This window comes from Camellia sinensis, chromosome 7 (assembly GCF_055761805.1).
Source record: "Camellia sinensis isolate YWXY chromosome 7, ASM5576180v1, whole genome shotgun sequence".
Taxonomy (NCBI): domain Eukaryota; kingdom Viridiplantae; phylum Streptophyta; class Magnoliopsida; order Ericales; family Theaceae; genus Camellia; species Camellia sinensis.
Genome location: NC_138967.1, coordinates 95,317,238 through 95,461,416, shown reverse-complemented (window position 1 = coordinate 95,461,416; position 144,179 = coordinate 95,317,238).

Genomic DNA, 144,179 nt, shown 5'->3' with positions numbered 1-144,179 from the left:
TACTATTTACAGATTTCTTTTATAGAACTTTCAGATTATGGTATCTTTTACTTTTTATTTTTCAGAAAAAATATGTTTCAATGACATGTTAATATCCTACACGAGCAATGATATGCAGTCTATTAAATTATATCTCTTGGTAATGCAGATTAGAAACTTGTTTTTTAGCCCATGCATCTAATTTCAATCGCCAATTGCAAGAATTGAAACGGGCCTTCAGATGAGCTCAACTAAGTTTTATTCAATTCTAACCATGCTTATGTGGAGTTCTCTTCATCTATATGTATATATTTAAAAATTTGGTATCCAACCCATCAGACTAATTAATATGAGAGATTAATTAGTCGGAGCATAGTCTCGTTTGGATTGACCATGAAATTATTTGCATCTAAAAGGTTTCAATTCTGACACCACGTGGAGAGCACACCCTAAACCTCAGGTCCTGACCACCCGGCCAACCCTTGGCTTTGGGTTCTCTTCATATATTCACTTCATTTCCTTCTATGAAATTCAAAATTTGAAACTCAACTTAAGTTGCAACACTTAACACTTAAGTGTTAGATGTAAATGATTTATTCTTAGTTCTGATTCAATGAAGTTTATTTTTGTTGATCAAAAAAAAAATAAAATAAATTTAAGTGGCAACACAAGAGTGTAATTCTTGGCGAAACCAAAGCTCTTGCTTTTCGCCCAATAATGAGAAGTAGTGCATCTCATTACCCTCGGATTTGGGTGTCTAATCTAACTAACTAGGAATTCCATAGATGTCTAATCTAATTTGAGAAGGGTCGTGTACTAGGTTGTGTACATTATCCACAAAAAGGAAGAAGAAAAAAAGAAGTAATATTCTTCTTGTTATTTTTCCTATTAGTTGGCATATTGTTTAGATCTTTCATTTTTAATTCTCAACAACAAAGTAATAGGATTCTTTATTAGAATTGTAAATGAGTTGAGTTAATCTGAGCATTAAGTTGTTCAAACTTAACTTGAAAACATAACAAATTTCAAAATGTGTTTGAATTGAATTTTTAACGAGTCGAATACGAGTCGAGTTCAAAATAATCTAATTTTTATAGTGCATAGAAGCTTGTAGAGTTACCTAATAAGTCGTTCAAATTTAATTTGATAACTTAACAATATTTAAAATATGTTCAAATTTAACTTAATTATATAATGAGATAATTTTGCATAAATTTTCAACCAGCCGAACACGAATAGCGTGATTGTTTAACAACCCTATTCCTAACTACCAACAATCTTAGCCGGAACTGATTCCCTGCAAGAACTAATCTTGCAGATACTAGGTAGTTTGTTTTTCACATGTTATAGATATTGATTAATTTGTAGCTAAAATGTTACGTTTTTGGTTTGGCGGTAATGGCCTCCTAGTGTCAACTGAAATTTGGGGTTGCCTAGAATTAATGCCTCTACTATCATATAATTATAGCATATTTGATAAAATACATATATCACTTTATTATTATTATTATTATTATTATTAGGGATTAAGTTTCTCACTGACAACTAAACATAAATTTAACGAATAACTTATCAAACATTGACACATCATCTATAACAAAGAAAAACTGGGACATCTTACTCATGGCCGGTCCTGAGTTTTTGGGAGTCCAAGACGAAACCAAAAAAGGGGGTTTATATATATTTTTAAAAAAAGGTCATCCTATTTGATACCACCATCTGTGATTGATAGTGAAATAAATATCAAAATGCATTCATTCTAGAATACTAAAAAAAAAAAGTTATCCCAACGTATAGTTCAAATCAACAAAACAAACTAATTAATCAATAATTCTAATTAGTGAAATGTTTCAGTGGTGTGAAATAAACGTAAATAATTTCACATTGTGTTAAATTGAAAAATTGAAGAGTGGGTTAACAATTTTGCTTCACGAGTACTATGAAACAAATATAAATGAAAAGGAAACATGATTATATAATCAATTTTTCACACCAAACACAGAATCAACTCATTATTTGATATCTAATAGCAAAGAAATTATGTAACAAAATTTAATAAAACAAAATTAGGAGGAAACTTTATTCAATTAAAATATGATAAAGACATAGAGTAAAAATATTTATTTCAGTAAAATCTAATGATTTATGAGAGAAAAATTAGAACAAAATTATTTATTCCATCATTTGGGCCAACTATACTTGTATATGCTTTAATTCAATTTTTTTTTTTAATTGGGCCTAACCACATTTGTGATTAAATATATATATATATATATTTTTAATTGGGCGTAATAGAATTTTTTGGAATCCTTTAGACCGATTCTAAATCAACAAAAATAAATTAAGCCTATTTAAATTTTAAATATACAACTAATAAATTTGGGAACCTATTTGTCGGCCAAATTTTGTGACCTAACTTAATGGCCTTAGCCAAGTTAATTTGGCCTATTTTAGCAATTGAGTTAAAAGCCAAAAAATTGATTTTTTAAACTTTTTTTAGACACATCATATCTATATTCTTTTACATATATTTTTTCAAAAAAAAAAAAAAAAACAGAAGTTAAAAAATTGGCTTTCAACTTGCGGAGAGGAAGAATAGTACAACTTTTTAGTAACATAACTTTGGTTAAAATATTTATTTTTTTAACTAATTTAAAATAAATTGAAATTAACTGAATAGGGATTAACCCAGTCAGAACTTTAGAAAGCTGCACAAACCGTCTTCTCCGACAAGCAAAAAGCAAGACCACAACTTTCACAGGCAAGAAATGAGACTAGAATATTTAATCTTTTTTTAATTAAAAAAAAAAAACTATTTTGTGCAAGGGATAATTTCTACACTATGAAAAAGGGTAGAATTTTATAGAAGAACGACGTATTGTGAGGTTGCCCAACCAGAATTTGGTTGGAAACCTCCCCGATGGTAAAGTCAAGGACTAGGAGAGAAGAAGACGTGAGAATGCAAAGAGTGTGTATATGTTGAGTGTAAGAATTTCGGATGCCTTGCCTTGTTTGTAGTCATGTCCTATTAAAGGAAGACGACCACTCCGCCTGACACTCAAGTGCAAGTCTGTCTTATTTGTCTCATTCTTAATTGCCTTCCATTAGAGGAGGATGACCACTCCGCTTGACACTCAGGTGCAGGTCTGTCGTGTGTGCACCTTCTCCCTCTGTGCTTCCATGTCTCCACGTTCTGTTCAGATAGAGGGAGAGGAGCAGAGTTGTTTGTATAACGATTACAGTTTAGACCCGACCCGTTTATTGCTTTGGATTCGGGATATCTTGTCTTATATCACTGTTCATGTCATTATTTATCTTGTACTTCACTGAGGTTGGCTATTGACGTGCCATTGTCGTGTTTGGAACAGATTCATAACTTGTTTTTCAAAGGAAAGTTTGCCCAAATTTTGGTCTTTTTGCTCGAGCGATTTTTTTGTCGCTCGAGTGGTCCTTGTGAACTCTTAGTACTTTTATAGGTCTGCAAAAGTACTGGAAGGTGGTATTCTTCACTCGAGTGCTCACTTTGTTCACTCGAGTGGGCTTTCTTGTTGGGTCTAGTCGATCGAGTGACCCTTGTTGTGTCTGGTCGATCGAGTGACCATTCATGCGCTCGAGCATTCTGCGCGTATATCAGGCCATAAAGTTCACTTTTTAGATCACTTTTTCACATCTCTCTCTTTCTCTAAATCTTAGATCTACACACACACACACTCTCTCTCTCTCTCTAGAAACTATCTCTGAACTCCAAATACACCTTGATTCATCCATTTCTACATCCTAGTCCCTTTGATAAAAAGAGAGAGCACGTCAAGGGTTTCGTTCTAATAAGAGAAGTTCATGTTTTCGGCTTCGTTGAGTTCTAACCATCTCTCCTTTGAGTCTTCTTCTTTGAGGTAGGGATTACTTTAACTCTTTTTATAATTTTTAACTTTGTTATTTGCTTTCCTAAACAATATAGTGATTTTGAAGATTTTGGCTAACCTTGGGTTTTGGTTTTCAAATCAAAAGAGGGGTTTTCAAAATGGTTTCTTGGAAATGATTGTGAGTTTGTAAATGAGATTGTGTGGTGATAAAATGGTGGGTTTTATCATTGAAATGGATTTTCAAAGAAAGAGTGATTTTGCCCTAAAATATGAATATTTGATTTCGTAAAGAGGAAATGGAAATGAGGATGGATTTTGTGAAATTGGGATGATGTTGATGAGGATAGTGGATTTGGATATGTATTATCACTCATATTTGAGATTTTGGAAAGTGTATCTTTAATGGAAATTTATTTATCTGTTTAGAGATATCTGTTTTGAGCTATCGGTGGAGGATAACTATGATAGTTGTAGAAATTGCATGAGAATTAAATAAATTGAAACTAATTTCTCATCCATTTACATTGAGCATTGTAACATATTTAATATATTGAAAATGTTATTGTTTCGAGAAAAATGAGTGAATATGGGTAGGAGTGTAGATGTGGTATTATGTTGGCCTGCGTGTCCTTGGTGAAAGTCTAGAAATCTGCATAGTTAGGTGTCGAGCCTTCCAGTTAATACCAATAAAAATGACAAATTGGTAGTGTTTGTAACCTACTTGTTCACATGTCCTAGAGATTCTCAATGTTGCATCCACTGCCCTATTTTCTATCGAAAAATGAATTGATTGCATGAACTATTACATAAATTTGGCATTGCATGGTTTTGGAAAGAGATATAAAATGTCTTGGTACGAGCATTGCATATGCATTCACCTTATAACTATGTTAAGATTCATACACTGTGTTAGAGTATCTTTACTGGGCTTTGGCTTACGCTCTGTGGAAAATCATTTTTAGGTGCTGATGATATTCCTCTGCCAAGGCAATAGCTTGGGAGGACTTGGAGCCAAGAACTTCTATTTTTGTTAATTGTTGTAATTATTTTGTACAAACCTAGAGCTTTATTTGTATTGAGTTTAAACTCACTTTTGTAGTAACCAAGTACTGTCTTAGAACGTTGCAGCCATCAGGGTATTAATTTATCTGTTCTTAATTAAATTTCATATCTCTTGCTATTGACACATGCTATAGATTCAGGGTTAGAGATTGTGAATGTATAGGTACATGTGTTATCTTTTGTAATCATTGACTCATATGAATGTAAAGAGAGATCTTATACTGAATGTATTGTAAATGGGTAATTATTGTGAAACGGTTTTATTGTTATATTTTTTAGACGTTACAGTTTGTCTATTGCGAGCTCAAGAAAGACTTTCGATGTGTTGGCCTTCTCCAAGTTGGTCCACTTTGGAGTGGTTGTCCAACTTGGAGGTCCAACTTGTTGCTCGGTCTGTTTTGAAGCGAGCCTTACATGCTGGACTAAGCTTCCTAGTATCCTCTTCGGAGTGACACTCATGTATTGGGCTGAACTCTAATGATTGTCATGCTTCGAAGCAAGTGTTGGCCATAGGGCCAAGCTCCAACCTAGCCAACCTCAGAATGGGCCTAGCATTGGGCTGAGCACCAAGAGTTAATTTATTTTTACCCACTTCATTTGCCCCTGGTGTGGGCACCATAACTTTTTCGAGTCTGAGACATATATCTCGCACCAACTTGCTTTATTGACACAGAGTCGCTACTTAATTTTTAAAGGAGAATCAAGAAACCTTTAATAATGAAAACTAAGTTAAGTCTTAGTCCGTCATAACCAAGAAAATTTCGGGTTAGGGAGCTTATGTACAAAAGGGGATGGCCATTTGCATAGAATCACCCCTTTTTGACCAATTCGAAAATTGGCCTCTACCCGCTCTATATTTTATGATTTTAGGGGTTATTTGCTTACAAAATTCATTTTCGACCTAAATCCCCTAACTAACCTAAACTATGTGATTTGAAGAAAAATGAATATTGTATACTTTAGATTTAAATGAATAAAGCCATATTTATATAAAAACTGAATTTTCAAATAAAAGAGAGTTTCGATACTATAACAACCCCGATCTATAATTAGCCTATAATCCGTAATTAAGGATGCTTACTATGTAATTAAGATGAAATTCTACATTAATTGCATGAGTTATGTGTTATTTGCACTATATATGTCTGTTGTAGAAATATCTGTTCAGAATTCTGCTTGTTCATGCGAATTGAAGGCCTTATTAGCTACCGAATGCAAAATTGACTAAGTTTCTCTGTAATTGAGTATTTTTGGAATTTTATAGTAAGTTTAATTGAAATCTGATTCGGAATTAAATAATTAGAATAAATTAGAGTCGGATTAATTACCTCTAATTATTCTTAAGTAAGTTTCCTAATCAAGCCTATATAAGGCTTATATATGCCTTTTAGACTTCATTTTCTTCATCCTTGGTCACACACAAACGTGAGAAGGGGAGAGTGAGCAAGAATTGAGATCAAAAGCTTGGAGAAGAGGGAATTGAAAGGAAATGAGTAGAAGACTTGGAGAAATAAACCTGAATCCTTTGAATTCACACCTTAGGTATGAACTTCTCCTTTTATTCTTGGAAATAAGGTACATAGGAAGTGAATTCATGAGTCATGTAGGAGTAATTGTATGAAATTGAAGAGAATAAGTTAGAATCATGACAATCATGGAAGAAATGAGCTTATTACATACATGTATGTATGTATCACACCATTTTGAAGTTGTTGTCAAGGAATTCTTACATGCATGTTCATGTTTTGGTTTTGTTTGAAGAATTCAACATGGTTTTTGCACTGGCATGCGATTTGATCATGATTTGGAAACTTGGAGCTTAAACCATTTCATGCATGCTATGTTCTTAAAGTTTCAAGCTTGGTTTCGGGATAATTGGCATACTTTGGGGGCTTACTTTTGCGAAATAGCTTTTGAATCATGATATATTATGAGTTTACAAATGTTTTCTTAAGTTTTGGCCCCAAAAGGATGTGTTTTGAAGGTTTAAATTGGAGTTTGAAAGCTAGGAGTGCAATCTAGAAATTTTAGAATTTGCACTCTCCGCTCGAGCGATAGAGTCTACGCTCGAGCGGAGAACGTGAGCTCCCAGTACTTTTGCCGAGTTTGGGGGTTAGCTCGAGCGTCAGAGCCTACACTCGAGCGACTTCCCTTATTTTTGCTCCTCCGCTCGAGTGTACGAAGTTACGCTCGAGTGTGAAATGGGAGCTCTTAGAAGCTTTGCAAAATTTTACAGACTGGTTGAGCGATAGAAGTTGTGCTCGAGTGGAGACCCTGTTTACTCAGTCTTTGGCTCGAGCGTCTGTCGAGCATGAAAATTATGCAACCAGTACTTTTGTAGACCTTGCATGCCGCTTGAGCGACCGATGTTGCGCTCAAGCGGATTGCTCTGTTTTTGAAAATTTGACGAAGTGTTCTGAAGTACATTTTGGCATCCTTATTGCATCTTAGGCATTCCTAAGCCATAATTACGACTTGATAATGGGGATAAGGGTTAGAAACACACCAACATAGAAATGAACTAAGTTACGAACTTTCCAAGTGTGTGTTTCAATGTGTATCTATTATATGTTTGTGTAGGTCACTCACCATAGACGGTCTGATTTATCTACTCTATCTATTTTGCTATTGGAGCCATCTATGTGAGTAATAACTTTGTAAAGTTATGCTTCATGCTAAGTATTTTCTGAATGTTAAGATATAGTTTTTGAAATGTTATACTTTAAATGAATGAATGATTGTTTAACTTTTCTGGAATGTATTCGTGGCATCCTTAGCATCATAAGGCCCTCACCTAGGGGAAACAATACACTGGCATAAGGCCCTCACCTGGGGGAAATAATATCGTGGCTTATGGTCATAAGGCCCTTGCCCGAGGGAAATAATACCATGGCATAAGGCCCTCGCTCGGGAGAAACAATACCGTGTTCTACGTATGTTATATAATACTCGGTACCGGAGGTTCCATTATGGAACTTGATATGTATAACCAATGTGATTTGTTAGCTAATGGATGTTCCATGTATAACTATCTGACAACTCTGATCACTGAATATGAATATGAATCTATTTCTGATTTGATAAGGAATATGAATCCGAATGTCTTTTGTTTGTTTATATATATGGATGGTGATATGGGTATGACGTCTTAATTATGTAAATTAAGTTTTTAATTTCCTATTCCATGTATGTCTGCACAACTCTCATGGACATTATATACGTTATTTGCTTCTGCTAGCCCCCTAATTTGTTTAAAATGTTCAGAGGCCTTCGGTAATCCTAGGATTACTGGCCAATTATGGCACTAAACCTATAAGGGTGGGTTTGCATCTTGACAGAGTGGTATCAGAGCAGACGTTATACCGCACACACTAGTCCATATGAGCTATAGGATATCCTAGAAAAGAATCAGGGGCATTACATCTACATGTGTGTGTGAGTTATCTGACTATACTTGAACTAAACTGAAAGGACATGAACATATCTGAACCAAATATGACCATTATGAAACTGTAAAGGTTATTTGCCGATATTTATGACTATCTTGCTTACCTATAGCAAATGAAAAATACAAGAAGCATTGATGCGACTGAATCCTCTGAGGCCTGAATGAACCGAATGGAATGAATGTTAGAGGCCTTAACAGAAGTAATGACACAACATCGGTAACATTCTCTGCCACCTCCGTCCCCTCGGGTCCAAGTAGAACCAGAAAACAATGATATTATTTCATTAATTCAGAAGTTCACGAAGATGAAGCCACCAACTTTTCTGGGTGGTATTAAATAACTAAACGCTAAAACATGGATGCTGGAAATGGAAAAGTTACTCGAAGTCTTTTCGTGTACCAAAACACAAAAAGTCCTATCGGCCACCTACACTCTAAAAGAGGAAGCTCGAGGTTGGTGGATGTTGATCCAAAGTGAAAATAGAGCCATAATTTGGAATTTGTTTAAGGAAATCTTTGATGAGAAATACTTTCCCAAGTGCTTCAGGGACAAAAAGGTGTATGAGTTCGAGCAATTGAACTAGGGCAACATGTCTGTTGTCGAATATGAAGCAAAATTTATTGAGTTGACCCGATTTGCTCCCCACATGGTGGACACGGATTACAAAAAGGCCTGGAAATTCGAAGGAGGCTTGCATTTAGATGTATTTGATCGAATTGGAGTTCTAAAATTGCATAAGTATGTAGATGTTCTTGACAGGCATTAATGACTGAAGCCAACTTAGCAGCTATGAAACAGACAAAGGCTCCAACAACTGAATGGAGAAATAAAAGATCAGCGTTTAACTTCAAAAATGGCCGCTCGTTTGCAATGAATAAGAAGCAAAACACGGGGTCTACTAGCAGCTCAAGCCAAAGTAGTGGTTCTATATACTTGTTTGTGCTGAATGTGGAAGAAGGCATAATGGTGTGTTACCGGGCATCTGGTACCTGTTACCAGTGTGGCAAAGTTGGCCACATGATGAAGGACCGTCCGCTTGGGTCCGACAATACCTATCGCCCTATGGCAAGTTCAGCCGGATCTACTTCCGTGCCAAGATCAAATGCGGGAACCAACACTGAGAGACCGACTTTGGGACAAGGCCGAGCCTTTGCACTAGTGCCTGGTGATATACAGACCATCGAATCAGTGGTGTCAGGAATACTCTCTATCTATGCCCAAAATGCATACATCTTGATTGATTCTGGATCTATCCATTCTTTTGTGTCACATGCTTTTTCTCGACTATTGACTAGACCGTTAGAACCTATGAATTACTTATTGTCTGTATCTACACCATCTGGAGGTTCTATGCTCTGTTTTTCTGTGTATCATGCGTGTGATATCATGATTGGGGATGTATTATTATATGTTGATTTGCTGCCCTTGGACATTACTCATTTTGATTGTATTTTGGGTATAGATTGGTTGACCAAGTATTATGCGACTGTAGACACCCTATTTTTGACCGTCCTCAAGACTTGGACGTTACCGTTTGAACACTTGGTGATTATCCATGTTTGTGTTCGTTTGGAGTTCCCGGAGGTCTCGGCTCGCGTGCCTTGCCTCAGGATCTCCGAACTCGACCGTTTAGTGTCTGGTTTTGCACCAAACACTTGCATCTTGCCTTTGAGAGGCAGGGTGGGGCTTGTAGACCAACCCCACCCACCACCGGCAGTGGCTAGATGCCACCGGCTGGTTTTTGCTGCCACCGGCAATATAGTTTGTCGGCCGGCACTCTTTGTTGCCGGTCAGCACTATCTGTTGCCGACCGGCACTCTTTTTGGCCAAGATGGCATTTTTGGCTGGCCGATTGCTGTTCATCTGCTTTTGCAGATATTTTTAGACAGCTGTATTGCTTTTGCTCCCCTCCATACACGTGTATGGAGGGATCTTCCTCTTGCAAAGGTTGTCTTGTAAGCTTTACAAGAGGCATATAGAGAGAGGCTCTCTCTAAGGGAGAGGAGGGCTTTTAGACATTTTTGAGAGAGGAAAATACAGACCAAGCTCTGGTTTTTCTAGGGTTAGGGTTAGATATACACATTCTATCTCTCTTTCCCTCTTATTTGTACACTAGGTGTTTTGTGTCTCACTATTGCACACAAACACCTAGTGTTTCACCTTCCTCTTGGAGCTGAGGTTCTAAAGGGTTTGTTTTGAGATTTTGGTGTTGGATTCAAGCTCAAGGAGGCCATTGGAACACCATTTGTGAAGGGGTCTTCAAGGGTGAGATTCTAGTCCTTTTTTTTCCCCCATTTTTGCATTGATTTTATACCTATCTTAGAGCTGTTTTTGTGATTATTGTATAACATAAAAAAGTTCTATTTTTAGGCCCTGTTTATTGTTTATTAAGAGTGTTTTGTTGTTTGAGGGTTGTTGACCACCCTTAGGCCTTAAAAGGCCTCATTTTGAGCCATTTTGTGCTAGCTCCGGGATTTTGGTGTTGAGGTCTCTTCACCACTGAAATCTTGAGGGATTTCAGTGGTGAAGATGATGCTTTGAAGTCCCAAGAAGGAGAGGGCCACCCCCTCTCCTTGTTGTCCTTGAAAAGGGCATATTTTGACCTCTTAAGGAAGCCTATGCTTGAGTGTGTGTTGAGCATATTTGGTTTGTTTTTCATGCTATATATCCATAATATAACATGATTTCAAGTTGGTTTTGGAACTCCATGCATGTTTAGCATAGTTGCCATGTAATGCCTTGTTTATGCCTTAATGTGCCTTAGGTTGTTAGCCTTTGTTGGAGCATGTTTTAGGCTTGTATTTGTGAAGATTATGTGCTTATTTTGCCATGTTTTAGCTCTGTCCATAAGTATTTGGGTTGATTTTAGCATGCATTATATAGCTCCTTTGTATTTGGGCTTGTTGGCCTTGAGTATGTGCATGTGTAGCATGCCATCTTTGCATTGTTTTGGTGATTTGGGATCATTCTACATGCCATTCCAGTCCCATTTCCATGCTTGTTTGATTGCCTTGCATGCCTCTTTAATGCTTTGAAAGCATGTGTTGCAATGCTCCATGTTTTGGTGCCTTCGCATGCCTTTGTTTTTGAGCCATCTAGATGCCATCTAAGTGGTCTTTTGGGCCTTATGTTAGGTGCTAAAAACCTGTTTTAGGTTGCTTAATGCATGCCATGTTTGTTGTGATAAGCATGCTTCAAAGCTTCATGACTTGCCTTAAGTGCTTAGACCATGCTTGCATGCATTTGCTTGTCTTGTTTAACATGATTTGGCATCATTTTATGACATGATTTCAATGCTTATGTTGCATGCTAATTGCTCTTGTTTATCCCTTTTAAGTGTGCTTGAGGGTTGTTTAAATTGTGCCCAAGTGTAGGCCTTCCATCATGTGTATGTGTGCATGTGTTTTGGCTTCTTGTTTTGGTCATTATGGCTACTGTTTTAGGCCTTATTAGAGCTGCCTAATTCATGTATAAGTCCATTTTTCCATTTATTTGCATCGCCATATGTGTGCTTGTATGCTTGCATAAGTGCCTTGCCATGCCATGTTGCATCCTTAGCTTGTATGCCTAGGTTGCATTGCATCTTGCATGCATTCCTTGTCCCTTGACTTGGGTGATAGGGATTGGGAGTTTTGTTTGATTGGTTTGCATACATTTGAAACCAAAGTTGCATACTTGGTTCTTTGGGCCATCAGGCATGGAAATGCGTGATTGGTGGTTCGAGAACCGAGGCGCATGTCCCTTTGAGTCATCACAATGATAAGGGACATGGTTGGTGCATACATGCCTTGAATTGTGTTGCCATGCTTTGCTTTGCCCTCTGTTGCTGTGAGTTGCAGGTTCTGCAGGAATACTCTGCCGACCGGCAGTATAATGTGCCGACCGGCACCATTTTCTCTGCCGACAGGTTCGATTTTGTGCCGATGGCCATACCACACTGCCGGTGGCAATTTCAATCAGCCGGTGGTGATCCTCTCTGTCCAAGGGATCAGTCCTGAAGCTTTGACAGCCTCCAGAGGAGGAAAGGAAGGAAAACAGAGGCAGCTTGCGCATGGTGGCGCGCTTCCCGAGGCGTTTTCCTGCTTTAATTTATTTATTTAATTTGTTAATTAAATTAGTTAATTTGTAATATTAATTAGCTTGCGTAGTTAATTAATTTGTAATATTTATTCGGTCCCTCCGAGCGAGGGCAAACCTGTAATAAGTGTGTGTGGGTGGTGTGTATGTCTTCCAACCTCACTTCTTTCTTCCCTTTTACTTACCCGCTTTAATGGTTAGTATTAGGGCACGTTTAATTTAGCATACCTCATGATATGCATGTGTGCATCCATGCATTTGTATTGCATGCATTAGGCTCGGTACATCACGCTAATTGCATCAATACTTCAATTCCCAAACTGAATACGTGATAATTGTGCATTTTCACATGACATGTTTAGGATAGCCGAGCCTATTCTAGTAACATTTTGTATGCGATGCATTAGGCACTTCACATGGACTTGGATCATGCATGTTTGCTAACAAGTTCTTTGTTTTGGCACGGAGTACTATGTAAGTATTTCCGCTTTAGCATATCACATGAGTGTGAATATTGCCATGACAGCATGCTTAACATGTGGCTAGATGCTTATGTGTTAAAATGTTTTGAATGCCTGTGGGTGAAGGTTGGATTGTTTGAGTTGGAAAGACTCGTTGAAATTCGCATTTTAGCCTACTTGCGAGTAGCAAATTCCAAAGCATTTTCAAACCGGACGGATATGCAATGTTTATTTCCAAATTAGGCAATCTAGTCTATACTTGTTTGCTGCGCGCATAACATAGTAATTCTAGGATAATAATTGGTTTAAGAACACATAAAGTTTTCAAATACGGATATCATGGTTAGTAGAGGCCGGTCTTCGGACCGGGCGAAAGGGGGTGCTCATAGCTGACCTTCCCCGATCGTACCCAAGCTCCCGAGCCGAGACAACTCCGGTGATGACGGACATGTGGCCTTCGGCACCGAGTCAGGGTTTCCTAAATTTCCCCAGTTTAAAATATTTAGGTGGCGACTCTGTATCTGGCAAAGCAGTCCATGTTTGGCACTACTTTTTCAAAAACCTGTTTCTCAAAACGATTTGCCGGATTTGGACTCTTTGGTTCAGATTTAGAACCGTGACACAAATCGAGTCCGAACTGTAGCATGAGGCCCTCCACGGGCGCGTCTACAGCGACAATTGATTGTGTGAGTAAATCTATTGTATTCCGACCACCCGGTTTGTCTGAGTTTATGTTTTGTGGAAATGGTATAGTCCCTCATCCGTATTTGATTTCTTCTATGAAGGCTAATAAATTGCTGAGAAAGGGTTGTCGGGGTTATTTGTGTTATGTTCTGAATATGACTATTGATAATGCTAATGTTGAGAACATCCCTGTAGTCAATGAATTTTCTGATGTGTTACCTAATGATTTGCCTGCAAATATGATAGATAGAGAAATTAAATTCACCATTGATGTAGTACCTGGGACACAACCAATTTTTAAAACCACGTACAGAATGTCAACTTCAGAGTTAAAAGAATTGAAAATACAACTACAGGAACTATTTGACAAGAAATTCATCTAACTGAGCACTTTGCCTTAGGGTTCTCCAGTTCTGTTTGTTAAAAAGAAAGATGGGTCATTGTGGTTATGTATAGATTATCGGGAACTTAACAAAGTAACTGTCAAGAACAAATATCCATTGCCTGAATAGATGATCTGTTTGACCAACTTTAGGGTGCCCAAGTCTTTTCAAAGATAGACCTTAGATCCAAATACCACCAACTCAAAGTTAAGGCAGCAGACATAGAGAAAACAACCTTTCAGACTAGATATGAGCACTATGAATTTTGGTGGTGCCATTTGGGGTAAAAAATGCACCAGCCGCCTTCATGGACCTAATAAATAGTGTTTTCAAACAATTTCTTGATGAATTCGTTATTGTATTTATTGATGATATATTGATTTATTCAAAAAGTAGGAAAAACCATGAAAATCACTCGAGAAGTGTGCTACAAACATTGAGAGAGAAGTAATTGTATGCAAAATACTCCAAATGTAAATTCTGACTTGACAGCGTGGCCTTTCTAGGGCATGGAATCAACAAAGATGGCATCTCGGTGGACCCACCGAAAATTGAGGCTACTGTGAATTGGCCGAGACCAACCAATGTGTCAGAAGTCAAAAGCTTTTTGGGGCTTACAGGTTACTATCACAGATTTGTGAAAGATTTCTCCAAACTTGCCATGCCATTGACACAGTTGACACAGAAAAATGTACCATTTGATTGGAATGATCAACGATAGTCAGTCTTCCAAGAATTTAAGACTAGATTGGTAACTGTACCAATTCTGACTTTGTCTAATGGTACAGATGGATTCCAGATTTATAGTGATGCTTCATACAAGGGTCTGGGGTGTGTGCTTCTGCAAAATGGGAAAGTAATTGCCTTTGCTTCTCGCCAACTCTGACCTCATGAAAAGACCTACCCAACTTATGATCTTAAACTAGTAGCGGTGGTGTTTTCTTTGAAAATTTGGAGACATTATTTGTATGGTGTTACTTACGAAGTGTACACCGATCCTAAAAGCCTCAAATATCTCTTTACTCAAAACGAATTGAACATGAGACAGAGATGATGGCTTGAGTTGATAAAAGAATATGACTTGCAAATTTTGTATCATCCGGGAAAGGCAAATACCGTTGCAGATGCATTGAGTAGAAAGTAAATTGGGAAATTGTCATGTTTGCTTACCGGTCAGAAAGAATTGTTATATGAGCTGGAAGGAAGTGAAATTGAGATTGTCTTGCGAGAACATGGTGGAATTCTAGTTGCCATTTCTGCACAGCCCACTATACTTGAAGAAATTAAAGAAAAGTAGTTGCAAGATGAGTTTTTGAAGAAAATTGTGGATGAAATTGACTCAAAACCGAGGCTGAGATTTTTGATTGAAAATGAGGTGCTGAAATTTTAGGGTAGACTTTGTGTACCGGATTGTTTAGACTTAAGAAAACATGTTATGACGGAAGCTCACAACTCCAAATTTGCTATGCATTCGGGAAATACAAAAATGTACCATAGCTTGAAACAAAATTTTTGGTGGCTTGGAATGAAGAAATATATTGCTGATTTTGTGGCTAGATGTTTGCATTGCCAGCAAGTAAAGGCCGAACATCAACGACCCGCTAGACTACTTCAACCGCTTCCAATACCGGAATGGAAATGAAAGCATATCACGATGGACTTCATCATTGGACTGCCCACTTCTCCTAAGGTATGGATTCTATTTGGGTCATAGGTAATCGTTTGACTAAATCCGCTCACTTCTTACCTGTTAAAACTTTTTATTATGCAGATAAGTTGGCTAACATCTATGTAAATGAAATTGTGAGATTGCATGGGATACCTATATCTATTATATTTGATAGAGATTCTAAGTTCACATCAAGATTCTAGCAGAGTTTACAATAGACTTTGGAGACTGAACTGAAACTGAGTAGTGCCTACCACCCACAGACAGATGGCCAATCTGAACGAACCACGATACTTTGGGCTTAATTTTGCAAAATGGCTTTTGACTCATGATATATTATGAGTTGACAAATGTTTTCTTAAGTTTTGGCCCCAAAAGGATGTGTTTTGAAGGTTTAAATTTGAGTTTGAAAGCTGGGAGTTGTAGACACCCCATTTTTGACCGCCTTTAAGACTTGGGTGCCTTACGTTGAACACTCAATGATGATAATGTTATGTTGTACAATCGTTCAATTTCTTCAGCAAAAGGGTTCGATTTTTGAGCTTCAGAACCTAAACCTTGCACCCCCTTCGGACCAAAATCTAATTTTTTCTAGCCTGACCACTCAGAGAACTGCTGCCCTGTATGTGGCTGGTAGGCAAGTTTTGGTTGGCCGGCCATCCCCCTCCATGGCCGACCGGCCATGTTTAGCGGCAGACATATATTTTATATCCAGCTGTCCCCCCCATGTGCATGCCTTGCACCAGTTAGCTCATTACAAATATTTTCGATGTGAGAAGGAGTTTTTCTATAAATACATGACCACTCCTCTTGGTTTAGCGTTAGAAAAAATTACTAAGAGCCAAAAGCTTGCAAAACACTCTTCCTCTCTCTCTTGAAATATAGATACACTATCCATACACTTCCTAAACCAAAAACTTGAGGCCTCTTGCTAAGATTCTTGACTCTAAATTTTAGCTCTTAAGAGTGATCATCTTGTGGTTTGTGAACAAAAGAGTATCCTCTCTTCAAGAGGTATAATCTTTGCCATCTTTTGCTTTGTTTACATTACTCTTTTCTTCACTTTTTCTTGTCGTTAATATACTGTTTTGGACTGATTTTAAGTGCTGAAACTTGTGATTAAAAAGCTACCAAAGGTGGAGGGGTTAACCACCCTTTCTTCAACCTTATTCCATAGCTTGTATCCTTGTTTCTTCTCACTTGTTTCTTTGCTTTTAGAAACTATTTTTTAGAGTTTTCAGAGGCTAAAATATGTGATTTGAAGGTCCAAAAAGTGGAGGGGTTAGCCACTCTTCCATAGGCTTGCTTCCTAGCTTTATTCACTTCCTTTTTTGTTTGCTTTTTCTAGATTTTCAAACTGATTTCCAGCACTGTTTTGTGTTATTCAGGGGTTGTTTAGTGTTTTTATTTAGTTTATGCTTTGAATATTGTGCTTGTGTTGTTGTAAGTCCTCATAGATTTGGTGGTTTAGGCCATAGACACCAATCTATTTGAGTTGATAACTTGTTTGCATAATTTTCATGTAAATATTCACACTTGTAATAATCACCTTTGCATAATCATCTCTGCAACCTCCCTCCTTTCTTTGATTAAGAGTTGTCTCAAACACTAAGTTGTTGTTCAAAGCATGAGAAAGAGACTTTCCGTGCTTAATGGTTTAATCTCTTCGGAGGTTCATTACCAAGGCATTACATCTCTCTCATGCTAAGCACAACTTCTTGTTTGACACTTCTCTTTATCGGTTTTTGCACTTAGTGCACATAATTATCACTTTTGGACAAAATGAAGAAAATATAAGAAATGGAAAGGCAATGTAAAAGAGGCTAACAAAGTTGGAGTAAAAGAGGTAAAAAAAAAGGTAATATAACTAAGTCGGGTTCAATCGAACGATATATTGAACTCATTGAGTCTTGAATCATTACAAACTTTGTGGTGATGTTTAGTGATTCAAGAAGCAATGTCAACCACTTCCCATGACGTAACTCCATGATAGGGAGGAGGTTTTGTTGATCTTTCATTTGCATTTATTGAGCTTTTCGTCATATCGGTTTATAGATCATTACGCAACAAGTTTATGACAATTGATGGTTTGTGAATTGAATCTACTCATCCCTTTGATCATCTTTATGATAGGGAAGGGCAGATGGGATAAACATCTCCTGGAAACATTTTATTTTTGCTTCGTTTTGATTTTGTGGCAACAGGGCAGAACCCAAAAACAGTGGCCGACCGGCCACCTTTCAGTCCGGCCGACCACTTCTCAAGGCCGGTCGGCCACCAATGTTCATGCAGGCAATGTCATTTTGGTGGCAAAACAGAGTAGAAGCTGGGGCAAAAATAGAATAATTTTCTGACTACAAATAGAAAAAAATCTGGTAGCAAACAGAGAAGTTTCCGAGAGGATGTTCTCGATTGCGCTTGTGGCTCCTAGCCTCCCATCCCTTTAATTTAGTGCTTTAATATTAATGTGTTGTAATTAATTAATTAGATTCATTCGAATTTGTAATAATTAGTTAATTAGTTTACTCTATTTATTTGATGTTGTAATAGTTAGTTAATTAGGATATTTATTCGGACCCTCTTGTATGAGGGCACACTTGTAATATTGTGTATGTCTTCCAGCCCCTATTCTTTCTCCCTTTTATTTACTTGCTTATGATGGTTGCATGTAGTATCATATTTTAGTTTCGTATCATTACCATGTGTAAATATCCATTTTACATGCATCGGGTTTGGTTTATCATTCTAATATTGTTGTCATTTTTTACTTATTAGAATACGTGCTCTACCGCATGCTTTGAGTTGATCTATATAACATGTTATGAAACCGAACCTAATAGTTACATTTTGTACGTGTTGCATTAGTCACATGCATATTAGAGCATGCATTTTTTCTAACTATTTCTTATATTTTTGGTTGCCTCGGTTGAGTACTGGGTGAGCATTTTTGCTTTAGCATGCTGCATGTATGTTTGTGTTGCCATATCAAGCATATTTACCACGAGGCTAAGTGCTTATTTGATATATCTCTTGAATGCCTGTGGATGAAGGCTAATTTGCTTAAGTTAGAATGATTTTGATTAATGTATATGTGAGCTTGCTTTTTCAAGTACCAAATATTCAAAATTCTTTTTAAACAAGATATAACGCCTCCAAATAATTAGCATACAATAATCTTGATTTAATCCCTTTCAGTTAAATAATCACAAAACTTCGATCATCAGATCACTAGTCAAATCTCTATGGTCATATTTCTTAGTATACGAGAGATTTACAAAAGAGGTTCACATGGAATTACACATTCATTTTCCCCTAAGGTATGAATCTATAGCATGTGAGACAAATAATGTAAAAGAAACAACACAAACAAATGCGCCATGGGCTACAAGTTTCAAGGCTTATGCTCAGTTAAACAAAAATGATTATCAAACCCATACATGTAAAGCCCTTGTCTTGTCAAAATAAACAATAAAAGAAAAGAGCATCATGTTCTCAAAACATTTCCCATGCCTTTAACTAGACAGGATCATCACATCCTTTCTTGCACAAATCCATCGGGGGTAAGTACAAAACCTAATAGGAAGATGTTAACAAAGTATATTTGTTTAAGCAATCTTATAATATGAATGCCATGCAATGCCATGCTTAAAAACAATAACATTATCCCTTTTGAAACTACATGCAACGCTCTTTTCAAAAATACATTATCTCAGTGCATTCCAAACGCACAAACAAGCTAGTAAATACGACTCAGGTAATCGCTAGGCTGGTATCTGCAAGTAGGCATATCAAGCATTAGCAATCTCCACTTTACTGGCTCTTAACCAGAAGGCACGTGGTAGCTACTTCGCGCGTCTTTTCTATCTTTTACCCTAGACACTCATGCCAACTTAAACAATACCAAACTATAGTCCTTTTTCAGATTTACCAAACATATTTACGCCAAAACATTTCAAGTTCATCAATTGGTTTTTCAAAACAATAATTCAATTTCCAAAACATAGTCGTAATAATCGATATTCAAAAGCTATGCAAGTGAATGAAATGCAAATATAAATATTTTTCACAATTCTCAACATTTTTCCTCAATGTGAATTACAACCTTCAACATTCTTCATACATGTGACATATGACACATTTCTATATTCACAATTTATATAATTATCTAATTTCCATGATCCAAGTATTCTCAGCATACTATCCATGTCAAATTTCTCAATAGAAACTCACCCATTTCATAAATGATTCAATAATATATCAAACACATGATTTTTCTCATGATCTCATGAGCTTTCCTCAAAATCAACCTTTTTTTTTTCTCCTAAATTTCAAAAAATCTAGGGTTTCTTCCAAAAATGAATCTCTCTCACTTAAAAAAAAATATTATTATTAATAGACTTCCAAGAGTCTCATAAGTTCATAAAATAAACCAATTTGAACAAAATCATGAGAGAAATCACTTTTCAAACATTCCAAAACCCAATACACCAAATTCCAAACTTCTAACACAATATTCATATTAAAATAGACAAAGACATGCTAAAATCATTTATATAACTCTAAGAAACTCCCTACCTTAAGCGTGGAGAAGAAAATATGAGCAAAGACCCAAAAATCGACGGTTTCAAAATATGATCTCCACCGCATACGTTGTCACCCTTGATGAGCTCTCCAAATTTAATAAAGGCACAAGGATCAAATCTTTAATGGATTTGAAAAGATCAAGGATTTAAGAGGGTTGGTGGGTGTTTTCTAGAGAGAGATGTGAGAAAAGAGAGTATAGTGAAGTGTAGAGAGAGAGAGAGAGAGAGGTTTAAAAAAAAAAAGTGAAGGAATGGTGATTTGCCTTTGATTTTAAATGATTGGACACACTTTATGAATCTGACTATAGATGAATCGCTCGAACGGTAGATCCTGTGCTTGAGCGGATAATTCAAACTCTCAAAATCTGTCTCCTTTGCAGGTAGATTGCTTGAGTAGTAAAACCTTTGCTCAAGTGGTAAAATCAGACTCTCAGCATTTCAGACTTTAGAATAAAGAACTGGATGGACAACTTTACCGCTTGAGCAACAAAAGGATTGCTCAAGCGGCCTTAACTTTCAAGTCTAGCTAAAATCAACCTTGGAGCATTCCTATTGTTCCCGGACTCGATCCAACACCTAAAGGCCTAAGTCGACGTCTCAGAAAACACTTTAGGACAGGAATGAATAATCATAAAGAGAAGAATAGGTGACAACATGTGATACATAAGGTTCAATGTAGTAAGGACTCTAATAAGGAATAGAAATTTTTAATTTATATACAAAAGTTGCTTTAAAAAAGGCCTGGGACATCACTGCAGACACCCCATTTTTATTAGCCTTAAGACTTGGGCACTCCCTTTTGAGTTCCCAATGATGAAGGTGAGATGTGCTAATTTTACGAGTTCTACAGCAAGAAGCCTAAGGGCCAAACTTTCAACCATCCAAAGACTTGTTTTGGACAAAATGTTTTTCGACCAAAACGGAAACCTTCTTTCAAAAACGAGTTAAGTGGTGTAACTCCAGACATTGCCACAACGTTCTAAGGCTCATATTTTCAAGTCAAAGCATTGTATTCTTTTAAACAAACAGAGCAAAGAATATAATGGAAATGAATGAAAGGGATGAAATCCTCTGACATACCTATTTCTTCGTTCAATTCAGGTTAACCTTCTTTTGTTGATATGATGATGTGCTTGCTGACTGGCCAAACACCATATAATGACTGGCTACAAAAGCACTCGGCCGATCACCAGGAAGAACGACCTGCTGAATATTCTGGGTACAGACCATTTTTAGGAATTTTAGCTTGTCCAATACACTTTCCACAAATATCTCAGATATTTACACCTTGAGCTCTATATGAAGAGCTTGACAGCTTATTTCAAAGGGTTGAAAATTTGCTCAAAGCTCCTAAGAGCCTCTTGACCCTTTCCTTTGTGACCACATATCCTACCTACCACTTTCTTGACTTTAGATATTCGAGCTCCATTAAAGCTTGATCCAAAGAACTTTATTAAGGCCCTTCAACATTAAACAACACATCTAAAGTGAATTGAGGGAATTAAAAGGGGAGTTTGTGAATCAAAAGGACTATCTTCTTAGGAGGAGGTTTTTTTAAACACTTTTAATCACTTTACTCTCTTCCTTTCTTCATTTCAAGCTTTGTTTTCACCATGTAATTGTTGTAGAGTTGTAACAAGTCCTCATGGATGTGGAGGGAGTAGAATTAGCCATCCATTCATTGAGTTGATACCTTTTCTTTTACTTTCGTGCTTTACTTAGGTCTAACATCTAGTTTATATGTATTTTGGACCCATGTGGATGTGATTGGGGGTAGTTTCTAGCTATCCATTCACAAGTTCAATAAGTAGAGTAGCTTTTCTTATTATTACACTCCTATTCTTCACCTATCTTATCTCTCAAGGGTATCAATCCATGTGTTCCAACTCCTTACTTAATGTAAATGGGTGCTGGGGGTTGTTTCATAGGAGCGTAGGTGATCCATGGGATATGCTGTTAAGAGAGTATTTTGGAAGTAAGACAAAAGATTTTGTATCAAAGGAAGTTAAAACCTCCATTCTCAATCATTTTTGAACATAGAAAGGGGTGTAACCATTGTTATTCTATGACTAGATGAGGAGTTTTCAATAAATTTGATGAACCCTTTCTTTTAATAAGCAAAGCTTCTACTAAGAAATGATTTGCCTTAATTTATGCTCTCCATTTAGTAGCACGAATTTGGGTATTAATTTGCCTTATTTAGAAAGAGAAGATGTAGGTTCCTATCTCTTTCTTAGACTTGAATTTGTTCTTGATTTTGATTCATTTAATTGTCAATTTCTATAAAATATATGTTGTATATTTGTTTATATCATTGTTGACGGTTTTAGCCCATATACCTCTTCCCAAAGTGATTCATGTCAGTAGAGGAGGTAAAATGAATGAGCATCACCTAGAAAGTGTCCTTTTGGCCTCTGTCCTAGAAATCTGTACTAACCTAAACCCCATTCAAAAGTAAAATTCAGCCAGCCACTTCCTAGATCCGCCGGCTCATCTTGTGTTTTACCGAACATATCCTCTCAAGAACAAAGCAAACAGTTTCTAGAGAATGCTCCCCTATATGGTTCTGGAACTCATAGATGATTTATTTCATATGATTTGTTAGATTCAGCAGTGGTTTGGCTGAATCGATTCATTATTGTAATAATTTATCTCTCTCTGTCTCTCTCTCTCTCTCTCTCTCTCTCTTCCTTTCTTATTTGAATTGTTGTAATAATCTTCCAATCAGATGTCTTTCTAGCCCTTTTATTTAAATGCTTTTGGTACTGCATCACATTTTATTTGTCATAACTGTATATTGCACCAATTTTTCATGAATTTAGGTTAGGTTCATTCATATTGATAGAATTTATTATCTTTAAAGATGAATATGTGTGTTTTTCCATGTCTTGAAATGATATGCATGTCATATATTAGTATCCAGACTTCTAAATGCACGTTGTGTATGTATTGCATTAGTCGGTTGCATATAGGGTCATGCATATATGTATATATGTCAACATTTCTTGAGACTCACCATGGAGTCCTAGGTGAGAATTTTAGCATTAGCATATTGCATGTGCATGTTCTTGATCATATTTGTTGCGATACCGTGAAGTTAAGTGCTTAATTGAGATATATGTTTGAATGCCAATGGATGGAGGTTGTGTTCTTCGTATTGGAATATAGTTGATTCTTGTGCTATTGAGTTCGTACAAAAATTCTTTTACAAAATGCATGAAATCAAAGAATAACCAAAATTAATGGCACAATCTATACTTTCATGCCTTAGATAGTAATGGTAGCATTATTAATAACTGGAACATGAATATACATTGATTATAAAAACCACATCACGACTTAGTAGAGACCGATCTTATGATCAAGTGAGAGGGGTGTTCAATTAATGACCTTATCCTTATACCTAAGTTCCCAAGTCGAGTCACTTTGGTTATAATGGATGGTGACCTTTGGGCACGAGTCACGGGTTTCCTAATTTCACTGAAAAATTAGGTGGCGACTCTAAAATCTGGTGATGTAGTCTAGTTTTGGCAAATATTTTGTAATAAAATGGACTTTCTATAAAGGTTTCCAGACTTGGACTTTCACTTTCTGTTTTGCATTGCACTGGTGATATCAGATGAAAAATTTGGAGTCTAAACTGTTGGATGCGCTTGGTAACCCCAAAGGCATCTCACAATTTTTGGCCACTTTGTTGGGGGAGAGGACTTGACTTAAACTTAAAATGTTGAATTTTTTTTTTCATAAATATGTCATTGCATTTCATGTATTGTGCACTAAGTCACTGTATTTACTGTCTAACAACCCAGACAACTTGCTAGACATGGGCTCTGTTATTGTAGGAATACAGGCCTCAGATCTAGATCACCAAACGTATTGTTTGATCATGTGTTCACTTATATGTGTTGGAAAGGGTAGTTATATCAAATGTCTTGCTAATGTAACTTTCTTGACCAGACTAACCAAGTCCATATATTCAACTCTAACAACTTCCACAATTAAGATAGGATGCTTTCCTATGTCTAAGATGCAGTGACACCACTTGATTGAATAGTAAAGCCCTATTCCTTCTCCAAAACTAGGGCAGGGTATCCCGAGCCCCCATAGTGGTGTTTTGTCCACTTTACTTGCTATATATTTATGAATGAGGTTTAATACAGAGGACCGTTATTTCATATCAGTGGTTCAGATACATTAGTGGTTGGGCTGAGAATAGTTCAGTGGAATAGATATTGGTTAGTGGAATAGATACAATGATTGAGCTAAAATGCTATCAGATCATGTCTGATATATCTGTAATGAGCCAAATTAATGCTAGATTTTTTTTTAATGTTTGTTTTGTTTTGTTTGTTTGTTTGTTTGTTTTTTTTTTTTTTTTGCTAGGTAGTTGGTTCATCAGAGTTTTGAAAAGTTCTGACATCCTTAAAACCCTATGGACTCGTGTTGGTAGGCTGTGTAAGACTACATATTTGATTCAAGGTTATCAAGTATTAATGTCATTTCCATTAGTATCCAGAAGAAAAGTCTGGCAAACCTAGTTGATTTAGAGTCCGCGACAGTCACCTCTCAAATCTCCTTTGCCGAATTTACATAAGTCACCCCTCAGATTTCCTTCGTTTAGTACTAAACCATTCTCTAGTTGATGTAATGGCTCAGAATCTACCAGACATTGCAGAAATGATTGCTAATCTCTAGTGGTCCACGGATGCCATTTATCACAAAGTAGTTGCTTAAGGCGATGCCATCGTTAGGATACAACCAATTGGGGCAGCTACTACCCATCCACTGCTAGTAAATCATCTAGATCTATACCCACCTTCGTCAATTAAGAATTTCTCAGATTTTGGCCAACCAGAAGAACTGGCCCGGGCCTCTATTGTTAGATCATGGGTCCATCCAATTGAAGGACTCTTTCCTCTCGATATCAACGAATTTGATCTGGCTAAACTGAAGATAGCCAAGTTAGAGAAGTTGTTCAAGAAATCCTATAGACGTCCCCAAACGCCCCCCGGGAGAGGATGAGGTCCCGTTCTGTTCGTTTTGGGCTAACTACAGTTCGGACTCTCAAATTGTCACGGTTCTTAATCTGAACCAAAGAGTCCAAATCCGGCAAATCGTTTTTGAAAACAGATTTTTTGTAAAGAAGTGCCAAACATGGACTGCTTTGCCAGATACGGAGTCGCCACCTAAATATTTTATTTTGGGGGAAATTTAGGAAACCCTGACTCGTTGCCTAAGGCCACGTGTCCGTCATCACCAAAGTTGCCTCGACTCGGGAACTTGGGTACGATTAGGGAAGGTCACTTCGTGAGCACCCCCACTCGCCCGATCAAAGATCTGCCTCTACTAACCATGATATCTAGTTTTGAAAACATTATGCGTTCTTATTCCGGTTATTAGCTTAGATTTACTATGTGATGCGCACAACATACAAGTATAGACTGGGTCGCCTGAATTGGAACAAAATATTTCATGCTCATTTTTTTTAGAGTGATTTGCTACTTGCGAGTAGGCTTAAAATACAGATTTTGCCACCCTCGGGTGGGCTTAGAAAAGATGGTTTTGCCACTATCTAGTGGGCTTAAAATTCACAGTTGATGATTTGTTCCAATCTAAGTAACCCAACCTTCACCCACAGGCATTTAGGCAGTTATATCACTTAAGCATATAGCTTCATAGTAAGCATGCTATCATGGCAGTCACTCACACGCATGCAAGGATGCTAAAGCATAAAACTTACCGAGTACTCCAAGCCAAAACAGAAGCTAATTAGAAATCCATGCATGATCCTAACTATACAGAAATGCCTAATGCAACACATGCAAAAAATGCAACTATAGCAGGCTCGACTATTCTCGACATGGCATATGAAATGCTATAGCTAACATGTATTCAACTTGGAATTGAAAATACAATGCAGTTAGTATGATGCGCCGATCCCGGTGCATGCAAAACAGATGAATGAATACAAACATGCTATCATATTGTATGCTAATTGAAACATTCCCTAATCTAACCATCATAACCGGGTAAATAAAAGAGAGAAAGACGTGGGGTTGGAAGACATACATCACACACACGCACACTTATTACAGTTGTGCCCTCGCTCGGAGGGTCTGAATAAATAATATACAGTCCCAAATGAATAATTACAGTCCAAATATGTACAAAACCCTAATTAATTAACAAATTAAATTAGGAAAGCAATAAATTGGCATGCAAGCCAGGGACTGCCTCGACTTTGCTCAGGATGATGAATGATGCATGCTTGGGTTGCCTTGTGCGGAGAATCCCTCACGATGCCCCAGTTTGCCTCTGTTTGCAATTGTTCTTGGAATGCGTGCCAAGCTCTGGAAGGCTGCTGATTTCTGATTTGCTGCAACAGAGAGCAACAAAGGGGCATGGCATAGTATTTTCACATATGTATGATGACTACTCTTCAGGGAGTGTAGTCCTCGATCCTCGTGCCACCAATCACGCATCTCGATGCATGATAGCCAGGGAGTCGATTTGCACGACTCAATATAAAATGAATGCACCTATGGACATAACAAGACCGAGACTCCATCATGGGTAATCCGGAGTGTCGGCGACCAGGAATTGAGACACGTTCCGTCACTCGGAGTACGAAACGTACCTCGTTTCCCGTGCTTGGGCTAACTCCTATCCCAAGAACTATGCAATATGCATGATATGCATGAATGCAATCCTAATATGCAACCTAGCATACACAATGTTATGAAATGGCATACGCAATGCACAATGTAACATGGCATACACAATGTTATGAAATGAAATGGCATACACAATGCACAATGGACTTACACCAACATGAGTGGACCTCAGCCACACTCACATTAGTAGCCATTAGATGAAAATGAGACTCTCGAAGTACGCGCACACATGCACGCAAACTGAGGACCGAACCTAAGGCAACAAATGCCACTCTACCAAAGCATGGCAAGGCATGGAATATGGTATGCAAACACGCAAATTTCAGCGCTGAAATATGATACAAAACAGCCCCGAAACATGGAAACATGGCACCCGATGCATGGAATGAATCCCGAAACTCGAAACTAGGCACATGGAATGACTTACAGCTATACAAAGCATGCGTTATTTGATCATGAAGCATGAAGACAGAGGAAAGATAGTCCGAAAACATGTATATTTCCAGTTTATAGCAAGTCTCAAAAATGAACACAAATAGGGCTAATCTATCATGCAAAAATGGCCCTAAAAGAGAGATTAAACACAAGGGACAGAAGCTGGCCCCAAATGGCAAAGAGCCCTCAACAAAGTTGAAGAGGGGCTCAAAAAAAGTCATTTTACAGTTTACATCAAGCCACGAAAATAATCACAAATAAGGTCAAACTATCATGCAAGAAAAGGCCTAAAAGAGGGGTAAAGAGACAAGTGGTAGCTTCTGTTCTCAAACAGAGGAGATCCCTTCAACAAAGTTGAAGACGGGTTCAAAAAATGATATTTCACAGTTTATGGAAAAGTCCAAAACAGCTCAAAAATAGTCCTAAAATACTATGCAAAAATTGGCCTAAAAGAGAGATAAAGAGGCAAGTGATAGTAGGAGACCTCAAACAGAGGAGAGCCCTTCAAAAATATTGAAGAGGGGCTCAAAAAAAGTTATTTTACAGTTTATGACCAAGTCCAAAACAACTCAAAAATAGGCCTAAAATATTATGCAAAAATTGGCCTAAAAGAGAGATAAAGAGGCAAGTGATAGTAGGAGACCTCAAACAGAGGAGAGCCCTTCAAAAATGTTGAAGAGAGGCTCAAAAAAAGTTATTTTACAGTTTATGACCAAGTCCAAAACAACTCAAAAATAGGCCTAAAATATTATGCAAAAATTGGCCTAAAAGAGAGATAAAGAGGCAAGTGATAGTAGGAGACCTCCAACAGAGGAGAGTTCTAACACAATGTTGAAGAGGGGCTCAAAAACACTTATTTTACAGTTTGGCTCGGAGGCCAGATATGATAAAAAACAAGGCTAATATATCATGCAAGATTAGGCCCTAAAAGAGAGATAAAGAAGCAAGTGGTAGTAGGAGACCTTAAACAGCAGGAGGTCCTTGATCAAATATTAAAAGGGGCTCAAAATATGGCTATTTACAGTTTGTGTCGGAGCCCAAAAATGCTTGCAAGCAAGGCTTAGGTATAGAGCAAGAAAAGACTAGAAAAGGGAGAAAGAGGACTCACCCTTGAAGACCAATGAACCAGCAGCTTTTGGTTGAAGAAATAGTGCTCCTAACCTCTGGAAATAACGTCCAAGTTGCTGGAATGGAGTATGGAGGTGTGGTGCTATGAGGTGGTGTAGAAATGGTCCAAGAAGAAAGGTATTTGATGGTTTGAATGAGAGAGATGGAGGATATATGTATGCAAGGCTCCAATTGGTTTTTGTCAACCCCTGGAAATGGTGGAGAGGTGCTAGTCTTATAGAGGGAGAGAGGCAAGGAAAGGGGGAAAAATCAAATTCAAATTTCCCCCCAAAAGACCCCCCCTCGGATACAGGATCTGGGGGGAAACAGAGGGTACAGCTGGAAGGAACCAGGTGAGAGGATTCTGGCCGACCAGGTTCAGAAGGTTCAGGGGGCCGGCCGACCACCTCCCTTGGTCGGCCGACCAGGGGTCAAAAGGGTCAATCACAATTTTTGGTCGGCCTACCCAGAAAGGTGGCCTCCCAGATGAGCACAACAAACCCTGTAGAGAAAAACCAGAAACAGTGACCCAGGAGAGAGAAAAGCTAGCTTTTTAGAGGGGTTCAAAAGGGTCAGAGATAATTTCTGGTTGGCCACCAAATATTGGTGGCCTCCCAGGTGTGTACAACACAAATATGGGGTTTAGGGCTGAAGAAAGTGGCCCCGGGGTGGTCAACATTAGCTTTTTAGTGAGGAAAACGGGCGACGGAGAGCGATGAAGAAATAAAGCTGGTTTTTCAGAACAATTGCTGGCCTCCCACCCTCCTACAAGCTTCCTAACCATGAAAGTAAGGTCTCCACCAAAAATGAACCAAAACCGATGCAAAACGGGGGTTCGGGGGACCGAAACGCGTGGCCCGGGGCCCTGAAAATGGGCTGTTAAGCACCGGAGGTGGCGTTCGACCACGAAGTAGGTTTCTCAGGCCACAGTGTCCCTCAAAAGGGAGCAAATAAGTTGCATGCCAAAAACCAGAACAAACGGAGGTGGTTAGGCGGTCCCGAACTGAGGCACACGGCCGTCGGCTTCGAAAAATCAGAAACCGAGCTCCAAACGGGAAAAATGTCCTACGACCACGAAACGTAGCCTACGGCCACTGAGAGATGATCTACGAGACCTCTCCCTCCCTTCGGGACGAGAAAATAGAGAAAACAGAGCCTGGTTTGCAAACCGAGATAAGGCACGAAAAGAGTCCGGGAGTCCGATAGGCAAGGCTCGCAGCCGAGATTCTGAAACTTCCGAACGAGCACAATATGCAATATCACCGAGCGCTCAATTAGTGACGTCTGAGTCTTAAGGTCGGTCAAAAATGGGGTGTCTACAGTTGCCCCTCTTTGACAGAACTCGGAAGTCATAAGTGACGGGAGTGAATGTCAAAGCCCAGAGACGACCCATTTTTGACAAGGCTGAAGACTTAGACAAACAGGCGAGATAAACAGAGATGCGCCCGCAGGCGTGCCCGTAGGCAGAGGCAAAATGCAACCGACGATGCAAGAAGCGAAGGTAACTCAATGATCATGCAAATGCAGCAAGCTAGAATGAAGCACATATTCGCAATAGATGCATCAGTTTTAAGCAAGAATGCAAAACAATACTACATTTCATGCAGTTAAGAATACGGAGAATTATTCAATCCTCGCCACATCTCACACGGAGAAGATACAATACCTGCGCGGTTCGTCTGGTCGTACCAGTGTCAAATGAACCGTACACACAATACCGTGCCCTGAAAAGAGAGAAACTCAACAAGCACAACATTGTTAACAACATATTTTCAAAGTGATATTGAATGAAGACAATCGTGGCGTCGATAGAAAAGTGCATCGCAATGCGAGGAGTAACGCGCGTAACAACGCGGGTTAAGTATGGAGGCATGACAATACCAATGAAATGTGCACAACAATGCAAGTGGCGTGCATGAGAATGCAAGCGATGTGCATAACAATGCAGAATAAATGTGAACTCGAATGCGAATTTGTCGTAAAACGACGAGCAAAGAAATGCAAGTTTTCGATGAGGGCGACTCAATCGCGACCTCCAATTTACCTCCCGGAGGGGTCGCAATATGTTCAAAAAGGATACATCTCACTTTTGACGAGTAACGATGAGAAATGCATCGAAAGTTGGAGTTGAAGTTCCGGTAGAGCGATTTTGCGACGGAAAGTGCACCTCTTTTGTACTTTTTCAGGTCCCGGGGACTCCAATCCTTCCCAAAATTTGTAGAGAGCTTGGTGGGCACCTGGGGAACACGACCGACCAGGTCTCGTCCCAGGGAGAGGCCACCTACCAGCTTTTTGCAAAGGGGGTGGTCGGCCTACCACAAAAGGTGGTCGGCCGACCCCCTAGCCCAAATCCGGGGCAGTTTGGTCTTTTTGCTCTCTTTTCTTTAAATATACTTGGCCAAAGCCTCATTCCTCACAACTTCAGCTCCAAAATCAGTTCGTCTCCCTTCCTAGAGCATTCTGCCTCTCAGATCTGCGCTCTATACGCATTTTCCAACGCCCCACACGAGTTGTTTTCACGAAATCTTTCAGTTCTCATCACTTTGGACCGATTAAATTTTCATTTCGGTGCTTTTTTTCTTATTTTCACCACTTGAGGTAAGTTTGTCTCAATATTTGGAAGATTTTCTCGGAGGTTGACTTTTTTATTTCCCGAGAGTTGACTTTTGTCGACTTTTTTCAATTTTGGCTCATTTTGCTCATTTTTGCTCCTTTTTGCAGATTTTCTGAAATGGCGGGTCAATTTCCTCACGGTGGAGGTCCCCCAGGCGCCAGAGGTGAACCAGATGTATGGCTCTGCCTCCGCGGGTTCGACCATTCATACCCGAGAGGTACGACCCTCCGGCACATGTCCTTCCTCGAGCTGTTTTCTATCACTTTATTGACTTTGATGATCGAGCGCCCGGGGATCTGCTTTTGCAAGAGCTGGAGTCTCACCTCTTCCATGAGGCACGAGAGGTATTTACTTTGCTTTTACATTTTCTGCAATACATTCTTTATTTTTCGTGCAATTCATGCTTTCACTATGCATGCTTATCTGCTCGTTCTGAACACATTTGCGCACCATATTTTAGCTTATCCTAGCACGTAGCTCGTCCTGAACACTTTAGCCTATGACACAGCATTTTGTTTACATTTTTGAACACGCAGCTTAAACACTTGAATTTCTGAACACACAACCCATAAACTGAAATTTGAACACACTGCCCCAAATACTTGATGTTGAACACACGGTCCGAACTTTGAGGTGAACACACAGCCCACTTATCTTTGAAATCTGAACACACAGCCCAAATATTTGATGTTGAACACACGGCCTAAACTTTGAGGTGAACACACAGCCCACTGATCTTGAAATTTGAACACACAGCCCGAATACTTGATGTTGAACACATGGCCCAAACTTTGAAGTGAACACACAGCCCACTGATCTTGAAATCTGAACACACAACCCGTAAACTGAAATTTGAACACACAGCCCGAATACTTGATGTTGAACACACGGTCCAAACTTGATGTTGAACACACGGCTCGAACTTTGAGGTGAACACACAGCCCACTGATTTTTGAAATTTGAACACACTGCCCCAAATATTTGATGTTGAACACACGGTCCAAACTTTGAGGTGAACACACAGCCCATTGATCTTGAAATTTGAACACACCGCCCAAATATTTGATGTTGAACACACGGCCCAAACTTTGAGGTGAACACACAGCCCACTGATCTTGAAATTTGAACACACAGCCCGAATACTTGATGTTGAACACACGGCCCAAACTTTGAAGTGAACACACAGCCCACTGATCTTGAAATCTGAACACACAGCCCAAATATTTGATGTTGAACACACGACCCAAACTTTGAAGTGAACACACAGCCCGCTGATCTTGAAATCTGAACACACAGTCCAAATATTTGATGTTGGACACGCAGCTCATAGCATTGTATCTGATTTGATTCGCACACAGCTCATATTTTTCATTTGTATGCAGCTTATTTATTTCGTTCTGAAACTGAATATATGTATTCACCGTGAATGCAGGTGTCCTCCCGTGTTACACGGGGATACGACTCCATTGCTGCGAGAGATTGGTACGCGGAGCTCCCAGAGGCCGTCCGCGATTGGGTTGATCTAGCAGGATTCGGGCCCTTTTGTACCGGGATATCTCGTTATCCAGCTAGCAGGACGTTGATGGGCGCCCTGGTGGAGAGGTGGTGGGACACCACCAACTCCTTTCATTTCTCATCTGCCGGGGATATGACCATGACCCCATTTGACATTGCCGTATTGACCGGCCTTAACGTGGGAGGCTGGGCGATCCCATATGACGAGGACATAGGCCAGTGGGAGGCCACCTGGATCTATTTATTGGGAGCTCGCCCACCGGTCGACCGATCCTCGGGCCGAGTCCGGTATACTTGGTTTTCTTCACATTTTAGGCATACTGAGCCCGAGACTCTGGAGGAGATTGCACAGTACGCCCGCGGGTTTATGATGTTCCTCTTCGGGACCACTCTGTTCTCTGATAGGGGGAACACCGGTGAGCTACATCTGCTGGGTGCCCTGGCAGACCTTACACAGGTTAGTCGGTATGATTGGGGTGGCGCCAGCTTGGCTACCCTCTATTGTTATATGAGCGCGACCTCCCGTGGACGAGGGAACATAGTTGGCGGCTACTGGAGAGCCTGGGAGGTACCTTCTGCCCTTCTGATTTACATTTCTGCTTTTCAATGTATGTATATTGCACACACGGCACATTTTATACTCTGTCCTGACATCCTACACTCAACATTCTGTATTCTGATGGCTTTTGCCCTGTTTTCTGCAGTTATGGGTTTTCGCATATTTTCCCATACTAGCGCCAGAGCTGGAGGTGGAGGTGCCCCTTATGACCCCTTACTCGCTTGTTTTCGAGGGCCAGTACCGGCCGCGGCCTTGGGAGACTCTCCCCTACCTACGGCAGTACTTCGACACGGTGCGGCCGTCAGAGGTAATTCAAAACTTTCAGTTCCCAATGTTTTCATCTTCGATTTATCCCGTACATCTACGATTTCTGATCATCCTATGCATTGGTTATCCGCAGATCACCTCGCAGCCCTGGTTGCCTTTGGGTGGGGACCTTCGATTTCAGTTTGCCGGAGGATGGGCCTCTACCCGGTATAGGATCTTGTTAGAGGGGCCAGTTGGTAGGGCCTGGTTCCTGGGGGAACGCTTCCTTCGTCAGACTATGGGCTTTCCTGAGCCGAATGTTCCCTCAGCACCTCCGGACGGTATGCGGCTCGCTGATAGGCTTACTTCCCAAGGTGTCGTTGACGCTAGGCTAGGCACTGATGCCCTGCTGTATATAGAGGACGGAGAGTACGTGACCTACCGTCACACCTACTTGATGCCTCCGTTGACAGGTGTCCGTACTCCCTCGAGGAGGTCTACTGACATGCCGTCTTTGAGTTGAGCTTGGGCTGCAGGCGTCCCTTCTACTAGCAGGACTGGCACATCGAGAGGAGGGGTTGGACTGGTCCCCCCGATTCCTCCGACTCATCATCATGCCGGATGGCCAGACATGCCAACCGAGTTGACAGGATGGTGATATGGGACTTCCTACCTGATTCTGATAGAGCCTCCCATGCCTGATCATCGATATGTCATTGATCCCGATTCACCACCGGTATGCACCACTGCTTTTCATCTATTATTCAAATATTTATACATTCCTTTATTTATTGATGATTTGAGCTTGTATCCGCAGCCACCCAGAGAGTACATGGAGGGGGTGATTGGATTGGTGGCCTCACTCGAGGGCATGGTCATGCGGAGAGAGGCGCAGCTGTCCATCATGGGTTTCCAGGTACTCTTTAGTTTTCTCACATTTCTCGTACTTCTGACGACAAGTTGACCTTGAACATTTTACCGCTTTGATTAATCGTATGTGTAGAGTACATCTGACACACACCCCATTCATGTACTGTACCTGCATGCGCCCACTTCATGTAGTTTTCTTGCATCTGCATCTGATATACATACTTTGGCTGATGTATTGCACTTTTTCTTTTCAGATGCCTCCGGTGTATACCGGGCCACAGGCCGGGCCATTTAGACCTTCCTGAGGAGCCGGGCCATCTAGGCCTTCTCGCGGGGCCGAGAGAGGGGAGTCGTCCCACAGACACAGAGCACCTATCGTAGAGGAGGAGCCTAGTGAGGACGAAGAGGAGGAGGAGGAGGCTGCAGATCGTCAGTCGGAGACATCTGTTGATAGAGAGGAGGGTTCCGACCCTGGTTCCGGGAATGGAGAGAAGGCTGAGGAGGATTCCGGGGATAACAGTTCTGACTCGGATGGTGCCGGTGGTGCAGAGCCAGTTCCGCAGAAGAGGACGAAGAGGGCCTCTTGTTCCTGCTCTTGAGAGCATTGGTGCAGCTGTTTCCTGCTTTATTTACCTTTTTACTAGTAGTTGTAGCACATTGCACATTATTAGGTAGTTTTATTTTCCGTAAAACTTGTACCCTTGTTGTAAAATGTTGTAACAAAGGAAGCATGATGGAATGAAACAGCTTTTGTGAAAAAGTGTTGTATTTTAAGTTCTAAGCATCGCATCGCATTATTTTGCACAAAATGAGATTGAATGGAATCGTGCATTTGAAAATTGCCAAGTCAGGTAGTGAACCGTCACAACAAACTAAACAACTTATCTTACTAAGAAATAACAAAACCTTAGCAAGTTTACAACTCGATAAACAAAACGCAACAAAACTGATAAACAAAGAGTAACAACTCAAACGCACAAAACTCGACGACTTGATAAACAGGACAGCTCGACCGACAAAACAACAACTCGATAAGCAAAACAACAACTTGATAAGCAAGACTAAATACCAATTCAATAGACGAAACACATTTCGGACGATCTGGGTGATGGAACGCATCCGAAACTGAGAAAAATTCGCACCTTCAACACTCCCAATGCATGGAAATGCTAGGAACTTCATTCCAGAGGGTAAAACAGGACCAAAGACACACATTGCAGCATGGCCGGCCACCTTTGGGAGCTGGCCAACCAGCTTTTTGCATTTGAGGGGAGAGGGGTGGCCGGTCAGCTAGAAAAGGTGGCCGGCCGGCCACTTAGCTCAGCAACCACCAGTTTTTCGACACGTGTCCCCCTGAACAGTGCTTTATCCTCTTTAAAAGTCCTAGCTCCGTGGCTCATTCATTTCATCTCAGTTTTGCACCAAAATGGAGGCGTTTCTCGTCAAAAATCTCACAGCTCGGATCGCTTCTCTAGACGGCTCGGAAAAGTTGAACCTCCGGGGCTTCGGCTTGAATGCACTATTCACACTGGGTCGTACTCTGCTGCATCTTCCTTTCCTCCATGTCGCGGCGAGGTTTTGGAACCCGGTAACACACGTCTTTAGCTTCGGCAGGCAAGAGGTATGTCTAACCTTTGAAGATTTTCAAGTTTTGAGGGAATCTGAATGCTATGAAGAGATTTTGCCTCAGTTTCGCTTTGGTCATGCCCAAGCTCTAGGGCGGATGTGTGGACTCACCACGCATGACGCTCGGTCCCTGATCTGTAATGGGGAACTGGACATCCTTGGATTGATCTATCGTTTTTCTGACGCTGGTGACCGTGGCGACCATCATTGGCAAGGTTTCCGACAACATGCCCTTTGCTTGTGTATGCTATCTCACTTTCTGCTTACGTCGGGCTTTGGCGGATCTAGCATTCGCCTGATTGAAGTTGCTCAAGGTTTGAAGGAAGGAAAGAGTTGTATTGCGATGACATTGGCCGAGACACTGATGGGCTTAGATGCTTTCTATCGCTGGGAGACTACCAGGTTTGCGGGGAGTCCGCTACTGCTGCAGGTAATGTTTCCCACCCAATCTCACATATGTATCGCTCACATCACTCGGCTCTCAAGCTCGGTTTTTCTCACAGAACCCTTCTTCTTTCTTTTCTCTCATCACCCATCTCTCTATTCTTTATTCTCTCATTTTTCATCCCTCTCCAGGTATGGTTGATGGATAAATTGCAGGTTGTGGACTCTTGCCCAGCCTACTCGGCTCACGGCTACTTCTTTCGACAACGCCTAGTCGATGCCCTTGATGAGGGATGGTGGTACAGCTGGATGTGCAATTTGTCTGCAGATCGCATTGCTTGGCACTGCCCTTGGCTCAATCTCCCGGCAATGAGCTATAGCATGTCCCGGTAGACCGGGATCTAGTTGATTGGTCTGACCCACTGTGTGTTCTACTTTCCGTTCCGGTTCCAACGCCAGTTCGGTCATGATCAGACATGCCCACCAGAGGGGATAGAGTATCCGGCTTCATTCCTGGTTCGAGGTGCACAGCTTGCCCGATATGCTACGGTATGGAGGACGAGAGAACTCCTGGCCCTTGCTCCCACTTTCAGTTATGCTTTGTCTGACGAGTGCTTGGATTGGCTCAATGAAGAGGCACAGATTGGGCCCAGCTCGGTATTAGAGGCTTCGACCAGCTCTGGGAGGGGGCGCAGGGACACCTGAATTGACTATGCCCCGGATTTATTGCTTTATTAGTACTTTCAAGTTTTCTTTATGAATGTAATAAAAAGCAACTTCGATTGTATACAAGAGCAAGAGAACTCTGTTTTGAAATCAATGATATTGAAAGTTATGGTACTGAAAATTTTCCGCTTTGGTCTAAAAATGGTCTTAGTTGTAGAAAGATTAATTTGAACAAAGTCAACTTTTATTAAAACTTTTCAAAACCATTTTCGATATGGATCAGAACTGGACATGCCTGAGATCTGTCACCGAGATGCACAACCCCAGATCCCTGCAACTGGAAAGTTGCCCCTAGTCTGAAGAGTAACGCGGCACTGCGTGGCAACGAAAAGTTGCCCCTAGTCTGAAAAGCACTGGACCGGGGATCCCAATGCATGCTGATAGACAAAGGTGGCTGAGAGGATCAAATGGACTAGGTTGATCGGGGAAAAGTTTATGGCTGAACTTCAGGATGAAGTTGCCTACGTATCCCAAAGATGGGAATCAAGCCTTACGTAGTTCAGGCTTAGGTTCACTCGGGTATTTTCACTCTCCTTTTGTGCTCTAACTTTTGCCAAGGCCGCCCTTTGCGGGTTTTCAACCTTGCGAGCTCAGTTTTTGTAATTTTCAATTTTTTCGTGCTCTAAGTTTTGCCTAGGTCGCTCTTTCGAGTTTTCGGCCTAGCGAGCCTCTCAGGGATAATACTTCTTCAACTTATCCATATTGATCGGTTGTGAGAACTCCAAGCCATCTAGATCCATCAGAACCACAGCTCCACCTGACCAGATAGACTTAATAATGTAGGGACCAGTCCAATTGGGTCTGAACTTGCCCCTTGGGTCGTGGATGGGAGCTCGGTTGACCTTGAGCACCAAATCTCCTTCCTTTAGATTCCTGGACTTAACTTTCTTGTTGAAAGCCCAGGCAACTATGCGCTGATAACCTTGAACATGGTACAGTGCTTTCAGTCTTCTCTCATCAAAGAGCATGAGTTCCTCAAACCTGCTCTGCTGCCAATCTGCTTCGGCTATTTGACACTCAACCAATTCCCGCAAAGACGGAACCTCAATTTCGATAGGTAGAACGGCTTCCATCCCGTAAACCAATGAATATGGAGTCGCCCCAGTAGAAGTTGTGATTGAAGTCCGGTAGCCCCACAGAGCAAACGGCAGCTTATCTGGCCAATCCCGATAGGTTTCCACCATGTTCTGCAGTATGTGTTTGATGTTCTTGTTGACGGCCTCAACCACTCCATTGGTTTGCGGCCGGTACGTGGATGACTTATGAAAAGCCACGTTGTATTTCTCCAACAAGTCAATCACTTCCTTCTTGAAGTGGGAACCGTTATCTGAAATGACCTCATTTGGGACCCCGTAACGACAGATGATATTGTTTCTGATAAACTTCCCAACATGAGAAGCTTTCAACACCGCATAGGATTGGGCCTCAACCCACTTTGTAAAATAATCTATCGCGACCAGGATGAACTCATGCCCATTCGACCCCTTCGGAGTGACAGCCCCGATCACGTCAATTCCCCAGACTGAAAATGGCCATGGTGAAGTCATGTTGTACAGCTTCGACGGCGGGATGTTCATGCGGTTCCCATGGATCTGACACTTGTGGCATCGCCGAACAAAACCGATACAATCCTCCTCCATGGTGGACCAGTAGTAACCCTGTCTGAGGATCTTTCGTGCTAGCATTACTCTATTCATATGCGCACCGCATTCTCCTCCATGGATGGCCTCCATCAGGCGTTTCGATTCCTCGGCTTCAACACACAGCTTATGCATTCCCAGATGACCTCTCTTATACAGCTTACCCCCACAGATGATGAACTGAACGGCCATTCTTCTGATTGCCCTTTTATCCTTGGCATTTACCCCTGGTGGGTATGCTTCCTTCTCCAAAAAATTCCAAATGTCGTAATACTAGGGGTTTTCATCTTGAACCTCATATATGGCAGTAATTGACTCGTATGCTGGCCCAAATTTCTGGTCAATGATGACGGGACACATCCGGACTCCGAACGAGATGTCTATCATGGAAGATAGAGTTGCTAAAGAATCTGCGAACCTGTTGTTCTCTCTTAGTAGATGAGCAAAGTTTAGCTTCTCAAACCAAGGAATTAACAAGTCCAAGGTCTGGTGGTACATCATTATCTTTTCTTCTTTGACTTTCCAGTCCCCTTTTGCTTGAGACACAACAAGGTTCGAGTCCCCGATGACGTCTAACCGCATTGCCCCTAGTTCCAGGGCTGCTTCTAGACCGACAATGCACGCCTCATATTCTGCTTCATTGTTTGAGACTTTGAATCAGAGTTTGAAGGCTAGAGGGATACAGGACTTGTTAGGTGCTATCAGCAGCACTCCTATCCCATACCCGTACTGATTTGACGCTCCGTCAAAGTACATCGTCCAAGTTTCATCGTCGATGTGCAAAATGGCCTCATCTGGGAATAAGTACTCGACTGCTTCACCCTCTTCCACCGGATGGTCAGCTAGGAATTTTGCTACTGCTCTCCCTTTGATTGACTTGCGCATCACATATTTTAGATCGAATTCGGAAACCAACAGCAACCAACGAGCTAGCCTTCCCGTAAGTGCCGGTTTCTCGAAAAGATATTTTATGGGATCGAGTCGTGAAACCAACATTACGGAGTGAGCTAACAGGTAGTGCCGCAGCTTTCTGGTAGCCCATACCAAAGCTAAGCAAGCCTTCTCCGACGGTGTATAGCGAGTCTCATACTTTAGCATCTTCTTGCTCAGATAGTAGATGGCTCTCTCCACCTTGTCATCGGATTCTTGCGCAAGCATACAGCCCATCGTGGTCTCAGTCACTGAAAGGTACAATATCAACGGTCTCCCCAGCTCTGGCGGTGACAACACGGGCAAGTTCTGCAAATATTCCTTGATCTGTTCAAAAGCAGCTTGGCATCGGCCGTCCCATTAGAATTTCTTGCCTTTCTTCAGGATACCAAAAAGTGGTTCACAAGTCAAGGTTAATTTTGAGATAAACCGTCTTATGAATTGCACTTTACCCAGAAAGCCTCGCACCTCCTTTTCAGTCCTTGGTGGTGGCATTTCTAAGATGGCCTTGATTTTTGACGAGTCGACCTCGATGCCCCTTTGTGTAATCAGAAACCCCAGCATTTTTTCCGCTGTAACACCGAACGTACATTTATGAGGATTTAGCCGCAACCGAAATTCTCTGATCCTCTGAAAGAACTTTTGCAAGGAGGTGTAGTGGCCCTCTCTTTCCTTGGACTTGACAATCATGTCGTCTACGTACACCTCGACCTCTTTGTGGATCATATCATGCAATATCGTGGTTGCGGCCCGTTGATATGTAGCACCAGCGTTCTTCAACCCAAATGGCATCACTTTGTAGCAGTATGTCCCCACGGGGTGGTGAAAGCAGTCTTTTCCCTGTCTTCGGGTGCCATTACAATCTGATTATAGCCTGAGAAGCCATCCATGAATGAAAGCAAAGCATGCCCCGCTGTGAAATCCACCAACTCATCAATATGCGGCAAGGGAAAGTCGTCCTTCGGACTAGCTCTATTCAAATCCCTAAAATCCACGCATACTCGGATCTTGCCATCCTTCTTCGGCATTGGGACGATGTTGGCCAACCAAGTCGGGTATTCAGATACCAACAGGAAGCCTGCGTCGATTTGCTCGGTGACCTCTTCCTTGAATTTGAGAGCGTAGTCTGGACGGATCCTCCTGAGTTTCTACTTAACAGGTCGAGCCTCGGGGTCAAGAGGGATCTGATGCTGTACAATCTCAGGATCGATCCCAGGCATGTCTTCGTAGGACCACGCGAAAACATCTTTGAAATCTTTTAATAAAGCAACTAAGCGCTCGCGTTCCTCTGAAGATAGCGTGGACCCGATCTGGACCAGCCGTGGGTCCTCCTCAGTACCAATGTTCACTGTAGTGATTTCATCCATTAAGGGTTTGACAAACCTCTCCTGCTCTTGTTCAATTAAGCGTTGCAAAATCGGAGGAATTTCTTCCTCGTTGTTTTCATCAAAATTTTGAAAGTCTTAGTTAATGCAATAAATCAAGGGCACAGAAAAGTACTCAGAAACCACAACTACTTGATTCTCATTAAGCACATCCAAATCGTCCGATTCCTCGGTTACAACAGACTCAAAAGAGAAAGAAAAAGACGACCTGGACAAGACTGTGGCATCTAGGTTATCATCCCCAAGATTACCAGACTCAGACTCAATCGAGCTGGAACCTGATTCCGACTCACAAGATTCGGTGGAATCAGATTCCGGCTCACTACCTGACTTGGTGCTGCTGGACAAAAATCCCTCTTCGTACTGCCAAACGAGAGAGGGTGCAATAGATGCTTCCAAAATAGTTGCTGGTGGGCTCGCAGCCGTTCCATTCCCTATCACGCAGACCGAGAAGCTATCCCCCAAGCACTCCTGGTCGATCGGAGGATCTGGAAGTAGACATGCCAGCGCTACCCCCATTCCAAGTTCGGTGTCCTCAGGCTGTACTGTCTTACACTGCTCAACCTCAGCTGATGGGTCTGTCTGATCTTCGGCAACGTCATCCCCAGATAGTTGCAGGTCGAAGAAGATCTCAAAACCGGGCACGCGCTTCCTCTCTGCGTTCAGCCACGGCTCTGGGAAGCCACAAAATGGAAAGTCCTCCCCCTTCCGGACAAAGCGTCCGTTCAGGGTACCCTAAATGGGTCGATGCATTAACTCAAAAGGCTTCCCTGCCTTCTTTGCTCTGGCTCTCCCAACCATCTCTTTCCCCTTCCTCACCCAATCCTCTTTGGTGGGCAGATAACCCAAGCCAAAGGTATGCGGATTGTGAGGCACTTCGGTTAATGCTGCGATGCCCTTCCGGCCGCTCTTTCCCAATCCCATCCCAGGGATGTGTTGAAGCTTGTTCATGAGGTATACAGATTGAGCACTGACATACACTCCTTCATTAACAGCCATGACGTTCTGCATAATTCAGGCCTCAGCCAAAGTAAACCCTGATAAGAACACACCCTTCGTGCCATGTTCGATTTCCAAGACTGGTGTAGACACTTCCGACGGCGGATGGATTGACGAATTTCCAAAAACAATAGCTACCCATTTCCCGTGAGGGTACTTCAGCATCTGATGTAAGGTGGAAGAGACTGGCTTGACCTGGTGCAACCACGATCGCCCCAAAAGTAGGTTAAAGGTTGTGGGAACATCCAAGACATGGAAATCAATCTCGTGTTGTCCTGGACCAACCTAAGCTAATCTAGAGTATATATAAGGGGACATGTGATTAAGCTCATTTTTGGAGCTCAAATTTGCTGGAGAATACATCTTAGTGAGAGACTATAACAACCCTCATTTTGTTTTAGTCGTATTCATGAGCATTTACATGATTTTGGTTTGTTAAGCTTGCATCTTGTGCACTTTGCTATCTTACCTTAGTAGAAATCATGTCTTGTTTTATGCCATCAAGTTTTGCCTAAGTGTTGAATGCATGCTTTGTTCCTTATCTTGAGTGCTGAACCTTGGTCACCTACCTTATTACCTCGCGTCATGATCACGCTTTTGAACCTTTTACATCTTGGGTAACCCCTCCTTCACTCTTGCACCCTAATTGAGGTGTGCATTGTCTAGGCCAAGATGATGCTCTTCTAGGCCAAGATGAGTATCACCTATGCCAAGATGTGCATCACCTAGTCATTCGATATCTTTGACCCTTGAACCTTGTAACCTTGTTCCGTGGCTTATATAACCTAGGCCGAGGTGTGTCACACCTAGGCTCAGTGTCATCTCTCCTAGCCGAGGTCAGGAAACCTTACCTGCCCGAAGTTGATGTTTTGAGCCAGGGTCCTTGTGTTGTCAGAGTGCCTTGTCACCTTACTTGTTGTATACACTTTCACCTACGCTGGTCTTTTCATTCAGACACCTTTTTGAAGAGACTCTATCAATTGTTGCCATGTGTCCTAGCAGTAGCTTTAAGCCAGATTGTATTTGAGAACCCTTATCTTTACCATATCTTGTCTAAGAAGAGAGAGAAGCTCTAGGAAGAGGAAGAAAGAGCTCTTGGAGAAACTAGATTCTAAGCCTGATTTCTTGTCTTTGAACCGTTCGATTTGCTGTTTGAGGTCAGATTCTTGATCCATTCTTATTGTTCTTTATATTGATCCGATCACATTACATGATCTAGCATGATTCATAAACCTAACATTGATTTAAAGTTTTGTTTAGAAAGAGAAAACAATGTTATTTTGTTCTTGAAGAAAAATCATGTTTTGATACAAATGTGCATACCAAGTTCCATGTTTTTGTGTTTGTTTTCATGAAATCTTCAAGTAAGGGTACTCAGGTCCATGTTTTTTTTAACTCATATCATGAAATCTCAGATTTTGGATAGAAGGTAATAATTTTAGCATTCATGTTCTTCGTGTTCTTCAAGAGGAAACCTAGGTTCCCAGATTTCCAGGGTTCATTGTTTCCCTAAGTATGGTCACCGAGACCCACTCTTGACCTGACCTCCCATCTAGGCCGAGCATTGCATGTCACCTTGGCGTACCTTGCACGACCACTTATGCCTTAGTCTATCTGCATGAACATCTTGCCAACATCTTTTGCATTTTGGCCAAGGAGACCACACCTCAGCTAAGAGGTGTAGAACCTTGACTCTGATCCCAGAGTTCACCCAGCTAAGCCATTTTGACCTTGCTCATCTTTGTGCATCCATTCCTAGACTTGGTTTGTACCCATCATGCTTTTGGAAAAAGGAAAATGCTGAGTTATATTTTGTGCACGTGAAGCTTGTTTTAGAATGCATTCAATGGTTTAACTATGTGTTTGTAGGATTTGGATCTTTGTCATAATCCCCACGCCGAGGAACTATTGTGAGTGGTATTTTTAATAAAACGATGTTATATGTTTTGAAGAAAGCTTTACTTTGTTTTGTTTGGAAAAGTATTTGATCAAGCGCATGAATGATTATCCCTTACTTTTGTATCAAGTACTATGTTGTTTTGATGACATTCTTGGAAGGTCCTTTCATGCTAGGGGACTTTAATTTATGTTGCACTTATGTTCGAGATATCTTTTTTACCACCGGCGGTCTTATACGGGTGGGTCCACCAACGGTCATGTATGGGTGGATTTGTCTAATCGATTCTGGGTCGGCCACTGACAATCATGTACGGGTGTGCTTTCGATTCCGGGACGGTTATTCCCATGTCAAGTTTCAATGAATGTCATCATATGTATTATGCTGATGTTAGTAAACATCCCAAGAAAGTTTGAAAGCTTTGATTGATGAACTCGATTCATCCCATGCTTTGTTACAAGATATGATATGTATTGTTTTGAAAGAGATCTTGGATTTTATTCATGCAAAACCTTTATTATTTATACCATTCACTGAGTTTTTAGCTCACTCATTTCCCCGATATATATGTAGGTGGCGAGCAAGAAGGCATTGATGCCTAAGATGCTATTTGCAAGTTACTAAGGATTCATGTTTTGTAGCATCTTGAAAATTATGCTTCTTAGCTTATAGTTATCTCTTTTGTATGTTTCTACTTGAGAAGCCTTTTGATCAAGATGTATTTTGAACTTTATTTTTTTTTTTCAAGCTGTAAGACCATGTTAAGAGGTATGTCATTTCATTTGATCTATGCACAGCTCTTAGAGACCTAATAGATTTAAATTTATGCTTCCACACATGTATGCCCCATATGTATACTCTGTTATGTGAATCTTTGTAAGTTGGCCTTTGGTAATCTCGAATTATTGGTCATCATGGCATCATTCTTCTAGGGGCGGAATAGGGTTGTGACAAATTGGTTTCAGAGCACAAGTTCCTTATAGTACGTTATTCACACGGTTTTGGTCCTAAAGAGCATATGATTTCCCTTTGAATGATTTTAAGATTGCATCATGTTGCTTGTTGTTCGACAAGGTGTGCATGATTTTGCCATGTTTATTTGTTGTTTGCCTACTAGCATATTTGTTCAACTTGTTTTAAAGTTAGATTCTGCATACTCATAGCATCATGAGAAAGGGAAGACCTCCAATTTGTCGAGATCATTCCGAGGACAGGTTGGACAAATTAGAAAGAATGGTAAATGGTTTGGCCCATGAGTTGAGGCAAACAAGGTAGCAGGACACTAGTACTACCTTTATCCAGGCCGAGCAGACTAACGGCCGAAATGTAGCTCCACTTCCACCTCTTCCAGTACCACAAGTGCCTCCACAACCAACTTTACATGAGAACGACACACTAACTTTGATCAAGGAATTTGAGAAGATGAACCCGCAGAGGTTCAAAGGGGGTATAGAGCCATTGAAGGCAGAAGCATGGGTTCTTGAAATAGAGAGGTTATTTGAGATCTTTCTTGGAACCGACACAAAAGGTGTCATTGGCAGCATTCACACTGGACGATGCTCGTAGGTGGTGGATGATGACCTAAAAAGGTAACCTGAATTTGACGTGGGCAAGATTTTTGAGTTACTTTAGGATAATCAGTTTCCCCTTAGTGTTTAAGATCGCAAGACCATGGAATTTCAGACCTTGATACACGATAACAGAACAGTAGCTGAGTATGATTGTGCTTTCACTAAATTGGCTGGGTATGCCCCTCACACGATCAACACTGAGTATAGAAAGGCCAAAAAATTTGAAAGTAGACTTCAAGGACCGATATAAGATCGGGTAAATATACTAAATAGGTCGACTTATGTTGGAGTATTAGACAAAGCTATTCTAGCAGAAGCTAACTTGAGCAAATATTAGAATTCAAGGGAGGACCAGAATAACAAACTGAGTTATGACAATCACCGAGCACCGTTTAATGCCAACAAGAAGAAGAATGTAGGCAGTTCAAGCAACCCAAATAAGGAAAGTTGTGATAACCCTGGTCCGTATTATGCTAATTGATCTTAATTATAATTGTGATTATATGCTTGATATGGTTTTCTGTGATAATTACATGATTATGTATGTTTTGTAATTCTATTTGTTCACTGTAGGAAAATCTATACAATTTCTGCTTTAGAATTTAAATTGAAGGCCTTATCAGCCGCAGAAGCCAAAATTGATTACGTCATTGTGATTAGCGTAATTTTTAGAGCCTATGGTGAAATTTAATTAAAACATGATTCGGATCAAAGTAATTAGATTCAGAACGATTGATTAGAATACCATTATTTGTCTTAATCCATTTTATTAAGAGAGCCTATAAATAGGTCAATTTACACTCATATACAACTTACTTGAGCTCAAAAATCTAAACTCACTCTCTAGAGAGGGAGAGAGAACCGATCCTTGAGTGAAAGAGAAGGCATTTTTGTGCATTTGGCTTAAGGTTTGTGAATGGGAAGGCTAGGCTCAAGATTTGACTACAATTGTGACGATTGAAGCTCCTAGGTGAGTGGATTCATAAGTTTGAGTTTGTAATTTTGTAAATTCAAGGTTTGATTGTGATCAAGAACATAACTTGAATTGAATTTGTTAAATTTGGAGCTTGTATGAACATGCATGTGCATAATTGCTATAATTTTGTATATTCAAGCATGAATCATGTTGAACAAGAAGAATTGGGCACCAAATCTCACATGCATGCATGATTTTTATAAGTTTCATGATCATAAGCCTTATTTGTACCAGTTAAAATAGAATTGGAGTCAAGAATGTACATGCTTGCATAATTGATGAAGATATGGAATTGGTTTGAGGGTGAATATACATGTTTTGGGACTATGAAGAGAATTCAAAATGATTTCGGAAAAAGGGACCATGAATTTGAGCAATTGGCCTCATATTGTTGTTGTTTTCATGTTATGTAACATGTTTCCATGTTTTTGTGTCCAAAACATGAGCTTTGAACCTTTAAACTTTGAGTTTGAAATTGGAGAACAATTCTGGAAATTCAAGAATTCAGCACGTCCGCTCCAACGGGATAATGGCCACTCGAGCATGAAATGCTAGTTCCCAGCACTTTTACAGACAGTGATGTCCACTTGAGCGGAGGCAATCACACTCGAGTGGAAAGCCATGTAGTGTTGACCTTCAGCTCGTGCGTCTGAAGTCACGCTCGAGCGTAAAAATGAGGCAACCAGCACTCGAGCGGCCAAAGCCACGCTTGAGCGGGAAGCCCTATTTCAGAAATTTTGAAAAGATAATTTATGTTTCATTTTCCATTCCCTTTCTTTTCTAAGCACTCTTAGGCATACATTAGGCATTGTAAATGAGTTAAAAGGAAGAAGCCTAAGAGAGATGTATGAATTAAGAACGGATTGAATCGTTTATGACCTGTTATGTTCATGAAATGTGTAGGGTCAAGCATGAGGGCAAACCCATTGGCAGATCACTGTAAGTATATCTTAGTAAAGAAATTTTGAAGTATGTATTTGTCCAATTTCTTGTTCCTATATAAGTCTTCTAACTTTGTTAACTCGAATTGTGGACAAATATTTGTTATACGATTGATTGGGCCAAAGGCCATTGGATACAATTAATTGGGCTGAAGGCCATTTGACCTGAATAAATGGGCCGAAGGCCGTTTGACCTGAATGAATGGGCCGAAGGCCGTTCAACATGAATGAATGGGCCGAAGGCTGTTTGACCTGAATAAATGGGCCGAAGGCCGTTTGACATGAATGATTGGGCCAAAGCCCGTTGGACATGAATGAATTGGGCTCGAGGCCGTTTGTCAAGAACGAAGTGGGCCAGAGGCCGTTTAATATGTTCGGGCTTGAAATCGCCTAATGTACTAGATAGAATTCTAAATGGGCCCATGACCGTATGATATACGTAAATCTATCTCAAATGTCATTCATGTAATTTCTTTATTTGATATTATTCACTGGGCTTTCGCTCACACTCATTCACTGGGCTTTCGCTCACAATTTTTTTTTTAAGTTTGCTTCCGTTTGGCCCCATAACTCTGATGATATACATTTTATTTGGTTTGAGGCCGTAGGTAATCCCTTGATTACTGGCCGGTTATGACCTTAATCTAGAGGGACGGGTTCGGGTCATGACAAAAGTGGTACTAGGCTGACAAGTACAAGTTACGGACAACAACATCTTGGAGAATGTCATCGGGCATCTGGAATGTGGCGAGATGGGTCATTGGGTTAAGGGTTGCCTAAAGGCAAGATCTAAGGACAATAAGAAAAATAAGAGCACCTCGGGCTCCGCACAGAGAGGACAGATGAGGCAGGGCAGAGTTTTTGTATTAGTGCTAGGAAATACTCAAAACGCTGAGACAATAGTGTCCGGTATACTTCCTATTTGCACTCAAGATGCATATATATTGATTAATTTGGGTTTTACACATTCATTTGTATCTGCTAAGTTTGTCGAGAAGTTAAATAGAGAATTAGAACCCCTTGGTTATTTATTATTTGTGTCTATTCCATCTGGAAGAACTATGATTGTTGCATCCATCTATAGAGCATGTGTTGTTAAGATTGAGAGTATTGAATTATTTGTTGATTTGATGTCGTTGAACATGTCACCTTTTGATGTTATATTTGGGATGGATTGGTTAGTAGCAAATTGTTCATCCATTGGTTGTGCTTATAAAAGTGTCACCTTTAAACCCTCGAACAAAGCCGAGGTTACGTTTTGGAGAAAAGGAGTAGTATCCCCACCTTGATTTCATCTATGAAAGCCTATAAGTTGATCCAGAAAGGGTCTTGGTTATTTGTGTAGTATATTGTAGACACCCTATTTTTGACCGTCCTCAAGACTTGGACGTCATCGTTTGAACACTCGATGATCATCCATGCTCGTGTTCGTTTTGAGTTTCTGAAGGTCTCAGCTGCGTGCCTTGCCTTGGAGCCTCTCAACTTGTCTGTTTTGTGCTTGGTTGTGGACCAAGAGCTTATGGTTTTGTTTCTGAGAGAAGAGGGTGGCTTGTTGGCCATCCCTACAACCCATCGGCCAAGCCTTGTGCTTATCGGCCATGTATTCTCTCCATCGGCCAACAGTGTTGGCCGGTCGGCACCTTTTTTGGCCGATCGGCACCTCTTTTGGTCGATCGGCCATTTTTTTGGCCGAGCCTTCATTTTCTGCTTTTGCATATCTTTTTCTTCTAGTTGGTGCTAGTTGTTGGTCACTTGTTGTATCCTCCATACACGTGTATAGAGGGATTTGAACCAAGCTTTAGCCTGCTCAGGAAGCTTGAAAATTGAATTTCTATAAGAAGTGAGGCCGCTCTCCCTTTCTAGGGGTTCTAAAATTTGAGATACAAGATATATATCTGTCTATATTTCTCCCTCTCTCTCTATATTGGCCCTTGTTTGTGCCTTAAAGTGAGTGTTCTTCACACATTTTGCCTAGAACCCCTTAGCCAAACCTCTTGACCTTGGAGCTGAGGTTCCATAGGACTTGTTTTGGCATCCTAAGGTTGGTTTTGGTTCAGAAAAGCTGCTGGTTTTGTTGTTCTTCAGGGGTGAGTTCCATATCCTCTTTTAAGCTTTGTTTTGCTTGAGTATTTAGCCAACTTTGCATGCTTCTTTTGGCTTAGCTTTCAACTGAAAAAAGTCTTGTTTTGAAGTACTTAAGATGTTTGTTTAAGGCCTCTTTGGTGTTGGGGTTGGTTTACTCCCTTGTATGCCTTATTTGTTAGGCTTTTAGGCCATCACTTGAGGCCTTTGTTTTAGCCTTTATTTGGTCTCTTTACCACTGAATTCCAAAGGAATTTCAGTGGTGGAAAGTATGTTTTGAGGCCTTAAATAGGAGGGTGTTGTCCCCCCTCCTCTTCTCTTGTATGCTTGTGTTGATGGCTCACCAAGTTGGCATGTTTTTATACCTCTTTGTGGCTCCATTTCAGCATGTCTTAGGCCTTGTTTTGCCATGATATAACACTGTTTTGGCTTGGTTTGATCACATCATGCATGCTCCTTGCACTTGTAGTGCAAATCCTCTCACTAGCCTAATGTGCATCATGCTTTTGACCATCATTCTAGCATGCTTTTGACTCTACTCAAAGAAGCTTTTACTCATGTTTTAGCATGCTCAAGCTCTATTTTATGTTGTTTTGGTCATGCACACCTTGCTTTGTATAGCGATAGTGCATTCTAGCTCACTAGCTTTGAGTTTCCAAGTCACTAGCATGCATCGCTTGGGCTATTTGCATGATTTGGCATCATTTGATATGTGATTTCAGTATGTATAGTGTGGCCATACTCTCTCATACTTCACTATTTCAATGTTTTTCATGAGTCATGCTTTATGCCTTAAGCATGAGCCCATATGTATGCCAACTTGCCCAGGCTTTTGGATTGCCATATCAGTGAGTTTTTGGTCTTATTTTGCCATATTACAACTCTGATTTTAGTGGGTGAAGTCATCTCGTGCTTGGTTTTGGTAGGTGTAGTGTAATCCTCCTCATTGGCCTTGTATGTGTCATGTTTTGTGCTTACCATGCTAGCTTGTTTTGGTTTTATTCCATGCATGTTTTGGCCTTATTTTGACCTACCTTGGGACTGTTTTGGGTAACCTTGGCCCTTTGGAGCTTGCTTTATATAGCCATGGTGGAAGTCCCTTGGCTAGCTTTAAGTTGTGAGCCCACTAGCATGCTTTATTTGTCATATGTGCATGTTTTAGCATCCTTTAGAATGTAATTTCAAAGCTTACTTCATTGCTACACTCTCACATTTGTCACTTCTTTACCATGTTTGAGAGTTGTGCTATCTTGCTTAGCTCATAAGCCAACGCATGAGCATGCATTTTCCTTGCTTTTCATGCCATCATTTCAGCATTTTGGCCACTGTTTTGGACCCTCTTAGGTCTGTCCATATGCGGTTTAAGTCCATTAAGTGTTGCATGGAATAGCCCTTGCCATTGCATTGTTGTTTGCATGTTGTTGCATGCTCATGTTGCTTGCATATTGTTGTTGCATTGTGTAGACACCCCATTTTTGACCGCCCTCAAGACTTAGATGTCATCGTTTGAACACTCGATGATCATCCATGTTCATGTTCGTCTTGAGTTCTTGGAGGTTTCGGTCGTGCGCCTTGCCTCAAGACCGCTCGACTTGTTTGTTTTGTGCTTGGTTGTATACCAAACACTTGTGTTTTTGCTTCTGAGGGCAGGGAATGGCTTGTTGGCCATCCCCACACCTCACCGGCCTTGGCTTGAGGCCACTGGCCCTGTTTTCTTGCTACCAGCCAAATATTTTGGTCGGTCGGCAATGTTTTTGGTCGGCCGGCCATTTTTGTTGGTCAATCGGCCACATTTTTCAGCTGACCCCTTTCCATCTCCCTTATGTTAGCTTCTCCAAGAAGCTTAGGAATTGGATTCCTATAAGAGGAGGCCCTCTCCTCCCTTTCCAGGGGTAGAAGAACTCTGATATATAGCTTATATATCTATATCTCTCTAGCTCTCTCTCTCTCTACATAGTTGTGTGTGTATTAGTGTTCTAAAGGGATTTTTTGTTCTTAGTTTTGCACTAAGACACCTAGTGTTACACTATAACTTGATTGCTGAGGTTTTAAGATGTGGATTTCAGAGTTTTGAGTTGGTTTTTGATCAAAAGGAAGTGCTGAGGTTGGTGTTCTTGAAGTGTTCTTCAAGGGTGAGAACTTACCTTTTTATTTCCTATTTTTGCTGAAGGTTTTAGACCTCTTTGCATATTGTTTCAAGCTTAGTGTATAATTGATAAAATTTCTGTATTTTCATGCTTAAGATGTTTCATTCAGGTCACTTTTGGGTTGGGGGTTGTTTACACCCTCTTAGGCTTTGTTTGGCCTCTTTTTTGGCCTTTCTGTTTAGGCTTTGGAACCCCCTTATTTCGACCTTCTCACCATTGAAATCCAGAGAATTTTCAGTGGTGGAGAAGTGGTTTTGAAGTCATGTATAGGGGAGGGACACCCCTCTCCCTTTGTGCCTCATTTGCTTGTGTTTAAGGCTTATAAAGGTAACATGCCAGCTTAGCTTTATTTGGCTTCATTTCAGTGGGTATTTGGTGTTAGTTTAGCATGTTATACCTCTGTTTCATGTTGGTTCGATGGCCTATTGTATGCATCATGCACTTGCTTTGAAATCCCCTATATTGTCATAATATGTATCATGCATTTAGACCATCATGCATGCATGTTTTAGCTTGACTTCATGAAGCTTTTAGCTATGTTGTGACATGCTTAAGTTCTGTTTTTGTCTTTTGGGTCATGCTTGCCATGCTTTGTGTAGGCACTTTGCATTTTAGCTTGTTAGGTTTGGGTGTGTGAGTCATGAGCATGCTTCATTTGGGCTATTTCAGTGATTTGGAATCACTTATCATGCTATTTCAGTCCATGTTTCATGCTTGTATACTTGCATTTGCCATCCATTCAATGCTTTGGGGAGGTGTTGTTTCATGCTCCATGTTTGGACCATTGCACATCCCTCCATGATTAGGTCTTTGGGAGACCTTCTCATTGGGTTTTGGGGCTTATTTTGATGTGTTTTAACTCTAACTTTATTGGTCTAAGTCATGCCATGTTCGGTTGTTAGATGTGTAGTGCATTTGCCCTTTTGGCCTTGTATACGTCTTGTTTTGTGCTCACCTTTCTAGCATGTTTTGGCTTCCCTTTCTAGCATGTTTTGGCTTCATTCCATATTTGTTTTGGCTTCATTTTGGTTTGCCTTGGGACTATTTTGGGTCACCCTGCCCCTTTGGGGCTTGGTTGACATAGTCATGGTTCAAGTCCCTTGACTAGCTTTGAGCATCGGGTCCATTAGCATGCTATACTTCACTTGTGCATGTGATTTGGCATCATTCTTCACCTAATTTCAGAGCTCATTGCATTGTCATGTTCTCATGTTTGTCCCATTTTGCTCGTGGTTGAGGATTGTGCATCATTGCCTAGCTTATAGATTCATGAATGTGCATGCATATCTTTTTTTTTGGTACCTTGATTTGGGTGTTTTTGGCCACTGTTTTGGGGCATGGCTGAGGTCTCCCATTCTGGTTTAAGCCCATCCTTGTATATAGTTGCATGTTTGACATGTTGCATCTTGTTACATGCTTGCTAGTTTACACTTTGTTACATGATTGTGCAAGTTGCATTGAGTAGGCACACTCATGTTGCGTTACATTATTTGCGTACTTGCATTATATCATGTTTGCATGTTTAGTATGTCACATGATATTTAGCTAATTACAATACACAACATTGTCGTATACTTGGTGTGCCCATGCTACATTAGTTTAACTTGCATGCTTAGGTTGCATTGCATCCAGCATGCTTGCTACCTTAGTCTTGTGTGCATACTCGAGTCTCATTGCATTTGGCATGCTTACATTGCATTACCTTGTATTGCATTTACATATCGCATTGTATTTAGCATACATGCATTACATGGTGTTTGCTTTGGGGTGTCAAACCAAACGTGAGGAATGAGGGACATTCGTACTTAAAGTGACGAAACGTGTCTCAATCTTTGGTCGCCGTCACTCTTGATCCAACATGATAGAGTGTATGGCATCCATTTGTTTTGCGCATCCATTTTACATTAATATGCACACTTGGCTCCTTTAGCCATCATGCGTTGAAATGCGTGATTGGTGGCTCGAGGGTCGAGAGCCATACTCCCTTGAGTTCATAGCATGATAGAGAGGGTGGTCGTGCATACATTTGGCTTGCAAATTCCACGCCATGCACTGTCTCTCCTCTGTTGCAGCAAAACCAGTATTCTGCAGGATGAAATGGCTGGTCGGCAACTTTCAGTGCCGGCCGACTATCAATACCCAGCCGGTGGTCCCATTTTTGGTCGATGACCATATTTCCATGGCCGGTGGTGTTTTCTCTCGGCCGGTGGCATCCCGAAGTGTTCAGGGAGTGGTTCAAAAGCAGCCTTAGGATTTTCACAATTATCAGCGGTGCAAAACGGTGTAAACAGAGGCAATAGAGGCATGGCAACAGGTTTCCGAGCAAGGCAAATCGAGCATGCATCATCCAATCATTCCGAGGCGGAGCTGCGGCGGCCTTTTGAATTTTACACTTAGTTTATTTTGTAATTAATTCGTTAATTAATTAAGGGGTTGTAATAATTAATTAGATAGAGTAGTTAATTATCTATTGGGTTTGTACTTTTCTTTCGGACCCTCCGTTGAGAGGGCGAATTTGTAATAAGTGTGCGTGCGTGTGTGAATGTCTTCCAACCCCACGTCTTTCTCCTTTTTATTTACTAGCTTTTGATGGTTAGTTTGGGACATGTTTCAATTAGCATACTTATGCTCGCATGTTTGCATCACTCATCTGTTTTGCATGCACCGGGCTCGGCGCATCATGCTAACTGCATTGTGTTTCAATTCCAACTTGAATATGTGTTTCGAGTTGCCGCATTTCACATACCCTTCTTAGAATAGCCGAGCCTATTTTAGTTACATTTTGCATGTGTTGCATTAGCCATCCTAACATGAACTAGGATCATGTATGATTCCTAACTAGTTTCTTGTTTTGGCTCGGAGTACTAGGTAAGTTTTTATGCTTTAGCATCCTTGCATGTGTGTGAGTGACTGCCATGATAGCATGCTTACCATGAGGCTATTTGCTTATGTGATATAACTGCCTGAATGCCTGTGGATGAAGGTTGGGTTATTTGAATTGGAACAATTCACTAATTGAGAGTTTTAAGCCCACTTGAGAGTGGCAAAATCATGTTTTCTTAATCCCACTTGAGGGTGGCAAATCCACGTCTTAGCCTACTTGCGAGTAGCACCATCAAACCATCTTTCAAATAAATAAACATGAAATGTTTTGTTCCAACCCAAACGATCCAGTCTATACTTGTATGTTGTGTGCATCACATAGTAATTCTAGGCTAATAACTGGAATAAGAGCACATAATGTTTTCAAAACTCGATATCATGGTTACTAGAGACCGATCTTTGATCAAGCGAACGTGGGTGCTCACGAAGTGACCTTTCCCAATCGTACCCAAGTTCCCGAGCCGAGGCAACTTTGGTGATGACGGACACGTGGCCTTAGGCACGAGTCAGGGTTCCTAAATTCCCCCAAAATAAAATATTTAGGTGGCGACTCTGTATCTGGTAAAGCAGTCCATGTTTGGCACTTCTTTCTAAAAATCAGTTTTTCAAAACGATTTGCCGGATTTGGACTCTTTGATGATTCATCGGTCTTGCATTGCACTCCGCGAGATTAGATACAGGACCGTGACATTGAGTCCAAACTGTTGTAAGCCCAATGAACAAAACGGGATTTCTCCCGGGACGTTCGGGGATGTCTACAGTTTCTGGCAACTCTGTTGGGGAATTAGAGAACTTGACTCGAACTCATGATATCTTGTTTTGATTACACTTATGTGTCTCTTTGCATTGCATTTGCATTGGTGCGCCTAGGACACTGTGTTTGCCATTTGCTATTCCTGAATGGTTTGCCGGAGGCTCGCTTTGAGAAGCGTGCCTTAAGGCTGACCGATTACGGGCTCTGCCACGATGGGAACACAAACCCCGGTTTTTACCGGGGCACCCTTTTTGACCATTCGACCAATTGCATATTCGGAATCGATTGTGACCATCCCAAACTAGGACAGGTTGCTTACCCGATTATAGGTTGTTTGAAACCGCTGTGTACGTAGTGAAACCCTAGCTCCTGTCAAAATAGGATAGGGAAACCCTACCCCTCCAGAGGGGTGTTTTTGGTTCTCACTTGCTTGCTTTGTGCTGTTAGAGTGTGCCTCTACAAGGAATGCATGTATCAGTTTGCAAGTCTGGGTATCAGGCCTGAGGGCATCAGTATTTTGGGGGGATCAGTTTTACCTGAAGGTATTAGTTTTCAGGTAGGGTTTTGGACAGAATTCAGTAGAGAGCACAGTCATTCAGCTATGTTTATACCTGGTTTGGTGGAATCAAGCTGAGATGCTGTCTGTTTTCTCTTTTGCAAGGTAGTCGTGGAACTATAGCTTCAGAGGGCTCCAATATCCCTCGGGTACATTGGATTCGTGCTGATAGACTTTGTCAAGTTAGAGATTCAGTTCAGAGTAAGCAGTGTTTCCTTCGCCGGTGGTAAGGCAAGAAAAAGGCCAATCAGGCACAGATCATCCGTTCAACAGTCCCCAGTTCAGCGGTCATTATCCACCTCACCTGTGCGCAGTTAGGCTGAGATATTTGTTTCCATCTCAGAAAAGGGATACACACTTGTTTAGTTTGATCAGCAGTTTTCAGTTAGAATGGAAGAGATGATGTGTCAGCTCCAGGAGAGTATGAGAACCATGCAGCAGGATGCTGCTTGTCAAGCAGAACTTGCCAAACAACAGGCCAAGGTCATGGCTCAACAGACAGAGTTAATTGCTAGGCTATAATAGTAAATCGGAGCATCCGCTTCACACCAAACTCCTCCCTCACCAAGAGTCCTAATACTCGAGGAGACAGTAAATGTCCAGGAAGATACAGACATCCCAACGGGGCCGGCTCCATCTCCAATCTTACCTCAGCTGTCCAAGGCACCCACGCCCACTAATCTATCGGATTCTCCCTTTGAGTTCGAGGTGGACCCCACAGTGCTAAAAGTGAGTAAGCTAGAAAAGCTGTTCAAGAAGACTCAAGGCGTGAAGTCCATTCCGAATATTGAGGATGGGTACACCGACTCGGCCGTGACACTGCCGGGCCGATTTAAGATGCCACACATAGACCGCTTTGACGGGTCTGGAGATCCTATGGTGCATCTGTGGCTATTTTTAGACATACTAAGGCCGATGGGCCTCTCCAGATTACAAAAGCTTTCCTTGTTTGGCCGGACCCTATTGAGTGTAGCGGCTATTTGGTATACAAAACTGGAGGACTCCGTCAAGAGGAATTGGGAGGAGATGGCTGAGGCCTTTATAGCTCAATACTCCTATAACACGCAGATTGAGATTGCAACCCGTGATCTTGAGACCACTAGGCAAGAGCCGAAGGAGAGTTTCTCTGATTTTGTAACCTGGTGGAGGGTTAAGGCCTCGATGATGACCATCAGGCCTGTTGAAAAAGATCAGATTCGGATGGTTGTGTGTAACCTCTAGCCCAAGCTCATGCAGAAGATGATCATTCTTTCCCTCTCCACCTTTGCAGATCTACATGAGATTGGGGTACAGATCGAGGACGCTATGAAGCAGGGCCTCATTGACCAGGAGAAGGAGCAGCCCAGGAGGGCGTTTTCTCACAGTTTGAATGCGACCACCAGTGGTGATGCAGCTGCAAGATCTTCTGAAATGGGCATGGTCACCACCACCGTATCAAAAACAGCTACCCTATTCACTGGTGCGTCCGGAAGTAGCTCACAAAAAAGTAAATATCCACCTCGAGTCAAGAGGGTTTTTACCCCACTTTATATGCCTTTGTCAAAGGCTCTAGAGGTCTTACTCCGGAAAGGACATCTGAAACCGTTGGAACAACGGCCTTTACCCTATCCTATCCCTCCAAAGCATGACCAGACTAAGTGCTGTGCCTACCATCAACAAACCGGTCATGACACTGACAGTTGCTTTCGTCTTCGCCATAATGTACAGGATCTGTTTGACAACAGGGTCATCTCCGCACTAGTCTTGCAAAGTCTATCGGCACTTGATCAGTGAATTTATGGAGGATAATGTGACTATGTGATCGAGGGATGAACCACCTGCGGATGGCGCTCGATTTACTCTAGATGTGGCGTAAGGCACGCACCGTTTTGAGCATTTGTGAATGCTGGTTTTTGTACTTCCTGACTTGGGTATTGAGTCAGTCTTGTTGTGTTGTATTGAGTCAGTCTTTTTGTACAGAGTCAGTCTTTTCTTACTGAGTCAATTGGGTCTGCCTTGTTGTACCGAGTCAGTCCTTTTTTGTTGGAGTCGGGTGATTTCGGGGGTGTTACCTCGGACATCACTTGCTTGTTTTGTGTTTGTCTTTTCGTTTTCTTTTGAGTCTGTTTCTGCCTTGGAGCCAGTAATGCCAACAGATTTAAATGAACAGCAGTGATTTTCACACTCATGTGTTTGCTTCTGCCTTGTGCTAGTTGTGCCAGAAGTTCTGAATGAGATGGCAGTATTTGACTAAAAAACTGTGTCTTTTCTGTGCTTTGAAATCATTACATTGACTTGAGTTTTTCAAAACATTTTGAATATGGTGATGAAAACAAAGAGGAAGGAATTCCTCGGGATTTGCAAAAAAATTGATCAATTGAGAGAAAAAGAGGCATGCTAAGCCCTTAATGATTGAGATCATGTTTGTTAATGTGAGTTCTCAGAAGGATCCTGGCTTGATCCAGATTGGTTCTGCATTGTCTTCGACACGAGCGATTAGTCGCTTTCTTAAAAGATTTCAAAAAATGTTTTGCGTGGTTCTACGAAGACCTGTGTGGAATCGCTCTTGAGATTGTGCAACTTAGGATCGCTCCTAGCCTCGAGACTCAACCCTTTTGCTTCCAAACCTTGAACCTTAATTTAGAATGTTCAACGGTCAACCACAATGTAAGGCCCGTGTGGCTGGATCAGAAGCAGCCCATGAACTAGGGGCGAGAATATCAGATGTGATTAAAGGAAGCTTGCGAAGCTAGATCAAAAGCAGCCCTCGAACTAGGGGCAAAAATGTCAGATGCGCTTGAAGAGTCAAAGATGAGTCCTTTTTGCAAACCAGGGAAGACTGGCAAGAATGCCAAATCCCAGAAGGGGGAAAGAAGAAAGTATTGCTGAAGGACAACCAAGTTCCTATCCATAACACTAGGGGCAAATTCACCCCCCATTGGATGGACTCCTGCATTGTCAGCGAACAGCAGCCATTCTCCTAGATTTAGGTGACTTCAGGATCTCAAAACCATTTGACATGGACAAAGCTACACTTTTACCCTTGAGAGGCTCGTTGGTACGAAAACCTGGAAGGGCGACCCAGGCAAAAGTTAGAGCAAGAAAAAGAAGAAAAAGAACAAAAAAAGGAAAAACGCAAAGAATGAAAAAAAAGAAGAAAAAAATGAAAAGAATTGAAAAGAAAAGAAAAACATAGCTCGCAAGGTTGAAAACCCAGAAGTGCGGCCTTGGCAAAAGTTACAGCGCAAAAGGAGAGGTTAATACCCGAGTGTACCTTAACCCCGAACTACGTAAGGCTTGATTCCCATCTTTGGGATACGTAGGCAACTTCATTATGAAGTCCAGCCATAAAACACTTCAAATTCGATTGTGTCCATGTATTGGTTTTGATCATCTTTGCCTTCTCTGTATCCGAGAATTTGGTTGTAATTGTCACTGTGAGGACTGGTTGCCACGTGCTGCGGCACTATTCAGTCTAGGGGCAACTTTCCGTTGCCATGCACTGTTGAGGTGCCATTCAGACAAGGGACAATTTTCTATTGCCATACAGTGCCGTTCAAACAAGGGGCAATTTTCCATTGTTTTGGATCTGAGGTCGTGCATCTCAAGAGTAGGTTCCGTGCTCGTTGAGTAGTGGCCGTTTGCAAAAATAGTTTTTGAGAATTTTTACTGAGGTTGACTAATTTTCTCGAAAATTATTCCATTTTTCCAAAACCGGACCATTTCTTGGACCCAAAAAAGGAAAATTTTCAATGCTCATAACCTAACTTGCATGATTTTAAATTAGAAAATCGAACAAGCATATTAATCTAACTCTCATTTTGGTCAAAATTGTTTTAGTAGAAAACCAAAACAAAAATGGTCAAAATGATGAACTAGGGGCACAGTTGAGTCAGGCTTCCTGTCTTTCCCCCGTTGTTAATTCATTTGCTAGAAAAGGCACCATACTTGCCGAAAAGGGTGCCTTATTCGCCAAGAAGGGCACAACTGAAGTTAACAACAAAAGGCTGAAAGCTCTCTCATCCTCCAAGAAGTGAGATATCAAGCCGAGTGCGAAACACGAATTGGAATGGATCAAGATACTTCACTCCTTCATCTGGGGTATCGACTAAATGTCACCAAAGCAAATAGCCGCGAGCTAATAACGCTGGGCACTAACCCACAACTTCTTGTTTATCCATCAACCACCTAGGGGAGGAATAAAAAAATGAGAGATTGAAGAATAGAGAGATGTGCGCTGAGAGAAAAAGTGAGGAAAAGAGCTTTTTCAGAGAAAAAAAAAGACCTTGAGGGCCGAGTGATGTGAGAATCACAAATGAGAAAGGGTGGGAAACAATACCTAGAGAAACAGGCTCCATGTGCACGTTTGAGTGTCGTGCCTTTTTGTTTTATCTCGATTCTTGTTTTGAGTCATTTCGAGTGTCACTCGATGTGTTTAGGTTGTTTACCTTTTGTTTTCCGTTGTTGAGTCATAGTGCGCTGTGTTCAGTCGTAGGCTCAATACCCCGGTCAAGAACTCATCTCTCAATTTCAAAAATAAAATCGTTTTGCGCTCCGAGTGCCATGTCGTTCTCCACATTTGTGCAAAACAAGATTCGTTCTTTCGTAAAACTGCATGGTTCAGCCCAGGTCATGTCAGAATAGTAAAACCAGGACCTATCTGAAGCTATGAAAGTTCCAGGCTGCAAAGCAAAAGAAAAGAGGAAAAATGTTGGGTATCTGAGTTTGTTTCAAACTTCAGTAAATTCTGAGACTGCATTCCGTGTCTTGTCAATGCTCCGAAGTATGAGTGTACCTCTACCTCAAGCTTAAGATCAAGTCTGCTTCAAGCCAGAATGGCGATCAAAAGTGCTCTCCCTGAGTACCATTCCCTGCTAGAAGCATCTTGGCTGTGTTCGTAATGAGTTCCTAGGAGACCAACTGCGACGGTGGAAACTAGAGTTCGAATGGCTGTTGCCTAGAACGCAAAGGTTCGGGATTTCCGAGACTAAAGTCTGGTTTAAATACCCAGAGGCGTGTCCTCGGTTTGAAATCTGTATGGAAGCTCCATAGGTTGAGACAGCGTGTATGAACCTCAATTCTGGATACTGAACCAACCTAGTCTGTCACCCCGTTGGAGAATAGGGAAAGTTGTGAATATGATCAGGAAGAAAGGCAGCATCCAGAGTGTTCTACGTGAAGAGCCCTTGACAGCGTTTCAGAACCTTTGTACTGTAAGTTGAAGGTAAGTGTTCAAGGAGCACGAGGGGAGATCCCCATCAGAATACAGCGGTACATCGGCACTCACCCCATGAGGTACTTTCTAAAGCACCGCTAGGTTTGTTTATTGCATTCCTTAAACATCATGCATTGTACTGCATTGTACCTATTAAGTTTTTCATGCACGATATTGTATGTACGGTTCATTTGAAACTGGCGCAACCAGGCGATATTGTATGTACGGTTCATTCAAAGAAGTTCCGTTTAAGGTTATTTACCTTAGTGTGTCCATCACACTTCATTTACTTTTGCGTATCTATAATACTTTATTCACTTAGTGCATCTATCACACTTTGTGTTCACCTTCAGTGTATCTATCATATTTGTTCACTTAGTGCATCTATCACACTTCGTGTTCACCTTCAGCATATCTATCATACTTGTTCACTTAGTGCATCAATCACACTTCGTGCTCACCTTTAGTGTATCTATCATACTTGTTCACTTAGTGCATCTATCACACTTCGTGTTCACCTTTAATGTATCTATCATACTTGTTCACTTCGTGCATCTATCACATATTGTGGTCACCTCCAGTGTATCTATCATACTTTGTTCACTTAGTGCATCCATCACACTTCGTGTTCACCTCTAGTGTATCCATCACACTTGTTCACTTAGTGCATCTATCACACTTTGTGTTCACCTTTAGTGTATCTATCATGCTTGTTCACTTAGTGCATCTATCACACTTTGTGTTCACCTCCAGTGTATCTATCATACTTTGTTCACTTAGTGCATCTATCACACTTCGTGTTCACCTTTCGTGTATCTATCATACATGTTCACTTAGTGCATCTATCACACTTCGTGTTCACCTTTAGTGTATCTATCATACTTGTTCGTTTAGTGCATCTATCACACTTCGTGTTCACCTTTAGTGTATCTATCATACTTGTTCTCTTGGTGCATCTATCGCACTTCGTGTTCACCTTTAGTGTATCTATCATACTTGTTCGCTTAGTGCATCTATCACACTTCGTGCTCACCTTTAGTGTATCTGTCATACTTGTTCACTTAGTGCATCTATCACACTTCGTGTTCACCTTTAGTGTATCTATCATACTTGTTCGCTTAGTGCATCTATCACACTTTGTGTTCACCTTTAGTGTATCGATCACATTTGTTCACTTAGTGCATCTATCACACTTCGTGTTCACCTTTTGTGTATCCATCAGACTTGTTCACTTAGTGCATCTATCACACTTTGTGTTCACCTTTAGTGTATCCATCACACTTGTTCACTTAGTGCATCTATCACACTTTGTGTTCACCTTTAGTGTATCTATCATACTTTGTTCACTTAGTGCATCTATCACACTTTGTGTTCACCTTTAGTGTATCTATCATACCTTGTTCACTAAGTGTATCTATCACACTTTGTGTTCACCTTTTGTGTATCCATCACACTTGTTCACTTAGTGCATCTATCACACTTCGTGTTCACCTTTAGTGTATCCATCATACTTGTTCACTTAGTGCATCTATCACACTTTTTGTTCACCTTTAGTGTATCTATCATACTTTGTTCACTTAGGGCATCTATCACACTTTGTGTTCACCTTTTGTGTATCCGTCACACTTGGTCACTTAGTGCATCTATCATACTTCGTGTTCACCTTTGGTGTATCCATCACACTTGTTCACTTTGTCTTCACCTTTTGTGTATCTATCATACTTGTTGACTTAGTGCGTCTATCACACTTTGGGTTCACCTTTTGTGTATCCATCACACTTGTTCACTTAGTGCATCTATCACATTTCATGTTCACCTTTTGTGTATCCGTCACACTGGTTCACTTAGTGCATCTATCACACTTTGTGTTCACCTTTTGTGTATCCATCACACTTTGTTCACTAAGTGCATCTATCACACTTTGTGTATCCATCACACGTTTACTTTGTGTATCCATCACACGCACACTTTGTGTATCCATCACACGTTCACTTTAGTGTATCTATCACTACACTCGCTTTGTGTATCTATCGCACATGCTTACTCACTCTGTGTATCTATCACGCTTCGTTCACTTTTGTGTATCTATCGCACATGCTCGCTAAGATTGCATAATCTTCTTACATCCTTTCTGCATGTAATGTAGTTTGGTTTTTATTCACTTGCTTAAAATTGTTGCATTTATTGTGTATATTTGCTTCATTACAGCTTTCTTTGCATGATCATAAGTTATACTCGGCTTTGTGCATACCCCTTTGCATTTTGCCCCTGCCTGCGGGCACTTCTCTTTGATTACCTCGCCTGTTTTGCATGTTAGCTTATACCGGGCTCGGCGCATCATGCTAACTGCATTGTGTTTCAATTCCAACTTGAATACGTGTATTGAGTTGCCACATTTCACATACCATTCTTAGAATAGCCGAGCCTATTTTAGTTGCATTTTGCATGTGTTGCATTAGCCATCCTAACATGAACTAGGATCATGTATGATTCCTAACTAGTTTCTTGTTTTGGCTCGGAGTTCTAGGTAAGTTTTATGCTTTAGCATCGTTGCATGTGTGTGAGTGACTGCCATGATAGCATGCTTATTATGAGGCTATTTGCTTATGTGATATAACTGCCTGAATGCCTGTGGGTGAAGGTTGGGTTATTTGAATTGGAACAATTCACCAATTGAGAGTTTTAAGCTTACTTGAGAGTGGCAAAATCATGTTTTCTTAAGCCCACTTGAGGGTGGCAAATCTACATCTTAGCCTACTTGCAAGTAGGGCCATCAAACCATCTTTCAAATAAACAAACATGAAATATTTTGTTCCAACCCAAACGATCCAGTCTATACTTGTATGTTGTGTGCATCGCATAGTAATTCTAGGCTAATAACCGGAATAAGAGCACATAATGTTTTCAAAACTCGATATCATGGTTAGTAGAGGCCGATCTTGGCTCGGGCGAGCGGGGGTGCTCATGAAGTGACCTTCCCCAATCGTACCCAAGTTCCCGAGCCGAGGCAACTTTGGTGATGACCGACACGTGGCCTTAGGCACGAGTTAGAGTTTCCTAAATTCTCCCAAAATAAAATATTTAGGTGGCGACTCTGTATTTGGCAAAGCAATCCATGTTTGGCACTTCTTTCTAAAAATCAATTTTTCAAAACGATTTGTTGAATTTGGACTCTTTGATGATTCATCGGTCTTGCATTGCACTCCGCGAGATTAGATACAGGACCGTGACATTGAGTCCAAATTGTAGTAAGCCCCAATGAACAAAACAGGATTTCTCTCGGGACGTTCGGGGACGTCTACACATTGTGTTTGCATATTGTTGCATGTTCATGTTGTTTTCATGTTGCATTGCATTATGTTAGCATGTTATGTGTTCCATCTTGTTTGGGTTGGACGTCAATCCAAACATGGGGAACGAGGGGCGTTTCATACTTGAAGTGATGAAACGCGCCTCATTCCTTAGGTCGCCGACACCTTTGATCATGGATGATAAGGTGGAGGTTCATTGAGTCCTATGTGTTATTTGTATGAATTCATTGACATTGAATTGTGCAACTCGGCCTCGTTGGCCATTGTAGACACCCCATTTTTGACCGTCCTCAAGACTTGGACGTCACCATTTGAACACTCGGTGATTATCCATGTTTGTGTTCGTTTGGAGTTCCTGGAGGTTTCGGCTCGCGCGCCTCGCCTCAGGATCTCCGAACTCGACTATTTAGTGTTTGGTTTTGCACCAAACACTTGTGTTTTGCCTTGGAGGGGCAAGGAATGCCTTGTGAGGCATCCCCACACATCACCGGCAGTGGCTAGAGGCCACCGGTTGGTTTTTGCTGCCACCGGCAATGTATATTGCCGGCCGGCACTATTTGTTGCCGGTCAGCACTATTTAGTGCCGGTCGGCACTCTTTTTAGCCAAAATGGCATTTTTGGCCGGCCGACTACTGTGCATCTGCTTTTGCAGATATTTTAAGACAGCTGTCTTGCTTTTTGCTCCCCTCCATACACGTGTATGAAGGGATCTCCCTCTTATGAAGCTTGTCTTGTAAGCTTTACAAGACAAGAAGTTCTATAAAGAGAGGGGCTCTCTCTTGTTGCAAGGGTTGGAGACTTTATACATTTTAGAGACAAAAAACACAGAGAGACGCTCTGGTTTTTAGGGTTAGGATCCATACATATCCTATCTCTCTTTTTCTCTCTTTGTGTTCTAGGTGTTTTGTGTCTTACTATTGCACACAAACACCTAGTGTTTCACCTTCCTTTGGCTCCTGAGGTTCTAAGGGACTGATTTTGGTGTTGGATTCAAGCCAAGGAAGGCCATTGGAGCATCATTGTTGAAGAGGTCTTCAAGGGTAAGAATCTCACCCCTTTATTCCCCATTTTTGCACCTTATTTCTACCTATCTTAAAATCATTTTTGAGCTTAGTGTATAATACAAAAAAGTTCTTTTTTTAGACCCTCTTGATTGTTTATTAAGGGTGTTTTGTGGTTTGAGGGTGTTTGACCCCTCTTAGGCCTTGAAAGGCCCCATTTTGTGCTATTTTGTGCAAGTTTCGAGACTTTGGTGTTTGGGCCTCTTCACCACTGAAATCTTGAGGGATTTCAGTGGTGAAGATGGTGCCTTGAAGTCTCTAAAAGGAGAGGGCCACCCCCTCTCCTTGTTGTCCTTGAAATGGACCATTTTTGGCCTCTTGAGAGAGCACCTAGCTAGGCTTCATGTTGAGCATGCCTTAGTTGTTTTTTGTGCTTAATATGTCATATTATGCCTCTGATTTTTGTTGGTTTTGGTACACCATACATGCTTAGCATACCTACCATGTAATGCCATGTTATTGCCTCAATGTGCCTTAGGTTGTTAGCCCTTGTTAGAGCATGTTTTAGGCTTAGTCTTGTGAAGCTTTTGTGCATATTTTGCCATGTTTTAGGTCTGTCCATAGTTGTTTGGGTTGAAATTGGCATGCTTGGTATAGCTCCTTTGCATTCCGGCTTGTTGGCCTTAAGTGTATGAGTGTATAGCATGACATTTTTGCATTGATTTGGTGATTTGGGACCATCCACCAGGTCATTTCAGACCTTATAGTATGCTTGTATGCTTGCTTTAGTTGTCTCTTTAATGCTTTGAAAGCTTGTCTTGCATGCTCCATGTTTTGGCCATTGCATATGCCTTTGATTTCAGGCCACTTAGATGCCATCTAAGTGATCCTTAGGCCTTGTCTTAAGGTGCTAAAACTCTGTTTTTAATCATTTAGTTCATGCCATGTTTGGTCTTGCTAAGTGTAGTTCAATACTCCATTGGTTTGCTTTGAGCACTTAGGCCATTTGTTGCATGTTTGGCTTGATTTATTGCTTGGTTTGGCACCATGTTTTAACATGATTTTTAATGCTTATGTTGCATGCTATATGTCCATGATTACCTTCTTTCAAATGTGTTTGAGAGTTGCCCCATTTGTGGTTAAGTGTTGGCTCTCAATTATGTGCATGTGTGTATGTATTTGGTCCCTCATATTGTAGCACTTTGGCCCTTGTTTTAGGCCTAATTAGAGCTGCCTAAATCATCTGTAAGTCCACCCTTTTTTTTTTATCAATTTGCATTGCCTCATGTTTACTTGTATGCTTGCATAAGTTTGTTTCCATGTCATGTTGCATCCTTAGCTTGTATGCCTAGGTTGCATTGCATCTTGCATGCATGCCTTGTTCCTTGAGTTGGTGATGGGAATTGGGCCTTGGTTTGTTTGTATGGTTTGCATTTCATTTGACATAAAAGTTGCACACTTGACTCCTTGGGCCATCATGCATGGAAATGCGTGATTGGTGGCCCGAGAATCGAGACACATGCCCCTTTGAGTCACAAACATGATAAGGGACATGAATGGTGCATATATGCTTTGAATTGTGCTGCCATGCATTGCCCTGCCCTCTGTTGCTGTCAATTGCAGATTCTGCAGGAACACTTTGCCGACCGGCAGTGTCAAGTGCCGACCGGCAATCCCTTATCTGCCGACAGCTTCATTTTGTGCCGATGGCCATAACACACTGCCGGTGACAGTTCCATTCAGCCGGTGGCACTCTTCAGTGTCCAAGGAACCAGTTCTGAGATTTTGGCAGCCTCCAGAGGAGTAAAGGAAGGAAAACAGAGGCAGCCTATGCATGGCGGTGCGTTTCCGAGCAGGACCGAGCATGCATTGCATCGAGCTCTCCTCCCGAGGCGGTTTACTGCTTTTCCTAGATTAATTAATTTGCTTAGTTGATTAGGCAATTTGTAATATTTAATTAGCTTGCGTAGTTAATTAATTTGTAATATTTATTCGGTCCCTCCGAGTGAGGGCAAATCTATAATAAGCGTGTGTGGGTGGTGTGTATGTCTTCCAATCCCCACTTCTTTCTTCCCTTTTACTTACCCGCTTTGATGGTTAGTAATAGGACATGTTCAAATTAGCATACCTTATGCTATGCATGCGTGCATTCATTCATTTGTCCTGCATGCACCGGGCTCGGTACATCATGTTAACTGCATTTGTACTTCAATTCCAAATTGAATACGTGCATCAATTGATCGCATTTCACATGCCATGTTTAGGTTAGCCGAGCCTAATCTAGCAACATTTTGTATGCGATGCATTAGGCACTTAACATGGACTTGGATCATGCATGTTTGCTAACGAGTTCTTTGTTTTGGCACGGAGTACTATGTAAGCATTTTAATGTTTTAGCATCTCGCATGCGTATGAATGTTAACATGATAGCATGCTCACCATGCGGCTAAATGCTTATGTGATAAATTGTTTGAATGCCTGTGGGTGAAGGTTAGATTGTTTGAGTTGGAAAAACTCGTTGAAATCCGTGTTTTAGCCTACTTGAGAGTAGCAAATTCCAAAGCGCTTTTCAAAACAAACGGATATGCAATGCTTGTTTCCAAATTAGGCAATCTAGTCTATACTTGTTTGCTGCGCGCATAACATAGTAATTCTAGGCTAATAAATGGAATAAGAACACATAACGTTTTCAAAATCGGATATCATGGTTAGTAGAGGCCGGTCTTCGGACTAGGCGAAAGGGGGTGCTCATAGCTGACCTTCCCCGATCGTACCCTAGCTCCCGAGCCGAGACAACTCCGGTGATGACGGACACGTGGCCTTCGGCACCGAGTCAGGGTTTCCTAAATTTCCCCATTTTAAAAATATTTAGGTGGCGACTCTGTATCTGGGAAAGCAGTCCATGTTTGGCACTTCTTTTCAAAAATCTGTTTCTCAAAACGATTTGCCGGATTTGGACTCTTTGGTTCAAGATTAAGAACTGTGACAACAAAATCGAGTCCGAGCTGTAGCGAAGGGCCCCACGCGGGCACGTCTACAGTTTCTGGCGACTCTGCTGGGGATTTTAGAGAGCTTGACTCGAACTCGTGATATCCTATTTTGATTTCATTTATGTGTCTCTTTGCATTGCATGTGCATTGGTGCGCCTAGGAACACAGTGTTTGCCATCTGCCATTCCTGAACGGTTTGCCGGAGGCTTGTCTTGTCAAGGCATGACCACAAGGCTGACCGGCTATGGGCTCTGACAGCATGGGAACACAAACCTCGGTTTACCGGGGCACCCCTTTTGACCATTCGACCTAGTGCATATTCGGAATCCATAGTGACCATTCCAAACTAGGACAGGTTGCTTACCCGATGTTAGGTTGTTTGAAAACTGCTGCGTGCATAGTGGAACCCTAGTTCCTGACAAAATAGGACAGGGAAACCCTCCCCCAACATAGGGGTGTTTTGGCTCTCTTTACTTGCTATGTGCTTTTAGAATGAATTTCTACAGGGAAAGTATATATCAGTTTGCAAGTTTGAGTATCAGATCTGAGGACACCAGTATCAGTACTATTGAGAACCAGCTGTCTGTGGGTATCAGTTCAATTTTGGGGACAGTGGTTTCTGGGGAACAGTGATCAGTAGTGGAATACAGTTGTTCGGCTACACCTGTGTTTGATCCATTTGGGGCTGAAATGATGTATGTTTTTCCTTTCAGTTCAGAAGGTCAGAGAGTTGATACAGAATAGCCAGTGTTCCCCCTTGCCGAGGCAGGGCTTATGATGACGCAGAATTCAGAAGAGATCGTAGTTATGACGGCCGCATTGGAGCAGGGGATCACTCTACAAAGTGAGGCCAACACTGATGTGTCACATCCACCCAGGTCGCCTGTTGTGCACCCGGTCTAGGCCCCCCAGCTATACCAGGCTTGCGAGCCTACTACATTTGAACTGATGGGGATGATAGGTGATCTCCAGAGGTCTGTAGCGGATCTCGCCTACGGAATGTCAGCTTCACCTCCAGCCGCACCATATGCCAGGAGCTTTGTACCCCTGGAGCCCCCGTTGTTAGGGCGCATTGTGATTGAACTTAGCCAACCGGAGATGGCCTCCAGCTATGGCAACGACATATCAACATCAACTCAAACCCCCGATCAAGATGAGGCCAGAGGAAAAGACAAAATGAAGGCAGCTGCCGATCCTATTGAACAACTGCTGTGGGCAGTCGAGGCTTTGAAAGCCGGGGAGATGAATAAGCAATAGATATCTGCAGTTGTGGCAAAGACTGTGGAGGATGCTTTCCCCACTCCACCTGAGGGTAGTTCAAGCCTGTCAGAAAATCGGGATAGGCCCCGTCATGCCAAGGCAGTTCCTCCTATTCCCGCCTCTGCACCCGGGAAAGATCCGAAAGCTAAAGTGGCGTCTGCCGACCCTTTCTCTTGTGCAGTTAGTAAGAGCGCCCAGACTCCAAAGTACCTGCCCCGGGGGCGCAAGACCTTTCATGCTCTCTACATGCCTTTGTCCAAGGCACTCCAGATCCTTGCCGAGAGGGGACACCTTACACCATTGGAGCCTCGGCCTCTCCCGAAGAATCTCCCTGCAACGCATGATGCTGCTTAGTACTGTGCGTACCACCAGCAAACAGGCCATGCCACCGACAATTGCTTCCGCCTCCGTCATGAGGTGCAAGATTTGATTGACAATGAGGTTATCCTCCCACCCACCTCAGCGAAGTCTGCTACCACCGAGCTGTTGGACTTTGAGGATACTGCAAGTATGTAATCAGAAGGTGAACCACCTGCGGGCGGTGTCCGGTGTGTTTTGAATGTGGCGTCTGGCACGCATTTTTGAGTGGCTGTGAACGCTAGCTTTGTAAATCCTGGCTTGGGTATCGAGTCAGTCTTTTATTTTGAGTCTGTCTCTTTGTCTTGAGTCAGTCTTTTTGCTTAAGGGTCTGTCTTGTTGTAGCGAGTCAGTCCCCTTTGTATAGAATACCAGGTGATTCTGGGGTTGTTGCCTCGAACACCATTTTGTCTTGTAATTACCTGTTTTTGTTTTTGAGTCTGTTTCTGCCGAGGCGCCAGTTGCACCAACAAATCTGAATGAAACAACTGTTGCTATCTCACTTTCATGCTTGCTTTCAGCATAAGTGCCAGAGAATTTGATTGGGCTGACAGTACATCTCACCTGCTCTCCTGCGCGCCAAACTCATTACATTAACCTAAGTTTTTCAAAAAAAAAAAAACCCTTTTGAACACTGCGGTGATGAAAACGAAGAGGAAAGAATTCCTCGGGTTTTGCAAAATTTTGGATCATTTTGAGAGAAAGAGAGGCGTGCTAAGCCCTTAATGAGTGAAATCATGCTTGTCGGCGTGAGTACTGAAAAGGACCCTGGCTTGATCCAGATCGATTCAACACTATCTTCGGCGCGAGCGATTTGTCGCTTTCTTAAAAACTTTCAAAAACAAATGTTTTACGCGGCCCTGTGAAGACTTGTGCGGAATCGCTCTTGAGATTGCGCAGCCTAGGATCGCTCTCAGCCTCAAGACTGAACCCGTCCGTTTCGAACCTTGAACCCGTTCAGAAATTTCAACGGACAAACGCCATGCAAGGCCCGCGTGGCCAGTTCTAAAGCAGCCCTCGAACATGAGGCACCAAAGCCGAATCAGAAGGAGTAGATCTCGCCGGAAGAAGCTCGTGGAGTAACCGGGATAGATTCATCTGCAAATCATTGCAATAGCCGTTCTCCTAAATGTAGAGAGGCTTCAACTTCATAAACCATTTGGCATGGACTTGCTACACTTTTACCCTTTGAGAGGCTCGCTGGGCCGAAAACCCCGAGGGGCGACCCAGGCAAAAGTTAGAGCAAGAGAAAAATACAAAAAAAAACAAAAAAAAGAAAAGCAAAAAAAAAATGCAAAAGAAAAGAAAAGAAAGAAAAAGAATTGAACAAAGGAAAATAAAGGAAGCTCGCAAGGTCGAAAACCCGCATCGGGTGCCTTGGCAAAAGTTAGAGCCTGAAAAGTGAAGGTTAAAATACCCGAGTGTACCTTAACCGGAACTACGTAAGGCTTGATTCCCATGTTTGGGATACGTAGGCAACTTCATCATGAAGTCCAGCCCCCAACGCTTTCATAGCGTCTCAGTCTGTGCAATGGTTTCGATTTCATCCCAAAGTCCAGTCGCCAACACCTTCCAAGGCGACTATGTCCATATATTTGTTGTGACCGTCTTCATCATCTCTGTGTCCGAGAGTTCGACCACCACCAATGAAGACTGTTTGCGGACTGTTGCAGCACCATCCAAACAAGGGGCAACTTTCCGTTGCCACGAGATGCCGTTCAAACCAGGGGCAACTTTTCGTTGCCTCCCACCCCCTTCAAACCAGGGGCAATTTTCCATTGCCTCCGATCCGAGGTTGCGCATCTCAAAGAGTAAGTTCCATGCTCGTTGAGCATCAACCGTTTGCAAAAATAGTTTTTGAAAATTTTTACTGAGGTTGACTGTTTTCTCGAAAACTATTTCATTTTCCAAAACTGGACCATTGTCTTGGACCCAAAAAGGAAAATTTTCAGTGCTTACAGCCTGACTTGCATGCTTTTCAAATCAAAAATCGAACAAGTACGTTAATCCGGCTCTCATTTTGATCAAACTTGTTTTAGTAAAAAACCAAAACGAAAAGAATGGTTAAAATGATGAACTAGGGGCACATTTGAGCCAGGCGTTCTGTCTCCCCCCCCCCGGTCGTCAACATACTTGCCAGAAGGGCACTCTACCCACCAGAAGAAATAGCCGTGAGCTAAAGGCATCGGGCATGAACCCGCAACTCCCTATTCATTCATTAAACACCCCGGGGAGGGATAAAAATGAGAGAATGAAGAATAGAGAGGTGCGAGTTGAGAGAAAAGTGAGGAAAAGGGTTTTGAGAGAAAAACCGAGTTTGAGTGCCAGAGTGATGTGAGAATCACAAATCAGAAGGGGGTGGGAAACAATACCCAGATTGAACTGGCTCCTCGTGGTCCGAGGTCCCCCATCTTCGCTAACGCGTCTGTATGTCGTGTCTTTTGTTTTGTTTATCTCAACCTTTGTTTTAGGTCTTTTTCGAGCGTGTCTCATTGTGTTTAGGTCGTGTACCTTTTTGTTCGAGTCCTCCCCACTATGTTCAGTTGTAGGCTCGATACCCCGGTTTGAAAAACCCCCATTTAATTTCAGAATTGTTTATACCCAGAATGCGGTGGCATTCTCTATATTTGAGCGTGTTTCAACTCCAACCGGTTCCGTCTTTGAGCTCCATCTTGTCAGATTGGGCCGTTCGCTTAAAGTTTGCTGTGTGCAGAATGAACCGAATGCTGAGTTATGGGTTGTATGTAGATTAATCCCCATTAGAGCAAGGACTGTGTGTCCAGAATCAGGCAGTGGGCTGCTTGGGTTATTTTGCTGTTGGCTGTTTAGTTATCTGATTATTACAGGGCAAGTGTTCAATTTTCAGACAACCAATCAATTTCATTTACATTGAGGTGTAATATGATGGAATGCGATGCAATACATGAGATATGTAAATGTAACACTTTTTAAGCAAAAATCTGTTCATTTCATAATCTTTTTCAAGTACAAAGTTTTGAGGAAAACAAAATCTGTCTGCGGCAGTACAAGGTAATCTAACTACCAACAAAAAGGAAAAGTACAAGAAAGAAAAGAAAAACAACAAAAATCTATGTCAAGCGACTCCAAGGGCCATCAGTCTGTCCTGGTCCTCTTCCTGGACGAGGGTCCAGGAGCATCATTAGCGTCGTCGTCAGAGCCCAAGCTAGAACCGCCTCCGGTCTCCTCCTCCGATGACTCGGACTCCGGCTCTGCCTCCGCCTCTGACTCCTCGTCATGATCATCATCCGGGACTGGAGCTCGTGAGCTACTCCCAACATGAGTGCGCCCCGCCTTGGAGCGGGGGAATACTCTGCCCTCCTCATCTCTCCCTCGGACAGGGACAGAAGGTCCAGCTGAAGCACCTCCTGCCATGGGAATCTGGAAAGGAGGCTGAAAAAGCACATAAAAAGGGAAATGCATCAGTATGCCGTGAACAGTTTATCAGTGCAAAATACAGTGTATGAGTACAGTGTGTGAATGCCGTGAGCAGTTTATCAGTGCAGAATGCAGAGTACAGTGTATGAATGCCGTGAGCAGTTTACCAGTGCAGGGTACAGTGCAGAATGCAGTATATGCAGTGTGTCAGATGCTGTGAGATCAGTGTATCAGGTGTTGTGCCGTGCATCAGATTATGTGAAGCAGTGTATGAATGGTTTAAGGCCAATGTCAGAAGAACATACCGGAATGCTGTAGAGGGCCAGGAGATCAAAGGTCCGCTGGAGCATCCCCATCATGGAGGCATTCATCTCCAATGACTGCCGGGTGTACGCAGAAGAAGCCTGCAAAAGTATCAGATGCATCAATATTCTGTGGAATATCAAATAAACTGAAATAAAATGATTATACAAAAGTGCAGTAATACATACCGGAGGCAAGTCGGGGACACCGACGAACTCGTGATCAGCTGGCGGAGGGGCGATGGGGATCTGATAGGTCGCCCCACCCTGCCCCCGAAAAGTCAGTACAGCAGGCAGGGCGGGCCAACCAGCCCCCCGTCCTCCCTGAGCTCCGCCTCTGCCACGGACTCGGGCCCTCCTCGAAGCTCCCGCTCCTGCCCCAGCCGCTGGCGCCACGGGCCTGGGCCCCTCCGCTCCACGGCCGCCGCTCAGAGGTCGCATCAGGCACGCCTGCACGTACTCTCGGTAGTCGCCGGTGCCTCTGAAGCGGGCCTCCTCCCAGCCGATAGTGAAATCGTCCATCTGCTCGGTCGTGAGCCCCTCGGTCTCCCTCATATCCGTAAGAGGGTGAAACGAGACTATCTGCTCAGGTAACACTAGGGTCTGGCGTATGAAACGCTCCCCCAGGTACCAAGCCCGATAGACCGGGCCCTCCAACAAGATCCGAAAACGTGAGGTCTCATCGGCACCAGCAAACCAATCCCGCGTCACAGTTGGCAAAGGAGCCCAAGGCTGCCAGGTGATCTGAAAATGTAATACAGTTTGTTATCTACTATCTTGAAATATGCAGTGGAAATGCGAAGCTTAAATAAACTGCAAGTAAAACATACCGCCGCGGGGGTGATGGTGTCGAAGTATCGGCGGAAAATGTCGAATGTCTCTCGTGGCCTCCGGGTGCATCTCCCGTCAAAGCGACGTGAAAAGGGGACGACCAGAGGGGTCTCTGTGACTGGTACGGGAGCGAGCCTAGGAAAGTAGGCGTAAACCCACAACTGCAAGGTAAATACCAGTGCATTTATCAGATAAACCAGAATACAGAATAAAGTAGAAATGGCAGAGTCGTGTGTTGTGTAGTGTATTTTGTACAGTGTACAGTGTGAGTAGTGTACAGTCAGTGTAAAGCAGAGCGTATGTGTGTGCCGTGTGTACAGTATACAGCAAGTATAAAGCAGACTATAGTGTGTGCAGTGTACAGGGTACAAAAAAGATAGAAAAGCAGAAATGAAAAGCGGAGAAGAAATGTACCTCCCAAGCCCGCCAATAGCCTCCGAGCAATTGGCCGCTGCCGCGGGAAGCCGAGCTCATGTACCCGTAGAGGGTGGCCAGAGCGGCGCCACCCCAATCATAATGCAGGATGTCTCGGACGTCCACCAATGCACTGAGAAGGCAGAGAGGCACGGTGTTCGCCTGGTCGGCGAAGATGGTCGTCCCGAACAAGAACATGAGGAAGCCGCGGGCGTACCTCTCCTTGGCCTCCGGAGTCATTGGAGCTGCATCAACGAGAGTAGGCTGGACCCTAAACTGTACCTCGAACCAGGAGTACCGGACAAAGCCTGGACGAGCAAGAGGTGGGGCCTCCCCCAGCAGATGGACCTGAGCGGCGGTCCACTCGTCCATATCAATATGAAAGGGGATCGGATCACCCCCTACCCCGATGCCTGTGAGCATCGAGAAGTCGTAAGGGGTCATCGTCATGTCCCCTGCTGTGGAGAAGTGAAATGAATCAGTGGTGTCCCACCACCTCTCCGCCAGAGCGACGAGGAGAGGTCTGCATGTGGTAAGCCTGGAGAGTCCTCGGCAGAAGGCGCCGAAGCTCGCCCAGTCCACTATGCGACGGACCGCGTCAGGGAGCTCGTCGTACCACTCCCGAGCGCCAGTGTTCCCATTCCCGCGGATGGTATGGGAATCCTCCTGTAAACAGAAAATAACAATTGCAAGACAACATTCAAAATGCAGTTTTAAGAAGCATACAGATGTAGCATGCGTGCAGGTTTAACAGATTTAAACAAATACCGGGTGCCGGTGTGCTTACAGTGAACTACAACGTGTGATGAGTCAGCGTGCCTGGGTAGTTCAAAACAGATATAGCATGAGTGCAAGTTTGACAGGTTCGAACAGCTATCGGGTATCGGTGTGTATGCAGTGAAATACAATGAGTGCAGTCTGTTTGAGTGATTCAGGGCCAGTGCAGTGTGTGTGCATGTGTCAGTCTCAAGCAGATATCAGTTGTGTGTATGTTTACAGTCAACAACGGTGTATAGCATATCGAACTAAAGCAGTTAAAGAGTACAAATAAGCTGCGACAGTTTTTGTGCCCTACATTGCAGAAAGTAAAGTAGAGGAAAGAGAGTTACCTCGGAAACAACGAAGGATAGGTGGGAGGTAGGCTCGCGCAACAATAGCTCGGGTGGCACGTGCCTCTCGAAGCTCTGAAACTGGCGGAGTCCGTCGGGGGGCAGAACATGGATCGCCGGCCGGTAGGTCGCCGGGTCGAACCGGCGCTCGCGCAAAGGTAGAAGCTCGAACCCGGGATCCATCTCGTGGTCCGGGGGAGTCCCGCCGCGTGGAATGTCGTCCGCCATGTCGAGAATGATGAGAAAATAGCCGAAGGAAGGAAAACCGGGCTAGAATACGAAGAGTCAACCGAAAAGTCAACTCCCGGGAAGGCCGAAAATGACCGAAAAGGCCGGGATGTGAAAGGGCACAGAAATCAAGAGAAAAGCAATGGGAACAAATTCCAAAAAGGCGGGAACGCCAAACGAGGCACCGAAACGAAGATGTGTTCGGTTGAAAATGTCCGAAACGCGAAGGAAATCACGAATCCGACGACGAAACGGGCGTAGAACGCGAAGAAACGGGCGAACGAGGAGAGGAAAATGCTCTAGAGAGAGAGAGTGAGAGTTTTCAGCGCAAGGGAAAGTGAGAAATAGGGTTTGAAACCCTATTTTAAAACACCCGAAGTGAAATGTCGAATCTGCCCCGCCTTAGTAACTTTTTGCCGGTCGGCAATGTTTTGTGCCGGCCGGCAGTATATTGTGCCGATGGAGTTATTTTTCAGCCGGTGGCCTCCCCTTCCGGCCGGTGGTGTTCCCACAGCCTTGTTTAGGCCATATGAGTAGTTTCTGGTCTTCATAGCTCAAGAAAGTGCAAGAAAGTGCATCTCCGACGCTCAACCGGCCTCCGTTGTGACCTCGGGTCGTGTCTTCTGCACGTGGCGCTCGAATTCGTGCAAGGTGTATCCTTTTTGTATCCTTTTAAATTCAGAAGTTGCCCCATGTGCGTTACACGCGTTGATTGCACTATTTCGGTGCATTACATCGCGCTGTCATGCGCCTCACAGTTGCATTGTTATGCACATACTACATGCGTTGTAACACGCACCCCTTGCATTGTCATGCACATCTCTCATGCATTGTCAGTGCATTTTTATTCCATGCATTGTCATGCATTCTGAAACACGTGCGTTGTTACGCATTTAAGTCCGTTTACATTCCGTGTGGCACGCGTGTCACACTTGGCATCATTTTACATTCTGTGTGGCACGCGTGTCACACTTGGCATCATTTTACATTTCGGGTGGCATGCATGTCACACTTAGCATCGTTTTACATTCTGTGTGGCATACGTGTCGTACTGAGCATCATTTTGCATCTTGCGAGGCATGCATGTCTCATTTATATCATTTGGCATCCTATGGGGCATGCATGTTTCATTTTGTGTCATTTTCATCGGCCTGTGCGCCTCGTTTGCATAGAACATGCATTCACTCGCACTATCTTGTGCATTTATACTTTGTATCTCAATCGCACTGTCTTGTGCATTTCAATTCAATCGCACTGTCTTGTGCATTTCAAATCAATCGCACTGTTTTGTGCATTTCAAAATCACTTGCGCTGTTTAGCGCATCGCACTGTTTTGTGTAGTTTATCACTCGCGCTGTTTAGCGCATCGCACTGTTTTTTGCATTTCAAAATCAATCGCGCTGTTTAGCGCATCGCACTGTCTTGTGCATTTCAAAATCACTCGCGCTGTTTAGCGCATCGTACTGTTTTGTGCATTGCAAATCAATCGTGCTGTTTAGCGCATCGCACTGTCTTGTGCATTTCAAAATCACTCGCGCTGTTTAGCGCATCGCACTGTTTTGTGCATTGCAAGTCAATCGCGCTGTTTAGCGCACCGCACTGTTTTGTGCATTTCAAATCACTCGCGCTGTTTTGCGCATCGCACTGTTTTGTGCATTTCAAAAATCACTCGCGCTGTTTAGCGCATCGCACTGTTTTGTGCATTTCAAAACCAATCGCGCTGTTTAGCGCATCGCACTGTCTTGTGCATTTCAAAATCACTCGCGCTTTCTTGCGCATCGCACTGTTTTGTGCATCGCAAATCAATCGCACTGTTTTGTGCATTTTAAAATCACTCGCGCTATTTTGCACACCGCATCGCACTGTTTTGTGCACCTTACTTGCATCTTGCATGTACCCTATCGCGTTATCTTGCGCACCTTACTTGTACTTGATAGTACATTGCATCGTTTTGAATATAAACCGGCTTCGCGTAGCGTATAAGTCCAATTTTCAAAATTTTGCATTCCGTGTGGTATGCGTGTCACACTTGTATCATTCTTGCATCTTATGAGGCATGCGTGTCTCATTTGTTTAATTTTGCATTCTGTGTGGCATACGTGTCACACTTGTGTCATTTTGCATCTTATGAGGCACGCATGTCTCATTTGTTTCATTTTGCATTTCGTGTAGCAAACGTGTCACACTTGTATCATTTTGCATCTTATGAGGCACGCGTGTCTCATTTGTATCATCTTGCATCATGCTTCATTTGCATCGACATGCGTGTCACATTTCCGCTGGTATGTGTGTCGTCATTAGCATTAGCATGCGTGCCTCATTCTTGCATTGTTGTGCATGTTTACGCGGTCTGGCGAGACCTTAAACACGCGCGCTGGTCTGGCGAGACCTTAAACACGCACGGTCTAGGAGACCTTAAATCCTTTGGAGGTGCGAAACCTTCGGTACATTGTCATGCATACATTTTGTATCCCGGTCTAGGAGACCCTAAATCTTCTGAAGGTGCAATTCCTTTGGTGTTTGTCGTGCCCGAACGACTTTCGGTGGTCTGGTAAAGCCACCTGCCTATGTTTGCGGTGAGTTCCTAGAAGACCAACTGGGACGGTGGAAACTAGAGTTCGAACGGCTTATGCCTAGAACGCAAAGGTTCGGGAGTTCCGAGACTAAAGTTTGGTTTAAATACCTGGAGGTGTACCCTCGGCTTGAAATCTGTACGGAAGCCCCATAGATTGAGGTGGCATGTTTACGCCTCAGTTCTGGATACTGAACCAACCTAGTATATCGCCCTGTTGGTAAGATAGGGAAAGTTGCAATCATAGTCGTTGCATCATAGTGCATTGTCGTGAATTTCCATTGTAGCTTGCATGCATCCATTGCATTTTCCTCAATAGATCGCATCATACTTCATTGTTATGCATTTTGTAAATATCCATCCATTTCCATTGCATATATGTAGATATTGCATTATAGTTTGCATGCATTCATTGCATTACATCCATCTATGGCTCGCACCTTTCCATGATTGAGCTTGGTCTGGTATGTGCCCTTACTTTTCACGTTAAAGCACAGTTCTGCATGTGTACGCGCCTATTCCACGCTGGTATGTTGGTTTAAGGGTTGCGGCACCTTTTCTGTGTTAGACATGGCTTGTACGAGTACATGCCTTTCCTAGGCAAGATTTGGTTTGGCCCGCGTGCCATATCCACTGCATTTTAGATTGCATGCATTCATTGCATCACCTTCCATCCATGGCTTGCGCCTTTCCATGTTGAGCTTGGTCTGGTATGTGCCCTTACTTTTCACGTTAAAACACAGTTCTGCATGTGTACGCGCCTATTCCAAGCTGGTATGTTGGTTTGAGGGTTGCGGCACCTTTTCTGTGTTAGACATGGCTTGTACGAGTACATGCCTTTCCTAGGCAAGATTTGGTTTGGCCCGCGTGCCATATCCACTGCATTTTAGATCGCATGCATTCATTGCATCACCTCCATCTATGGCTTGCGCCTTTCCATGTTGAGCTTGGTCTGGTATGCGCCCATACTTCTTGTGTCGAAGCATAGTTCAGTAGACCGTTCTATGTTAGACGTGGCTTGTATGCGTACATGCCTTTCCTAGGCAAGATTTGGTTTGGCCCGCATGCCATATCCATTGCCACCTCCCCAGCATTTCCATATATATATTACATTGTAGTGTAATTTTTGCATCCGGCATTAGGATCATTGTCCTTTCTCCAGCGGGTTCTTTCCCCACTTATGTCAATCCCCCCCAATACTCGTTCTTGTGTCTGTCTACAATGCTCATAGTTCAGTTGACCGTTCTATGGTAGACAGACTTGTTACCTCCATCAATCTATTTGACATAGGTGTGGTCTCGAACCACTCGTGATTGGATCGTGATTCGATTGTTTTGCATATAGTTTGCATTGTTTCAATTGCATTGCATCTTCATTTGCATTGTTTATACATTGTTTTGTATATATTGCATAACATTTTGCATCCATTCTTGCATTGTCATGCATGTTGCTAACAATATTGTACCTGTTAAGTTTGTTTTCTTTTCAGGCACGATATTGTATGTACGGTTCATTTGAGGCTGGTGCAACCAGACGAGCCACACAGGTATTGTATCCTCCGAGTGAGACGTATTGAGAATTGCATAATTCTCTTACATCCTTTCTGAATTGTAGTGTAGTTCGGTGTACGCTAGCTTAAAACTGTTGCATGTTTGCTTCATTATAGCTTTCTTTGCATGATCATAAGTTATGCTCGGCTCTGTGCATTGTCTTGCATTTTGCCCTGCCTTCGGGCGCATATCTTGTCTGTTTTGCATGTTTGTCTGAGTCTTCGGCCTTGTCAAAAATGGGTCGTTTCTGGGCTTTGACATTCACTCCCGTCATTGTTATGACTTTCGAGTTCTGTCAAAGAGGGGCAACTGTAGACACCCCATTTTTGACCGTCCTCAAGACTTGGACGTCACCGTTTGAACACTCGGTGATTATCCATGTTTGTGTTCGTTTGGAGTTCCTGGAGGTCTCGGCTCGCGCGCCTCGCCTCAGGATCTCCGAACTCGACTGTTTAGTGTTTGGTTTTGCACCAAACACTTGTGTTTTGCCTTGGAGGGGCAAGGAATGCCTTATGAGGCATCCCCACACATCACCGGCAGTGGCTAGAGGCCACCGGCTGGTTTTTGCTGCCACCGGCAATGTATATTGCCGGCCGGCACTATTTGTTGCCAGTCAGCACTATTTAGTGCCGGTCGGCACTCTTTTTTGCCAAATTGGCATTTTTGGCCGGCCGACTACTGTGCATCTGCTTTTGCAGATATTTTAAGACAGCTATCTTGCTTTTTGCTCCCCTCCATACACGTGTATGGAGGGATCTCCCTCTTATGAAGCTTGTCTTGTAAGCTTTACAAGACAAGAAGTTCTATAAAGAGAGGGGCTCTCTCTTGTTGCAAGGGTTGGAGACTTTAGACATTTTAGAGACAAAAAACACAGAGAGACGCTCTGGTTTTTAGGGTTAGGATCCATACATATCCTATCTCTCTTTTTCTCTCTTTGTGTTCTAGGTGTTTTGTGTCTTACTATTGCACACAAACACCTAGTGTTTCACCTTCCTTTGGCTCCTGAGGTTCTAAGGGACTGATTTTGGTGTTGGATTCAAGCCAAGGAAGGCCATTGGAGCATCATTGTTGAAGAGGTCTTCAAGGGTAAGAATCTCACCCCTTTATTCCCCATTTTTGCACCTTATTTCTACCTATCTTAAAATCGTTTTTGAGCTTAGTGTATAATACAAAAAAGTTCTCTTTTTAGACCCTCTTGATTGTTTATTAAGCGTGTTTTGTGGTTTGAGGGTGTTTGACCCCTCTTAGGCCTTGAAAGGCCCCATTTTGTGCTATTTTGTGCAAGTTTCGAGACTTTGGTGTTTGGGCCTCTTCACCACTGAAATCTTGAGGGATTTCAGTGGTGAAGATGGTGCCTTGAAGTCTCTAAAAGGAGAGGGCCACCCCCTCTCCTTGTTGTCCTTGAAATGGACCATTTTTGGCCTCTTGAGAGAGCACCTAGCTAGGCTTCATGTTGACCATGCCTTAGTAGTTTTTTGTGCTTAATATGTCATATTATGCCTCTGATTTTTGTTGGTTTTGGTACACCATACATGCTTAGCATACCTACCATGTAATGCCATGTTATTGCCTCAATGTGCCTTAGGTTGTTAGCCCTTGTTAGAGCATGTTTTAGGCTTAGTCTTGTGAAGCTTTTGTGCATATTTTGCCATGTTTTAGGTCTATCCATAGTTGTTTGGGTCGAAATTGGCATGCTTAGTATAGCTCCTTTGCATTCCGGCTTGTCGGCCTTAAGTGTATGAGTGTATAGCATGACATTTTTGCATTGATTTGGTGATTTGGGACCATCCACCATGTCATTTCAGACCTTATAGTATGCTTGTATGCTTGCTTTAGTTGTCTCTTTAATGCTTTGAAAGCTTGTCTTGCATGCTTCATGTTTTGGCCATTGCATACGCCTTTGATTTCGAGCCACTTAGATGCCATCTAAGTGATCCTTAGGCCTTGTCTTAAGGTGCTAAAACTCTGTTTTTAATCATTTAGTTCATGCCATGTTTGGTCTTGCTAAGTGTAGTTCAATACTCCATTGGTTTGCTTTGAGCACTTAGGCCATTTGTTGCATGTTTGGCTTGATTTATTGCTTGGTTTGGCACCATGTTTTAACATGATTTTTAATGCTTATGTTGCATGCTATATGTCCATGATTACCTTCTTTCAAATGTGTTTGAGAGTTGCCCCATTTGTGCTTAAGTGTTGGCTCTCAATTATGTGCATGTGTGTATGTATTTGGTCCCTCATATTATAGCACTTTGGCCCTTGTTTTAGGCCTAATTAGAGCTGCCTAAATCATCTATAAGTCCACCCTTTTTTTTTATCAATTTGCATTGCCTCATGTTTTCTTGTATGCTTGCATAAGTTTGTTGCCATGTCATGTTGCATCCTTAGCTTGTATGCCTAGGTTGCATTGCATCTTGCATACATGCCTTGTTCCTTGAGTTGGTGATGGGAATTGGGCCTTGGTTTGTTTGTATGGTTTGCATTTCATTTGACATAAAAGTTGCACACTTGACTCCTTGGGCCATCATGCATGGAAATGCGTGATTGGTGGCCCGAGAATCGAGACACATGCCCCTTTGAGTCACAAACATGATAAGGGACATGAATGGTGCATATATGCTTTGAATTGTGCTGCAATGCTTTGCCTTGCCCTCTGTTGCTGTCAATTGCAGATTCTGCAGGAACACTTTGCCGACCGGCAGTGTCAAGTGCCGACCGGCAATCCCTTATCTGCCGACAGCTTCATTTTGTGCCGATGGCCATAACGCACTGCCGGTGACAGTTCCATTCAGCTGGTGGCACTCTTCAGTGTCCAAGGAACCAGTTCTGAGATTTTGGCAGCCTCCAGAGGAGTAAAGGAAGGAAAACAAAGGCAGCCTATGCATGGCGGTGCATTTCCGAGCAGGACCGAGCATGCATTGCATCGAGCTCTCCTCCCGAGGCGGTTTACTGCTTTTCCTAGATTAATTAATTTGCTTAGTTGATTAGGCAATTTGTAATATTTAATTAGCTTGCGTAGTTAATTAATTTGTAATATTTATTCGGTCCCTCCGAGTGAGGGCAAATCTGTAATAAGCGTGTGTGGGTGGTGTGTATGTCTTCCAATCCCCACTTCTTTCTTCCCTTTTACTTACCCGCTTTGATGGTTAGTAATAGGACATGTTCAAATTAGCATACCTTATGCTATGCATGCGTGCATTCATTCATTTGTCCTGCATGCACCGGGCTCGGTACATCATGCTAACTGTATTTGTACTTCAATTCCAAATTGAATACGTGCATCAATTGATCGCATTTCACATGCCATGTTTAGGTTAGCCGAGCCTAATCTAGCAACATTTTGTATGCGATGCATTAGGCACTTAACATGGACTTGGATCATGCATGTTTGCTAACGAGTTCTTTGTTTTGGCACGGAGTACTATGTAAGCATTTTAATGTTTTAGCATATCGCATGCGTGTGAATGTTAACATGATAGCATGCTTACCATGCGGCTAAATGCTTATGTGATAAATTGTTTGAATGCCTGTGGGTGAAGGTTGGATTGTTTGAGTTGGAAAAACTCGTTGAAATCCGTGTTTTAGCCTACTTGAGAGTAGCAAATTCCAAAGCGCTTTTCAAAACAAACGGATATGCAATGCTTGTTTCCAAATTAGGTAATCTAGTCTGTACTTGTTTGCTGCGCGCATAACATAGTAATTCTAGGCTAATAAATGGAATAAGAACACATAACGTTTTCAAAATCGGATATCATGGTTAGTAGAGGCCAGTCTTCGGACTGGGCGAAAGGGGGTGCTCATAGCTGACCTTCCCCGATCGTACCCAAGCTCCCGAGCCGAGACAACTCCGGTGATGACGGACATGTGGCCTTCGGCACCGAGTCAGGGTTTCCTAAATTTCCCCATTTTAAAAATATTTAGGTGGCGACTCTGTATCTGGCAAAGCAGTCCATGTTTGGCACTTCTTTTCAAAAAATCTGTTTCTCAAAACGATTTGCCGGATTTGGACTCTTTGGTTCAAGATTAAGAACCGTGACAACAAAATCGAGTCCGAGCTGTAGCGAAGGGCCCCACGCGGGTGCGTCTACAGTTTCTGGCGACTCTGTTGGGGATTTTAGAGAGCTTGACTCGAACTCGTGATATCCTGTTTTGATTTCATTTATGTGTCTCTTTGCATTGCATGTGCGTTGGTGCGCCTAGGAACACAGTGTTTGCCATCTGCCATTCCTGAATGGTTTGCCGGAGGCTTGTCTTGTCAAGGCATGACCACAAGGCTGACCGGCTATGGGCTCTAACAGCATGGGAACACAAACCCTTGTTTACCGGGGCACCCCTTTTGACCATTCGACCTAGTGCGTATTCGGAATCCATAGTGACCATTCCAAACTAGGACAGGTTGCTTACCCGATGTTAGGTTGTTTGAAAACTGCTGCGTGCATAGTGGAACCCTAGTTCCTGACAAAATAGGACAGGGAAACCCTACCCCAACATAGGGGTGTTTTGGCTCTCTTTACTTGCTATGTGCTTTTAGAATGCATTTCTACAGGGAAAGTATATATCAGTTTGCAAGTTTGAGTATCAGATCTGAGGACACCAGTATCAGTACTATTGAGAACCAGTTATCTGTGGGTATCAGTTCAGTTTTGGGGACAGTGGTTTCTGGGGAACAGTGATCAGTAGTGGAATACAGTTGTTCGGCTACACCTGTGTTTGATCCATTTGGGGCTGAAATGCTGTATGTTTTTCCTTTCAGTTCAGAAGGTCAGAGAGTTGATACAGAATAGCCAGTGTTCCCCCTTGCCGAGGCAGGGCTTATGATGACGCAGAATTCAGAAGAGATCGTAGTTATGACGGCCGCATTGGAGCAGGGGATCACTCTGGAAAGTGAGGCCAACACTGATGTGTCGCATCCACCCAGGTCGCCTGTTGTGCACCCGGTCTGGGCCCCCCAGTTATACCAGGCTCGCGAGCCTACTACATTTGAACTGATGGGGATGATAGGTGATCTCCCGAGGTCTGTGGCGGATCTCGCCTACGGAATGTCAGCTTCACCTCCAGCCGCACCGTATGCCTGGAGCTTTGTACCCCAGGAGCCCCCGTTGTTAGGGCGCATTGTGATTGAACTTAGCCAACCGGAGATGGCCTCCAGCTATGGCAACGACATATCAACATCAACTCAAACCCCCGATCAAGCTGAGGCCAGAGGAAAAGACAAAATGAAGGCAGATGCCGATCCTATTGAACAACTACTGTGGGCAGTCGAGGCTTTGAAAGCCGGGGGGATAAATAAGCAATAGATATCCGCAGTTGTGGCAAAGACTGTGGAGGATGCTTTCCCCACTCCACCTGAGGGTAGTTCAAGCCAGTCAGAAAATCGGGATAGGCCCCGTCATGCCAAGGCAGTTCCTCCTATTCCCGCCCCTGCACCCGGGAAAGATCCGAAAGCTAAAGTGGCGCCTGCCGACCCTTTCGCTTGTGCAGTTAGTAAGAGCGCTCAGACTCCAAAGTACCTGCCCCGGGGGCGCAGGACCTTTCATGCTCTCTACATGCCTTTGTCCAAGGCACTCCAGATCCTTGCCGAGAGGGGACACCTTAAACCCTTGGAGCCTCGGCCTCTCCCGAAGAATCTCCCTGCAACGCATGATGCTGCTCAGTACTGCGCGTACCACCAGCAGACAGGCCATGCCACTGACAATTGCTTCCGCCTCCGTCATGAGGTGCAAGATTTGATTGACACTGAGGTTATCCTCCCACCCACCTCGGCAAAGTCTGTTACCACCGAGCTGTTAGACTTTGAGGATACTGCAAGTATGTAATCAGAAGGTGAACCACCTGCGGGCGGTGTCCGGTGTGTTTTGAATGTGGCGTCTGGCACGCATTTTTGAGTGGCTGTGAACGCTAGGTTTGTAAATCCTGGCTTGGGTATCGAGTCAGTCTTTTGTTTTGAGTTTGTCTCTTTGTCTTGAGTCAGTCTTTTTGCTTAAGGGTCTGTCTTGTTGTAGCGAGTCAGTCCCCTTTGTATTGAATACCAGGTGATTCTGGGGTTGTTGCCTCGAACACCATTTTGTCTTGTAATTACCTATTTTTGTTTTTGAGTCTGTTTCTGCCGAGGCGCCAGTTGCACCAACAAATCTGAATGAAACAGCTGTTGCTATCTCACTTTCATGCTTGCTTTCAGCATAAGTGCCAGAGAATTTAATTGGGCTGACAGTACATCTCGCCGGCTCTCCTGTGCGCCAAACTCATTGCATTAACCTAAGTTTTTCAAAAAAAAAAAAAACCCTTTTGAACACTGCGGTGATGAAAACGAAGAGGAAAGAATTCCTCGGGTTTTGCAAAATTTTGGATCATTTTGAGAGAAAGAGAGGCGTGCTAAGCCCTTAATGAGTGAAATCATGCTTGTCGGCGTGAGTACTGAGAAGGACCCTGGCTTGATCCAGATCAATTCCACACTACCTTCGGCGCGAGCGATTTGTCGCTTTCTTAAAAACTTTCAAAACAAATGTTTTACACGGCCCTGTGAAGACTTGTACGAAATTGCTCTTGAGATTGCGTAGCCTAGGATCGCTCTCAGCCTCAAGACTGAACCCGTCCGTTTCGAACCTTGAACCCGTTCAGAAAGTTCAACGGACAAACGCCATGCAAGGCCCGCGTGGCCAGTTCTGAAGCAGCCCTCGAACAAGAGGCACCAAAGCCGAATCAGAAGGAGTAGATCTCGCCGGAAGAAGCTCGTGGAGTAACCGGGATGGATTCTTCTGCAAATCATTGCAATAGCCGTTCTCCTAAATGTAGAGAGGCTTCAACTTCATAAACCATTTGGCATGGACTTGCTACACTTTCACCCTCTGAGAGGCTCGCTGGGCCGAAAACCCGGAAGGGCGACCCAGGCAAAAGTTAGAGCAAGAGAAAAATACAAAAAAAAAACAAATAAAAGAAAAGCAAAAAAAAATGCAAAAGAAAAGAAAAGAAAGAAAAAGAATTGAACAAAGGAAAATAAAAGAAGCTCGCAAGGTCGAAAACCCGCATTGGGCGCCTTGGCAAAAGTTAGAGCCTGAAAAGGGAAGGTTAAAATACCCGAGTGTACCTTAACCGGAACTACGTAAGGCTTGATTCTCATGTTTGGGATACGTAGGCAACTTCATCATGAAGTCCAGCCCCCAACGCTTTCATAGCGTCTCAGTCCATGCAATGGTTTCGATTTCATCCCAAAGTCCAGTCGCCAACACCTTCCAAGGCGACTGTGTCCATATATTTGTTGTGACCGTCTTCATCATCTCTGTGTCCGAGAGTTCGACCACCACCAATGAAGACTGTTTGCGGACTGCTGCGGCACCATCCAAACAAGGGGCAACTTTCCGTTGCCACGAGACGCCGTTCAAACCAGGGGCAACTTTCCGTTGCCACCCACCCCCATCAAACCAGGGGCAATTTTCCATTGCCTCCGATCCGAGGTTGCGCATCTCAAAGAGTAAGTTCCATGCTCGTTGAGCATCAGCCGTTTGCAAAAATAGTTTTTGAAAATTTTTACTGAGGTTGACTATTTTCTCGAAAACTATTTCATTTTCCAAAACTGGACCATTGTCTGGACCCAAAAAGGAAAATTTTCAGTGCTTACAGCCTGACTTGCATGCTTTTCAAATCAAAAATCGAACAAGTACGTTAATCCGGCTCTCATTTTGATCAAACTTGTTTTAGTAGAAAACCAAAACGAAAAGAATGGTTAAAATGATGAACTAGGGGCACAGTTGAGCCAGGCGTTCTGTCTCCCCCCCTCCCGTCGTCAACATACTTGCCAGAAGGGCACTCTACCCACCAGAAGAAATAGCCGTGAGCTAAAGGCATCGGGCATGAACCCGCAACTCCCTATTCATTCATTAAACACCCCGGGGAGGGATAAAAATGGGAGAATGAAGAATAGAGAGGTGTGAGTTGAGAGAAAAGTAAGAAAAAGGGTTTTGAGAGAAAAACCGAGTTTGAGTGCCAGAGTGATGTGAGAATCACAAATCAGAAGGGGGTGGGAAACAATACCCAGATTGAACTGGCTCCTCATGGTCCGAGGTCCCCCATCTTCGCTAACGCGTCTGTATGTCGTGTCTTTTGTTTTGTTTATCTCAACCTTTGTTTTAGGTCTTTTTCGAGCATGCCTCGTTGTGTTTAGGTCGTGTACCTTTTTGTTCGAGTCCTCCCCGCTGTGTTCAGTTGTAGGCTCGATACCCCTGTTTAAAAAGCCCTCATTTAATTTCAGAATTGTTTATACCCAGAATGCGGTGCCATTCTCTATATTTGAGCGTGTTTCAACTCCAACCGGTTCCGTCTTTGAGCTCCATCTTGTCAGATTGGGCCGTTCGCTTAAAGTTTGCTGTGTGCAGAATGAACCGAATGCTGTGTTATGGGTTGTATGTAGATTAATCCCCAGTAGAGCAAGGGCTGTGTGTCCAGAATCAGGCAGTGGGCTGCTTGGGTTATTTTGCTGCTGGCTGTTTAGTTATCTGATTATTACAGTGCAAGTGTTCAATTTTCAGACAACCAATCAATTTCATTTACATTGAGGTGTAATATGATGGAATGCGATGCAATACATGAGATATGTAAATGTAACACTTTTTAAGCAAAAATCTGTTCATTTCATAATCTTTTTCAAGTACAAAGTTTTGAGGAAAACAAAATGTGCCTGCGGCAGTACAAGGTAATCTAACTACCAACAAAAAGGAAAAGTACAAGAAAGAAAAGAAAAAAAACAAAAATCTATGTCAAGCGACTCCAAGGGCCATCAGTCTGTCCTGGTCCTCTTCCTGGACGAGGGTCCAGGAGAATCATCAGCGTCGTCGTCAGAGCCCGAGCTAGAACCGCCTTCGGTCTCCTCCTCCGATGACTCGGACTCCGCCTCTGCCTCCGCCTCTGACTCCTCGTCATCATCATCATCCGGGACTGGAGCTCGTGAGCTACTCCCAACATGAGTGCGCCCGGCCTTGGAGCGGGGGAATACTCTGCCCTCCTCATCTCTCTCTCGGACAGGGACGGAAGGTCCAGCTGAAGCACCTCCTGCCATGGGAATCTGGAAAGGAGGCTGAAAAAGCACATAAAAAGGGAAATGCATCAGTATGTCGTGAACAGTTTATCAGTGCAGAATGCAGTGTATGAGTACAATGTGTGAATGCCGTGAGCAGTTTATCAGTGCAGAATGCAGAGTACAATGTATGAATGCCGTGAGCAGTTTACCAGTGCAGGATACAGTGCAGAATGCAGTATATGCAGTGCGTCAGATGCTGTGAGATCAGTGTATCAGGTGTTGTGCCGTGCATCAGATTACGTGAAGCAGTGTATGAATGGTTTGAGGCCAGTGTCAGAAGAACATACCGAAATGCTGTAGAGGGCCAGGAGATCAAAGGTTCGCTGGAGCATCCCCATCATGGAGGCATTCATCTCCAATGACTGCCGGGTGTACGCAGAAGAAGCCTGCAAAAGTATCAGATGCATCAATATTCAGTGGAATATCAAATAAACTGAAATAAAATGACTATACAAAAGTGCAGTAATACATACCGGAGGCAAGTTGGGGACACCGACGAACTCGTGATCAGCTGGCGGAGGGGTGAAGGGAATCTGATAGGTCACCCCACCCTGCCCCCGGAAAGTCAGTACAGCAGGCAGGGCGGGCCAACCAGCCCCCCGTCCTCCCTGAGCTCCGCCTCTGCCACGGACTCGGGCCCTCCTCGAAGCTCCCGCTCCTGCCCCAGCCGCTGGCGCCACGGGCTTGGCCCCCTCCGCTCGACGGCCGCCGCTCAGAGGTCGCATCAGGTACGCCTGCACGTACTCTCGGTAGTCGCCGGTGCCTCTGAAGCGGGCCTCTTCCCAGCCGATAGTGAAATTGTCCATCTGCTCGGTCGTGAGCCCCTCGGTCTCCCTCATATCCGCAGGAGGGTGAAACGGGACTATAGTGTGTGCAGTGTACAGAGTACAGAAAAGATAGAAAAGCAGAAATGAAAATCGGAGAAGAAATGTACCTCCCAAGCCCGCCAATAGCCTCCGAGCAACTGGCCGCTGCCGCGGGAAGCCGAGCTCATGTACCCGTAGAGGGTGGCCAGAGCGGCGCCACCCCAATCATAATGCAGGATGTCTCGGACGTCCACCAATGCGCTGAGAAGGGAGAGAGGCACGGTGTTCGCCCGGTCGGTGAAGATGGTCGTCCCGAACAAGAACATGAGGAAGTCGCGGGCGTACCTCTCCTCGGCCTCCGGAGTCATCGGAGCTGCATCAACGAGAGTAGGTTGGACCCTAAACTGTACCTCGAACCAGGAGTACCGGACAAAGCCTGAACGAGCAAGAGGTGGGGCCTCCCCCAGCAGATGGACCTGAGCGGCGGTCCACTCGTCCATATCAATATCAAAGGGGATCGGATCACCCCCTACCCCGATGCCTGTGAGCATCGAGAAGTCGTAAGGGGTCATCGTCATGTCCCCTGCTGTGGAGAAGTGAAATGAATCGGTGGTGTCCCACCACCTCTCTGCCAGAGCGGCGAGGAGAGGTCTGCATGTGGTAAGCCTGGAGAGTCCTCGGCAGAAGGCGCCGAAGCCCGCCCGGTCCACTATGCGACGGACCGCGTCAGGGAGCTCGTCGTACCACTCCTGAGCGCCAGTGTTCCCATACCCACGGATGGTATGGGAATCCTCCTGTAAACAGAAAATAACAATTGCAAGACAACATTCAAAATGCAGTTTTAAGAAGCATACAGATGTAGCATGCGTGCAGGTTTAACAGATTTAAACAAATATCGGGTGCCGGTGTGCTTACAGTGAACTACAACGTGTGATGAGTCAGCGTGCCTGGGTAGTTCAGAACAGATATAGCATGAGTGCAAGTTTGACAAGTTCGAACAGCTATCGGGTATCGGTGTGTATGCAGTGAAATACAGTGAGTGCAGTCTGTTTGAGTGATTCAAGGCCAGTGTAGTGTGTGTGCATGTGTCAGTCTCAAGTAGATATCAGTTGTGTGTATGTTTACAGTCAACTACGGTGTATAGCATATCGAACTAAAGCAGCTAAAGAGTACAAATAAGATGCGACAGTTTTTGTGCCCTACATTGCAGAAAGTAAAGTAGAGGAAAGAGAGTTACCTCGGAAACGCCGAAGGACAGGTGGGAGGTAGGCTCGCGCAGCAATAGCTCGGCTGGCACGTGCCTCTCGAAGCTCCGAAACTGGCGGAGTCCGTCGGGGGGCAGAACATGGATCGCCGGCCGGTAGGTCGTCGGGTCGAACGGGCACTCGCGCAAAGGTAGAAGCTCGACCCCGGGATCCATCTCGTGGTTCGGGGGAGTCCCGCCGCGTGGAATGTCGTCCGCCATGTCGAGAATGATGAGAAAATAGCCGGAGGAAGGAAAACCGGGCTAGAATACGAAGAGTCAACCGAAAAGTCAACTCCCGGGAAAGCCGAAAATGACCGAAAAGGCCGGGATGTGAAAGGGCACGGAAATCAAGAGAAAAGCAAGGGGAACGAACTCCAAAAAGGCGGAAACGCCAAACGAGGCACCGAAACGAAGATGTGTTCGGTTGAAAATGTCCGAAACGCGAAGGAAATCGCGAATCCGACGACGAAACGGGCGTAGAACGCGAAGAAACGGGCGAAAGAGGAGAGGAAAACGCTCTAGAGAGAGAGAGTGAGAGTTTTCGGCACAATGGAAAATGAGAAAATAGGGTTTGAAACCCTATTTTAAAACACCCGAAGTGAAATGTCGAATCTGCCCCGACTCAGTAACTTTTTGCCGATCGGCAATGTTTTGTGCCGGCCGGCAGTATATTGTGCCGATGGAGTTATTTTTCAGCCGGTGGCCTCCCCTTCCGGCCGGTGGTGTTCCCACAGCCTTGTTTAGGCCCTATGAGTAGTTTCTGGTCTTCATAGCTCAAGAAAGTGCAAGAAAGTGCGTCTCCGACGCTCAAGCGGCCTCCGTTGTGACCTCGGGTCGTGTCTTCTGCGCGTGGCGCTCGAATACGTGCAAGGTGTATCCTTTTTGTATCCTTTTAAATTCAGAAGTTGCCCCATGTGCGTTACACGCGTTCATTGCACTGTTTCGGTGCATTACATCGCGCTGTCATGCGCCTCACAGTTGCATTGTTATCCACATACTACATGCGTTGTAATACGCACCCCTTGCATTGTCATGCACATCTCTCATGCATTGTCATTGCATTTTTATTCCATGCATTGTCATGCATTCCGAAACACGTGCGTTGTTACGCATTTAAGTCCGTTTACATTCCGTGTGGCACGCGTGTCACACTTGGCATCATTTTACATTCCGTGTGGCACGCGTGTCACACTTGGCATCATTTTACATTTCGTGTGGCATGCGTGTCATACTTAGCATCGTTTTACATTCCGTGTGGCATACGTGTCGCACTGAGCATCATTTTGCATCTTGTGAGGCATGTGTGTCTCATTTATATCATTTGGCATCCTATGGGGCATGTGTGTTTCATTTTGTGTCATTTTCATCGGCCTGTGCGCCTCGTTTGCATAGAACATGCATTCACTCGCACTATCTTGTGCATTTATACTTTGTATCTCAATCGCACTGTCTTGTGCATTTCAAATCAATCGCACTGTCTCGTGCATTTGAAATCAATCGCACCGTTTTGTGCATTTCAAAATCACTTGCGCTGTTTAGCGCATCGCACTGTTTTGTGCAGTTTATCACTCGCGCTGTTTAGCGCATCGCACTGTTTTGTGCATTTCAAAATCAATCACACTGTTTAGCGCATCGCACTGTCTTGTGCATTTCAAAATCACACGCGTTGTTTTGCGCGTCGCACTGTTTTCTGCATTGCAAATCAATCGCGCTGTTTAGCGCATCGCACTGTCTTGTGCATTTCAAAATCACTCGCGCTGTTTAGCGCATCGCATTGTTTTGTGCATTGCAAGTCAATCGCGCTGTTTAGCGCACCGCACTGTTTTGTGCATTTCAAATCACTCGCGCTGTTTTGCGCATCGTACTGTTTTGTGCATTTCAAAAATCACTCGCGCTGTTTAGCGCATCGCACTGTTTTGTGCATTTCAAAATCAATCGCGCTGTTTATCGCATTGCACTGTCTTGTGCATTTCAAAATCACTCGCGCTTTCTTGCGCATCGCACTGTTTTGTGCATCGCAAATCAATCGCACTGTTTTGTGCATTTTAAAATCACTCGCGCTATTTTGCGCACCGCATCGCACTGTTTTGTGCACCTTACTTGCAGCTTGCATGTACCCTATCGCGCTATCTTGCGCACCTTACTTGTACTTGTTAGTACATTGCATCGTTTTGAATATAAACCGGCTTCGCGTAGCGTATAAGTCCAATTTTCAAAATTTTGCATTCCGTGTGGCATGCGTGTCACACTTGTATCATTCTTGCATCTTATGAGGCATGCGTGTCTCATTTGTTTAATTTTGCATTCTGTGTGGCATACGTGTCACACTTGTATCATTTTGCATCTTATGAGGCACGCGTGTCTCATTTGTTTCATTTTGCATTTCGTGTAGCATACGTGTCACACTTGTATCATTTTGCATCTTATGAGGCACGCGTGTCTCATTTGTATCATCTTGCATCATGCTTCATTTGCATAGACATGCGTGTCACATTTCCGCTGGTATGTGTGTCGTCATTAGCATTAGCATGCGTGCCTCATTCTTGCATTGTTGTGCATGTTTATGCGGTCTGGCGAGACCTTAAACACGCACGCTGGTCTGGCGAGACCTTAAACACGCACGGTCTAGGAGACCTTAAATCCTTTGGAGGTGCGAAACCTTCGGTGCATTGTCATGCATACATTTTGCATCCCGGTCTAGGAGACCCTAAATCTTCTGAAGGTGCAATTCCTTTGGTGTTTGTCGTGCCCGAACGACTTTCGGTGGTCTAGTAAAGCCACCTGCCTATGTTTGCGGTGAGTTCCTAGAAGACCAACTGGGACGGTGGAAACTAGAGTTCGAACGGCTTATGCCTAGAACATAAAGGTTCGGGAGTTCCGACACTAAAGTTTGGTTTAAATACCCGGAGGTGTACCCTCGGCTTGAAATCTATATGGAAGCCCCATAGATTGAGGTGGCATGTTTACGCCTCAGTTCTGGATACTGAACCAACCTAGTATATCGCCCTGTTGGTAAGATAGGGAAAGTTGCAATCATAGTTGTTGCATCATAGTGCATTGTCATGCATTTCCATTGTAGCTTGCATGCATCCATTGCATTTTCCTCAGTAGATCGCATCATACTGCATTGTCATGCATTTTGTAAATATCCATCCATTTCCATTGCATATTTGTAGATATTGCATTATAGTTTGCATGCATTCATTGCATTACATCCATCTATGGCTCGCACATTTCCATGATTGAGCTTGGTCTGGTATGTGCCCTTACTTTTCACGTTAGAGCACAGTTCTGCATGTGTACGCGCCTATTCCACGCTGGTATGTTAGTTTGAGGGTTGCGGCACCTTTTCTGTGTTAGACATGGCTTGTACGAGTACATGCCTTTCCTAGGCAAGATTTGGTTTGGCCCGCATGCCATATCCACTGCATTTTAGATTGCATGCATTCATTGCATCACCTTCCATCCATGGCTTGCGCCTTTCCATGTTGAGCTTGGTCTGGTATGTGCCCTTACTTTTCACGTTAAAACACAGTTCTGCATGTGTACGTGCCTATTCCACACTGGTATGTTGGTTTGAGGGTTGCGGCACCTTTTCTATGTTAGACATGGCTTGTACGAGTACATGCCTTTCCTAGGCAAGATTTGGTTTGGCCCGCGTGCCATATCCACTTCATTTTAGATCGCATGCATTCATTGTATCACCTCCATCTATAGCTTGCGCCTTTCCATGTTGAGCTTGGTTTGGTATGCGCCCATACTTCTTGTGTCGAAGCATAGTTCAGTAGACCGTTCTATGTTAGACGTGGCTTGTATGCGTACATGCCTTTCCTAGGCAAGATTTGGTTTGGCCCGCGTGCCATATCCATTGCCACCTCCCCAGCATTTCCATATATATATTACATTGTAGTGTAATTTTTGCATCCGGCATTAGGATCATTGTCCTTTCTCCAGCGGGTTCTTTCCCCACTTATGTCAATCCCCCCCAATACTCGTTCTTGTGTCTGTCTACAATGCTCATAGTTCAGTTGACCGTTCTATGGTAGACAGACTTGTTACCTCCATCAATCTATTTCACATAGGTGTGGTCTCGAACCACTCGTGATTGGATCGTGATTCGATTGCTTTGCATATAGTTTGCATTGTTTCAATTGCATTGCATCTTCATTTGCATTGTTTATACATTGTTTTGTATATATTGCATATCATTTTGCATCCATTCTTGCATTGTCATGCATGTTGCAAACAATATTGTACCTGTTAAGTTTGTTTTCTTTTCAGGCACGATATTGTATGTACGGTTCATTTGAGGCTGGTGCAACCAGACGAGCCGCACAGGTATTATATCCTCCGAGTGAGACGTATTGAGAATTGCATAATTCTCTTACATCCTTTCTGCATTGTAGTGTAGTTCGGTGTACGCTAGCTTAAAACTGTTGCATGTTTTCTTCATTATAGCTTTCTTTGCATGATCATAAGTTATGCTCGACTCTGTGCATTGTCTTGCATTTTGCCCCTGCCTTCGGGCGCATATCTTGTCTGTTTTGCATGTTTGTCTGAGTCTTCGGCCTTGTCACAAATGGGTCGTCTCTGGGCTTTGACATTCACTCCCGTCATTGTTATGACTTTCGAGTTCTGTCAAAGAGGGGCAACTGTAGACACCCCATTTTTGACCGTCCTCAAGACTTGGATGTCACCGTTTGAACACTCGGTGATTATCCATGTTTGTGTTCGTTTGGAGTTCTTGGAGGTCTCGGCTCGTGCGCCTCACCTCAGGATCTCTGAACTCGACTGTTTAGTGTTTGGTTTTGCACCAAACACTTGTGTTTTGCCTTGGAGGGGCAAGGAATGCCTTGTGAGGCATCCCCACACATCACCGGCAGTGGCTAGAGGCCACCGGCTGGTTTTTGCTGCCACCGGCAATGTATATTGCCGGCCGGCACTATTTGTTGCCGGTCAGCACTATTTAGTGCCGGTCGGCACTCTTTTTTTCCAAAATGGCATTTTTGGCCGGCCGACTACTGTGCATCTGCTTTTGTAGATATTTTAAGACAGCTATCTTGCTTTTTGCTCCCCTCCATACATCTCCCTCTTATGAAGCTTGTCTTGTAAGCTTTACAAGACAAGAAGTTCTATAAAGAGAGGGGCTCTCTCTTGTTGCAAGGGTTGGAGACTTTAGACATTTTAGAGACAAAAAACACAGAGAGAAGCTCTGGTTTTTAGGGTTAGGATCCATACATATCCTATCTCTCTTTTTCTCTCTTTGTGTTCTAGGTGTTTTGTGTCTTACTATTGCACACAAACACCTAGTGTTTCACCTTCCTTTGGCTCCTGAGGTTCTAAGGGACTGATTTTGGTGTTGGATTCAAGCCAAGGAAGGCCATTGGAGCATCATTGTTGAAGAGGTCTTCAAGGGTAAGAATCTCACCCCTTTATTCCCCATTTTTAAACCTTATTTCTACCTATCTTAAAATCGTTTTTGAGCTTAGTGTATAATACAAAAAAGTTCTGTTTTTAGACCCTCTTGATTGTTTATTAAGGGTGTTTTGTGGTTTGAGGGTGTTTGACCCCTCTTAGGCCTTGAAAGGCCCCATTTTGTGCCATTTTGTGCAAGTTTCGAGACTTTGGTGTTTGGGCCTCTTCACCACTAAAATCTTGAGGGATTTCAGTGGTGAAGATGGTGCCTTGAAGTCTCTAAAAGGAGAGGGCCACCCCCTCTCCTTGTTGTCCTTGAAATGGACCATTTTTGGCCTCTTGAGAGAGCACCTAGCTAGTCTTCATGTTGACCATGCCTTAGTTGTTTTTTGTGCTTAATATGTCATATTATGCCTTTGATTTTTGTTGGTTTTGGTACACCATACATGCTTAGCATACCTACCATGTAATGCCATGTTATTGCCTCAATGTGGCTTAGGTTGTTAGCCCTTGTTAGAGCATGTTTTAGGCTTAGTCTTGTGAAGCTTTTGTGCATATTTTTCCATGTTTTAGGTCTTTCCATAGTTGTTTGGGTCGAATTTGGCATGCTTAGTATAGCTCCTTTGCATTCCGGCTTGTCGGCCTTAAGTGTATGAGTGTATAGCATGACATTTTTGCATTGATTTGGTGATTTGGGACCATCCACCATGTCATCTCAGACCTTATAGTATGCTTGTATGCTTGCTTTAGTTGTCTCTTTAATGCTTTGAAAGCTTGTCTTGCATGCTCCATGTGTTTGGCCATTGCATATGCCTTTGATTTCGAGCCACTTAGATGCCATCTAAGTGATCCTTAGGCCTTGTCTTAAGGTGCTAAAACTCTGTTTTTAATCATTTAGTTCATGCTATGTTTGGTCTTGCTAAATGTAGTTCAATACTCCATTGGTTTGCTTTGAGCACTTAGGCCATTTGTTGCATGTTTGGCTTGATTTATTGCTTGGTTTGGCACCATGTTTTAACATGATTTTTAATGCTTATGTTGCATGCTATATGTCCATGATTACCTTCTTTCAAATGTGTTTGAGAGTTGCCCCATTTGTGCTTAAGTGTTGGCTCTCAATTATGTGCATGTGTGTATGTATTTGGCCCCTCATATTATAGCACTTTGGCCCTTGTTTTAGGCCTAATTAGAGCTGCCTAAATCATCTGTAAGTCCACCCTTTTTTTTTATCAATTTGCATTGCCTCATGTTTGCTTGTATGCTTGCATAAGTTTGTTGCCATGTCATGTTGCATCCTTAGCTTGTATGCCTAGGTTGCATTGCATCTTGCATGCATGCCTTGTTCCTTGAGTTGGTGATGGGAATTGGGCCTTGGTTTGTTTGTATGGTTTGCATTTCATTTGACATAAAAGTTGCACACTTGACTCCTTGGGCCATCATGCATGGAAATACGTGATTGGTGGCCCGAGAATCGAGACACATGCCCCTTTGAGTCACAAACATGATAAGGGACATGAATGGTGCATATATGCTTTGAATTGTGCTGCCATGCTTTGCCTTGCCCTCTGTTGCTGTCAATTGCAGATTCTGCAGGAACACTTTGCCGACCGGCAGTGTCAAGTGCCGACCGGCAATCCCTAATCTGCCGACAGCTTCATTTTGTGCCGATGGCCATAACACACTGCCGGTGACAGTTCCATTCAGCCGGTGGCACTATTCAGTGTCCAAGGAACCAGTTCTGAGATTTTGGCAGCCTCCAGAGGAGTAAAGGAAGGAAAACAGAGGCAGCCTATGCATGGCGGTGCCTTTCTGAGCAGGACCGAGCATGCATTGCATCGAGCTCTCCTCCCGAGGCGGTTTACTGCTTTTCCTAGATTAATTAATTTGCTTAGTTGATTAGGTAATTTGTAATATTTAATTAGCTTGCGTAGTTAATTAATTTGTAATATTTATTCGGTCCCTCCGAGTGAGGGCAAATCTGTAATAAGCGTGTGTGGGTGGTGTGTATGTCTTCCAATCCCCACTTCTTTCTTCCCTTTTACTTACCCACTTTGATGGTTAGTAATAGGACATGTTCAAATTAGCATACCTTATGCTATGCATGCGTGCATTCATTCATTTGTCCTGCATGCACCGGGCTCGGTACATCATGCTAACTGCATTTGTACTTCAATTCCAAATTGAATACGTGCATCAATCGATCGCATTTCACATGCCATGTTTAGGTTAGCCGAGCCTATTCTAGCAACATTTTCTATGCGATGCATTAGGAACTTAACATGGACTTGGATCATGCATGTTTGCTAACGAGTTCTTTGTTTTGGCACGGAGTACTATGTAAGCATTTTAATGTTTTAGCATCTCGCATGCGTGTGAATGTTAACATGATAGCATACTCACCATGCGGCTAAATGCTTATGTGATAAATTGTTTGAATGCCTGTGGGTGAAGGTTGGATTGTTTGAGTTGGAAAAACACGTTGAAATCCGTGTTTTAGCCTACTTGAGAGTAGCAAATTCCAAAGCGCTTTTCAAAACAAACGGATATGCAATGCTTGTTTCCAAATTAGCCAATCTAGTCTATACTTGTTTGCTGCGCGCATAACATAGTAATTCTAGGCTAATAAATGGAATAAGAACACATAACGTTTTCAAAATCGGATATCATGGTTAGTAGAGGCCAGTCTTCGGACCGGGCGAAAGGGGGTGCTCATAGCTGACCTTCCCCGATCGTACCCAAGCTACCGAGCCGAGACAACTCCGGTGATGACGGACATGTGGCCTTCGGCACCGAGTCAGGGTTTCCTAAATTTCCCCATTTTAAAAATATTTAGGTGGCGACTCTGTATCTGGAAAAGCAGTCCATGTTTGGCATTTCTTTTCAAAAAATCTGTTTCTCAAAACGATTTGCCGGATTTGGACTCTTTGGTTCAAGATTAAGAACCATGACAACAAAATCGAGTCCGAGCTGTAGCGAAGGGCCCCACACGGGCGCGTCTACAGCCATCATGCATTGAAATGCATGATTGATGGTTTGAGAGCTGAGCACTACACTCCTTTGAGCTTTAGACATGATAAGGAGTGTGTTTACACACACATTTTCTTGCAAATACACTGCCATTCCTCTGTTAGTGCTCTGTTGCAGCAAATAGAGAATTCGCAGGAAGCAGTGGCCAATCAACCACTTTCTCTGCCGATAGGGTATAAAAGCTGGTCGATAGCCACGAAACCTTGGCCGATGGCCACTCCTCTTAGCCGATCACCTCTCAGCATGTCCACAAGGTGGATCAGAAGTATCTTGGAGGTTGGCACAGGTTTCAGAGGTCTAAAACAGTGCAAATAGAGGCATCACGAGGCATGGTAGTGGATTTCCGAGAGGACGTGACCGAGCATGCATCATTCATCATTCTGAGGTAGTGCTGTGGCAGCCTATTTAGTTTCTTACTTAGTCAGTTTTGTAATATTAATTAATTTGATTAATTAGTTAAAGTTTTGTAATAAATAATTAGCTAAGTTAGTTAATTAGTTGATTTGTAATAATTAGTTTAATTAGCGTAGCTAGTTAGCTAAATTCATTTGGACCCTCCTCGTAGAGGGCGATGTTGTAAATAAGTGTGCGTGTGTGTGAAGCATGTCTTCCAACCCTATTTCTTTCTCCCTTTTATTTACCAGCTTTTGATGGTTAGTTTAGGGCATGTTTCAATTAACATCCTTATGTTTGCATGCATGCATGCATCATTCATTCATATTGCATGCACCGGGCTCGGTGCATCATTCAGGCTGCATCGTATTTCAATTCCTATTTGAATACATGTATCAATTGTTGCATTCTTATGCCATCTTAGAATAGCCGAGCCTATTTAAGTTGCATTATTGCATGTGTTGCGTTAGGCATTGTTGACATAGCTAGGATCATGCATTGATTACTAACTAGCTTCTTTTTTGGCTTGGAGTACACTGTGAGTGTTTATACTTTAGCATCTTGCATGTGTGTAAATGTTGCCTTGATAGCATGCTTGTTTAAGTGATTAACTGCTTGAATGCCTGTGGGTGAAGGTTAAATTGCTTGAATTGGAACAATTCATCGAAATGCAAGTTTTAAGCCCACTTGAAGTGGCAAACCATGTTGTTTTCTAAGCCCACTTGAGGGTAGCAAATCGATGACTTAGCCTACTTGCGAGTAGCATTTTCAAACCATTTTCAAACAAACAAACAGGAGATGTTTTGTTCCAGCTTGAGCGATTTAGTCTATACTTGTTTGCTGTGCGCATCACATAGTAAAGCTAATTAACCACAAAAAGAACGCATGTGTTTTCAAAAACAACATATCATGCTAGTAAAGGATAATCTTTGATCGGGCAAGCGGGGGTGCTCATTTCATGACCTTTCCTCCCTCATACCCCAGTTCTCGTACCGAGGCAACTTTGGTGATGATGGACACGTGGCCTTAAGTACGAGTCAGGGTTTCCTAAATTTCTCAAAACAAAATATTTAGGTGGCGACTCTGAAATTTGGCAAAGCAGTCCATGTTTGGCACTTCTTAATCAAAATCAGTTTTCCAAAATGATTTGCCAGATTTGGACTCGTTGGTGATTTATCAGTCTTACATTGCACTTTGTAAAACTAGATTCAGAACCGTGACACGAGTCTGAACTGTAGTAGCTAAGAACTACGATTCGCGCCCTCGCGCGTGTAGCGGTGTTCCGGGTGGTCTACAGTTTCTGGCGACTCTGCTGGGGAATTAGAGAACTTGACTCGAACTCATGATATCTTGTTTTGACACACTTATCTGTTTCTTTGCATTACATTTGCGTTGGTGCGCTTAGGACACCGTGTTTGCCATCTGCTATTCTAGAGCGGTTTGCCAGAGGCTGCGTGCCATAAGGCAGATCGGTTACGGGCTCTGCCACGATGGGAACACAAACCTCGATTTTTACTGAGGTACCCTTTTTGACCATTCAACCTAGTGCATATCAGAATCCATTGTGACTTCTAAACTAGGATAGGTTGCTTACCCGATTGTCGGTTGTTTGAAGCCCCTGTGTGCATAGTGAAACCGTAGTTCCTCACAAAACTAGGACAGGAAAACCCAACCTTTCCATAGGGGTGTTTTGGCTCTTATTTGATTGCTATGTGCTTTTATAGTGTGTCTCTACAGGAACGCATGTATCAGTTTGCAAGTCTGGGTATCAGACCTACGGGGTATCAGTATTTGGGGGAATCAGTTTTACCTGAGGGTATCAGATTTGGGGCAGTGATTTGGGAACAGTGATTAGTGTTGAGAACAGTGTATTCAGCTTACAAATATCAACTGTGTGTTGTGTGTATTTAAGCCGTTATGCTGTCTGCTTTTCTGGTTGTTTGTTTCCTTATTATGCTTTATTTATCCTTTTGCTAGGGATTACTTTAGCACAATTGCTTCTGACCAGGCAGATATTCCCCAAGCACTCCAGGTTAGAAATCGAAGACTTTATCGATCCGAGGATCTTATAGACGGACAACCAGTGTTCTTTTTCTTACCCCCGGTTGCTAGACGGAGGTCAGTTAGGCGCAGTTATCAGTACAGCGGTTACCGGATCAGTGGTCCTTACCCACTCCGTTAGTGAGTACTCAGGCTGAGGTTTCAGTTTCTACCGCAGAGACAGTTGCATCGGTTGTTCAATTAGACCAGCATCTTATGGAAAGTATGGAGGACATGATGCGTTAACTCCAAGAGACTATGCAAACCGTGCAGCGGGATGCTGACTGCCAGGTAGAGGTTGTTGCACGTCAGGCAAAGGTTGTGGCACAACAAGCAGAGCTGATTGCCAGACTCCAGCAACAACAACAACCGCAGCAAGCCGGAGCATCTGCTTCGCACCAACCTCCTGCCCCACCTAGAGTTCCAGTACTCGGGGAGACTGCAAAGGTCCAGGAAGATATGGACGTCCCAACGGGGCCACTCTCGCCACCAGTTCTACCGCAGATTTCGAAGACACCGACATTCTCAACAGAAACACCGTTTGAATCTGAGATGGACCCAACCGCTCTGAAGATGAGTAAGCTTGAGAAGCTATTCAAACAGGTCCAGGGAGTCAGTTCCATTCCAGAATAGAGGATAGATACACCGATTCAACGATTACTTTGCCGGATCGGTTCAAGATGCTGCATATAGACTGATTTGATGGTTCTAGGGATCCCATGGAACACCTTCGGTTGTTCTCAGATATCCTAAGGCCGATGGGCCTCTCTAGATTGCAAAAGCTTTCCCTCTTTAGCCGAACCCTGTCGGGTGTCACCGCTATCTGGTATGCAAAGTTGGAAGATTCTACCAAGAGAAGCTGGGTGGAGATGGCTGAGGCTTTCGTAGCTCAATACTCCTACAACACGTAGATCGAGATCACAACTCGTGATCTCGAGACAACGAGGTAGGACCCGAAAGAGAGCTTCTCTGACTTTGCAACCCGCTAGAGGACCAAAGCTTCTATGATGGCCATCAGGCCAGTCGACAAGGATCAAATACGGATCGTTGTGAGCAACCTCCAACCCAAACTCATGCAAAAGATGATCGTCTTACCCTTCCCTACCTTTGCAGATTTACATGAGATCGAGGTACAGATTGAGGATGCCATGAAACAGGGTTTGATTGACCATGAGAGAGAGCAGCCCAGGAGGGCATTTACCCACAGTTCGAATGCAGGCACGAGTAATGCTGCAGCTGCCAGAACTTCAGATGTGGGCATGGTCACCACCACGACTCCAAAAACCCTTACAGCTACGCCATTCATCGGTGCGTCCAGAGGTAGCTCACAAACAGCCAGATATGCACCTCAAGGCCAAAGAACCTTTACTCCATTATACATGGCCCTGTCCAAAGCTCTGGGGGTTTTGATCAAGAAAGGGCATTTAAAGCCCCTCGAGCCACTGCTATTACCAGGCAAACTTCCTCCCTTCCATAACCCGGCTAAATACTGTACCTTTCACCAACTGCATGGTCACGACACTGACCAGTGCTATAGACTGCGCCACGACATCCAGAATCTCGTTGACAATAGGGTGATTATACCTCCAGAAAAACCAAATGTCACAACCAACCCTCTCCCACCACATAACCAAGATCTACCACCCAAACGCATCAACCTGATCCAACCTAGGGTTGTGTTATACGACCCTAGTATATATATCACACCCTCCCACTGACCCAAGTCGGAGGTGTTCATCCTGGACAACATGGATTTGTGCATGTTAAGCACCTCCCAAACCCAACCTGAACCAATGGTGGTGATTATCGAAGATTGAATTGGGATAACTTTGGGAGCAGATAGGGATGATGATTCAGGGCCAGAGGGGTCTGCGAGCTTTGAGTACAAGGGTACAACGGATCAGTTTAAGCCAAGGGTACAATTGCCAGTTGGGGCAAAGATTTGCGTAGTTTGGGAGGATGGACCTAGTCAGGTGTTAGATGAGCTGGCAGAGTTGGAAGAAGACATTGCAAATCTGTAGTTCTTTGAAAAGTAGGACTCAGGGGATGTGAACATCAATTGGTTCGACTTGGATGGATCAACAGAGAATATAGGGTGGCTCAGTGATCTGCCAGATGTTGTTGAGCAGCCTCAGCCAGAACAGGGATCGTCAGGAATGGGAACTTTAGCAGTGGCCGGAATGGCCGGGAATTAGGAGAAATCGCCGAAGAGCGCCAGTGCTAAGAATTTCACTCGGGATTCGGGCAGTTTGAATACAGAAAATACTAAATAGCAGGCAGCACTGAAGCAGTTTAAGCAGGAAAAGATAGAAGATCTGGTGAGGGCTAGAAAGGCTAAAGCCCCTGCGGGGACGGAACGTGCTGTGCGCACAGAAATAGTTGTGACAGAACCGGACAGTTGTCTGTCGGTTGCCGACGGAATATGGTGGGAAGACGATGACTTATTCTTGCCCACACTGACGAAGACTTGGGTTGTAACCAACCAGATGACACCTGGTACGTTGAGGAGGTTGACCACATAACTAGAAGTGGGCGGTATTTCAAGCCCCACACTTAGGCCAACCAGAGGCGTCCGGAAAGGACAAAGAAGCGGAGACGTAGAAGGAAAACTGCTCGAGGAGGAGGCTGTGTTGAAACAGCTTCAGAAAATCCAAGCAGACATCTCTATCTGGGGACTGATTATGGCCTCAAGAGTTTACAGACAGGCTGTCCTTTCTTCCATGGACAAGGCGAAACTTTCAATTGATACCATGCCCGAACAGTTGGTAGGGCTGGTTTTCCTAGGAGGAGCTTCCCCAACGTTGACCTTCACTGACAAGGAACTGCCGCCTGAGGGCTTAAATCATAACAAACCACTCTACATCTATGTCGAGTGTAGAGAGAAATGGATATCGGTGGTCCTTGTTGACACAGGATCTGCTATCAACGTGTGTCCGTTGAGGAGGGCATATGCTATCGGGTTGAAGCCCTCAGACTTTGTGCCTACGGCCCAGGTGATACGGGTGTATGACAATACTCGCAAAGAGGTGATGGGGACTGTATAAATTCGGACCCAGGTCGGTCCAGGGCAACAAGATATTGACATTCATGTCTTGGATGTTCCTGCAACCTTCAATCTACTCTTGGGGCGGCCGTGGCAGCACCAAGTGAAGACGGCCTCTTCCACCCTCCACCAAATGTTGAAGTACCCCCATAGGAAGCGGGTGGCCATCGTTTTTGGGAATTCTTCAATCCATCCATCGCCAGAGGTGTCTACAGCAGTTCTGGAGATTGAGCATGGCGCAGAGGTGTGTTTTTATCAGGATTCACCCTAGCAGAGGCCCGGGTTGTACAGAATATCCTAGCTGTTGATGAGGGGTTATGTCAGCGTACAGTCTGTGTACCTTATGAACAAGCTCCAGCACATCCCCGGGATGGGATTAGGGCGAAATGGCTGGAAGGGCATCGTAGCATCGGCCGAAGTGCCGCACAACCCACATATCGTTGGATTAGGTTATCTGCCTACCAAAGAGGATTGGGCGAGGAAAGGAAAAGAGATGGCCGGAAGGGCCAGAGCCAAGCAGGTCGGGAAGCATTATGAGTTGATGCACCGACCTATCTAGGGGACCCTAAACGGACGCTTTGTTTGGGAGGGAGAAGACTTCCCGTTCTGCGGCTTCCCAGAGCCATGGCTAAATGCAGAGAGGCGGTGCTTGCCGGGGTTGGAGATTTTCTTTGACTTGCAATTGTCCGGGGATGATGTTGCTGAAAAGCAGACAGACCCACCAACTAAGGCTGAGCAATGCAAGGCGGAGGGTTCCGAGAGAACAGAGATTGAAATGGGGGTAGCGCTGGCTTCTCTACTCTCTCAGATCCTCAGATCATACAGGAGTCCTTGGGGGATAACTCATCAGTTTCTATGATTAGGAATGAAGCAGCTGTGAGCCCATCTTCAAACATTCAGGATGCATCCATCGCACCCTCCCTCGTTTGGCAATACAAGGAGGGCTTTTTATCGAGCAGGACCGGGTCAGGCAGTGAGCCGGAATTTGATTCCACTGAGTCTGTGGAGTCAAAATCAGGTTCCAGCTCATCTGAGTCTAAGTCTGGTATTCCTGGGGGTGATAACCCGGATGCCACTGTCCTGTCCAGGTCGTCTTTTTCTTTTTCTTTGAGTCTGTTGTAACAGAGGAATCAGGCAGACCGGATGTTATTAATGAGAATGGTACGGCTGTGGCATCCGAGTACTTTTCTGTGCCTTTAATTTATTGCACCAATCAAGAATTTCAAAATTTTGATGAAAATGACGAGGAAGAAATTCCTCCGATTTTGCAATATTTGCTTGATCAAGAGCAGGAGAGGTTTGTTAAACCCTTGGTTGATGAAATCACCACAATTAATGTTGGTACTGAGAAGGACCCGCAGTTGGTCCAGATCGGGTCCACGTTGTCTTCGGCGGAGCGCGAGCGCTTAGTCGCTTTATTAAAAGATTTCAAAGATGTTTTCGCGTGGTCCTACGAAGACATGCCTGGAATCAATCCAAAGATTGTACAGCACCAGATCCCTCTTGACCCAGAGGCCCCACCTGTTAAATAGAAGCTCCGAAGGATCCGCCCGAACTGGGCTCTGAAGATCAAAGAAGAGGTCACCAAGCAAATTGACGCAGGGTTCCTGCTGGTATCTGAATACCTAACTTGGTTGGCCAATATAGTTTCGGTGCCAAAGAAAGACGGCATAATTCGGGTATGTGTGGACTTCAGGGATTTGAATAAAGCCAGTCCGAATGACGACTTTCCTCTGTTGCATATCGACGAATTAGTGGACTTTACTACTGGCATGCGCTGCTTTCGTTCATGGATGGGTTTTCAGGCTACAATTAGATTTTGATGGCACTCGAAGATCGGGAGAAGACTGCTTTCACCATCCCGTGGGAAACCTATTGTTATAGAGCGATGCCGTTTGGGCTAAAGAATGCTGGAGCTATATATTAATAGGCTGCGACCACAATTTTGCACGACATGATCCATAAAGAGGTTAAGGTGTACATGGATGACATGATTATCAAGTCCAAGGAAAGAGAGGGCCACTACACCGCCTTGCAGAAATTCTTCCAAAGGATCAAAGAGTATTGGTTGCGACTGAATCCTCAAAAATGTACATTTGGTGTTACTGTAGGGAAAATGCTGGGGTTCTTGATCACATAGAGAGGTATCGAGGTCGATCCTTCCAAAATCAAGGGCATCTTAAAAATGCCACCACCAAGGACTGAAAAGGAGGTACGAGGCCTTCTGGGTAAAGTGCAATTCATAAGACGGTTTATTACAAAATTAACCTTGACTTGTGAACCACTCTTTGGGCTCCTGAAGAAAGGAAAGAAATTCCAATGGGACGACTGATGCCAAGTCACTTTCGAGCAGATCAAACAATATCTACAGAACCTACCTGTGTTGTCACCGCTTGAGCCGGGGAAACCATTGATTCTGTACGTTTCAGTGACTGAAACTATAATGGGCTGCATGCTTGCACAGGAGTCTGAGGACAAAGTGGAGAAGGCCATTTACTACATAAGCAAGAAAATGCTGGATTACTAGACCCGCTACACTCCGCTGGAGAAGGCTTGTCTGGCCTTAGTATGGGCTACCAGGAAGCTGAGGCACTACCTATTAGCTCACTCTGTAATACTGGTTTCGAGATTAGATCCCATCAAATATCTCTTCGAGATACCAGCGCTTACGGGTAGGCTAGCCCGTTGGTTGCTTCTGCTTTCCGAATTTGATTTGAAGTACATGACGCGCAAGTCAGTGAAAGGGAGAGCAGTAGTGGAGTTCTTAGCTGAGCACCCAGTTGAAGGGGATGAAGCAGTTGAGTATCTGTTCCTAGACGAGGCCATTTTGCATGTTGAAGAAGAGACTTGGACGATGTACTTTGATGGAGCGTCAAACCAATATGGCTATGGGATAGGGATGTTGCTGATAGCGCCCGACAATTCCCGTATACCTCTAGCATTCAAACTCCGGTTCAAAGTATCGAACAATGAGGCAGAGTATGAGGCATGTATTGCTGGACTAGAAGTCGCCCTGGAACTAGGGGCAAAACGGTTGGATGTCATCGGGGACTCGAACCTTGTTATATCTCAAGCTAAAGGAGATTGGAAAGTTAAAGAAGAAGGATGAGAATCTATCACCAGACCTTGGACATGTTGATTCCTCGGTTTGAAAAACTGAATTTTGCCCATCTCTTAAGAGAGAACAACAGGTTCGCTGATTCATTAGCAACTCTATTTTCTATAATAGACATCCCTTTCAGAGTTCGGATGCGTCCAATCATCATTGAACATAAATTCGTGCTGGCCTACAAGCTGATTGCTGCCATAGATGAGGTACAAGATGAGAACCCCTGGTATTACGACGTCTGGAACTTCTTGGAAATGGAGGGGTATCGACCAGGGGCAAATGCCAAAGATAAGAGGGCAATTCAAAGAATGGCTGCACAGTTCATCATCTACGGGGGTAAACTGTACAAGAGGGGTCATCTCGGGATGTACAAGCTATGCGTTGATGCTGAAGAGTCCAAGCGCCTGATGGAGGCCATCCATGGAGGAGAGTGTGGAGCGCACATGAACGGGGTGATGCTAGCCTGGAAGATCCTTAGACAGGGTTATTACTGGTCTACCATGGAAGATGAATGTGTTGGCTTTCTCCAGCGATGCCACAAATGTCAGATCCATGCAAACCGCATGAACATTCCACCGTCGAAACTGTACAACATGACTTCACCATGGCCGTTTTCAGTCTGGGGGATTGATGTAATTGGGGCTATTACTCCGAAGGGGTCCAACGGGCATGAGTACATTCTGGTAGCGATAGACTACTTCACGATGTGGGTTGAGGCCCAATCTTATGCGGTGTTGAAGGCATTGCATGTTGCTAAGTTCATCAGAAACAACATCATCTGTCGCTATGGGGTCCCGAGTGAGATTATTTTGGATAATGGTTCCCACTTCAAGAAGGAGGTGATTGACTTGTTGGAGAAGTACAACGTGGCTTTTCATAAGTCATCTACATATCGGCCGCAAACCAACGAAGCAGTTGAGGCCGCCAACAAGAACATAAAGCACATTCTGCAGAAGATGGTGGAAACCTACAGGGACTGGCCAGATAAGATGCCATTTGCTCTTTGGGGCAACCAGACTTCAATTCGAACTTCTACTGGGGCAACACCGTATTCCTTGGTCTATGGGATGGAGGCTGTTCTGCCTATCGAAATTGAGGTTCCGTCATTACGGGTATTGGCTGAGTGCCAGATAACTGAGAAAGATTGGCAGCAAAGCAGGTTCGAAGAACTCATGCTCTTTGATGAAAGAAGGCTAAATGCACTCTATCACATTCATGGTTATCAATGAAGAATTGCTAGGGCTTTCAACAAGAAGGTTAAGTCCAGGATTTTGAAAGAAGGAGATTTGGTGCTCAAAGACAACCGAGCTCCCATCCACGACCCTAAAGGCAAGTTCAGACCCAATTGGACTGGCCCTTACATCATCAAGTCTATCTGGTCGGGTGGAGTTGTCGTTCTGATGGACCTAGATGGCCTAGAGTTCTCCCAGCCGATCAACGTGGACAAGTTGAAGAAATACTTTCCCTGAGTGGCTTGCTAGGCCGAAAACCTGAAAGGGCGACCTAGGCAAAAGTTAGAGCATGAAAAATTTGAAATAATAAAAACTTGGCTCGCAAGGTTGAAAACCCAGAAAGGGCGGCCTTGGTAAAAGTTAGAGCGCCAAAAGGAAAGTGTTATTACACGAGTGAACCTAACCCAGAACTAGGTAAGGCTTGATTCCCATCTTTGGGATACGTAGGCAACGTCATTCTGAAGTCCAGCCATAAACACTTTCAAATCAACTTTCCCAGGTACCACGCCCAATAGACCAAACCCCCGAGCAAAACCCAAAATCGGGCAGTCTCCCGAGCGTCCATATACCGGTCTCTGACTGCGTCAGGCAGCACCGCCCAGGGCTGCCAGGTGATCTGCAAATGGCAGGATGTACAGTTTGTTATCTACTATCGGAAGTGCAATATAAAGCAAAACTCAAATGAACTGTAAGGTTTGAAATACCTCTGCTGCGCCTATAGCGTCAAAGTATCTGCGGAAGAACAAGAAAGATTCTCGCGGCCTCCACTCGCACCTCACATCATACCTATGAGAATACGGAACCACGGGAGGCATCTTTACCTCCGAATCTGGTGCAAGCCTCGGGAAGTAGGCATATACCCACATCTATAGAATGTGAAAGGGGTAATGATGAGTATGTTTATCAGTAAAGCAGTATACAGATAAAGCAGAAATCAGAGAATGATGTGCAGTGTACAACTAGTGTAAAGCAGATTGCGTGTATGTAGGCAGTGTGTGGTGTACAGATAATGTAAAGCAAAATTGTAAAGCATAAGGTAAAGATGTACCTCCCAGGCTCTCCAATAGCCTCCTAGCAAGTCCCCGCTCCGGTGAGATGAGGAGCTCATATATTCGTACAGTGTGGCCAAACCTGTGCCGCCCCAATCATAGCGTCGGATACCAGTCACGTCCACCAATGCGCTCAAAAGGTAGAGGCCAACAGTGTTCGCCCGGTCTGCGAAGAGAGTAGTGCCCAGCATGAACGTAAGGAACCCTCGGGCATAACGCTCAACCTCCTCTCGGGTTGTCGGTGTCTGTTCCCTGAACTGGTCCTCGAACCATGAATATCTCACGAACCCTAGTCGAGAGAGAGGTGGACAAGTGCCAAGCAAGAAGATCTGGGCAGCATCCCACTCGCCCATGTCGGTGTCAAAAGGGATCGGATCACCCCCTACTCCGATGCCAGTGAGCATGGAGAAGTTGAAGGGAGTCATCATCATCTCCCCTGCTGCAGAAAGATGGAAGGAATCGGTGGTGTCCCACCACCTCTCCAATAGCGCACCCAGAAGAGGTCGACTTACAGTACGGTGTAAGAGTCCCATACAGAAGATGCCGAAACTGGCCCCGTCAACGATGTTGCGAACCTCATCATGTAGCTCCATGTACCAACCCCGTGCAATGGTATTCCTATAACCTCGGAAGGCATGGGAATCTCCTTGTGTTCAAAAACAAACAAATGCGAAGCAGTGTCAGAAATACAGTGTTTGAAAGTGTTCAGACTTGATAGAAATGCAGTGTGTGTGTATGTTCAAGTCAACAGAAGTATCGTGAATGATGTGCTCAGAATGGACTAGGCATGCGGTATACAAGTGTGTTTGGGTTAATCAGATAAAGTGTGATATTGGCTATCCAAGACATATAACCTACATCCCAGAAAGTAAAGAGGAAGAATATACCTCAGCAGCCCCGTAGGATAGGTGTGACTCCGGCTCGCATAGCAGGAGGTCCTCCAGAGCACCTCTCACAAAGCCCCTGAACTGGTGAATGCTGTTAGGAGGCAACACATGTACCTCGGGCTGGTATGTTACCGGGTCAAAATGCCGAATGTTGAGCGGCGAGGGCTCGAACTCGGGATCCATCTCCATCCCCGGAGGAGCCCTACACTGTGGAATATCATCCGCCATCTCGAGAAAAGTGAGAAAATGGTCGAAGGTATGGAAAATGGGCAAGAATGCCAAAAGTCAACCCGAGGGGTGGAAAATGGAGGAAAATGTCAACGCTCGGAAGAGGGCACGAAAATCAAGGATAACTTGGGGGAAACAAACCCCAAGTGATGGAAATCAAGAATGTGGCATCGAAATCACTATTCAATCGGTTCAAAGTGTGTAAAATAATGAGGGTTTCGCAAATCGAAAGTTGTTGGACGCTTGGAAAAGTGTGTCAAGCTCGGATCAAAGGGAGGAAAATGATTTGGAGAGAGAGGAGGAAAGATTTCGGCAAAGGAGAAGTGAAAGAATAGGGTTTGGAACCCTATACTTAAAGACCCGAGGCAAATGGACAAAACTGCCCGAATCTGCAACTTTTGGCCGATCGGCCAAACTGTTGGCCGATAATCTTGTTTTATGGCCAATGGCTTCCCCCTTATGGCCGATGGACCTGAAACGCCCTTGTTTGGGGTACTCCTGTTGATTTGTACCCTCATCTCCCAATAAAGTGCAAGAAAATACACTTTTGAAGCTTACGTGGTCTCCGCGGTGACCTCGAACCGTGTCACTTGTATGCGGCACTCGACACGCACGAGGTGTATCATTTTTCGTATCCTTCTGTATATTGCAAGATTCCAAAATTGCCTTTAAATATGTTGTATTACAGTGTTTTGTCGTGTTTGCAAGTTGCGCATTTGTTATACGCCTTTTCACTCTTACATTGGGCATGCCTCATCACGTTTTGAGGTTGTATCTCAACATTGCGCAGAACATGCCTTTACCATGCTTACATTGAATATGTGCATCCTTATAATGTTGCATGGAGCATACATTTCACCCCTTGCATTGTCGTGCACCTTCATTGCATGGTTATGCACACTTTACTTGCGTTGTCGCGTACGTCACTTGCATTGTTATGCACCTCTTTACTTGCGTTGTCACGCACGTTCTAGTTACATTGTTATGCACACTCACTTGCATTGTTATGCACATTTCACTTGCATTGATATGCACATCTCCTATGCATTGTTACGCACCTTTCCATTGATAGAAATTGTATCTTGATATAACGTTGATCATGTGTTCCTATTATATTGTACTTGTCAAAATCTCTCTTTTGTGCAGGCACGATATTTTATGTACAGTTCAGTTGAAGATGGTGAAACTAGACGATATTGTATGTACGGTTCATTCAAGAGAAGTTTCAGTTTAGTTTGACTGCTACCCTTCCCCACTCGCATGTGCCGCGTTTGGACGTACCCTTCTCCACTTGCGTGTGTCACATTTGGATGTACCCTTCTCCACTTGCGTGCGTCGCGTTTGGACGTACTCTTACTATTCAGTGCATCACGTTTTCTTGCACAACCCTTCTCCACTCACATGTGTTGCGTTTGGACGTACCCTTCTCCACTCCTATGCGTCGCGTTTTGATGTACCCTTCTCACTCGCATGTGCCGCGTTTGGACGTACTCGCACTGTTCAGTGCATCACATTTTCTTGCGCAACCCTTCTCCACTCACATGTGTCGCATTTGGATGTACCCTTCTCCACTCGCGTGTGTCGTGTTTGGACGTACCCTTCTTCACTCGCGTGTGCCGTGTTTGGACGTACCCTACTCTACTCGCGTGTGTCGCGTTTGGACGTACCCTTCTCCGCTCGTGTGTGCCGTGTTTGGATGTACTCGCACTGTTCATTGCATCGCGCTTTCTTGCGCAACCCTTCTCCACTCACGTGTGTCGCGTTTGGACGTACCCTTCTCCACTCGTGTGCGTCGCGTATGGACGTACCCTACTCCACTCGCGTGTGTCGCATTTGGACGTACCCTTCTCCACTCGCGTGTGCCACGTTTGGATGTACTCGCACTGTTTACTACATCAAGCTTTCTTGCGCAACCCTTCTCCACTCACGTGTGTCGCGTTTGGACGTACTCTTCTCCACTTGCGTATGTTGCGTTTGGACGTACCCTACTCCACTCGCGTGTGTCACGTTTGGACGTACCCTTCTCCACTCGCGTATGCCGCGTTTGGATGTACTTGCACTGTTCAGTGCATCGCGCTTTCTTGCGCAACCCTTCTCTACTCGCGTGTACCGCGGTTGGACGTACTCGCACTGTTTAGTGCATCACGCTTTCTTGCGCAACCCTTCTCTCACATGTGCTGCGTTTGGACGTCTTCGGTTTCAAACACTCGAATAAGTTCCGGTATTCATTCATACCTCTTCTCTTCTCGCATGCGGTGCGTTTGGGCGTATTCATTTTCGAGCACTTAGATGCGTTCCGGTGTCCACTTATTCACTTTCACCTCTCGCGTTTGACACGCGTTTGGATGACCGCGCTTTCTTGCACAGTCCTTCTCCTTTTGCATTTGACACGCTGGGTGGAGGTTTGTTTGAGACTCCGGGTGTTCTCACTAGTCGCTTTTAGCTTTCTCCGCTTGAGACGCAGTGAGAATTGTTTAATTTTCTTACATCCTTTCTGCATGAGGTGTAGTTTGGTTTGTGTTTACTTGCTCACATAGCATTCGCTTAAAATGTTGCATTTGTTTTGCATAATTGCTTCATTACAGTTCTCTTTGCATGATCATAAGTTATGTTCCGCATCGTGCATGTCATTTGCATCTTGCCCTTGCTTGCGGGCGCATCTCATTGTTATCTTGTATGTTTGTCTAAGTCTTCGGCCTTGTCAAAAATGGGTCATTTCTGGGCTTTGACATTCACTCCGGTATTCTTATGACTTTCGAGTTCTGTCGAAGAGGGTCAACTGTAGACACCCCATTTTTGACCGTCCTCAAGACTTGGACGTCATCGTTTGAACATTTGATGATCATCCATGCTCGTGTTCGTTTTGAGTTTCTGAAGGTCTTGGCTGCACGCCTTGCCTTGGAGCCTCTCAACTTGTCTGTTTTGTGCTTGGTTGTGGACCAACAGCTTGTGGTTTTGTTTTTGAGGGAATAGGGTGGCTTGTTGGCCATCCCTACAACCCATCGGCCAAGCCTTGTGCTCATCAGCCATGTATTGTCTTCATCGGCCATCAGTGTTGGCCGGTCGGCACGTTTTTTGGTCGATCGACCATTTTTTTGGCCAAGCCTCCATTTTCTGCTTTTGCAAATATTTTGCTTCTGGCTGGTGCCAGCTATTGGTCACTTGTTGTATCCTCCATACACGTGTATGGAGGGATTTGAACCAAGCTTTAGCTTGCTAAGGACGCTTGGAAACTGAATTTCTATAAGAAGGGAGGCCCCTCTCCCTTTCCAGGGGTCCTGAAATTTGAGATACAAGATATATATCTCTCTATATTTCTCCCTCTCTCTCTATATTGGCCCTTGTTTGTGCCTTAAAGTGAGTGTTCTTCCCACATTTTTCCTAGAACCCCTTAGCCAAACCTCTTGACCTTGGAGCTAAGGTTCCATAGGACTTGTTTTAGCATCCTAAGGTTGGTTTTGGCTCAGAAAAGCTGCTGGTTTTGTTGTTCTTCAAGGGTGAGTCCCACATCCTCTTTTAAGCTATGTTTTGCTTGAGTATTTAGCCAACTTTGCATGCTTCTTTTGGCTTAGCTTTCAATTGAAAAAAGTCTTGTTTTGAAGTACTTAACATGTTTGTTTAAGGCTTCTTTGGTGTTGGGGTTGGTCTACTCCCTTGTATGCCTTATTTACTAGGCTTTTAGGCCATCACTTGAGGCCTTTGTTTTAGCCTTTATTTGGCCTCTTCACGACTGAATTCCAGAGGAATTTCAATGGTGGAAAGTGTGTTTTGATGCCTTAAATAGGAGGGGGTTGTGCCCCATCCTCTTCTCTTGTATGCTTGTGTTGATGGCTCACCAAGTTGGCATGTTTTTATACCTCTTTGTGGCTCCATTTCAGCATGTCTTAGGCCATGTTTTTCCATGATATAACACTGTTTTGGCTTGGTTTGATCACATCATGCATGCTCCTTGCACTTGTAGTGCAAATCCTCTCACTAGCCTATTGTGCATCATGCTTTTGACCATCATTCTAGCATGCTTTTGGCTCTACTCAAAGAAGCTTTTACTCATTTTTTACCATGCTCAAGCTCTATTTTATGTTGTTTTGGTCATGCACGCTTTGCTTTGTATAGCCATAGTGCATTCTAGCTCACTAGCTTTGAGTTTCCAAGTCACTATCTTGCATCGCTTGGGCTATTTGCATGATTTAGCATCATTTAATATGTGATTTCAGTATGTATAGTGTGGCCATACTCTCTCATGCTTCACTATTTCAATGCTTTTGATGAGTCATGCTTTATGCCTTAAGCATGAGCCCATATGTATGCCATCTTGCCTAGGCTTTTGGATTGCCATATGAGTGAGTTTTTGGTCTTATTTTGCCATATTACAACTCTGATTTTAGTGGGTGAAGTCATCTCATGCTTAGTTTTGGTAGGTGTAGTGTAATCCTCCTCATTGGCCTTGTATGTGTCATGTTTTGTGCTTACCATGCTAGCTTGTTTTGGTTTTCTTCCATGCATGTTTTTGCCTTATTTTGACTTGTCTTGGGGCTATTTTGGGTCACCTTGGCCCTTTGGAGCTTGCTTTATATATCCATGGTGGAAGTCCCTTGGCTAGCTTTAAGCTTTAAGCCCACTAGCATGCTTTATTTGTCATATGTGCATGTTTTAGCATCCTTTAGAATGTAATTTCAGAACTTACTTCATTGCTACACTCTCACATTTGTCACTTCTTCATCATGTTTGAGAGTTGTGCTATATTGCTTAGTTCATAGGCCAATGCATGAGCATGCATTTTCCTTGCTTTTCATGACATCATTTCAGCATTTTGGACACTGTTTTGGACCCTGTTATGTGCCCATATGCGGTTTAAGTCCATTAAGTGTTGCATTGAATAGCCATTGCCATTGCATTGTTGTTTGCATGTTGTTGCATGCTCATGTTGCTTGCATATTGTTGTTGCATTGTGTTTGCATATTGTTGCATGTTCATGTTGTTTGCATGTTGCATTGCATTATGTTAGCATGTTATGTGTTGCATCTTGTTTGGGTTGGAGGTCAATCCAAACACGGGGAATGAGGGGCGTTTCATACTTGAAGTGATGAAACACGCCTCATTCCTTAGATCACCGACACCTTCGATCATGCATGATAAGGTGGAGGTTCATTGAGTCCTATGTGTTATTTGTATGCATTCATTGACATTGAATTGTGTAACTCGGCCTCTTTGGCCATCATGCATTGAGATGCGTGATTGATGGCTCGAAAGCCGAGCACTACACTCCTTTGTGCTTTAGACATGATAAGGAGTGTGGTTACACACACATTTTCTTGCAAATACACTATCATGCCTTTGTTTGTGCCTTGTTGCAGCAAAGGGAGAATTCGCAGGAAGCAGTGGTTGATCGACCACTTTCTCTGCCGATCGGCTATAAAAGTTGGTCGATAGCCATGAAACCTTGGCCGATGGCCACTGCTCTTGGCCGATCACCTTTCAGGATGTCCACAAGGTAGATTAGAAGTATCTTGGAGGTTGGAACAGTTTTCAGAGGTCTAAAACAGTGCATACAGTGGCATCACGAGGCACGGTAGTGGATTTTAGGGAGGACGCGACTGAGCATGCATCATTCATCATTCCGAGGCAGAGCTGTGGCAGCCTATTTAGTTTCTTACTTAGTCGTTTTGTAATATTAATTAGTTTGATTAATTAGTTAAAGTTTTTTAATAATTAATTAGCTAAGTTAGTAAATTAGTTGATTTGTAATAATTAGTTTAATTAGCATAGCTAGTTAGCTAAATTCATTTGGACCCTCCTCCTAGAGGGTGATGTTGTAAATAAGTGTGCGTGTGTGTGATGCATGTCTTCCAACCCCATTTCTTTCTCCCTTTTATTTACCTGCTTTTGATGGTTAGTTTAGGGCATGTTTCAATTAGCATCCTTATGTTTGCATGCATGCATCATTCATTTGTATTGCATGCATCGGGCTCGGTGCATCATTCAAACTGCATCGTATTTCAATTCCTATTTGAATACATGTATCAATTGTTGCATTCTTATGTGATCTTAGAATAGCCGAGCGTATCTAAGTTGCATTATTGCATGTGTTGCGTTAGGCATTGTTGACATAGCTAGGATCATGCATTGATTACTAACTAGCTTCTTTTTTGGCTTGGAGTACACTGTGAGTGTTTATGCTTTAGCATCTTGCATGTGTGTAAATGTTGCCATGATAGCATGCTTGCCATGAGGCTAACTATTTAAGTGATTAACTATTTGAATTGGAACAATTCATCGAAATGCGAGTTTTAAACCCACTAGAAGTGGCAAACCATGTTGTTTTCTAAGCCCACTTGAGGGTAGCAAACCGATGACTTAGCCTACTTGCGAATAGCATTTTCAAACCATTTTCAAACAAACAAACATGAGATGTTTTGTTCAAACTTGAGCGATTTGGTCTATACTTATTTGCTGTGCGCATCACATAGTAAAGCTAGCTAATTAACCGGAAAAAGAACGCATGTGTTTTCAAAAACAACATATCATGTTAGTAAAGGCCAATCTTTGATCGGGCAAGCGGGGGTGCTCATTTCATGACCTTCCCCCCCTCGTACCCAAGTTCCCGTGCCGAGGCAACTTTGGTGATGATGGACACGTGGCCTTAAGCACGAGTCAGGGTTTCCTAAATTTCCCAAAACAAAATATTTAGGTGGTGACTCTGAAATCTAGCAAAGCAGTCCATGTTTGGCACTTAATCAAAATCAGTTTTCCAAAACGATTTGCCAGATTTGGACTCGTTGGTGATTTATCAGTCTTACATTGCACTTTGTTAAACTAGATTCAGAACCGTGACACAAGTCCGAACTGTAGTAGCTAATAACTACGATTCGCGCCCTCGCGCACGTAGCAGTGTTCCGGGTGGTCTACAATTTTTGGCGACTCTGCTGGGGAATTAGAGAACTTGACTCGAACTCATGATATCTTGTTTTGACTACACTTATCTGTTTCTTTGCATTACATTTGCGTTGGTCCGCTTAAGACACTGTGTTTGCCATCTGCTATTCTTGAGCGGTTTGCCAGAGGCTGCGGGCCATAAGGCAGATCGGTTACGGGCTCTGCGACGATGGGAACACAAACCTAGGTTTTTACTGAGGTACCCTTTTTGACCATTCGACCTAGTGCATATCGGAATCCATTGTGACTTCCAAACTAGGATAGGTTGCTTACCCGATTGTCGGTTGTTTGAAGCCGCTGTGTGCATAGTGAAACCCTAGTTCCTGACAAAACTAGAACAGGAAAACCCAACCCCTCCATAAGGGTGTTTTGGCTCTTATTTGATTGCTATGTGCTTTTACAGTGTGTCTCTACAGGAACGCATGTATCAGTTTGCAAGTCTAGGTATCAGGCTTGCGGGCATCAGTATTTGGAGGAATCAGTTTTACCTGAGGGTATCAGATTTGGGGCAGTGATTTGGGAACAGTGATCAGTGTTGAGAACAGTGTATTCAGCTTACAAATATCAGCTGTGTGTTGTGTGTATTTAAGCCGTTATGCGGTCCATTTTTCTGGTTGTTTGTTTCCTTATTATGCTTTATTTATCCTTTTGCTAGGGGGTACTTTAGCACAATTGCTTCCGACCAGGCAGATATTCCCCAAGCACTCTGGGTTAGAAGTCGAAGACTTCATCGATCTGAGGATCTTATATATGGACAACCAGTGTTCTTTTCCTTACCCCTGGTTGCTAGACGGAGGTCAGTTAGGCGTAGTTATCAGTACAGCGGTTACCGGATCAGTGGTCCTTACCCACTCCGTCAGTGAGTAGTCAGGCTGAGGTTTCAGTTTCTACCGCAGAGACAGCTATACCGGTCGTTCAGTCAGACCAGCATCTTATGGCAAGTATGGAGGACATGATGCGTCAACTCCAAGAGACTATGCAAACCGTGCAGCGGGATGCTGCCTGCCAGGTAGAGGCTGTTGCACGTCAGGCAAAGGTTATGGCCCAACAAGCAGAGCTGATTGCCAGACTCCAGCAACAACAACAACCGCAACAAGCCGGAGCATCTGCTTCACACCAACCTCCTCCCCCACCTAGAGGTCCAATACTCAGGGAGACGGCAAAGGTCCAGGAAGATATGGACGTCCCAACAAGGCCACTCTCGCCACCAGTTCTGCCGCAAATTTCGAAGACACCGACATTTTCAACGGATACACCGTTTGAATCTGAGATGGACCCAACCACTCTGAAGATGAGTAAGCTTGAGAAGCTATTCAAATAGGTCCAGGGAGTCAGTTCCATTCTAGACATAGAGGATAGATACACCGATTCAACGGTTACTTTGCCGGATCGTTTCAAGACGCCGCATATAGACCGATTTGATGGTTCTGGGGATCCCATAGAACACCTGCGGTTGTTCTCAGATATCCTAAGGCCGTTGGGCCTCTCTAGATTACAAAACCTTTCCCTCTTCGGCCGGACCCTGTCGGGTGTCACCGCTATCTGGTATGCAAAGTTGGAAGATTCTACTAAGAGAAGCTGGGTGGAGATGACTGAGGCCTTCGTAGCTCAATACTCCTACAGCACGTAGATCGAGATCACAACTCGTGATCTCGAGACAAAGAGGTAGGAGCCGAAAGAGAGCTTCTCTGACTTTGTAACCCGCTGGAGGGCCAAAGCTTTTATGATGACCATCAGGCCAGTCGACAAGGATCAAATATGGATGGTTGTGAGCAATCTCTAACCCAAACTCATGCAAAAGATGATCATCTTACCCTTCCCTACCTTTACAGATTTACATGAGGTCGAGGTACAGATTGAGGATGCCATGAAACAGGGTTTGATTGACCATGAGAGAGAGCAGCCCAGGAGGGCATTTACCCGCAGTTCGAATGCAAGCACGAGTAATGCTGCAGTTGCCAGAACTTCAGATGTGGGCATGGTCACCACCATGACTCCAAAAACCCTTACAGCTACGCCATTCATCGGTGCGTCCGGAGGTAGCTCACAAACAGCCAGATATACACCCCAAGGCCAAAGAACCTTTACTCCACTATACATGCCCCTGTCCAAAGCTCTAGGGGTTTTGATCAAGAAAGGGCATTTAAAGCTCCTGGAGCCACAGCTATTACCAGGCAAACTGCCTCCCTTCCATATCCCGGTTAAATACTGTGCCTTTCACCAACTGCATGGTCACGACACTAACCAGTGCTATAGACTGCGTCACGAGATCCAGAATCTCGTTGACAATAGGGTGATTGTACCTCCAAAAAAACCAAATGTCACAACCAGCCCTCTCCCACCACATAACCAAGCTCTACCACCCAAACGCATCAACCTGATCCAAATTGGGGTTGTGTTATACGACCCTAGTATATATATCACACCCTCCCACCTACCCAAGTCGGAGGTGTTCATCCTGGACAACATGGACTTGTGCATGTTAAGCGCCTCCCAAACCCAACCTGAACCGGTGGTGGTGATTATCGAAGATAGAACTGAGATAACTTTGGGAGCAGATAGGGATGATGATTCAGGGCCAGAGGCGTCTGTGAGCTTTGAGTACAACCCGAGTGGTTATATCACATCAACGGATCAGTTTAAGCCAAGGGTACAATTGCCAGTTGGGGCAAAGATCTGCGTAGTTCGGGAGGTTGGACCTAGTCAGGGGTTAGATGAGCTGGCAGAGCTGGAAGAAGACATTGCAAATCTGTAGTTCTTTGAAGAGCAGGACTTAGGGGATGTGAACATCAACTGGTTCGACTTGGATCGATCAACAGAGAATACGGGGTGGCTCAGTGATCTGCTAGATGTTGTTGTGCAGCCTTAGCCAGAACAGGGATCGTTAGGAATGGGAACTTTAGCAGTGGCTGGAATGGCCGGGAATTAGGAGAAATCACCGAAGAGCGCTAGTGCTAAGAATTTCGCTCGGGATCTGGGCAGTTTGAATACAGAAGATACTAAACAACAGGCAGCACTGAAGCAGTTTGAGCAGGAAAAGATCGAAGATCTGGTGAGGGCTAGAAAGGTCAAAGCCCCTGCGGGGACGGAACGTGCTGTGCGCACAGAAATAGTTGTAACAGAACTGGACAGCTGTCTGTTAGTTGCCGACGGAATATGGTAGGAAGACGACGACTTATTCTTGCCCACACTGACGAAGACTTGGGTCGTAACCAACCAGATGACACCTGGTACGTTGAGGAGGTTGACCACATGACTAGAAGTGGGCGGTATTTCAAGCCCCACACTTAAACCAACTAGAGGCGTCCGGAAAGGACAAAGAAGCGGAGAGGTAGAAGGAAAAACTGCTCGAGGAGGAGGCTGTGTTGAAATAGCTTCAGAAAATCCAAGCAGACATCTCTATCTGGGGACTGATTATGCCCTCAAGAGTTCACAGACAGGCTGTCCTTTCTTCCGTCGACAAGGCGAAACTTTCAATTGATACCATGCCTGAACAGTTGGTAGGGCTGGTTTTTCCAGGAGGAGCATTCCCAACGTCGACCTTCACTGACAAGGAACTGCCACCAGAGGGCTTAAATCAATACAAACCACTCTACATCTATGTCGAGTGTAGAGAGAAATGGATATCAGTGGTCCTTGTTGACACAGGATCTGCTATCAACGCGTGTCCGTTGAAGAGGGCATATGCTATCGGGTTAAAGCCCGCGGACTTTGTGCCTACGGCCTAGGTGATACGGGCGTATGACAATACTCGCAGAGAGGTGATGGGGACTGTATAGATTCGGACCCCGGTTGGTCCAGGGCAACAGGATATTGACTTTCATGTCTTGGATGTTCCTGCAACCTTCAATCTACTCCTGGGGCGGCCGTGGCTGCACCAGGTGAAGGCGGTCTCTTCGACCCTCCACCAAATGTTGAAGTACCCCCATAGGAAGCGGGTGGCCATCGTTTTTGGGAATTCTTCAATCCATCCATCGCCAGAGGTGTCTACAGTAGTTTTGGAGATTGAGCATGGTGCAGAGGTGTGTTTTTATCAAAGATTCACCCTAGTAGAGGCCCGGGTTGTACAGAATATCCTAGCTGTTGATGAGGGGTTATACGTCAGCGCACAGTCTGTGTACTTTATGAACAAGCTCCAGCACATCCCCGGGATGGGATTAGGGCGAAATGGCTGGAAGGGCATCGCAGCATCGGTCGAAGTGCCGCACAACCCACATATCGTTGGATTAGGTTATCTGCCTACCAAAGAGGATTGGGCGCGGAAAGGAAAAGAGATGGCCGGAAGGGCCAGAGCCAAGCAGGTCGGGAAGCATTATTAGTTGATGCACCGACCTATCCAGGGGACCCTAAACGGACGCTTTGTTTGGGAGGGGGAAGACTTCCCGTTCTGCGGCTTCCCGGAGCCATGGCTAAATGCAGAGAGGCGGCGCTTGCCGGGGTTCGAGATTTTCTTTGACTTGTAATTGTCCGGGGATGATGTTGCTAAAAAGCAGATAGACCCACCAACTAAGGCTTAGCAATGCAAGGAGGAGGGATCCGAGTGAACAGAGATTGAAATGGGGGTAGCGCTGGCTTGTCTACTCTCTCATATCCTCATATCGTACAGGAGTCCTTGGGGGATAACTCATCAGTTTCTATGATCGAGAATGAAGCAGCAGTGAGCCCATCTTCAAACATTCAGGATGCATCCATCGCACCCTCCCTCGTCTGGTAATACGAGGAGGGCTTTTTATCGAGCAGGACCGGGTCAGGTAGTGAGCCGGAATTTGATTCCACTGAGTCTGTGGAGTCAAAATCAGGTTCCAACTCATCTAAGTCTAAGTCCGGTATTCCTGGGGGTGATAACCCGGATGCCACTATCCTGTCCAGGTCGGTTTTTTCTTTTTCTTTGAGTATGTTGTAACAGAGGAATCAGGCGGACCAGATGTTATTAATGAGAATGGTACAGCTGTGGCATCCGTGTACTTTTCTGTGCCTTTAATTTATTGCATTAATCAAGAATTTTAAAATTTTGATGAAAACGACGAGGAAGAAATTTCTCTGATTTTGCAATATTTGCTTGATCAAGAGCAGGAGAGGTTTGTTAAACCCTTGGTTGATGAAATCACCACAATTAATGTTGGTACTGAGAAGAACCCGAAGTTGGTCCAGATCGGGTCCACGTTGTCTTCGGAGGAGCGCGAGCGCATAGTCGCTTTATTAAAAGATTTCAAAGATGTTTTCACGTGGTCCTACGAAGACATGCCTGGAATCGATCCTAAGATTGTTCATCACCGGATCCCTCTTGACCCAGAGGCCTGACCTATTAAATAGAAGCTCTGAAGGATCCGTTCGGACTGGGCTCTTAAGATCAAAGAAGAGGTCACCAAGCAAATTGACGCAGGGTTCCTGCTGGTATCTGAATACCCAACTTGGTTGGCCAATATAGTTCCAGTGCCAAAGAAAGACGGCATAATTCGGGTATGTGTGGACTTCAGGGATTTGAATAAAGCCAGTCCGAATGACGACTTTCCTCTGTTGCATATCGATGAATTAGTGGACTTTACTACTGGGCATGCGCTGCTTTCGTTCATGGATGGGCTTTCAGGCTACAATTAGATTTTGATGGCACCCGAAGATCGGGAGAAGACTGCTTTCACCACCCCGTGGGGAACCTATTGTTATAGAGTGATGCCGTTTGGGCTGAAGAATGCTGGAATTATATATTAATAGGTTGCAACCATAATTTTGCATGACATGATCCATAAAGAGGTTGAGGTGTACGTGGATGACATGATTGTCATGTCCAAGGAAAGAGAGGGCCACTACACCGCCTTGCAGAAATTCTTCCAAAGGATCAAAGAGTATTGGTTGCAGCTGAATCCTCAGAAATGTACATTTGGTGTTACTGTAGGGAAAATGCTGGGGTTCTTGATCACATAGAGAGGTATCCAGGTTGATCCTTCCAAAATCAAGGCCATCTTAGAAATGCCACCACCAAGGACTAAAAAGGAGGTGCGAGGCATTCTGAGTAAAGTGCAATTCATAAGACGGTTTATTGCAAAATTAACATTGACTTGTGAACCACTCTTTGGGCTCCTGAAGAAAGGAAAGAAATTCCAATGGGACGACCGATGCCAAGTCGCTTTCGAGCAGATCAAACAACATCCACAGAACCTACCTGTGTTGTCACCGCCTGAGCTGGGGAAGCCATTGATTCTATACCTTTTAGTGACTGAAACTACAATGGGCTACATGCTTGCACAGGAGTCTGAGGACAAAGTGGAGAAGGCCATCTACTACCTAAGCAAAAAAATGCTGGATTACTAGAGTCGCTACACTCCGCTGGAGAAGGCTTGTCTGGCCTTAGTATGGGCTACCAGGAAGCTAAGGCACTACCTGTTAGCTCACTCTATAATACTGGTTTCAAGATTAGATCCCATCAAATATCTCTTCAAGGTACCAGCGCTTACGGGTAGGCTAGCCCGTTGGTTGCTTTTGCTTTCCGAATTTGATTTGAAGTACATGACGCGCAAGTCAGTGAAAGGGAGAGCAGTAGCGGAGTTCCTAGCTGACCACCCAGTTGAAGGGATGAAGCAGTTGAGTATCTGTTTCCCGACGAGGCCATTTTGCATGTTAAAGAAGAGAACTGGACGATGTACTTTGATAGAGCATCAAACCAATATGGCTATGGGATAGGGGTGTTGCTGATAGCGCCCGACAATTCCCGTATACCTCTAGCATTCAAACTCCGGTTCAAAGTATCAAACAATGAGGCAGAGTATGAGGCACGTATTGCTGGACTAGAAGTCGGCCTGGAATTAGGGGCAAAACGGTTGGATGTCATCGGGGACTCGAACCTTGTTATATCTCAAGCTAAAGGAGATTGGAAAGTTAAAGAAGAAAGATGAGAATTTATCACCAGACCTTGGACATGTTGATTCCTCGATATGAGAAATTGAATTTCGCCCATCTCTTAAGAGAGAACAACAGGTTCGCTGATTCATTAGCAACTCTATCTTCTATGATAGACATCCCTTTCGGAGTTCGGATGCATCCAATCATCATTGAACAGAAATTCGTGTCGGCCTACAAGCTGATTGCTGCCATAGATAAGGTACAAGATGAGAACCCCTAGTATTACGACGTCTGGAACTTCTTGGAAAATGAGGGGTATCCACCAGGGGCAAATGCCAAAGATAAGAGGGCAATTCGAAGAATGGTTGCACAGTTCATCGTCTACGGGGGTAAACTGTACAAGAGGGGTCATCTCGGGATGCACAAGCTATGCATTGATGCTGAAGAGTCTAAGCACCAGATGGAGGCCATCCATAGAGGAGAGTGTGGAGCGCACATGAACGGGGTGATGCTACCTTGGAAGATCCTTAGATAGGGTTATTACTGGTCTACCATGGAGGAGGATTGTATCGGCTTTGTCCAGCGATGCCACAAATGTCAGATCCATGTAAACCGCATGAACATTCCGCCGTCGAAACTGTACAACATGACTTCGCCATGGCCGTTTTCAGTCTGGGGGATTGATGTAATTGGGGCTGTCACTCCGAAGGGGTCCAACGGGTATGAGTACATTCTGGTAGCAATAGACTACTTCACGAAGTGGGTTGAGGCCCAATCTTATGCAGTGTTGAAGGCATTGCATGTTGCTAAGTTCATCAGAAACAACATCATCTGTCGCTATGGGGTCCCGAGTGAGATTATTTCGGATAATGGTTCCCACTTCAAGAAGGAGGTGATCGACTTGTTGGAGAAGTACAACGTGGCTTTTCATAAGTCATCTACATATCGGCCGCAAACGAACGAAGCAGTTGAGGCCGCCAACAAGAACATAAAGCACATTCTGCAGAAGATGGTGGAAACCTACAGGGACTGGCCAGATAAGATCCCATTTGCTCTTTGGGGCAACTGGACTTCAATTCAAACTTCTACTAGGGCAACTCCGTATTCCTTAGTCTATGGGATGGAGACTGTTCTGCCTATCGAAATTGAGGTTTCGTCATTACGGGTATTGGCTGAGTGTCCGATAACTGAGAAAGATTGGCAGCAAAGAAGGTTCGAAGAACTCATGCTCTTTGATGAAAAAAGCCTGAATGCACTCTATCACATCCACGGTTATCAATGAAGAATTGCTAGGGCTTTCAACAAGAAGGTTAAGTCCAGGATTTTGAAAGAAGGAGATCTGGTGCTCAAAGACAACCGAGCTCTCATCCACGACCCTAGGGGCAAGTTTAGACCCAATTGGACTGGCCCTTACATCATCAAGTCTATCTGGTCGGGTGGAGTTGTCGTTCTGATGGACCTAGATGGCCTAGAGTTCTCCCAGCCGATCAACATGGACAAGTTGAAGAAATACTTTCCCTGAGTGGCTTGCTAGGTTGAAAACACGAAAGGGCGACCTAGGCAAAAGTTAGAGCATGAAAAATTTGAAATAATAAAAACTTAGCTCACAAGGTTAAAAACTCAAAAAGGACGGCCTTGGCAAAAGTTAGAGCGCCAAAAGGAGAGTGTTAATACACGAGTGAACCTAACCCAGAACTAGATAAGGCTTGATTCCCATCTTTGGGATACATAGGCAACGCTATTCTGAAGTCCAGCCATAAACACTTTCAAATCAACTTTGTCCATGTGATCATGTTGGTCATCTTTGCCTATTCCGCATTCAAGAGTTCGGTTGTGATCTCCAGTGCAGTGCTATTCAGACTAGGGGCAACTTTCCAGTTGCTGGGATCCGGGGTTGTACATCTCAGTGATAGATCTCGGGCGTGTCCAGTTGTGATCTATATCAAAAATGGTTTTGAAAAGTTTTAATAAAAGTTGATTTTGCTCAAATTAATCTTTTTACGACTTAGACCATTTTTGGACCAAACGGAAAATTTTCAGTACCCACAACCCTCAATTACATTGATTTTAGTATAGAGTTCTCCCACTCTTGAATACAAATTGAAGTTGCTTTTTATTACATTCATAAAGAAAACTTGAAAGTACTGATTAAAGCAATAAACTCGGGGCATAGTTAGGTGCTCCTGCGTCCCCTCCCAGAGCTTGTGGAAGCCTCTAATGCCAAAGTAGGCCCAACCTGTGCCTCTTCATCAAGCCAAGCTATGCACTCATCAAAAAAGGTGCAACTGAAAGTGGGTGTGGGGGCCAGAAGCTCTCTCGTCCTTCATGTTGTGGCATACTGAGCTAGCTGTGCGCCTCGGACTGGAAATGTAGCAGGGTACCCTATCCCATCCTCCGGGCAAGTCTGATCGTGCCCAAATTGGCGCTGGAATTAGAACGGGAAGTAAAAGACATAGTGTGTCAGGCCGATTAACTGAATCCCAGGCTGGCGAGACATGCTGTAACTCATCGCCAACAGAATGAGCCAGGGGCAGCGCCAAGCAATGCTAACAGCAGACAGACTGCACATCCATTCGCACCACCATCCCTCATCAGGGGCATCGACTAGACATCGTCGGAAGAAACAGCCGCAAGCTGAATATGCTGGGCATGAGTCCACAATCTTCAACTTATCCATCAACCATATCTGGGGAGGGATGAAAAATGATAGATTAAAGAATAGAGAGGTGTACGAGGAGAGAAAATTGAGAAAAGGGTTTTGAGAGAAAAACTGAGCCTGAGGGCCGAGTGATATGAGAAATATATGTGAGATAGGGTGGGAAACATTACCTGCAGCAGTAGTGGACTCGTCGCGAATCTAGTCATCTCCCGGTGATGGAAGGCATCCAAACCCAGCAATGTCTTAGCTAGTGTCATGGCAATGCAGCTCTTACCCTCTTTCAAGCCTTGAGCAATCTCAATCAAATGGACGCTAGACCCACCGGAGCCTGGGGCAAGCCAAAAATGAGACAGCATGCACAAACAGAGGGCGTGTCGTCGAAAACCCTGCCAGCGAAGATCGTCGCGGTCACCGGCATCAGAAAATCGACGAATCAAGCTGGGGATGTCCAATTCCCCGTCACGAATCAAAGACCGAGCGTCATGCAATGTGAGCCCGCACATCCGCCCTAAGGCTTGGATGTGGCGGAAACAGAATTGGGGTAAAATCTCTTCGTCGCGCTCGGACTGCATCAAAGCTTGGAAGTCTTCGAAAGTCAGACTTATCTCTTGTCCGCCAAAGCTAAAAACATGAGTTATCGGATTCCAACACCTAGCCGTGGCATGGAGGAACGGAAAACGCAGCGGAGTGCAGGTCAACGTGAATAGTGAATTTATGTCGAAGCCTCGGAAATTCAGCTTTTCCGAGCCATCCAAGTTAGCAATCCAATTTCTGAGATTTTGGACGAGAAATGCCTCCATTTGGTGCAGAAACAGAGCTGAAATTGAGAAACTATGAAGTTGGGGCTTTTGCAGAAGATAAGGTGTTGAGTGAAGACAGGTGGCAGCATTCTGGAGGTTCTCATCATTAGTGGCCAACCGGCCAATTTTATGGTCGACCGACCATCCTTTTCGCCGATCGACTAGTTTTTGTGGCCGATAGCCCTTTATGGTGGCCGATGGCCTCCCACCGTGGCCGATGGCCTCTCATTTTGTTCCCTGAGCTGTCCATGTGTCGGAGGTGTTGAGAACTTGTGACTTGTTCCACTTCAAATGCCTTTCGGTGACCATTGTGCGAAGTCAAGCCTGTGTTACTTCAATTTGTTTATCGAGTTGTTGCATTTGATTATCGAGTTGTATTTTGCGTTAATTGTTAAGTTCTTGTCTTGCTTATTGAGTTGTATTTACATTTCGTTAGCATGTCAAGTCCTTGTTTTGCTTATCGAGTTGTTTTGTCCTTTCAGTCGTCAGTTGGTTCACTACCTGATTAAGGCAATGCAATTCGAGTGTGCAATTTTCAAACAAAATCCAATCTCATTTACATGCAGTGTGATGTAATGCTATGCGACGCGGTGCTTAGAATGTAAAATACAACACTTTTTCAATCAAAAAGCTATTTTTTCATTCCATCATAGTTTTCTTTTGCAAAAGTACAAAGTTTCGAAGAAAATAAAACGTACCTGAGGCAGTACAATATGCAAAACTACTGGCAAAAAGAAAAATAAAACAAGAAACAAAGCATCTGAGATCGGCGCCAGTCGCCTCAAGAGCGGGAATCTCTCCTCGTCCTCTTCCTCGACGAAGGCCTAGAATGTCAGCTCTGCTGCCAGACTCTAAACCCGAGCCGTCTCCATCCTCATCATGAGACGACTCTGACTGCAGACTCACTGCCTCCGCGTCGGACTCATCGTCATCTGGGGCAGGGGCCCGTGAACTACTCCCGATCTTAGTACCTCCAGCTCTGCTCCGGCCGCGCACTGGAGTCCCTCGTCCTACCCTCCCTGCTACTCGGGAAGGCACTGAAGGTCCCGCTGGGGCACCCACTGTGGCTGGTATCTGGAATGGGGCCTGAAAAGAACATTTGGCAGATGCATTAGTTATGCTATGCGAAGCTGAGTATGGTATCAAATGCAGTGTATGATTACAGTGTGTGAATGCCGTGAGCAGTATATGAATGTCGTAAGCAGTGTATGAATGTCGTGAGCTGTGTATGAATGCCGTGAGCAGTGTATGAATGCCGTGAGCAGTTTATGATTACAGTATATGAATGTCGTGAGAGGTGGATGATGGCAGTACATAAAGGTCGTGGCTAGCGTATGAAATGCAGTGTATCAATGCTGTGAGTGGTATATGAGTGTGGTGTACCAAATGCAGTGTTGATAATGTGACGCATCAGGACTGTATGTAGCAGATTACACAAAGTGTTTTGGAACGAAAGTTGAAAGAACTTATCGGAATACCGTAGATACTCAGCAGGTCCATACTCCTCTGCAGCATCCCATCACTGAGGCCGACTGCTCCAGGGCCTGCCCAGTGTACTCGATAGAAGCCTGCAAAAGTGTTGAGGTAATCAGTATTTTGCGGGATATCAACTGAAATGAAATGACTATACAGAATGTAAAGTATAACATATACCGGGGTCGAGCCTCGAACTCCGATGAGCTCATGATCAGCCAGGGGAGGAGCAATGGGAATCTGATAGGTCTCTCCCGAATGTCCTCGGCACTTCATGGTAGTGGGCAGGTCTGGCCACTCTGCTCTCCCTCCCCTCCGGGAACCCCTCCTACCATGGGCCGGCGTCACCCTCGATCCTCCCGCTCCTCTTGCTGTGGCTGGAGGTCTCTCTCTCTCTCTCACCTCGCTGGGCACTAGCTAGAGGCTGCATGAGATATGTCTAAATGAAGACAGTGTAGTCGCCCTCATCTCTGAAAAAGTCAACATCCCAATCGATCGTGAAATCCGTCATTCCCTGATGGGTGTACATCTCTATCTGCCTCATGTGCGCAGGAGGCGACATCGGAACCACCGGCTCAGGCAAACCAAGGCTCTATCGCGAGAAGCGCTCTGCCAAGTACCACGCCCGACAGACCGGACCCTCGAGCAAAACCCAAAATCGGGCAGTCTCTCGAGCGCCCATATACCGGTCTCTAGCTGCGTCAGGCAGCACCGCCCAAGGCGGCCAGGTGATCTGCAAATGGCAGGATGTACAGTTTGTTATCTACTATCGGAAGTGCAATATAAAGCAAAACTCAAATGACCTGTAAGGTTTGAAATACCTCTGCTGTGGCTATAGCGTCAATGTATCTGCGGAAGAACAAGAAAGACTCTCGCGGCCTATGAGAATACGGAACCACAGGAGGCATCTTTACCTTCGAATCTGGAGCAAGCCTCGGGAAGTAAGCATATACCCACAGCTATAGAATGTGAAAGGGGTAATGATGAGTGTGTTTATTAGTAAAGCAGTATACAGATAAAGCAGAAATCAAAAAATGATGTGCAGTGTCTTATGCTGTGTGTGCAGCGTACAACTAGTGTAAAGCAGATTGCGTGTATGTTGGCAGTGTGTGGTGTACAGATAATGTAAAGTAGAATTGTAAAGCATAAGGTAAAGATGTACCTCCCAGGCTCTCCAATAGCCTCTTAGCAAGTCCCCGCTCCGGTGAGATGAGGAGCTCATATATCCGTATAGTGTGGCCAAACCTATGCCGCCCCAATCATAGCGCCAGATACCAGTCACGTCCACCAGTGCGCTCAAAAGGTAGAGGCCAACAGTGTTCGCCCGGTCTGCGAAGAGAGTAGTGCCCAGCATGAACATAAGGAGCCCTCGGGCGTAACGCTCAACCTCCTCTCGGGTTGTCGGTGTCTGTTCCCTGAACTGGTCCTCGAACCATGAATATCTCACGAACCCTGGTCAAGAGAGAGGTGGACCAGTGCCAAGCAAAAAGATCTGGGCAACATCCCACTTGCCCATGTCGGTGTCAAAAGGGATCGGATCACCCCTTACTCCGATGCCAGTGAGCATGGAGAAGTTGAAGGGAGTCATCGTCATCTCCCCTGCTGTAGAAAGATTTAAGGAATCGGTGGTGTCCCACCACCTCTCCACTAGTGCACCCAGAAGAGGTCGACTTACAGTGCGGCGCGAGAGTCCCATGCAGAAGTTGCCGAAACCGGCCCCGTCAACGATGTTGCGAACCTCATCATGTAGCTCCATGTACCAACCCCGTGCAATGGTATTCCCATAACCTCGGAAGGCATGAGAATCTCCTTGTGTTCAAAAACAAACAAATGCGAAGCAGTGTCAGAAATACAGTGTTTGAAATTGTTCAGACTTGATAGAAATGCAGTGTGTGTGTATGTTCGAGTCGACAGAAGTATCGTGAATGATGTGCTCAGAATGGACTAGGCATGAGGCATACAAGTGTGTTTGGGTTAATCAGATAAAGTGTGATATTGGCTATCCAAGACATATAACCTACATCGCAGAATGTAAAGAGCAAGAATATACCTCAGCAGCCCCATAGGATAGGTGTGACTCCGGCTCGCGTAGCAGGAGGTCCTCTAGAGCACCTCTCACAAAGCCCCTGAACTGGTGAATGCTGTTAGGAGGCAACACATGTACCTCAGGCTGGTATGTTGCCGGGTCAAAAGGCCGAATGCTGAGCGGCGAGGACTCGAACTTGGGATCCATCTCCATCCCCGGAGGAGCCCCACACTGTGGAATATCATCTGCCATCTCGAGAAAAGTGAGAAAATGGTCGAAGGTATGGAAAATGGGCAAGAATGCCAAAAGTCAACCGAAAGTCAACCCCGAGGGGCGGAAAATGGAGAAAAATGTCAAGGCTCGGAAGAGGGCATGAAAATCAAGGATAACTTGGGGGAAACAAACCCCAAGTGACGGAAATCAAGAATGTGGCATCGAAATCACTTTTCAATCAGTTTAAAGTGTGTAAAACAATGAGGGTTTCGCGAATTGAAAGTTATTGGACGCTTGGAAAAGTGTGTCAAGCTCGGATCAAAGGGAGGAAAATGATCTAGAGAGAGAGGAGGAATGATTTCGGCAAAGGAGAAGTGAAAGAATAGGGTTTGGAACCCTATACTTAAAGACCCGAGGCAAATGGACAAAACTGCCCCCAATCTGCCACTTTTGGCCGATCGGCCAAATTGTTGGCCGATAATCTTGTTTTATGGCCAATGGCTTCCCCCTTGTGGCCGATGGACCTGAAACGCCCTTGTTTGGGGTACTCCTGTTGATTTGTACCGTTATCTCCCAATAAAGTGCAAGAAAATACACTTTTAAAGCTTACGCGGTCTCCACGGTGACCTCGAACCGTGTCTCTTGTATGCGGCACTCGATACGCACGAGGTGTATCATTTTTCGTATCCTTTTGTATATTGCAAGATTCCAAAATTGCTTTTAAATATGTTGTATTACAGTGTTTTGTCGTGTTTGCAAGGTGCGCATTTGTTATACGCCTTTTCACTTTTACATTGGGCATGCCTCATCTCGTTTTGAGGTTGTATCTCAACGTTGCGCAGAACATGCCTTTACCATGCTTACATTGAATATGTCCATCCTTATAATGTTGCATGGAGCATACATTTCACCCCTTGCGTTGTTGTGCACCTTCGTTGCCTGGTTATGCACACTTCACTTGCGTTGTCGCGCACGTCACTTGCATTGTTATGCACATCTTTACTTGCATTGTCACGCACGTTCTAGTTGCATTGTTATGCACCTCTTCATTTGCATTGTTATGCACACTCACTTGCATTGTTATGCACGTTTCACTTGCATTGATATGCACATCTCCTATGCATTGTTACGCACCTTTCCATTGGCATCATATGTGCACTCTCTTATCTTGTATAGAAATTGTATCTTGATATAACGTTGATCATGTGTTCCTATTATATTGTACTTGTCAAAATCTCTCTTTTGTGCTGGCACGATATTTTATGTACAATTCAGTTGAAGATGGTGAAACTAGACGATATTGTATGTACAGTTCATTCAAGAGAAGTTCCAGTTCAGTTTGACTGCTACCCTTCCCGACTCGCGTATGCCGCGTTTGGACGTACCCTTCCCCACTTCCGTGTGTCACATTTGGATGTACCCTTCTCCACTCGCGTGTGTCGCGTTTGGACGTACTCACACTGTTCAGTGCATCGCGTTTTCCTGCACAACCCTTCTCCACCCACATGTGTCGCGTTTGGATGTACCCTTCTCCACTCGCGTGTGTCGTGTTTGGACGTACCCTTCTCCAATCGCGTGTGCCGCGTTTGGGCGTACCCTACTCTACTCGCGTGTGTCACGTTTGGACGTATCCTTCTCCACTCGTGTGTGCCGCGCTTGGACGTACTCGCACTGTTCATTGCATCGCGCTTTCTTGCGCAACCCTTCTCCACTCACGTGTGTCGCGTTTGGACGTACCCTTCTCCACTCGTGTGTGTCGCGTATGGACGTACCCTACTCCACTCGGGTGTGTCGCGTTTGGACGTACCCTTCTCTACTCGCGTGTGCCGCGTTTGGACGTACTCGCACTGTTTACTGCATCAAGCTTTCTTGCGCAACCCTTCTCCACTCACGTGTGTCGCGTTTGGATATACCCTTCTCCACTTGCGTGTGTCGCGTTTGGACGTACCCTATTCCACTCGCGTGTGTCACGTTTGGACGTGCCTTCCCCACTTGCGTATGCCGCGTTTGGACGTACTTGCACTGTTCAGTGCATCACGCTTTCTTGCGCAACCCTTCTCTACTCGCGTGTACCGCGTTTGGACGTACTCGCACTATTTAGTGCATCGCGCTTTCTTGCGCAACCCTTCTCCTCTCGCATGTGCTGCGTTATGACGCCTTCGGTTTCGAGCACTCGAAAGAGTTCTGCTGTTCATTCATTCCTCTTCTCTTCTCGCATGCGGTGCGTTAGGACGTCTTCGGTTTCGAGCACTCAGATGCATTCTGGTGTCCAGTTATTCGCTTTCACCTCTCGTGTTTGACACGCGTTTGGATGACTGCGGTTTCTTGCACAGTCCTTCTCCTTTTGCGTTTGACACGCTGGGAGGTGGTTTGTTTAAGACTCCGGGTGTTCTCACTAGTCGCTTTTAGCTTTCTCCGCTTGAGACGCAGTGAGAATTAATTAATTTTTTTACATCCTTTCTGCATGAGGTGTAGTTTGGTTCGTGTTTACTTGCTCACATAGCATTCGCTTAAAATGTTGCATTTATTTTGCATAATTACTTCATTATAGTTCTCTTTGCATGATCATAAGTTATGTTCCGCATCGTGCATGTCATTTGCATCTTGCCCCTGCTTGCGGGCGCATCTCATTGTTATCTTGTATGTTTGTCTAAGTCTTCGGCCTTGTAAAAAATGGGTCATCTCTGGGCTTCGACATTCACTCCCGTATTCTTATGACTTTCGAGTTCTGTCGAAGAGGGTCAACTGTAGACACCTCATTTTTGACCGTCCTCAAGACTTGGATGTCATCATTTGAACACTCGATGATCATCCATGCTCATGTTCGTTTTGAGTTTCTGAAGGTCTTGGCTGCACGCCTTGCCTTGGAGCCTTTCAACTTGTCTATTTTGTGCTTGGTTGTGGACCAAGAGCTTGTGGTTTTGTTTTTGAGGGAAGAAGGTGGCTTGTTGGCCATCCCTACAACCCATCAGCCAAGTCTTGTGCTTATCAGCCCTTGTTCTCTTCATCGGCCATCAGTGTTGGCCGGTCGGCACGTTTTTTGGTCAATCGGCCATTTTTTTGGCCAAGCCTCCTTTTTCTGCTTTTGCAGATATTTTGCCTCCAGCTGGTGCCAACTGTTGGTCACTTGTTGTATCCTCCATACACATGTATGGAGGGATTTGAACCAAGCTTTAGCTTGCTAAGGACGCTTGGAAACTGAATTTCTATAAGAAGGGAGGCCCCTCTCCCTCTCCAGGGGTCCTGAAATTTGAGATACAAGATATATCTCTCTCTACATTTCTCCCTCTCTCTCTATATTGGCCCTTGTTTGTGCCTCAAAGTGAGTGTTCTTCACACATTTTTCCTAGAACCCCTTAGCCAAACCTCTTGACCTTGGAGTTGAGGTTCCATAGGACTTGTTTTAGCATCCTAAGGTTGGTTTTGGCTCAGAAAAGCTACTGGTTTTGTTGTTCTTCAAGGGTGAGTCCAATATCCTCTTTTAAGCTTTGTTTTGCTTGAGTATTTAGCCAACTTTGCATGCTTCTTTTGGCTTAGCTTTCAATTGAAAAAAGTTTTGTTTTGAAGTACTTAACATGTTTGTTTAAGGCTTCTTTGGTGTTGGGGTTGGTCTACTCCCTTGTATGCCTTATTTGCTAGGATTTTAGGCCATCACTTGAGGCCTTTGTTTTAGCCTTTATTTGGCCTCTTCAACACTGAATTCCAGAGGAATTTTAGTGGTGGAAAGTGTGTTTTGATGCCTTAAATAGGAGGGGGTTGTGCCCCATCCTCTTCTCTTGTATGCTTGTGTTGATGGCTCACCAAGTTGGCATGTTTTTATACCTCTTTGTGGCTCCATTTCAGCATGTCTTAGGCCTTGTTTTGCCATGATATAACACTGTTTTGGCTTGGTTTGATCACATCATGCATGCTCCTTGCACTTGTAGTGCAAATCCTCTCACTAGCCTAATGTGCATCATGCTTTTGACCATCATTCTAGCATGCTTTTGGCTCTACTCAAAGAAGCTTTTACTCATGTTTTAGCATGCTCAAGCTCTATTTTATGTTGTTTTGGTCATGCACGCTTTGCTTTGTATAGCCATAGTGCATTCTAGCTCACTAGCTTTGAGTTTTCAAGTCACTATCATGCATCGCTTGGGCTATTTGCATGATTTAGCATCATTTGATATGTGATTTCAGTATGTATAGTGCGGCCATACTCTCTCATGCTTCACTATTTCAATGCTTTTGATGAGTCATGCTTTATGCCTTAAGCATGAGCCCATATGTATGCCATCTTGCCTAGGCTTTTGGATTGCCATATCAGTGAGTTTTTGGTCTTATTTTGCCATATTACAACTCTGATTTTAGTGGGTGAAGTCATCTCATGCTTGGTTTTGGTAGGTGTAGTGTAATCCTCCTTATTGGCCTTGTATATGTCATGTTTTGTGCTTACCATGCTAGCTTGTTTTGGTTTTATTCCATGCATGTTTTTGCCTTATTTTGACCTGTCTTGGGGCTGTTTTGGGTCACCTTGGCCCTTTGGAGCTTGCTTTATGTAGCCATGGTGGAAGTCCCTTGGCTAGCTTTAAGCTTTGAGCCCACTAGCATTCTTTATTTGTCATATGTGCATGTTTTAGCATCCTTTAGAATGTAATTTCAGAACTTACTTCATTGCTACACTCTCACATTTGTCACTTCTTCATCATGTTTGAGAGTTGTGCTATATTGCTTAGTTCATAGGCCAATGCATGAGCATGCATTTTCCTTGCTTTTCATGACATCATTTCAGCATTTTGGACACTGTTTTAGACCCTCTTATGTGTCCATATGCGGTTTAAGTCCATTAAGTGTTGCATTGAATAGCCATTGCCATTGCATTGTTGTTTGCATGTCGTTGCATGCTCATGTTGCTTGCATATTGTTGTTGCACTGTGTTTGCATATTGTTGCATGTTCACGTTGTTTTCATGTTGCATTGCATTATGTTAGCATGTTATGTGTTGCATCTTGTTTGGGTTGGACGTCAATCCAAACACGGGGAACGAGGGGCGTTTCATACTTGAAGTGATAAAACACGCCTCATTCCTTAGGTCACCGACACCTTTGATCATGCATGATAAAGTGGAGGTTCATTGAGTCCTATGTGTTATTTGTATGCATTCATTGACATTGAATTGTGCAACTCGGCCTCTTTGGCCATCATGCATTGAGATGCGTAATTGATGGCTCGATAGCCGAGTACTACACTCCTTTGTGCTTTAGACATGATAAGGAGTGTGGTTACACACACATTTTCTTGAAAATACACTGCCATGCCTCTGTTAGTGCTTTGTTACAGGAAAGGGAGAATTCGCAGGAAGCAGTGGCCGATCGACCACTTTCTTTGCTGATCGGCTATATAAGTTGGTCGATAGCCATGAAACCTTGGCCGATGGCCACTCCTCTTGGCCGATCACCTTTCAACATGTCCACAAGGTAGATCAGAAGTATCTTGGTGGTTGGCATAGTTTTCAGAGGTCTAAAACAGTGCATATAGAGGCATCACGAGGCACGGTAGTGGATTTCCGGGAGGACGCGACTGAGCATGCATCATTCATCATTCCGAGGTAGAGCTGTGGTAGCCTATTTAGTTTCTTACTTACTCAGTTTTGTAATATTAATAAATTTGATTAATTAGTTAAAGTTTTATAATAATTAGTTGGCTAAGTTAGTTAATTTGTTGATTTGTAATAATTAGTTTAATTAGCGTAGCTAGTTAGCTAAATTCATTCGGGCCCTCCTCCGAGAGGGTGATGTTGTAAGTAAGTGTGCGTGTGTGTGATGCCTGTCTTCCAACCCCATTTCTTTCTCCCTTTTATTTACCAGCTTTTGATGGTTAGTTTAGGGCATGCTTCAATTAGCATCCTTATGTTTGCATGCGTGCATCATTCATTCGTATTGCATGCACCGGGCTCAGTGTGTCATTCAAATTGCATCGTATTTCAATTCCTATTTGAATATATGTATCAATTGTTGCATTCTTATGCCATCTTAGAATAGCCAAGCCTATCTTAATTGGATTATTGCATGTGTTGCGTTAGGCATTGTTGACATAGCTAGGATCATGCATTAATTACTAACTAGCTTCTTTTTTGGCTCAGAGTACACTGTGAGTGTTTACGCTTTAGCATCTTGCATGTGTGTAATTGTTGCCATGATAACATGCCTGCCATGAGCCTAACTGTTTAAATGATTAACTGCTTGAATGTCTGTGGGTGAAGGTTAGATTTCTTGAATTGGAACAATTCATCGAAATGCAAGTTTTAAGCCCTCTTGAAGTGGCAAACCATGTTGTTTTCTAAGCCCACTTGAGGGTAGCAAATCCATGACTTAACCTACTTGCTAGTAGCATTTTCAAACCATTTTCAAACAAACAAGCATGAGATGTTTTGTTCTAACTTGAGGGATTTAGTCTATACTTGTTTGTTGTGCGCATCACATAGTAAAGCTAGCTAATTAACCGGAAAAAGAACGCATGTGTTTTCAAAAACAACATATCATGTTAGTAAAGGCCGATCTTTGATCGAGCGAGCAGGGGTGCTCATTTCATGACTTCCCCCCTCGTACCCAAGTTCCCGAGCCGAGACAACTTTGGTGATGATGGACACGTGGCCTTAAGCACGAGTCAGGGTTTCCTAAATTTCCCAAAACAAAATATTTAGGTGGCGACTCTGAAATCTGGCAAAGCAGTCCATGTTTGGCACTTCTTAATCAAAATCAGTTTTTCAAAATGATTTGTCGGATTTAGACTCATTGGTGATTTATTAGTCTTACATTGCACTTTGTAAAACTAGATTCAGAACCTTGACACGAGTCTGAATTGTAGTAGCTAAGAACTACGATTCACGCCCTCGAGCACGGAGCGGAGTTCCGGGCGGTCTACATAGATTAAGTAATTTGAATGGAGATGTTGAATTGGCCGATATCCTAGTTGTTAGTGAGTTCCCCAACATCTGTCTGAATGATTTGCCTGGCCATTTGATTGATAGGGAGATAGAATTTACTATTGATGTCATGCCGGGAACACAACCTATTTCTAAAGCACGCTATAGAATGGCCCCAGCCAAGCTTAAGGAGTTAAAAGATCAATTACAAAGTTGTTGGATAAAAGTTTTATTAGGCCGAGCACTTCACCTTGGGGAGCACCAGTTCATTTGTTAAGAAAAAGAATGGCACAATTCATCTTTGTATTAACTACCGAGAACTGAATTAGGTAACCATTAAGAATAAATACCCATTGCCCAAGATTTATGACTTGTTTGATCAGTTATAAGGAGCAAGAGTCTTTTCTAAAATTGACCTTAGGTCGAGCTATCACCAGCTCAAGGTTAAAGTCGAGGATGTTGAAAAGATTACTTTTTGGACAAGGTATGGTCATTATGAATTTTTGGTAATGCCTTTTGGAGTAACCAATGCTCCTCCAACATTTATGGATCTGATGAATAGAGTCTTTAAGCCATACTTAGATGAGTTTATAGTTATTTTCATTGGTGATATATTGATCTATTCCAAAAGTAGAGATGAGCATGAGAATCATTTGAGACTTGCCTTTCAAATTTTGAGAGATAGAAAATTGTATGCTAAGCTTAGCAAGTGTGAGTTTTGGGTTTCCAATATTTCATTTTTGGGTCATGTGATTGATGAAAAGGGTGCTTCTGTTGATCCAAGCAAGATTAAAGCTATTGTGAATTGGCCAAGGCCGACTAATGTGTTCAAGGTTCGTAGTTTTCTGGGTTTGGCTGGTTATTACAGAAAGTTTGTGCAAGACTTCTCCCGAGTTACAGTACCTTTGACATAGCTGACTCAAAAGGAAGTGACATATGAATGGACTGAGGTTAGAGAATTAGCCTTCCAGGAGCTGAAGACAAGGTTGGTCTCAGCACCTATTCTTATGCTACCATCAGGTAATGAGGAATTTTAGATTTATAGTGATGCATTACATAAGGGGGTAAAGTCATAGCATATGCATCTCGTCAGTTGAAACCCCATGAAAAGTATTATCTTACCCATGATTTAGAATTAGCAGCCGTAGTATTTGCTTTGAAAATTTAGCGTCATTACTTGTATGGAGCTTCTTGTCAGTTTTCACAGATCACAAGAGTCTGAAGTACTTGTTCACTCAGAAAGAACTAAATATGAGGAAGAGAAGATGGCTGGAATTGTTGAAAAACTACGACATGCAGATTCGGTATCACCCAAGTAAAGTTAACTTTGTAGCAAACACGTTGAGCAAAAAATCTGTTCGGAGTTTGGCATGTTTACTAACCGAGCAAAAGAGCATACTTCGGGATGTGCAGGACTTAGATATTGATGTTGTACTTGGCCAAGACGAGGGAATTTTGGCAATGATATCGGTAGTGCCAATGATAATTGAAGAAATAAAGACAAGTTAGATGAAAGATGAATTTTTTAAGAAGGTAGTTTATGAGTTCATCACAAAGCGGAGACCAGGATACACCAATGATGATCAAGTACTAAGGTTTGAGGGAAGGTTGTGTGTAGTCGACATTTCAGAGTTGAAAATGAGAGTTTTGCAGGAAACACATGGATCCAAATTTGCCGTTCATCCAGGGAATACCAAGATGTACCAAGATGTGAAGCAAACTTTTTGGTGGCTAAATATGAAAAGAGAAATAGCCGAGTTTGTAGCACAGTGTTTGTATTGTCAGCAAGTGAATGTAGAACATCAAAGGCCAGCAAGACTTCTTCAACCTTTATCAATTCCCGAGTGGAAATGGGAACACATCTCCATGGATTTTGTTGTGGGTTTACCGAGGACAAAAACAGGTATGGATTCAATTTGGGTTATTGTCGATCGTTTAACTAAGTCGGCACACTTTTTGCCTGTTAAGACTACATTCAATGCTGACCGACTGGCTTCGTTGTATGTGAATAAGATTGTTAGACTTCATGGAGTGCCGATGTCTATTGCTTCAGACCGAGATCTGAAATTTGTTTCTAGATTTTGGTAGAGTCTATAAGGAGCTTTGGGAACCGAGTTGAGATTTAGCACAACTTTTCATCCTCAAACCGATCGAAAAATAGAGAGAACAATTCAAACACTTGAAGATATGCTTAGGTTATGTGTATTGGACTTCAGGGGAAGTTGGGAATGGCATTTACCATTAGTAGAATTTGCTTACAACAATAGTTTTCAAGCTATTATTGGAATGACGCCGTATGAAACTTTGAATAGGAGAAGGTGTAGATCGCCGACATGTTGGACCGAAATAGGAGATAAGGCAATGATTGGTCCAGAGACAATTCAAGTGACAACGAAGAAGATTAAGCTCATTCAACAAAGGATCAAAACTGCGCATAGCTAACAAAAGAGTTATGCCGACCAAAGAAGAAGAGAGTTAGAGTTTGAAGTTGGTGACCATGTATTCCTGAAAGTTTCGCCGATGAAAGGAGCCTCAAGATTTGGAAAGAAAGGTAAGGTAGCACCTCGTTACATTGGGCCATTTGAGATTCTTGAAAGAGTTAACCCCATAGCCTACTGACTTGCTTTGCTTCCAGAATTGAGCCAAGTTCACAACGTGTTCCATGTTTTGATGTTGAGGAAGTATATTCAAGATCCAGCGCATGTGATTAATCATTTCAAGATTATGGTTAATGAAGATTTAGGCCACGAGGAAAATTCGATACGAATCATTGATTGGCAAGTGAAACAGTTGAGGAATAAGTCAATACCGGTGGTGAAAATTGAATGGAAAGAGCATTACAGCAAGGATGCTACATGGGAAATGGAAGAAGAGATGAAAATCCGTTATTCGAAGTTGTTTTTGGGGCAAGGAAACTTAAGTTTGGGGACCAAACTTCTTGAAGGAGGGTGGACTATAAAAACCCTCATTTTGTTTTAGTCGCATTCATAAGCATTTACATGATTTTGGTTTGTTAAGCTTGCATCTTGTACACTTTGTTGTTTTACCTTAGTATGAAATCATATCTTGTTTTATGCCATCAAGTTTTGCCAAAGTGTTGAATGCATGCTTTGTTCCTTACCTTGAGTGCTGAACATTGGTCACCCACCTTATTACCTCACGCCGAGATCACACTTTTGAACCTTTTACATCTTGGGTAAACCCTCCTTCACTTTTGCACCCTAATCGAGGTGTGCATTGTCCAGGCCGAGATGATGCACTTCTAGGCCAAGATGAGTATCACCTATGCTGAGATGTACATCACCTAAGCATTCGATATCTTTGACCCTTGAACCTGGTAACCTTGGTCTTTGACTTGTATAACCTAGGCTGAGGTGTGTCGCTCCTAGGTTCAGAGTCACCTATCCTAGTCGAGGTCAAGAAACCTTACTTGTCCGAAGCCGATGTTTTGAGCCAGGATCCTTGTTTTGTCAGAGTGCCTTGTCACCTTACTTGTTGTATACACTTTCACCTACTCGTCTTTTATTTTGACACCTTTTTGAGGAGACCCTATAAGTTGCTGCCATGTGTCCCGATAGTAGCTTTAAGCCAGGTTGTATTTGAGAACCCTTATCTTTTCCATATCTTGTCTAAGAAGAGAGAGAAGCTCTAGGAAGAGGAAGACAGAGTTCTTGGAGAAGCTAGATTCTAAGCTTGATTTCTTGTCTTTGAACCGTTGATTTGCTGTTTGAGCTTAGATTCTTGATCCATTCTTGTTGTTCTTTATGTTGATCCGATCACATTGCATGATCTAGCATGATTCATAAGCCTAACATTAATTTAAAGTTTCGTTTAGAAAGAGAAAGTAATGTTCTTTTGTTCTCGAAGAAAAGTCATGTTTTCATCCAAATGTGCATACCAAGTTCCATGTTTTTGTGTTTGTTTTCATGAAATCTTCAAGTAAGGGTACTCAGGTCCATGTTTTTTTAACTCATATCATGAAATCTCAGATTTTGGATAAAAGGTGATAATTTTAGCATTCATGTTCCTTAAGAGAAAACCCAGGTTCCCAGATTTCCAAGATTCACTACTTCCCTAAGTGTGATCACCGAGACCCACTCTTGACCTGACCTCACATCTAGGCCGAGCATTGCATGCCACCTTGGCCTACCTTGCTAGACCACTTATGCCTTAGTCTATCCTCATGAACATCATGCTGACGTATTTTGCATTCTGGCCAAGGAAACCACACCTCGGCTAAGGGGTGTAGAACCTCGACCCTGATCCCAGAGTTGACCTGGCTAAGCCATTTCAGCCCAGCTCATCTTTGTGCATCCATCCCTAGACCTGGTTTGTACCCAGCATGCTTTTGGCAAAAAGTAAAATGTCGAGTTATATTTTGTGCACATGAAGCTTGTTTTAGCAGTGCATTCAATGGTTTTACTATGTGTTTGTAGGATTTGGATCTTTGTCTTAATCCCCACCTTGAGGAGCTATTGTGAATGGTATTTTTAATAAAGCTATGTTATATGTTTTGATGAAAGCTTTGCTTTGTTTTGTTTGGAAAAGTA